General features: G+C 39.2%; 3 protein-coding genes and 1 non-coding gene across 4 annotated transcripts; 3 read left to right on the top strand and 1 right to left on the bottom strand.

The window, feature by feature from the left end:
• The first annotated feature begins 35,999 nt into the window (after positions 1 to 35,999).
• LOC126001977 (S-phase kinase-associated protein 1-like) lies at positions 36,000 to 36,768 on the top strand. Its single transcript, XM_049769172.1, has one exon. The coding sequence runs from the start codon at positions 36,000 to 36,002 to the stop codon at positions 36,399 to 36,401; it is 402 nt and encodes a 133-aa protein (XP_049625129.1). The 3' UTR covers positions 36,402 to 36,768.
• Positions 36,769 to 88,242: 51,474 nt separating this feature from the next.
• On the bottom strand, positions 88,243 to 104,995 carry MACIR (macrophage immunometabolism regulator). The gene is made up of 3 exons (XM_049769160.1): positions 104,946 to 104,995; positions 104,441 to 104,530; positions 88,243 to 89,075 (listed from the first exon to the last, which is right to left on the bottom strand). The coding sequence occupies exon 3, from the start codon at positions 89,046 to 89,048 to the stop codon at positions 88,428 to 88,430; it is 621 nt and encodes a 206-aa protein (XP_049625117.1). The 5' UTR covers positions 89,049 to 89,075; positions 104,441 to 104,530; positions 104,946 to 104,995; the 3' UTR covers positions 88,243 to 88,427.
• LOC126002640 (small nucleolar RNA SNORA51) lies at positions 95,419 to 95,550 on the top strand. Its single transcript, XR_007493322.1, has one exon. It is a non-coding gene; the product is annotated as a small nucleolar RNA SNORA51 (small nucleolar RNA).
• A 5,802-nt stretch (positions 104,996 to 110,797) lies between the features above and the next one.
• LOC126001902 (proline-rich protein 2-like) lies at positions 110,798 to 111,853 on the top strand. The gene has a single exon (XM_049769097.1). The coding sequence runs from the start codon at positions 110,798 to 110,800 to the stop codon at positions 111,851 to 111,853; it is 1,056 nt and encodes a 351-aa protein (XP_049625054.1).
• The last annotated feature ends 32,326 nt before the right edge of the window (positions 111,854 to 144,179 follow it).

The following is a 144,179-nucleotide window of genomic DNA, read 5'->3' as shown; positions in this document are numbered from 1 at the left end:
TCAAAGAAGAAATATAGATGGACAAAAGGTACATGAAAAAAATGCTCCAAATCACTAATAATCAAGGAGATGCAAGTCAAAACAATGATGAGATATCATCACACACCACAGAGACACATCACAAAGAACAAGAACAATCAGTGTGGTGGAGGTGGAGAAAGGAACTCTCATTCACTGTTGGTGGGAATGTCATCTAATCCAGCCTTTCTGGAAAACAATGTGGATATTTCTAAAAAAAAAAAAAAAAACCTGAAAATTGAGCTTCCTTATGATCCAGCAATACCACTCCTAGGTATATTCCCCAGGTTTACAAACACACACACACACACACACACACACACACACACACAAATACAGTTTTGCATTCCTATGTTCATTGCAGCTCTACTTACAATAGCCAGAATCTGGAAACAACCCAGATGCCCAACAACAAATGAGTGGCTAAAGAAACTGTGGTACACAATGTAATACTACACAGCCATCAGGAATATAAAGTTATAGAATCTTCCTATACATGGATGAACATGAAGACTATTATGCTCAGTGATATGAGTCAGATAGAGTGAGGTTGACATAGAATAGTTGCACTCATCTGTGGGATTCTAAGAAACATAAAATATATATGGTATAAATATATAAATATATACAGAGACGATAGAGATGAGGGCCAAAAAGACTAGCCAATGATATGAAGCATATCATAAAGAGTGGTGAATGCACTTAGAGAAATAACTACTCTAACAACTACCATGACAATGATAGTGAGAGAGAGAAATATGTCTGTCTCAAAGACAGGCAAAGGATGGGGGTGTATAATAATTGGGACGTTGATGATGGGTAAATTGCAGTAATAAAGGGTCAAAGTACATTTTATGACTGAAACTCAACTACAAACATGTTTGTAACCATGATGCTTAAATATATATATATATATATATATATATATATATATATATATATATATATATATTGACTCCAATATTGTTTTCTTAATACTTACAAGCATTGTACAACTGTCTCATCACAGAACATATCTTCATTTTTATCTTTCTGGCTACAAATATACAGGTATTCAATAAAGCCCATAAGCAGAAAGAAATTAAGTAAGGAAGAAGATGGGAAAAAGAAGTAATGGTGGTACAGCAGTAGGGGATTCAGCTATACTGGGAATGTGGGAGAGTAGCATAGCTATAAATCCAAAGCACATAATCACAGACTCAAGAACATGAAATTTAAGCTGCAACCACCAAACTTTAGAATGTAACTGTCAGGATAGGAGTTGTAGGGAATGAGAATCTGATGAAATATGGGACCATTGGTAATGGGAGTTTACACTAGAGGTGCCGTTGGTATTGAAATATTATGTGCCAAAACCTCAACTATCAATAACTTTGTAAATTGTGGTTCTTTACAAATTATTTAAAGAAGACAGGAGATGTTTTGGAGATGTTCAAGAAAATATATTATTCAAGATAAATATATAACATAATTATGAAAACAATTGATAAGACACATTTTTTTTTGGGCTACACCCGGTGATACTCAGGGGTTACTCCTGGCTGTCTTCTCAGAAATAGCTCCTGGCAGGCACGGGGGACCATATGGGACCATATGCTTGCAAGGCAAACGCCGCTGTGCTATCTCTCCGGGCCCGATAAGACACATTTTAAATCAAGACACCACTTTTATATTGGCTATTGCACTAAGGATGTGCTAATCTGTGGCCTAAGAAAAACAGAATAGAATTAGAGCATTAATAGGATAAGACTATGTGTGTCTTTGAATTTGTGAATTATCTTAAAAATGCAATATAGTCTATATAATTAATCATACAGAAAATAAAATGTATACCTACATGACTCATTTTTATGCCTGAACATTTAGCTTTAGTAAGTACATTACCATTATGCACACATTCCTTTTTTGTTTGTTTTTGGACACTCCTGGCAGTGTTCAGGGGATGATATGGGGTGCTGAGGATCAAATCTGCTTCAGCCCCACCTTTAAGGCAAATGCCCTACCTACTATACTACCACTTTTACTCCACACAATCACTTTTTATTATCTAATATACGGTGACTATCTTTCCTTTGCAAAAATACAAAATAATCATTAAGAAAGCACTGATTGGGGCCGGAGCCATAGCACAGCAGGTAGGGAATTTGCTTTGCATGCTGCTGACTCAGTTTTGATCCCCTGCATCCCATATGATCCCTTTAGTAATATCTGCCATGAGTAATTTCTGAATGGCAGGAGTAACCCCTGAGTGCCACCGGGTGTGGCCCAAGAAAGAGATAACCAACTTCACTGGTGAAGGATGGATGTTGGACAAAAGGATGGATGTTAAAAGGATGGATTGTATGACTAAAACTCAATCACACTCTGAAACTATATTTCACAGTGATTCAATTTTTTATTTTAATTTAAAAATAGAATAAAACACTGATTTAAGGAGGCTATAATCTTGCCTACTGCCAAGGGTATAAGGGGCTGCTCAATACATGTATCACTAATTACCCAACAGCAGCTTCTAGAGCTAAAGACAAAACTATCCAATGCCAGTAATTGGAGGGTTTTTCTTCCATAGTGTTCAGTATCCCATGGACTTTCCATCTGACAGCAATAGTCTGTATTTTAGAACTAATCCTGATTATTCAATTGATTGTCTATACTGGGTAATATTAGAGAAGCAATAGAGAGTCAACCATACCATTAATTAAACCATGTATCGCATTAACTAAGAAAATGAATTTGAATCTGGCTTTAAATTTCTCTGGATAGATTATTTAGCTCACCACCATCAGACACGAGTAAGAAAAATAATGTAAGAACTTTGAAGCATTGATGGCATCTGAATTCAAAAGGCAAATAAATTCAAAAGGCATCAACTTCTAATACAGTTGTTTCATAACACAGAGCAAGTTATCATTCTCCAGGATGTCAGACCAGAGGTTATTATCCAATGATATGAGGCTTTGGACCATATGAAAAACTTATTTATGAAGGTTCTATTACAAACTAGCATTGCACTAAATACTATACAATTAGTCTCCAATTTTTAGAATAATATTTTCTAATTATAAAATAACATTCATAAAAACTATAAACTAGACCCAGCTATTCCACTCCTAGGGATATACCCTAAGAACACAAGAATACAATACAAAAAAAAAAAACCCTTCCTCACACCTATATTTATTGCAGCACTATTCACAATAGCCAGGCTCTGGAAACAACCAAGATGCCCTTCAACAGACGAATGGCTAAAGAAACTGTGGTACATATAAACAATGGAATATTATGCAGCCGTCAGGAGAGATGAAGTCATGAAATTTTCCTATACATGGATGTACATGGAATCTATCATGCTGAGTGAAATAAGTCAGAAGGTGAGAGAGAGACGCAGAATAGTTTCACTCATCTATGGGTTTTAAGAAAAATAAAAGTCATTTTTGTAACAATCCTCAGAGACAATGAGAGGAGGGCTGGAACACCAGCTCACTCCATGAAGCTCACCACAAAGAGTGGTGAGTACAGCTATAGAAATAACTACACAGAGAACTACCATAATCAAGTGAATGAATGAGGGAACTGGAAAGCCTGTCTGGAGTACAGGTGGGGGTGGGGTGGGATGGAGGGAGATTTGGGACATTGGTGGCAGGAATTTTGCACTGGTGAAGGGAGGTGTTCTTTAAATGACTGAAACCTAATCACAATCATTTATGTAATCAAGATATTCAAATAAAGAAAAAATAATAATAATAATAATAATAAAAGATTTTAGAATTAGAAATAGTATTCTGACCTAGTTATTATAAAGTTTTTTTAACCAGAGGGAAAAAATGAAACTCATGACAATCTCTCTTCAGTAACTACAGTATTACTCTCTGAACTTTCCTTAAGCTTCAGTTGGGTGGCAGTGAATCCTATAGAAGAGTAGAAAGTACATGGCAACATGACCTGTACCAAGGTTTAAAAACATTGTTGTAGGGGCTGGCAAGGTGGCACTAGAGGTAAGGTGTCTGCCTTGCAAGCGCTAGCCAAGGATCAGGACCGCGGTTTGATCCCCTGGTGTCCCATATGGTCCCCCCAAGCCAGGGGCAATTTCTGAGTGCTTAGCCAGGAGTAACCCCGGGTGTGGCAAAAAAAAAAAAAACAAAGATAAAATAACCCCCCCAAAAAACATTGTTGTAAACTTCATCATTATAAATATGACTAAAATGTCAAATAGTCCTGGTGAAGTTGTGTGAACATTTTAAACACAGTATTTATTTATTTTTGTTAATTTTAAGCAAAAATAGACCACTTATCTCAAATATTCTTTCTTTAGTTAACTTAAGGAATCTTGACTGTGTGTATGTGTCAGTGCTTTATATACATATACCATCATAAATTTAATGGTTACTATTGAGGGAAGTTATTTCATTGTTTCATAAGCATACTTATAATTTATCTTGCAATATTGTTTTTCACAAGTGAATTAGCTAATAAAGCATTTTAAGCTCAAAAAAAAAAAAAGAAAGAAATTTGGTTATATTGCTTTGCAACTTGAGCACAGCAGGTCCATTGATGCTTCAACAGCTAAAACAACAACCAAAACACCTGCAATCATGAGGTCATAAGTTCAGTCTTCATGGCTGTTCACCACGTGCATGGTCTCTGTGGCTATGCTTTCAGAAAGTCCAGCATTGCAATGAAAGTGTGTGACCTCCAATGTAAGACAGATATCTTTAAGCATGTGAATAAAGAATGTAAACTTTGGATAGCAGCAAAACTAAAAGATGTGCCAGCACTGTGCTAGGAATGTAACCAAAATATTCATCAACCTCACGAGGAATGTTACCCTCCAGTGATGGTCAAATGCACTAATATTAATTAAGTGAAACCCCAGTCATTGCAACAGCAGAACAAAAGAAAAAGAAGAAAAATTAATTAATTATTTAATTTAATAAAAGCAGTGTTGGTACATCTCTTAGTTTTGGTGCTCTCCAAGGGGAAATACAATGTAACATGACTATAATTGACTACTAAGAACATCTCTGAGAAAAGTAATCAAAATATTTAAATGCTTATACAGAATTAAATGACTAACACAATTATTTAATAAATGTTCTCACTTTAGGGTATTTTTTATATAAATTTACTTTATTTAAGCACCAAGGTTACAAAATTGTTCATGGTTGAATTTTAGTCATTGAATGTACACCACCCTTCACCAGGGCACATCCCCTGCCACCAATGTCCTCCTGTCAGTCTTTGCAGCAGGTATTTTACTTCTCTCTCCTTTCTTCTTTCTTTCCTTCCTTTATTCCTTTCCTTTTCTTTCTTTCTTTCTTCTTTCTTTTTTCTTTCTTTCTTTTTCTTTCCTTCTTTCTTTCTTCTTTCTTTCTTGTTCTCTCTTTCTTTCTTTCTTTCTTTTTCTTTCTTTCTTTCTCTTTCTTTTTCTTTCTTTCTTTCTTTCTATACCTCTTTCTCACTCCTTTTCTTTTTTGACACAGTGCTTTGAAATATTGCTAATAAAGGGGTAACCATGAATATTACTTTATCCCCCTTCAGTATCCAGTACTTGTCCAGTGATTAGTTCCAAACATCGTTGTCACTATGTACTGATTACTACCCTAGCTGCACTCAGTACTCTAGCAAGCTTTTTTTTTTTTTTTTGGTTTTTGGGCCACACCCGTTTGACGCTCAGGGGTTAGTCCTGGCTATGTGCTCAGAAATCGCCCCTGGCTTGGGGGAACCATATGGGACGCCGGGGGATCGAACTGCTGGCTGTCCGTTCCTTGGCTAGCGCTTGTAAGGCAGGCACCTTACCTCCAGCGCCACCGCCCGGCCCCACTCTAGCAAGCTTTTTACCATGGACTGTTCCTCCTTATCCTCATCTACTGTCTCTGGATATTATTACTATACTATATTTCTTTTTCTTTATTACAAAATTTCATCCATGGTGCTTTTTTATAGCACCATGGAATCAGAAATGTTCATTGTTGGGTTTTAGTCAGACAATATACAACATCCTTCACCAGTGCACCCGCCCCACCACCAGTAACTCCCACTTCCCTCCCACTCTCCACCCCCACACCCTTGCCTATCTCTAGGGCAGGCAGTTTGCTTCTCTGTTTTTATCTCTCTCTTTCCTTTTTGACACTGTCATTTGCACTATTGTTAACAAAGGGGTGCCTTGCATGTCACCTTCTCCCCTTTCAGCACGATTTCTTGTCCATAGTGATCAGTTCTAAATAACATTGTCCTTGTAGACCCTCTCTACACTAACTGCACTCATCTCTTTGGCAAGCTTTCTGATCCTCATGTCTTTTGGTATTATTACCATGCTATCCTGTTTTATCCCACAAACGAGTGAGATTATTCTATGTCTATCTCTTTCCCTTTGGCTCATTTCACTCAGCATAATAGTCCCCATACCCATCTATGTATAAACACATTTCCTGACTTTATTTTTCCTGCATAGTATTCCATTGTGTAGATGCACCACAATTTCTTTATCCACTCATTTGTTCTTGAGCATTTGAGTTGTTTTCAGATTCTGGCAATTGTAAATATCCAGGCTGCACTTAGGGATGCAGATGGCTTTTCTGCATGGTCATTTTGGTTTCCTCTAAAAGAAAGAAAAAAGGGTAATATGATTTTGTTTGTGGTGCTGGCACATTTGATAGAGATGTTTACCATAAGTTGCCCATGTGGTTACAGTGTTTAGTTACTTGGCCATCGTGTTCACTAGGAGCACTGTGTAAGTAAGTCACATACTTACATTGAGTAAGTTGCACATGAACTCTCTAGGAATCACACTACTTCAGTTGTGGTAGTTAGGCAATTATGTGAATAGAACTTAACAAGCCTCCCTATGGGCTCACACTCCTGGTCAGAACTCATACATCATAGTTGCATGCATCAGAGATCTTACACCTTTGATACAGAACTAATAAATACCCCACTGCAGTGCCTCAAAGATTGCATACTCAATTGGGATGTTGGAGAGTCCATGAGAGTACACAGTGAACTGGACTGAGCAGATGCAGACAGCACCAGGAACCAAACTCATGGCCTTGTGCTTGTTATCCTCAGATCCCTAAATTTCTATTTTTTTCAATAGAGAAATTGAAAAGAATTATTTTGGTCTTGTATTCACTTCCAGATGTTAGCTATCTCATGCTTTTCTAGAAGACTACTTCCTAAGATCCACAAAATTGCAAAAATACTTTAGCCCTGACAACAGCATTTTGATTCAGCTAGCAATCAAGTGAAATTAGTTAAATGGGGCATGGGAACATTCAGTGCGAAATTATAAAATTACAGGAGGATCAATAGCATAGGGTTGGTTTTTTATTTAGTTTAGTTTGTTTTTGTTTTTGTTGTTGTTGTTGTTGTTGTTGTGTTCTATCTAACAAAGGGCACATGTGTATTTTTTTAAGTTTAGAGTTCTAAGCATATACTTAAGATATTCAATTTCTGCTAGGTACTTTTCTTCCCCCACAAGACGTAGAGACATCTTGACTTACTAGCAAAAGCAGTTTTGAAGTTCTCATCTTCCAAGTGGGAACCTTTATCTGGAAAGCAAAGCAGTTATTGACTTCCAAGACTCTAGCAACAAATAGAGAGCATAAAACATCATTTCTCACTACAGATGCTTTGTCTCAGAGAACAGTAACTGTGCTTGGTAACAAATGCTGGAAGACACTGAAGTACCAATTACAAACTATTTAAGGACAATAGCATCTCCTAAATGTAAAAAAGGCTCACATGATTAAAAAGTTGTTTCTGTGGCAAGAATCAAACCTTTCCACACTTTCTCTAGCAAGTCTTTATAATCACAAGTTTCTTTGGGGATTCTTGTCTAGGAATAGTGCAAACCATTAATTAAGCCACCGCGTATGTGATGTTGGTGCTGTTCTTGTTTGTAATACATAGTTGTCTACATGTCCAAATGAGAAAAATGGAGTGCAGATGCCTAAGCTGACTGCTTCTTCAGGAACCAAACCATTGGGTACTGCTAGTTATGTGCTGAATACTTTTCCCTCCCAAATGTACATATTTAAGTCTTAATTCCCTGTATCTCTGAGTGTTACTGTGTGGAAGTAGACTAAGGTCATTTAAGGAGGTATTTGAATTCAAATGAGACCACTGGAGTGGGTGTTAATCCAATCTGAATGCTGTCCTTATATATTTTTTTTTTTTAAAAAAAGAAAATTTAGATCCACAAAGGGACTCCAGGGATGCATGAACTTTGAGAAAAGCTCATGTGAGGATACAGAGAGAAAGCAGTTTTCTCAAGCCAAGGAGAGCAGCCTCCAAGAAACCAAACCTGCCAAAGGTGCCTAGTTCTATCTCAATAACCAGAGGAAAGTAGTAGGTTTAAGATTTATCTGCTAGCTAAGCCATGTTGTGTGTGGTATTCTATGAAGAATGCTATAGGAAGTTAATACATACCTCACGAGAACTTTCCATATCTAATGATCTAATCCTTCATGATGATCCACTCATGTTTTATTTTATATAATCCCATACAATTAAGTTCATCTATGGTATATGGATAGAAACTATGATAACGTTCCCATAACACAATGCTCTTACTCTCTTCATACTGACTATATAAATAGCAGCTGTTGCCTTCATCTCAAAGATAGATCCACCCTCCCCCCATGGGGCCAGAGCAGTGGCACAGAGCGGTAAGGCGTTTTCTGCCTTGCTGGTGCTAACCTAGGATGGACCACAGTTTGATCCCCTGGAGTCCCATATGGTCCCCCAAGCCAGAAGCGATTTCTGAGAGCATAGCCAGGAGTAACCCCTGAGCGTCACCGGGTGTGGCCCAAATAACCAAAAAAGAAAAAAAAAAATCCCCAGTTTCACAGTATCTCTACATTCCCTATTTCTTAAGCTTAATAGCTCTCCTTGCTTTTTGTCTGTCTCACCTCTATAAGTATTGGAGAGCCTGAAATTGCTTAGAACCAAGCCAGGCTGCTCAAGTCATTGAGCTTCTCCTATTGGTACAGAGACATTGATCCAGTCTCCTGAGGAGACTTGGAAGCGTCAGAACCATTAAAGATATTTCCACTAAAGCCAGCTGACATTGATTTTTTTGGATGCACATCTGAGGACAAAGCAGAGCCACAAAATCAAAAGAAGCAATTACTGTTTTCTGGTCCTTTTAGTTGCCGAAATAGCATTATTTTTACACATACTCCTAAAAAAAATAAAGTAAACTATATACACTTCCCACTGTTCACTTGGTTAAGGGGGAAAATTGTTACCTAAGGAAGCAAAGTTATTCCAAGTACCCAGAAGGACACTGTGGTTTAGTATGAATCAGGATTTAATTTGGTGCATAGAGAAATTTTAATCTGGCTAAGCTGGTTTAAAAGGTTTTTCTTTGGCATTTTGTGATACCACCCAAAACCACTTAATTAGTCAGTTCATCCTTGGCTAATTTGCACCTGCTACAAGGAATCAGAGTGCCTCCAGAGAGAATTCTGTTAGCTCTAAGAGTCCAGACTATTCCCATAATCAAGGAGAAATTTGTGTGTGTGTGTGTGTGTGTGTGTGTGTGTGTGTGTGTGTGTGTTTTCTTTCTTGGCTTTTGGGGCCACAGCTCAGGATACTCAGGTCTTACTCCTGGCAGCACTCAGGGAAATATACAAAATGCCTAGGATTAAATCTGAGTCAGTCTGTGCAAGGCAATTTATTCTGTCTCCTATACTATTTCCTGGCCCATCAAAGAGAATTTTTATAAAGAAAAGGGCAAGACTGACCATTCACCCCTGAACTGTGGACATCGTCTGCGGAAACAAACGTTTCCAACACCATCACCAGGATTAAGAACTCTTAACAAGGAAGGCTCACCACTGTCATGGCATTGACTTACTCCAAAGATGGTATTATGACACCATAACCTAGGAATAGCAATATCTGCTTTTAGGGCAGGATTCTCTGTAATGCTACCTAATGGCGAGACGAAACCAGAAAAGGCCATACACCATGCAGTCTTCAACATAGAACCTATACAGAAACCTGGATCTATAACTACAGAAACCTGACAGCAACACCTGTGATGGTGAAGAATTGTTTCTAGGACCAGAGAGAATGTCGAAGGGGTCGGACAACCTGGAGCCTGGAGTTGGTCTTATGCCAAAACACTTCAGGGGTGAGGTTTCCTTGTTTTTAGGCTAAAGGTTTCTCCTTCCAATTTCTTCCATATTTTGCTGTGCCTATGCAAACAACAACAAGTGCCCCCCCCTCACACACACACACACATACACACACATCTTTCTTTTCTTCTAGTCCATCTACTACCTAAAAAAAAAAACAAAACAGAACAGCATACTAAAGCTTCTTCTATTGTATTAATGACTTTATTGGTGATACAATAATTGTCACAAATATATCTGCTAATGAACTTTCCTTTTCTTTTTCCAATTCTTTGTGTTTTTTTATTTTAGATCGCCTATTTTATTTATATTTGTGATAACTTTGCTTCTTGTCATCCAGAAACAAATATATTATGATCAGTTATATCAACTATTATGCATTTTCTTTTAATGAATTTATTTTTAAAAAGTACATTAAAAAAAGAAAAGGGCAAGATTGTGCTAAAAATGCCAGAGCTACATTAAGTTATAGAGAAGAGAACTCTGATTCTCTCTTCCCATGAGAAAAATCAAAGTTTTACCACTTCTCACTTCTACCTTTATCCAGTGCTCATTCATTCATTCATACATTCTCTGTTAAAGACTGAAGATAAATTTAATTAAAGGAATCTTCTAGGGTGGACATTTTTGAAGCAGCTCAGGACTCTATACAGACTAGCTATAGGGTCTTACCAGCAGAAGAATTGGTTGGCAGTTAAGACTTTAAAGCAAATAGTCTCTTAGCACCCACCTGTGATTCCCCATAAACTAACAATATCAAAGACTCATTTTTCACATGGCAATATTAATTCTGTGGCCTGCCTGGACAGAAGCTAAACCCACATTTCCCAGCAAACACATATTTACACACAGTATCACCACAACTGCTGTTAGCAACAACCCCTCCCACACACTCACAATAACCTTCATTGTCACACACAATAAGGGCTTACAGCACCATCCACCACTCACAGATCACCAGCCTCTGCTCACACACATAAATACCAACAAACACCACCCATACTCATATTTCACAATATGCACATTACAAAAGCCCATTACAAAAAAATGCATCTCTCCTAAATGAGTAGAAAGGAATGTGGGAAAAGGGAAAAATCAACAAAACTCCTGCTTTGTCTTTTTTTTTTTTTTTTTTTTTTTTTTTGCCACCCACCTCTCCTTTACAATGAATCCAGATTTTTACCATTGATTTCTGAGGGTAAATAGCTAGCATATTTAGTAATAATCATCCACTCTTCTACTTTCATATTTGTTTAGCCTTCTGTATCCTGAAGCTGTCTGTTTAGGCAAGAGTTCTGTTGTATTCTTCATTCAGTTCATATGCAAGAAACAAGGCATAGCTGCATTTTATGACTAAATACCAGACCGCATTCTCTCATTAAGTCTGTCTTCTTGCCAAAAGCAATAAAAGTTTCTTTACTGCTTCAGCATAAGACAACAGACAGCTTTGGAAAGGCGTAACATGGCGTATGTGTTATGGGGCCTGAGTTCGGCTCTGTCAGAAATGAAAACAGGATACATTATCCTCACCAAACTGGGAAACATTATTATCCAAAGGAATCAATTTATAACGCCATAAGGCTAACATGCTAGCAGGTTATTGTAAAGTGATTTCCCTTTTTCTGCTACCTACTCACTCTGTGTCTCTGTTTCATTGCTCATTACCTTGTTCATCAACGTGTAAAGGAAAAAGGTCATGGTAATATATAAGGCAATCTATTTTTTTTAACTTTGCAGCACTATAAATGAATAGGAAGTAGAACAAGATAAAACATACTTGAGACTTAAGGATCACCTGAGGATTTTAATAAACTCTGTGCCCTTTATCTCTCCTAACCCCAATTTGTACCATAATTTCAAGTTGGTTGTATAAAACATTGCATGAAATAAATGTGGGCTTATTTCTTCATACCTGGCTCAGCCAACAAGCAATTTGGCAAGTGAAAGTAATCAATATGAATTGCTGCAAAGAGTTTGTTAACTCAAAGTATAATCTGCACCATTTTTTTTTTTGCCAAGTTCTAGGTCACTCACTTCAAAGTTCTGAAGATCAATGTCTCTGGTAGGACTTGATATAAAAGAGAATTGAATAGGAGTTGAATATATTAAAGAGAGAATTATTGTAGTACCTGACCATGTTAAACTTTTATTTTACATTTAAAAATGCATCTACAATACATACATTTCAATTTCACAGTGACATAATTATGACTTATATTGATGGACTTTTCAAATGGTTGCAGAAAAATCTTAATACTCTGTTTTTTTAATGGTTATTATTCCAAACAATATAAATGCATCATTTGTTGATGGCTAATACAATCAGAATTATGAACCATGCCATGTACTGTACAAATTGATAGACTTAAGAGTATATGATGTATATAATGTATTTAATGATCAAAGATACTTTTAACTTTGTGACAAAACAGTTTGCTGTCAGGTTCTCATTCTATTGGACTGCATAAAGAGTGTGCTGACACAATTTCAGCAACATACATTCCATAGTTTATATAGAAGATTCAAAAAATTGGAGAATTTCCTGTGACTGTGCCTTTTGCATCAATATTTTCCTTCTCTATATTGCAATATTTTATAAATTATTTCAGCATTGACCAAGAATATTGACTCTACTTCACTTACAATGAAAAAACATAAAAATCCTAGTAACCCTCCTTACATGCCAGTACTGAATACACACATCGGAATCACAAAAAGTTTCTCCTGCTCTTCCCAGCACCAATGTCCCCAATTTCCCACTCACATCCCCAGGCTGCGCCCTTAGTGGGCCCAATTTATTTCATATTGCTTGTTAGAACAAAGGCACTAAAAATAATCACAAAAAATCAATAAAAGTCAAGTTTCAATAATCTTACAGTAATATTTCTAAAGTCATTGAGGATTTACTGAGTTGATAAGTATTCATTGATCCTTCTTTGTTATTGTTTTCATTCATTGATAATGATCTTTTATACAAGTTTCCCATTAGATAAAGTGTAGAGGTAGATATTTATTCACCCAAAACACAAAATATACATTAATGGACACTGATTAGTTTATCATGAATAATGCTAATGAAATAGTTCTCTACTAATAAAAAATTGTGGGCCAGAGAAATGGTTCATGAGCTGAGTGCAAGATTTGCCAGTGGATTCTATTAAATTAAATCACCTACATTCAATTATCTGAGCACTTCTGGAAACAAGCTTCAAGCACAGAAAAGGCAGGTGTTGTAAAACTAATAATTATAATTAAATATTTGGGGTAGAGCAACGGTACACTGTGTAGGATGCTTACCTTGATCTAGGCAGGCCTGGGTTTGATCCCTGGCACCCCATCTATTCACAATGAGCCCCACCATGAGTGATTTCTGGACACAGAAACAGAACTAAAACCTGTGCAACAACATAAAATATCCCGTTAATGATACCTCACTATTGAGAAAGAATAATTAAAATAACAACAAACTTGAAGGTTTTCTAATTCCCAGGCAGTGTGCTGAGTACTTTATAAGAATTATCTCATCCAATCCTTAAACCACACCATGTTGCAAAATCAAGATGCATAGAGATTTTGAAACATGTTCAAGGTCGCACAGAAAGAGGCAAAGACTGTCTTTAAAGTAGAGCACCCTTACTCCAGATTTTCTTTTTGAAACGCATATCATCTGACCTGTAATAAATTTTACCAATTACATCTCTATAATATCATGCTTGAAGCTGTTTGGGATTTATATTTTCATACTATCAGACTTTTTCCCCATCCCACATTATTCGAAAAGCACAAATTATTTATAACTGTGCTCTGAATATTCTAACTTTTCTAACAGCTCAAGTAAAAGCCTTTACTTATTTGTTCGCATTAATTAGAAAATAACAAAATATAAGGGTGCGTATATCACTGACACACATTTTGTTTAGGGAGGGAGGTGCAATTTTATATAGCTTTCAGTCTAAAACCAGTGGTACTTAAGAGCTACTCCTGGTTCTGTTCTTGGGGGTTGCTCCTACAAATTCTTTGAGGACCACGCATTGCCTCCTAAGTGCAAAGCGTTAGTTTAGCCTATATCTTCATGACCTACATGCAAAATTTTTTTATGAAATTAAGAAGTTTGTGAGGCTAAGAGATTGTATAGAAGTTAGGGTGTATGCCTTGCTTTAAAGGCCCCAAATAATGACTCTGTGGTTTGGAGGCCCCCAACATTGCCAGGGATAACCTGGGTAATCCATATCACTGCAGTCTCTGAACAGCACAGCTTTGGCTGAGAATTACCAGTGGAATTCCCAGACTTTCTGAGCACTGTTTGGAAAGTCTCCCCCAAATGAACAAATAGATATCTAGGTAGATAAGTCATCCAGCACAAATTCTTTATAAGCATTTGTACACACATAGATTATGAAGGAAAGTCAAGATAACATCATTATCTCAGTATATTCCATATCATTCAGAGAATGAGAATTAGGGAAGTTTACTTAAGTCCACAAACAGCTCTAGACACTCAAGATTTGCTCCTGATGTCAGTAGCATAGTCATTTCACCAAAAAGTATTGCATGCTACTATGTATTTGTCTACATTGAGTCAGAGAGAGACAGAGGTTGATAATACATCATGCAAAGAAAATGCTCAAAACAAATCCTGAATCTTCTCACTGAAAATTGCTAAACTTGGGTATTTGTAAAGTGCTTCTGAAACATACTTAAGAAGTATCTCTCTACCATGGAGAAAGAAATCTCTAAGGTAAAATTGGGAAGACTTCATTTGATTCAGTGCTCAAAGATTAAGGGGAAGAACCAGAGAAATAAGGTAGTACTTGCATACAGCTGACCTAAATTCAAACACATATATCCACATTGTACCCAAACCCACCAGGATTGATCCCTGAACACAAAGTGAAGAGCAATCCGTGAACGTCCAGGTGTGGCCCCAAAATAAAACATGTTGAGAGAGGAGTTATTAGATAACTTGTGAAGTAGTGAAAGGTCCGGAAGTCCTAATTTAGTTACCCGGCGCAGAGAAATGAAGAGGCTTATGAGTTCCAGCAGATGCTTTGAAAAGTGCTTTAATACTGACCAGTCGAATGGCCAGGGTCAAAGTTCCCCCAGAATAGAAAGGAGACCAAAGACCTTGTGGGTTCCGCGTCACCCCCTTATATAGGATGGGAAGTGGGAGGGGAAGAAGAGTCCTTGAGGGCTGGACTTCCGCTACGATAACACCAATGATTCGTGAGGTAGGGGTAGAGGTGGGGCCGAGGCAGTGACGACTTCCTTAAGGGTGGAGCCAAGGTAGTGACGACTTCCTTAAGGGGCAGGACACCCGCCAAGGTTGGTGGGGGGGGGGAGCTGATTTCCCTTTTCAATCCCCACTTCTTGTACTTGAGGCTTCTAATCCTAGAAGCCAATGTGATTTTCACTCTATAAAGACCATAAGGGACCATTCAGTAGCCCCTTATTTTGGCCAGCTACTCTTGATGGTGCTTGATTTTGTCCCACACATTTGAAATTAACTTTTGTGAGAGTTTGTTATTTTTGTTTAGCCCCGCTAGTTTTGCTAGCCCTGCTTTCCCAGTTACCAATTTACCTGCAACTTCTGAGCCCTACCAGTAGAGTGCTCAAACCTAGGAGTGCCTAAGAAATGTATGCTAGGCAGAGGGATGGGCTCTGTTTCTGGGATGATGTCAATGTTGGGGAGCACTAATGCTGGGATGTATAAGCCAAATTTTTACCACACATTTATACCCGTTCCGGAGGTAAATACCCTGGGCTAGAGGGAGCAGGCAGGACTTCTGAGCACTGAGTACCTCCTACCTGACCCAGGTTTACAGATTTGGTGCTGTTATGAATAGCAAACAGAAGATTCAAAGCTAAACGGGACTACCTTTTGACATAAGTACAGCTAGAAGAAGCAAAGGTTAGATTACCTAGTCAGACAGGGACAGCCAGAGGCCAATTTCCCCCCCACCCCCAAGAGGGAGGCAAAGGCTGAGGTTTTGCTTTACACACCCATTCTGGCCCCCCAAACACACACATGGGAAGTAGAGGACCGGAAGTAAGCAGTTCGAGCCCTTCCTTAGCAAGTGCCAGGGAGAGCATTTTCAGAGTCAGTGAGTGCATTAGGGCTGAAGTGTGCCCGCCGGACCCGTATCTTGAGAGGATCCTTAGTGTGCTCCACTTTTCAGGTTTTAGATGGAAGGCGTGAACCCAGGAAGCATGCAGTTCACCTTGACAGCAGTTCTTTCCACATAGGCTCTAGTGTTTGCGAGCGGTACCGTTTTACTAGGACCTGGTCTCTCGGCTTCTGGGGCTCATATGCCTGTTTGGGTCCCTTTCAGACTTAGCTTTGTAGGGGGCATCGATGGTGGCCGGCCGAGCTGCTAGGAGAGTGGAAGGGGGGAGAGAAAAACATTATAAGACTCAGAAAACATTTGCACTGGGCGGGGCACCATATGATTGCTGCTGAAGGAAGACTAGGACTTTTATTCTGGTCCTATGAGCCGACTGAGCTGGGCCTTCAGGGTTTTCTTCTTATAGGCTGTGAATTCCACAACGAAAATAAGGAGGTTTCTGCTTTCTTTTCTTCATTTCTGCAACTTAAACAGCTGTTGGGGTAGAGAGCCCTAAACTCCAGTTGCCTTTCCTGCACTGGGTCAGACAGAGATGAAGAAATTTTATTTTTATTAATGACTGTTTTACTTTTAACATTACCAAGAGAAGCATAATTTTTGCTACCTGCTCTAACCTCTGGGATAGATAGGCATAATGTTATTCTTAGTAGTTAACTTGGCTTATTAATTCCTGCGGCCTTTATTTTCTCCTTATTTTCCTTATAGCTTTTTCTGATGACCATTTTGCTTTAGAGATTTCATTACCCTAGAAGTTATTAGAGGGAACGTGGTCGAAGATCAATTTTCTGTAGCTACTTCAGGCTGACAGGGGACTGCAGTTTCAATCTCTAGATAGGGTGAAATTTCATATTTCCCTAAAGGAGCAGTTAACTGGTTCACTTTTGCAGTTTTAACACCTGAAAAGGATTAGATTAATTATACAGGGGAATATTACTTAACCCACTCAGGCCTTGGAGCAGTAAATAGCACAACTTGAATGGCACAGCTGTTCTTATTGTCTGTAATGATAGCACAAATTAATCAACAGAAAACAAAGCATTATAGCATCATGAATAAACACAGTTTTGAGTTACTTCAGTTAGACTAACATTTGCATTTACAATTTATGATCTGGTTTAATACAACTAGTAAGAGCATTTTTACATAAGTTACTTCAAAGAAGTGGGTTTAAGTTAGGCCCACTAGAATTTTAATTAGCTACCAAAAATGGTTTTTCTCTCCACCTTTTCCTTGTACCTTACCAGGTATTTGAATAACTTGGCTTTTTCCTTTGCACATATACAGCACTGTTGGAGAAATCTCCATCTGGGGCACCCCCATTACTTACAGAACTTTTCTGAGGATAGGTTGTAGACACAGCAGGGTTTTTCATGTCAGTCACTCAGGTTTGGCTGATGAGATGGTCGGTTCAGCATGAGGATCTTCTGGCTGGGCATCTCACCCTCTGCAGGAATTTTTAGAGGTGATTTGTCTGTTCCACTCCTCTCCAGGTTTGGAAGAGACTGACCGCGAATTCTCTTTTGAGCTTGAGGGTGAGAGCAGGGCCCACAGGCTGTGATGATCTTCTAGGAAAATCTTCAATTTCCTCACTCAGGCCATTTATTCCAGTCTCTCGCCGGTCTTTTCAGCCAAATGCTTGAGGATGCCTGCTTGCCACACCACCTTAACTCCAATTATTCCTCTAAAAGAGGTTTTTGGGGTCCCCTCACTAATTTTTTTTATTTTCTGTTTGCATGGGGACTACTCCTCATGCAGAGAGAAAAGCCATCTGCTTGTATCTTGTGCAAAGCAACATGATGCCATGACATAAATGGTACTAAAAGGTTCTGGGAGAAGAGAAAAAGCAAATATTAAATTACTTAGATAATTTTAGAATCTTTTTTTACAACAAAATATTTTATACATTTTTTAAAACCATGACCAATTTTATAAAACCTTCTGTGATACAAATATTAGTTCTTGGTAACATATAATGAAAAATTGCAAAATAATATTTTAATTATGCTTAATTCTAAATATAGAAATTCACTTAGTTTTCTAAACAGAAAACACCAGCAATTTACGTTACACAAATTAATGTTGAAAACCAGAAAGAATGAATACTTACTACTTTTGGTAGAACATGCTTAAAAACACTTACACTTTTTTTTAACCTAGAGACATATTAATAATTATTTAGATTGATTATACAGATTTTTTTTATTACACATTATTAATTTTTACACCACTTTCCTTTTTACATGCAAGGCAAACGCCCTACCATTTGGCTCCTTCTCTTTTCCTTCCCTTTTTTTTTTTTTTAAGCTTCGCCACACATTCTTTTGCAGTGGTTCTGTTGCAAAAAAAAAACTCCACGTGCACCGAAAAACAAACAAACAAAAATAACAACAGTAATTTGCAACATCCTCTTATTATTTTTCTGCCTTCCAAACCATTAGCTAGATTTTTTTTTGATATGTAAATGATCTACATTCCTCAGCCAGGTGAGGGTGAGGCTGGGAGGACAATGGTTTGCCCTGGGGCTTAGTGAATTCCTTCAGGCTGGAGTTTAAAAGCACTTATTTTTTTTTTTTTCTTCAGCTAGAAAAAAAAGCGGCCAGTTGCTCTTTTTTGGCCTGAACACATGGCAGGATAATTGGGGATTGCAAAGTTCAGAAATTCTCCAGGGAAAATTTGTCCCTGATGGCCATTTGAGAAATCTGGGATTTGCAATCTCCAACACCCTCCGCCATGTTCCTAGCGTGGCCCTTGGATGCGCCCGCTTCCTGGTTGGGTGGGGAGCGGGTTAGGCGGGTTTTGGGCGCCCTTTCGCAGCGCCACGGGCGGCGGGGGTCGCGCGTCCCGCTGGGCCTCCCGATCCCGGGCTGGGACGACTGACGGGCGAGGGAGACGCGGGCTCGGCCCCTTTCCCCAGGGGTCGGCCCGCGAGAGGGGGCGCGTCCCGTGGTTAGACCAAAGAAAAAAACATAGAACACACAGACAAAAACAAACAAACAGACAAACAGTGGCGCCACACGGAAAACAACCCAAACGAATGCGTTCAAGTAATCTTTTCCCAAAGTTCTAGTGTCAGAGTAAGTGGGGTGGATTGAATTTGTCTCATCAAACTTGTAGAATTGCCAGGAAGGCGGACAGGCAAAGGAGGCAGTCAGAGGGGAGTCAAATGAACATCCAGAGACACAACTGTAAAATTCACAGATTCCTAGACAGACGGCTATGCTAATAACAACCAAGTTTTTGAGCTCCACAAATCACAGGCAGACAACCTCCTAGCAGCAGCGGGAACGTCTTCCCGCCGCTCTTACTGAACCCCTGGGGTACCACCAGGGTCGTGACCTAAGCAGCCAAAGTTCGTCAACCTCTTGCCCACCTGGTATACGCATCAGATGGGGAACCACACACACCTGGAAACGCATCAGGTGGAAGATTCCTTAGTCACCCGGGGGGACTCTGACCCCCCTCCGGGGGGACTCTAACCCCCCTATGAAACAAAGTCTGCTTCTACTCGGTTTCCACATCGAGCAAAGAGCTCATAACATTAGCCAAGCCACCACAAAGTCAGCTTTCCGCTGGTCACAGAATACAACATAATCTCAGACTAAGACAGACACGAAGCAAAGCGCGCGCTCTCACACACACACATACACATCAGAACTCACCAGACACCTGTTCATAATTCCATGCCAGGCGGAATGAGGACTCCTGGTGGCTCGCCAAACTGAAAGATCCGGAAGTCCTAATTTAGTTACCCGGCGCAGAGAAATGAAGAGGCTTATGAGTTCCAGCAGATGCTTTGAAAAGTGCTTTAATACTGACCAGTCGAATGGCCAGGGTCAAAGTTCCCCCAGAATAGAAAGGGGACCAAAGACCTCGTGGGTTCCGCGTCACCCCCTTATATAGGATGGGAAGTGGGAGGGGAAGAAGAGTCCTTGAGGGCTGGACTTCCGCTACGATAACACCAATGATTCGTGAGGTAGGGGTAGAGGTGGGGCCGAGGCAGTGACGACTTCCTTAAGGGTGGAGCCAAGGTAGTGACGACTTCCTTAAGGGGCAGGACACCCGCCAAGGTTGGTGGGGGGGGGGCTGATTTCCCTTTTCAGTAGGAACAAGTGAAATATAAGGTTGTGTGTATTACTGTAGAGGAACATTAATACTTTAGTAGTGGACGTCATGTAGAAACATTACAACCCTAAAACAAACATTTACCATCTTGAAAATTCATGTTATTTTTTAAATGATATTTTTGTATATAGTGTATGATCATTAACGGTTGAAATTGCTATAATAAGCAGAAGAAACAGGACAAACAAGGTATTAGAGTTACCCTGGTGAATTAGATTTAAAGAGCATTCAAGGCTTTCCTCAAGGCTGAGGGTAGGAAATACCAGGAAAAAGTTATTTAACATAAAAGCAAAACCTAATAATTCACTTTTCAAAGATTTGACTTTGTTTCTGAAGAAGCACCTAACATTTTGAACAAATAAAACATGTGAACAGTCTGAAGTTTTGAGAATTCAGTTTGGTCATGGAAACCACAGAGAGAAAAGCTGAAAATGAGGTCAGTTCGGAAATCATAACAATGGCCTGGATAAGAAAGAAAAGGTCATAAGTTAAGATACTAAAAAGAAAAGGAAGATGAATGGATGGACTATAGATGTCTCTTGATCCACAAATATAGACGTATCCCACTTGGTGAGTTACAGTGCCAAATTAAAAACCACTTTACAAAAAAAAAAAAAAAAAGGATGTGTTAGATTAGAATTAAGTTGAATTAATTCTGACTTACAGAGTTACACAGGAAAACAGTAAGAAAATGAATAAGAAAGAAAGGAAAATGAATAAGAAATCTTATAATAATATTTTGCCCCCTTCAAATGAGTCATGTCACATCAATCTCATTTCAAACTAACTCATGTAAAGCCCAGTCTAATAGACAGATGAATCATCAGTGTAGGCATATCACTAAATCTTTTGTTTTTGCTTTTGTTTTTTATTTTGAACTATGCCCAGTGATGTTCAGGGGTCACCCCTGGCTCAGCTCTCAGGAATTACTCCCGGAAGTGTTTGTGGGGATCATATTGGAGGTCAGGTATTGAACCCAGGTCAGCCATGCACATGGCAAATGCCCTACCCACTTTACTATCACTCCAGTATCCACTAAATATTTTCCAATAAAATGCCAAAAACCTATCACATTTTTTCTTTTAAAATGTTCAAATAAATCTTTGTTATTAATATAAAATATCCCACAGTGTATGGTCTCATTCAAAATTGATCACTGAAAACTATGACTCAGCTGATTTCTTCACCCTGAATATTGGAACATAATGGATATTTTTCCAATTTTACCCAATTAGTATCTACCAGCTAGATACTCCTCAAATGTGTTCTCAAATTTATATTAGTTATAAATTCTACTTGTTTATACAATTTGCATGTTTATTTTTAATTCAATAACCAGAAACCATATTATTGAATGTAAATTTTGTATCAACATAAACTGACGAATTAACTTTGTTGACTATTTTTAAATAGCTGTAATTATTTGTTAGAATCTGGTAAACTACATCACAATATGATTGTACTTGTCACCATGAAAACAGCACTCTCATTCAAACATACCTTTTATTCACACCAGATTGCTCAGTTTCAGTGGTTATCAGTTTGCTTTACACAGAAGAAGAAACTGAATGGAAATGTAATTGTTTTAATAACACCAAAGAACAGCACCATTAATAAACATTTCAATTCTTGCTTCACATTTTGTTACTTAATAAGAAAACTTGTGCAGACATCAAGCACTACTTAGTTAAAAATATTTGAAACCCTGCCTCTTAAAAATCTTAACAAGGATCATATATCTTTTTATATTAAGTATAATTTTGAAAAAAAATGTTTTCTTTTAAAGCAACAAATATTATTTGAGTGGATATCCAGAAAATAAAAAATATATAGTTTGTAGGCTTAGTGGGGCAAAAACTAAGTAACACATGAAGTACTAACTAGCTAGAAAATAAATGTCCTATGAACAAGAGAAAATGTCAGTAGTGAGGACAGCAAGAGGGATCAGAAGATTATAAAATCAGCTGCAAGCATTAGAAAGAGACTATGTCAAATGACAGAATAGATAAAGGGAAATACTATATTCTCATGACTCAAAGCCCTATCAGACTTCAGGCAAGATACACTGTGATTGCATTAAGAGTAGAAGGAGCTCTCTAAAATGTTCCAAATTTCTTTGTTCTATCTTTAAGCCCTAAGGGTGACTATAACATTTTTTTTTAATGATACAGCAATTTCAAGTCTACTTCCCTGCATACATCTTTTTGTTTGCTTGTGTTTAGCTTTGGAGGGTATTTAGGGGTGAGGAATTGGGGTACAGCTAGTTTTGCACAAAGTTTACACATGGCTCTATGCTCAGGAATCACTTTTGATGGTGTTCATGGGGCTGTATGTAGTGTCATCAATCAAAATCAGGTTGGTACAAGTAAGTGCCTTCTTCACTGTAATATCTTTTTGGTGCCCCAGACAAGAGGACCCATTCATTCTTAATAAAAAAAAAAAACTCTAATCAAAAAAAGTTCTGATTGGACAAGATCAGATAATATTTTATAGTATCTAAAAGAAAAAAAAGGAAGAGTGAGAGAAAGAGAGAGAAGGAGGGAGGGGGAGAAAGAGAGAGAGATAGATAGAGAGAGAGACAGAGAGAGAGAAAGAGAGAGAGAGAGAGAGAGAGACAGAGAGAGAGAGAGAAGAAACATGTCTGCTGCCATAGAGGTAGGCCTGATGAGGGCAAAAGAGAAACTAGAGGCATTGGTGATAAGAAATGTGCACTGGTAAAGGGATGGGTGCCTAACATGACTGAAATGCAATCATAAAAAACTTTGTAACTGCATCTCATTGTGATTTAATTTAAAAATGTATTTAAAAATGATTAGGTAAATCTTAAAGTTATTATATCTGAGAAAATGGAATTACCTAATTAGGTTAAGTCAAATATAAATTTACTTTCCCTGGGAACTGGATATTTGTAATCTTCCCACATACACACGATTCCCAAATACTAGAGCTATTGATGGATGAGATTAGTTGAGACCAGAGAGATACAGAGAGATAGTACAATGCCAAAGCATACTTGCATATTCCTGACCTTAGTTCAATCCCCAGTAGCCCAGATGGCCTCCCTAAGCACTAGCAGAAGTGATTCTTTACTATAGATAGAGAAGTTAACCCTGAGCATAGACAGATGTGGAAAAAAAGAACAAAAGTAGGGTAAATTTCAGATAATTGATTATCTCTATTCACATAAACAATATAAATCTAGTATGATATCTACTTAAGGAACTAAACACCAGAGACATGTCAAATTTTTTTTATTTTATTTTTGTGTGTGTGTGGTTTTTGGGTCACACCTGGCAATGCTCAGGGGTTACTCCTGGCTCCATGCTCAGAAATTGCTCCTGGCAGGCACAGGGCACCATATGGGACACCGGGATTCGAACCGATGACCTTCTGCATGAAAGGCAAATGCCTTACCTCCATGCTATCTCTCCGGCCCCACATGTCAAAAATTCTGTACAAGAACTTAACAAGAAAAAACATCTAACCCCATTAAAAATGGGGAGTAGAAATGAATAGACAATTCCTCAAAGAATAAATACAAATGGCCGAAAGACACAGGAAAGAAAGGTTCCACATCACTAATCATCAGGCAGATGCAAATCAAAACAACAATGAGGTAGTGTCTCACACCACAGAGACTGGCACACATCACAAAGACAATCAGTGCTCGTGGCGATATGGACAGAAAGGAACTCTCATTTACTGCTGGTAAAAATGCCATCTTTATGGAAAACAATATGGAGATCCCTCAAAAAAATGAAAATTGAGTTACCATATGATTCAGCTATACCACTAGATACACCCTAAGAACACAAAAACACAATACAAAAATGCCTTCTGCACACCTATATTCATTGCAGTGCTATTTACAATAGTCAGAATCTGGAAACAACTCATATGCCCAGCAACAGATGAGTGGCTAAAAAAACTGTGGTACATATATGAAGTGGTTGTTTCCCTTGATGTTGAATTTGGGTTTGGTTATTCCACTGTTCCTAGAAAAGAAAGGGAAATCCCATATCCCCTCTCCAGTAAGTACAGGAGAAACTGTTCCAGTTGTATTAGTCTGCAGTAAATAATCCACATAGATATGAGGGTAATAAGAGGCAAGAAACTCACACACAAACAGTTCATCAACAAGCCAGTTGCTCCTCTCAAAGAAGCCCCAAGCCTGCAGGAAAAAAGATCTCTCTCTCTCTCTCTCTCTCTCTCTCTCTCTCTCTCTCTCTCTCTCTCTCTCTCTCTCTCTCTCTCTCTCTCTGCTTTCCTGCCTCCCATTTATTCAGCTCCAAACTGTACCCCTCCCTTCAGGGGGAGAAGAAAAAGAACAGATACAAATGAGAACAAGTATAAAGACCTCTATTTACCTCACACATATACACAATGGAATACTATGCAGCCATCAGGAAAAATGAAGCCATGAAATTTTCCTAGACAGGGATGAACATGAAAACTATTATGCTGAGTGAAATAAGTCAGAGGGAGAGAGATAGACACAGAATAGTGTCATTAATCTGTGGGATTTAAAAAAATAAAAGATGCTATTATAATAATACTGAAACAATAGAGATGAAGGTAGGGAAAACAGGCTTACCACAATGAGTAGTGAGTTCAGTCAGAGAAATGACTACACTGACAACTACCATGATAATGGTAGTGAGTGAGAGAAATAGAATGCCTGTGTGGAAGACAGGAAGGGGGTGGGGGGAGGAGGGGGGAGGAGGCATTAGTGGTGGAAAAGTTGCACTGGTGAAGGGGGGTGTTCTTTTCTATAACTGAAACCTAACTACAAACATATTTGTAATCATAATGATTATATAAGGCTATTATAAAAATTCTGTCCATATATAATGTGCAGTATTTCAAAATAAAATTAAATGAGGAGGAGAAATTCCGTTTGAATCTATGAACCTAGTATAGGAGCCTGAGAGATAGCATGGAGGTAGGGCATTTGCCTTGCCTGTAGAAGGACAGTGGTTCAAATCCTGGCATCCCATAGAGTCCCCCGAGTCTGCCAGGAATGATTTCTGAGCATAGAGCCATGAGTCCCTGAGCCCTGCTGGGTGTGACCCAAAACTAAAAACCAAAAACAAAAACAAACAAAAAAAAAACAAGTGGAGTGACAGCACTAATAAAATACTTTCCATTTGACTAGTTGCCTTAAAATTATTTTGAAAGCAATAATTTGTACTTCATTTGTACTTTCCTAAATTTACTGACAAAGGAAAAATATGTCTCTTATCTTCCAGGTGTGACCTATGTGAACTAGACTGAAAAAATAGTTCCCTCTTTGTGAACTTACAAAATAACCAGGTAAAAGGAAATTTCGAGGAGAAGGATGTTCTGGTGAATGGGATAAATAACTCAAATGGGGTCAAAGTGGTTGTACAGTGAGTAGGGCACTTGTCTTGCATACAGCTGACCCTGGTTCTATTCCCAGGAACTAAAATGATCTCCCAAACACCACCTGGAGTAATTTTTAAGAGTAGAGCTAGGAGTAACCCCTGAACATCATCAGATGTGAGAAAAATAAAAATCTCAAATGACCTCAGCAACTGAAATTATCAATGGTTAGTTTGATTCTTAACCTTTTTAACCTAGTCAAGCTTTTTATTCATGATTTATTCCTTTTTTATTTAAACTTTTTATTTCCATTTGTTTAGTAATTTAAAAATTGAGTAATGGGAGACAACATGGCTGAATAGAGCCAGAGAACTTGGTTTTAACACTTTTCACAAACACATACATCTGGACAAAAAGTCGAACGACAAAACTTTCCTTACCAGACTAGGAAAACAAATTAGTTGGCCAGAGGCTCATACCTTGTATACACAAGGATCTGAATTCTATGTCCAGCACAAATGCTCATTGAATGCCTTGAATTATAATCATGGAAGCCCTCAAGCATTATGGGATTAAACTTGTGACCTCTAGAGTCACTGCCTAAAAAGCAGTCAGGTTTCTCAAGTATTAAACAATCTAGCTATTTAGCCAACTATTGCCTTGAATGAACAACTGAACATTGCCCTGAAGATTACTTAAAATAACCCCACCCACCCAAAAATATTATTTTTAAAACTTGCCTTACCAATAAAAAATTCTACCAAGGAAAAAATGAAATCAGGAGGAACATTCTAAGATACAGGACTTGAGGATGCACTGAATATCCAGCACCCTAATTTTATAACACTTAACTGGGTAGTTAAAAGTAGAAGCTATAGCGTATTAATGGGAGTTTCTGGTAGGGGCCCCATCTTGACAACGTCTCTCTAACAGCAGCATTGGTGGGTGCCATGTTGCATAATGTAATATTCATTGTAGCAATAGATTTGCCTCTGAGAATAAATCCTTGAGATCTATACCCACTCCTAACAAAAACTGAAGTAGCTGGGGATAGAGAGACTATTGTTAAGAGTATTTCTTTTCAGCAAACCAACAGTCCTTGCCTCTTCAGGTCCACCTCTGACTACCAATATAGACATCCATCCCTTCAGAAATCAAACACCCTAAATTTCTCACAAAGTTAATCATTTTCACAGAGGACCATTCACCTGCTCTATTCCCTTCCCAGGTCACAGCCAGTCAGACTTTATCTCGCCAGCCCCCTACTTTATGCTGGAACTGAGATTATGGCTTCTTCAAAAACCCATCCTGAGATAGATTCCTCACCCACCACATAGATCTGTATTCCAGAGTGAGCTCACCATGCAGAGCACTTGTGACCTTGAAACCCCTTAGTGACTGCCCAGGATGACTCTGCTTTGAGTCAAAGCTACTTTTCCAGGCACTTGACACTAAGCTTTTAGGTGTTGCTCAGGTCTACTCAAGCTCAAAGTCACAACTGAGACCAGGAAGCTGTAACTGAACATTTCCCCAGATAACACTGAAGACTGTTCAGATACAGGTTTCCAGCACAAGCCCATGCCTCTATTGTACCAGATATAAAGGGTTAAATAAAGGACTCACTTAACACATTCATTCTCCTTTACTTCTTCAAACATCGCTTCATGTTTTACCCTACTACAAGGATTCTGAAGTGTCCCCTTGCAAAGGCTTGCCCCCAACTTTCTACCCCTCAATCTTTCTCCCCATGTACTTCTTTAATCTACCCACATGTTAGGTCATTAAGTGCTTGCCAGTTATTCTGTAAACTAAACCCCAGTATGCTTCCATCAATTATTAGCAATAATAATAATTGTAACTTAATATAGATTTGTGATTTTTAAATATTTTAATTAGCTTGAAAGCACAATGACAACAAGAGCTATCTTTTTATTTCCTTTTTGGGCCATATCCGGTGATGCTCAGGGGTTACTCCTGGCTCTGTGCTCAGAAATCACTCCTGGTTTGAGGGACCATATGGAATGTCGGGGATTGAACCCAGGTCCATCCTAGGCCAGCTGTGTACAAGGCAAACGACCTACCACTGTGCTATCTATCACTCTGGCCCCCAAAAGAGCCGTCTTATCTTTGATTTCCAATGAATATATATAATAAAGTTCTTATCATTTCAGGTGAACAATAAAATGGTGTGGTATGAATAAATAAAATAATGATATAAAAGAACATCCAAACTGCCAAAAAGACACTTTTATTCTTATATATTCCCCTCCAATAATTTTAAAGCAAATTTAATTTTTGATATTTTTATAATTTGCATAGCTATTAAATATGGTATTACTCTAAATTTTACATCAAATGCCAATAATTTTCTTAAGTTTTTTTTAATTTTCTTAAATTTTTAAATGTCCTTCAAACTTTCCAACTCATGTATTCATATATTAGTCTAGTCTGATATAGCCAGGAATTTCTCAATCTTTTTTATATGTTTATTATATTTTTTATTTAAACAACTTTATTACATACATGATTGTGTTTGGGTTTCAGTCATGTAAAGAACACCACCCATCACCAGTGCAACATTCCCGTCACCAATGTCCCAAATCTCCCTCCTCCACACCCAACCCCCGCCTGTACTCTAGACAGGCTTTCTATTTCCCTCGTACATTTTCATTATTAGGATAGTTCAAAACGTAGTTATTTCTCTAAGTAACTCATCCCTGTTTGTGGTGAGCCTCATGAAGTGAGCTGTTACTTCCAGCTCTTTTCCTTTCATGTCTGAAAGTTGTTATTGCAAGAATGTCTTTCATTTTTCTTAAAACCCATAGATGAGTGAGACATTCTTCATCTTTCTCTCTCTGACTTATTTCACTAAGCGTAATAGACTCCGTGTACATCCATGTATAGGAAAATTTCATGACTTCATCTCTCCTAAAAGCTGCATAATATTCCATTTGTATATGTACCACAGTTTCTTTAGCCATTTATCTGTTGAAGGGTATCTTGGCTGTTTCCAGAGTCTTGCTATGGTAAATAGTGAATGAATATAGGTGTAAGGAAGGGATTTTTGTATTGTATTTTTGTGTTCCTAGGGTATATTCCTAGAAGTGGTATAGCTGAGTCATATGGGGCTCGATTTCCAGTTTTTGGAGAAATCTCCATATCGCTTTCCATAAAGGTTGAACTAGATGGCATTCCCACCAGCAGTGGATAAGAGTTCCTTTCTCTCCACATCCCTGCCAATGCTGCTTGTTCTCATTCTTTGTGATGTGTGCCAATCTCTGGGGTGTGAGGTGGTACCTCATAGTTGTTTTGATTTGCATCTCCCTGATGATTAGTGATGTGGAGCATTTTTGAATTTTTCAATTGTTTTATATTATCAATGATGTCAGAATGACCATATTGGATATCTTCTGCATCCAAGTTTAGCACTTATATGGGATAAATTTCTAAAAGTAAAGAAATTTTAAAATTAATATATTTAACATATAAAAGGCATTCATTTAAAGCAAATAAGAACAAAGGGTACTAAGCAAATAAATATTATAGCATTAATCTGTATTTATGTTGGGGCCAGAGAGATAGCATGGAGGTAAGGCGTTTGTCTTGCATGAAGGTCAGTGGTTTGAATCCTGGCATCCTATATGGTCCACTGAGCCTGCCAGGAGCGATTTCTGAGCAGAGAGCCAGGAGTAACTCCTGAGTGCTACCGGGTGTGACCCAAAAACCAAAAAAAAAATTTTTAAATATATATGTGTTTATGTTAAAGTAATTGATTTGAATTTTATGTCAGGAGTAGATTAATCAGCTCATGGCAAGCATTTAAAGCAACGTCTTGAATCTCCATGACTGCATTCAGCCAACTCCGTAGACCCAATCTATTCTCAAAAGAGCTGTAAAACAAGCTGTGAAAAAGTATGGGTGCATAATCCATACAGCTCAAAGCTGACAATATCAAGAGGAGAGGTGGACCAAGTCCCTGTCCTGTCAAAGTCACTCCACCTGCACCCATCACCCACAATTGTCACTTCAGCAATGGTCCTGCTTTATCACTTATCTATGCATCTCTGTCGAGACTCCAATCTAACCAAAACTCTAGGTATGGCAGTATTTGGACTGAGACATCACTAGGACCTTTTTAGAGTGAGCTCAATCACTCTTGGAAGGTCAGTAGAGGTCAGCATAATATGTACCAAAATTGTTGTTTGATATTTTATAAAATGAGTTTAAACACATTGAAAAACTACTAACTTCTATGATAAAAATGTACCAAATATCTCTTTCTATATGTTCATCAAAGTCCAGTATCTTTGGAAGAGGTATGGCATCAATGAGGCGTTAGCAACTAGAACTTTCAGGAAGATAAAATTGTTTGTCAGGCTGTAAACTTCTTCTGTGCTTTCACTAAGTCCAACATTTCCATGTGGGAGCTGGCCACACAAGTTGTCTCAATTAGGAGAGTCTATTAATAATAAAAAAAGACACCTCTAAACAAGTAGATTTTTATGGTAATATTACATTCAAAACAACCTCGGTAAAACATACCAAAGTATACTGTTGATAGTTTTTTATGTTTCATATAAATGTCAGAATCACCCTTCTGTGATTCTGAGAAGTTTCAATTATCAGTCTACTATATATGCATCAAGCTTAGAAAAGAAATCTATGCACAGCATGACTTACTTTTGATGTACTGAGGTTTTTTCTCAAATAGAATTTTAAACTGCCTTTAAAAATCCAGACAGAATTGCATTAGTACAATCGATGTGGAAGCATATTTTAACATCATAAGAATGGCTGTAATTTTCATAAGGTTCTATAACCTAAAATTTTCACATGCATTGTGCTGTTATCTACATTTTGTTATTAATATCAATCCTCAAAACTAAATCTACAGTATATACTTGGTTACTTTATTCCGTAAAAAGAAAAAAACTTTATTACCGTAGGTTAAATTTTTGTATGATACCTATGTACATTACTATTATGTTCCTTTTATTTGTTACTGTTTTTGTTTGAAAACAATGGTGCTCAGGATTTATTCCTGGGTTTTACCCCTTGGCTCAGGAATCACTGTTGGGGACAGAAGAATAAAATCCAAGGTTATTTTCATACAAGTTAGTGCATGACCCACCTACTCTCACTAGCTCTATTGTTATTTATTTTAGCATCCTCAAAGATACCCTTCATTCCCTAGTAGAATTTTATTTTATGAGAGTTGGTAGGACTAGCCCACAATATGAAGTTTATCACAAAGTGTTGTGAGTTCAGTTAGAGAAATAACTACACTAACAACTATCATAAAAATGGTATCAAATGAAAGAAATAGCATACAGGTGTTGTGGGGGGGGGGCATTGGTAGTGGGAAGGTTGCACTGGTGAAGGGGGATGTTCTTTTTCTTTTTATAACAAACCCAACTTCAAACATGTTTGTAATCTGGTGCTTAAATAAATATATTATATTATAAGATTTTATTTTTATATTATTTTATTTGAAAAGAAGGAAGGAAGGAGGGAGGGAAGATGGAGGAAGGAAGGAGAGAAGAAAGGAGGGTTCTGAATAAATCTATAAAATTGAGATCTATTTTACCTTTGCCTTTACCTCCTTTTTCACTTTCCCTAAACAACTTGATGCATGAATGAAATCTAACTCTTTATTTGTCCTCCACATCCACTAGAGTAGTGTAATAGAAAGAGGACAGGCTTCTGAGACAATTGGCTCTGCCAGGAACACTACTGCACAGTTAAATAACTGGAAGCTATTTGACATCTGGAGTGAAGATGTAAGGAAATAGTGATATCTGTGTTATAAGTTTGTATAAATTAGAAGAAATACACACAGAGTATATGATCAATGAATCATTTAGCTCATAATTATTATATCCTATATCATGCTTTGTCATATATATGCTTTGTCACACCATTGGTCTCTTCTACACACACATACACATGCATACATGCAAATATGCATACATAGAAGAAACTGGCTCACATTATTGTGAAGGCTGAGAATTTCCAGTTTGCCAAGTGGCAACCTCCAATGAGGACCTGAGAACCAGTAGCATCAAAGGTACAAATCTGCTCTTGGGAGTAGAGTGATAAACACTTAAATGAGTCCTGAGTCAGGCAAAGATGAGAGAGAGAGAGAGAGAAAGAAAGAGAGAGAGAGAGAGAGAGAGAGAAAGAGAGAGAGAGAATTCTCTCTCCTGCCCTTTTGTTTTTATTCAATATTTTAATATTTCAATGGATTGGATGAGGCCTGCTCATATGAGAGAAAATGATTGTCTGGACTCAGGCCACAAATTCAAGTGATTCTCTCTTCTGAGAACACCTTCATAGGACTAAACAGAATGGGGGTTCCTTTTTTGAAAGAAGCTATGCCACTTTCCCTTCCATTGAGACCTGTTTTTCTCCAGCCAACAGAAATCTGAAGAGAATGTCTGCTTTTATGAAAATAGGCAAAGAAGGACAACTAGCTTCTTTATTTGTTTTGCAAGTAGATGTTTATAAAGCAGCATGCACCAAAAATACTGGTAGAAGCACATCCAAATTCCTTCCTTGGGGGAATGACATAAAGTTGTAGATCAATTGTATAGTTTCTCATTCTACCTTATAAGCATGTCACTTAAGGTTCTGGTTTACTTTGTAAGATTTGAGGGATTGGGGAACAAGATTCTGGGAGTGTTCCAAATGGTTCATCATAAAAATAAATGGTAATTGCTTCTTTACTTTATGCCATATCTACCTTCAGATCATAGGCATATTTTAGTGTCAGATCGTGGGGGGAGCCGGGGAAAAAACTGGGAGACAAAAATTAAGTCTAGTGAAGAGAAGAAATCAACCATCAAAATCCTCAAATTTTAGAGGGTATAATTTGGTTGGGTGGGGGGAGAAAAGGAAAGAAAACAACTTCAGTAGCCCAAACTAGAGTAGCTAATAAGGCATCAGCCTGCTGCTGCTGCTGCTGCTGCTGTTGCACACTGCCTACGTCTGCAGGAAAATCACTGAACAAAGGCCCTGGGCTGAGTGACAAAGCACACTGCACTCCTGTAGGTGCTCTGCATACCAAGCTCCCCAAGTTGCACTCAAAGAGGGGACCTTGCAGAGTTGCTGAGGAGCTGTGACAAGAGACACAAAACTAATCCAAATGGTCTCCCATGGTCAGCAATAGCTTATCAATAAACCTTTTCAGCTTTCAGATAAAAACGCTGTTGCCAGTCTTGTCCATCAACGGCTGTTCTTAAAAAGACATGCTTGTGAACTAGGGCTCAAATGCTGAAAGGACCAGAAATACTGGCATGGCACATCCACATCCTCGCCCTGGCCTATTTGTTATATAGAAATGATTTTAAGGCAAGAAAAATACTTATTCAACAGGTGGCTCTTTGATGAGTTTTTGAAAACAGAACTTTCTTCAATCTATTGTTTTATTGACAAACCTTGGTTTAAGTGGGAATCCCACTATTTTGGCAAAAGGTATCAGATAAAAGCTTATCATACATGCTCCAGAGAAGGAACTTTTTTCTCCCACTCCTCCTCCAACATCTAAAGAGACACCATCTCCTACTTGTTTCTCTGAAAGTGGAGGAAAGTATGAATTTTGTGACAGTGTCATTCTGTGTGACAGTCACGACTTATAATGAAAACTCTTCTGCCACTGAACTGAATCTATTACATTCTTCAGTGACAAATTCTGATTTTTTACAATTCAGATCTCCAACCACTAATAAAACCTTTCTAATCATGGACTTGTACCCCTAATGATTTTAATCTCCCTCCCATACAAGTCATACTGACAGCAACATGAAGAATCCTGAGTGTTGGCTAATTTTTTAGAGAACAAAGGAAGAACAGAGGGCACAGTATGTGGTTCTATGCAGCAGTTACAGTGCACAGAACCACAGTGAAATGACATGAGGAGCCTCCAAGGAAAACAGAAAAACAGGAAAATACAGAAGAAAGAGCCCAGAACACAAGCAAGTAAAGAGAGTCCATTAACTTCCAGTTGATTAGATGCCCTTCTCTGCTTCATAAGAACTCAGGGGTAAGAGAAATAGTGTAGCACAGAGAGTGCTTGCCTTAAATGTGACTATACCTGGGTTCAGCCTGCACTCTGCAAGTTTACCAGAGCCCCTAAGTCACAGCCATGACTAAATCCTGAACACCTCCAGGTATGGCCCATATCTTTGGGAGCAGAGAGATAATACTGCAGGTAAAATGTTTGTCTTGTATGCAATTAACCAAAGTTCCATCTCCAGCATTCATAAGGCCACCCCACAAGGAATGAGCCCTGAGTTCAGAGTTAGGAGTAAGCCCTGAGCACCATGGGATGTAGCCCTCAAAAACAACAGCAACAATAAAAAAATTCTACCCACACTTAATGATCAGTTTAATCACTGTCCCTACAAGATTTTCTATTGTTCTTGTCTCTCTTACCCCTCTTCTCCAGTAGTAGTACTCATAATTCACCTTGGTCTCCTATAGAATGTCTACCTCTGTTGCACTAATATCGGTAGCTCAGTGTATCTCCTCTAACGTGGTCAGATTGTTCTACGCCTCTCTCCCAAATACACCAGACACAATTTGAGAAACAAGACCATACCTACTATACCTCCGTACTTCCAGCATCAGTGACTTCACTCCTACTAATTCTTCTATGAGTGAATCTACACATTAAGAGGACCACAAATCTTCCCTTATGCCTTCCTAAGAGGAACTCTCACAGTGTTCTCAGACTCACTTCTCTATGGAGGATTAGAACTGCCATTTGTTTGAAGTGCTTACAAAAAGAGATGGAGTAACCCAGCACAACTTTTATCCTTTACTCCATACTCCAGCTTGCAAGGCAGTGTAGTAGGGTTTCTGGTCTATTACAACTTTAGATAAGAAAATATTGATAAGCTATTTTTGGGGTGGAAGGGTTGAGTCATACCCAGCAATGCTCAGGGGTTACCTCTTGCTCAGCACTCAGAAATTATTTTTGGTGATTCTCAAGAAACCATATGGGATTCCAGAGATTGAACCTGGAGTTAGCTGTGTTTGAAGCATGTGCTCTATCTGCTGTACTTGTTCTCTTGCCCCTTATACACTGTTTTAAACAGTATCAAGTTCACATGTAGCATTATATTTTTTTGGTGTGTGACATAGTAAATACATATATTGAGAAGTGATCATTTCAAAAATCTAATATCCATGTATATATATAGAATTTTGAGAATTACCCCTAGAAACTTTTAAATGTACACAACAGTATTATTAACTATAGTCACCATACTGTACTTTATCTCTCAAGAGTTATTTATTTCATCAATAGAAATTTGCATATTTGACTTCCTTCATCTATTTTACACAACCCCTTAAATTTCTACTTCTTGAAACTACTGATTTGTTCTTTCTAATTTTTGAATTTTATTCTTTGTGTTGTCATGGCCGGAATTAAACACAGGACTCACCACTGCAAGGCAAGTTTTACCACAGGCCCCCAGACCTTGAGCTTCATTTTTAAAAGATTTCACATATAAGGGGGAGAGGAGGAAAGAAGATGCAGACTAGAAGTGACAGAAGAAGTGGAAGACCTGGTGTAGTTTAGTAGAAGTAAACATGCAGTAACTCTGATCATCCAAGCCATGGAACTTTATACTTATTGTAATCACAGGGTTCCCCAGAACCTCCAGGAGTAATCCCTAGCACAGAGCCATCGTAAGCCCTCTGCAATGTTGGTGTGGTTCAAAAAAAAACCAATAAATACTAGTATATTTTTGTCTGGTATTTAATTAATTTTTTAAAATTGTTTATTTTAATTGTTTCTACGTATTATCCACCCTTTCCTCCAATTATTAGTTCCACGTGTCAGAAATTTTGTCTGGTCACAACAATCAACTTCAATGAATCCAATAAAATAGGGAAAACAACGAAGAGACACTTATCTGAAGAAGACAGATAGATAGATGGTCATTAGACATCTGAAGAATTATTATTGACACTTGTTATCAGGAAAAATCTAAACTAAGATGACGATGACAGTGAGATACTTATAGCACTGAGAATGCATATCATCAGAAAGGATAGGAATACACTCTGTTGGTGGAGAAGGGGTAAAAAGGAAACATTCATGCACTGCAAGAGAGATTGTTGTTTGGTTTAGCCGCTTTGGAAAACAGCATGGAAATTTCTCGAAGGTACTACCCTGCCCGTGGCCCGCCATCTCTTCCCGACGGAAGGAACATCATGCCTTCTATTAAGTTGCAGAGTTCTGATGGAAGATTTGGGAATGGATGATGAAGGAGACGATGACCCAGTTCCTCTCCCAAATGTTAATGCAGCAATATTAAAAAAGGTTATTCAGTGGTGCACCCACCACAAGGATGACCCCCCTCCTCCTGAGGATGATGAGAACAAAGAAAAGCGAACAGATGATATCCCTGTTTGGGACCAAGAATTCTTGAAAGTGGACCAAGGAACACTTTTTGAACTGATTCTGGCTGCAAACTACTTAGACATCAAAGGTTTGCTTGATGTTACATGCAAGACTGTTGCCAATATGATCAAGGGGAAAACACCTGAGGAGATTCGTAAGACCTTCAATATCAAAAATGACTTTACTGAAGAAGAGGAAGCCCAGGTACGCAAAGAGAACCAGTGGTGTGAAGAGAAGTGAAATGCTCTGCCTGACACTGTAACACTGTAAGGATTGTTCAAAATACTAGTTGCACTGCTCTGTTTATAATTGTTAATATTAGACAAACTGTAGACAAACACAGTAGCAAATCAGTTGTATTAGCAGACTATTGTCCTCATTGCATGTGTAGTTTGCTTAGATTCCATATCTATATTTGAGTTCTTTCTCATGATCAAAGATTTGCCGCCCCCCTTTATTTTTTTGCTCTGAATAAAACTGGTGGTTTCTCTATAGAAAGTGGCATTTTCGGCTTTTCCCCTTTTTGTAAAACAATTTCTGCCTACTTACTGTCTTAAACATTAGTGATCTATTAAAAGTTGATGTAAATAAAAGCAACTTGCAAAAAGTTGACACTTTTTAGTATGACCCAGTATTTAATATCTCTCACCACGTCACAGATACACTCATTCAAAAAGATACAGACACACTCATGTTCTTTGCAACACTTAGTACAACAGCAAGGATATGTAAACAAACCAGGTGTCCAATTATAGTAAAATGAAAAATGAGGTTGTGGTAATATATACACAATGAAATACTATCAACCACAGGAATTATGAAATCATGCAATTTACTGCAATTTGGAAAGAACTGAAGGAGTTTATGTTATATGAAGTAAGGACTAAGAAAAATAGCAAGGTTCTCACTAATCTGTGGTTATAAACTAATTTGACCATGGAATAGAAAGATAGCAAAGGTGAGCAAAGCATAGGCTCTAGATTGCAGAGTCAAAAATGCCAAAGAAGGATAAAAATGGAAGGTGGGAGTAAGAAGAGGAGGCCTGAAAGTAATATAAAAACAAGAGTCAGGGGCCTTAGACTTCTCTGTGGCATAGAGGTGAGGATATATATAGCCAAACCATTAGTCTCAACATGTCTGAAAGTATGGAAACCAAACTATAATAACTAAACTTAAACCTATCATGGAGTCAGGGTTGGGGGTGAGAGGGAAACTAGAATAATTTATGAGTTAATGAGTTGATGATACTGTGTATAGTACAAAGGTCAAGCAGGCCTACGGGGGACTAGGAGGCCCATAGTCCATAGTATCTGACCCGAGTTGTAAGGTTATGAGTCACTGACAACAGCTATACTGCTGCCAAGGGCAAACATACCTTAGATTTTAGCCAGGATACCTCCTGTAGTCATAAGTCTGCCTACTACAAAAGGGCCAATCACACAGACCTGCTGCTTGAGTGCCTGTTTTCAAGCAGGCCTAAGAGTAGATTGGGATTTCCACACCAACTTACTATGGAACATTCACTCAGAGAATAACAGGGGCCATGCTACCTAGTCTGTAAACATGGTCCAGGAGGCACAATCAGGTCTGTCACCAGAGATTCCTGTCACAAGTAGCTAGGGGTGTTTATGTGTCAACACACCATTTGTAGAACTTCTGGGTATGCTTGACCCTTCCCCCACATTAGTCAAGAACAAGGATTATTACATTCACTGACCAGACATTTCTGGTTTATGGATTTTTAGTAGCAATGACACTGCTGTGTTCCCAGTGCCCTGAGGAGTCACTCAAGTCTGTACTAGGGTGATGTAAAGAGAAAATTGCAGCCTCTGTCCTAGATGGTAACATGGCCCACACTGCTAGGGTATAGAAAGAGTATAGAAATTGGCTGGCTTGGCCATAGACTAGCAAAGGGCAGCAGATACGTAGGCAGTGGGCTTCCCTTAAAGACCCTATTCTGTGGGAGGTGTTCAGTGAAATTTCTGTCAGTAAGGTTACTTGCTGGCACTCAGACTGAGGCTGGCATGGCCAGGTGTGCTTCTTGTTACCAAGAAGCCTTGCTAATTGTCTCAGTCCCTAGCTACATCAGGTATTTATTAGGGGTAGCTTGATTTCTCCTCAGAAAATTGCCCTTAGAGTCTGTTGCTATGGTAATCAGGAACTAAAATAGCATTCACCAGCATTGCTCTCACCTAGGTTGAGTGAGGTCTTGAAGATGGTGTCTGTGTGGAATTTGACCAGGTTCTGAGCTAGTTTCTTATCACCCAGTTGCAGGCTGAAAGGACAGGATTGTGGATTTGGATTCACAGCCCTCTGTTCCACAGGATTACTTTGTATGTCTTCAAATTTTCCTCTTAATTGCAGCTCCTTCTCCACCATGGTGAGGTTTCTTTCTTTGCAAATGTGTCACTGTCAGATACTTTTGGACACTGCCTTAGCAATCCTAAACAAGAGTTGCATTGCAGTTTTGAGGGGAGGTTTCTGAGCAGTATGGAGTTTTAGAGCAGAAGCGCAACATAAATACTCTGCTGACATACAAGCTTTGATGATAGTTCCAAGATTTTTAAATGAAGTAGGAAGAGGTAAGAATCTTGTGTTCTACAAAGAAAGGGAGGGAACCAAGGACAAAGGGAAACTCCAAAGCTCCTTGTATGATAAGAATGTATGGTATTTATTTCACGTTAAAACTTGGTCTTGCTCTCATGGAAACTCTCCTGATCTCTCACAAATTAAAGTGCTAAGCCTAAAATCCCTCAGTTGCAAAATAAGGAGGACTACGTAGTCTCTGATTATCCTTAGATAGAGAAATTTAAAGTGTGGACAGGCACCCTGTGGAATTTGACTTTCTTGCTGGAACTTTCTTCTGCTTATAAGTATATCTCCTGTTTTGTTTTAATTAATTTTTAACTTGTTTTATATTTTCCAACGGGGAAAATTTGTCATTTCCAAAATAAAAAACAAACCTGTTCATCATTTCCCTATTGGACAATACATACTGGATAGAAAAACACTCTCCCCATTCACTGTGAACCAAGATTATCATATCAGGGCCCAGAGAGATAGCACAGCGGCGTTTGCCTTGCAAGGAGCTGATCCAGGACCATAGGTGGTTGCTTCGAATCCCGGTGTCCCATATGATCCCCCGTGCCTGCCAGGAGCTTTTTCTGAGCAGACAGCCAGGAGTAATCCCTGAGCACCGCCAGGTGTGGCTCAAAAAAACAAAAACAAACAAAAAAAAAAAGATTATCATATCAACATTACAAAAAGTCATTCAGATATTAGACATGAGCAACAGAGAGTGAGAGATACAATTTTTCTAATTTTTCTCTGCAGACAGTTCACATTCTATAAAAATAAATTCACCTTAGCTGCTCTAGAACTTGTTCGCTCTTAAACACACATGTGTCTTTTGAAGCTTTTTGCAAGAGCTGTATGAAAATATTCACTGGTTGAAAGACAAATCTCAGAATAATCTTAAAGAAGCAGAAAATGTGCTATATTTAAGAATCTTTTGACTTTAAAGTCAGATATATTATCTGAGAATACATTTATGGAATTGCAACTAGAATTTTACCCTAAGAGGGTAAAAATAAGGTCTGAGGGAAAGAGTAAATTGATCTCACATCAACTCTTTCATTATGGACCTTTTCTTTGCTCCCTACTTTCCCACTATGTCAGAAGGAGACAGTCCCCAGACAATTAAAAGACACTTTCCCTAATATTCTCTACAAGAAGATACATGGACTGAAAGACTACTCATTTGAAATACATATTCTCTGATCTCACTGAATACAAACTTTTAAATTATGCAATCTTATAAGTTGGAAGTTTGACAATAAAGATGTTGTAAGCTTAACAGTATGTATAAAAATTATGGTATAAAAGATTTCTCCAAATAATTACGGCCACCATTATCTACTTCTTTCTGTAATCTGCTCATACAGTGAATAATGGCTTCTCTACCCACTGGTTCTTTTCTGACAATTCTCCTACCTCCCTGTTTTATTTATAGAGATTCTTTTGGTTACACTACCCAACTGTATAAACCAAAATAATCTATGAACCTAGGTAAAAAACCTTCTTTGACTATGGTGCCAGCTCACATTTGACTACAACTTCAGAAAAAAAAAACCCTCTCTCCTCCTAAATCTCTATATAATTAAAAAAAAAAAGATATTTTTTGTTGTATGCCTTAAAATTTTAGGGTAATTTGTCATTAAGTAATGTAAGAAATATAATCTCTCACTCCAGTATCTGCTCCTAGAAATGCATGTGAAAAGAGTTCTGAAGAATCAGTTATGGTAAGAAGTTCTATGCACAAAACATTCCAAACAAAGAAGAGCACTAAAATTGTTTACTAGTGAATCATGAAAAAAAATCTATTGGGTGGGTTAATCCAAGTAAAATATGACCATTAAATAAATGAGGACCTGTCAAGTTACATAACATAAAATTAAATACGTTATGGATATAATCTTAATTTTAAAATTAAGTTTTAAGAAAGGTGCCCGGATGGAAAGGTCAGTGGTATTTAAAGAGACAAAGAAAGAACACAATGTACAAATAAACAAACATAAAGTCCCCACAGACTTGAGGCCAGAGCAATAACATGGCTGATTTGCCTTGCATGGGACTGCCCCAAATTGGGTCCCCATCATTTTATATGATATGATCTCCTGAGCCTGCGAGGAGTTATTTCTGAGCTCAGAGCCAGAAGTATTCCTTAGAACCTCCAGGTGTGACACTAAAATAAAAAATAAAAAAATCACAAACTCTTAAGAGAAGCTGCACAATAAAAGCAAATTCTTAAATTATATTAAAATGGAAGTAGGTTCTGCGGTCAAAATTCAGGCCATTGTGCATTTTCAGAATACTTTCGATTTGGGGAGGACCATTTGAAAGCCATTACTCTTTAATGACATATACAAACATAAACAAATCCATATACAAACTGGGAGGGGTGGGGGAAAGAATGTTACTGAAAGAACAAGAGTCCTACTCATCTACCTCTTCAGTTTCATCTCCCTTAATCTCATGACTGCCATCTGTACTTGGATCCTGTGGTTACTTCCTCCATCAAAGCATACGTTCTTCCACTTTTCCCTTTCCCCTCCCATGAATCCGGTTCCCTCGTAGATGTCTTTGTATTCTATTTGATTTCTTTCCCACGATTGATGACTGTCATTTCACTATTTCATCAATGCCTTTTCCCACACAAAATCGCTAATTCACTTCGATTTTTCAAATATATATTATTTTGACCAATGCTTTAAGACTACTTTACAGAGTTTTACCAACAAACTAAGTCTTGATATAAAATTGTTTTCTCATAGACACAAATACTGGAAGTTCAAGACAAGTGCTAGAAAGTTTAGTGTTGGGGCCGGCAAGATGGCGCTAGAGGTATGGTGTCTGCCTTGCAAGCGCTAGCCAACAAAGGACCGCGGTTCGATCCCTCGGCGTCCCATATGGTCCTCCCAAGCCAGGAGCAATTTCTGAGCCCTTAGCCAGGAGTGACCCCTGAGCATCAAACGGGTGTGGCTGGAGAAACCAAAAAAAAAAAAAAAAAAAAAAAGAAAGTTTAGTGTCTTCCAAGTTGTTTCCATAGCTTACAGATGGCTATTCTCATTAACCTTTTTTGGTACATTTTGTATTTGATTTATGCAGAGGAAAGAATACATTTTATAAGTATGATACAAGTGATTGCAGAATGATAAGTCTCAAGTGCCAATTCTACTATTTTTGTTCATAATACAGTTGTGTTTTTCCATTGATACAAAGTTATTCATAACAGTTTCAGTCAGGTAATGTATAACACCTTCTTCACACATTTTCCAAAACCAATATCCCCAGTTTCTCTCCCAACCTCCCCCTGCCAGCCTACAGCACAATTTCCCTCTCTATCTTTTTCTCTCCCTTTTAAACACTATGGTTGGCAGTATTATTCGTGAGTGGTATCGTGCCTATCACTTTTTCTCCTTTCAGCACCCAATTCTATTTTTTGAGTTTTATTTATTTATTTTATTTAAACATCATGGTTACAAGGATGTTCTAGGTTTCTTCCCCTGCAGATAAAGTTGTTCAAGATTGAGTTACAGTCCTCCAATGTATAACACTGTATAATATCTCTCTGTCTCTGTCTCTATCTCTGCCTCTGTCTATCTCTCACTCTCTCCTATCTATCTCTCCCTCTCTTTCTTTCTTTTTTTTTTTTTTTTTTTTTTTGTGTTTGGATCACACCCGGCAGCGCTCAGGGGTTACTCCTGGCTCTACACTCAGAAATCACTCCTGGCAGGCTTGGGATGCCAAGATTCAAACCAACGTCCTTCTGCATGTAAGAAAAATGCCTTGTCTCCATGCTATCTCTCCAGCCCCCTCTGACTCATTCTTGACATTGTGGTTTACACTAGCTAATGAAGGAGTGCCATGAATGTTCTTTTATATAAGACCTTTCTCTACTCTAACTGCAATCTCTACTCTTTGTGGCAAGCTTCCTACTATGGACTGGCCTGCCAAATTCTAATCTCTATTGTCTCTGAATATCATCAACCCATTGTTTCTTTTTATTGTTGTTTTCCTTATATTCCTCAGATGAGTGAGATTATTCTATGTTTATCCTTCTCCCTCTGACTCATTTTATTCAGCATAATACTATCCATATCCATCCATGTAGAAACAAATTGCATGACTCCATTTTTCCTAACAGCTGCATAGTATTCCATTATATAGATATACCAATTTCTTTGGGCACTCACCTGTTGTTGGGCACCTGGGATCCTTCCAGTTTCTGGCTATTGTAAACAGTGCTGCAATGAACATAGGAGTGCAGAGGGCATTTTGTATTGTGTTTTTGTGTTACTAGGATATATCCCTAGGAGTTGTATTGCTGGATCATAAGGTCTCAGCACCCAATTCTTGTCGAGAGTAATCATTTCTAACTATCATTGTCATAATGGTCCCTTCTCTGCCCTAATTACACTTTTGCACTAATATTAAGAAACTCTGTACTATGGATGGTTTTACAGACCCTCATTTCTATTGCCTTTGATATTATTATCATTCTTTTTATTTTTTTTTGTTTTGTTTTGGGGGGGGGCATACCTGGTGACGCTCAGGAGTTACTCCATACTATGTGCTCAGAAATCACTCCTGGCTTGGAGGACCACATGGGACACCAGGGGATCAAACTGTGGTCAGTCCTAGGCTAGTGTGTAGGCTAGCGTGGGCAAAGCAGACGCCTTACCACTTGCACCATCATTCTGGCCCCAATATTATTATCATTCTATCTTTTTTTCTTTTTATCCCACAAAAGAGTGATATCATTCTGTGTTTATCCCTCTCCCTCTGACTCATTTTGCTGAACATAATACTCTCCTTACCCATACATATGTAAGTGAATTCCAATACTTTGTTATTTCTAATATCTGTAGAGCATTCTAGCGTATAGATGTACCAGTGTTTCTATATCCACTCAGCTGAACAGTCTTGGGCAGCTATGTTGTTTCCAGGTTCTGGTTATTATGAATAGTCTGTGATGAACATAGGGATGCAGACGGCTTTTCCGCATTGTGTTTTTGGGCTCCTAGGGTATATACCTAGAAGTGAAGTTGCTGGGTCATACGGTGGCTCAATTTCTTTCTTTTTGTTTTTGTTTTTGGATGTCACACCTAGCAGTACTCAGGGGTTATTCCTGGCTCTGTGCTCAAAAATCACTCCTGGTAGGCCCGGGAACCATATGGGATGCTGGGAATTGAACCAGAGTCAGAACAATGTTGGCCACATGCAAGGCAAACACACTACTGCTGTACTATCACTCTGGCTCAATTTCTACTTTTTGACAAATATCCATACTGTTTTCCAAAATGGCTGCTCCAGTCTGCATTTCTACCAGCAGAGAATGATAGTCCTTTTCCCCTTGCATCATGCCAGCACTGACTGTTCTTATTCTTTGTGATGTGTAGAATGACATGATATCTCATTGTTTTCATTTGCATTTTTCTGATAATTAATGATGTTGAGCATTTTTATGTGACTTTTGGCCATCAGAATTTCTTCTTTGAGGAAATGTTAATTTCTTCCCATTTTTAGATGGTGTTAGATTATCTTTTTCTTTCTTTTTTTTTTTTTTTTTTTTTTTTCTTGTATAATCTTTTTTTATTAATATTTTTTACTTAAACACCTTGGTTACAAATATGATTGTGATTGGGTTTCAGTCACCAGTGCAACATTCCCATCATCAATGTTCCAAAAATCCCTCCTCCCCACCTCACCCCCACCTGTACTCTAGACAGGCTTTCTATTTCTCTCTTGTATAATCTTTAAGTAGTGTTGTGGTTTTCTAATAGTTACTTTCATTTTTTTTTATAATTTTTTATTATGAATTATGATAACAAAAGATGCAAAGAAAGAGGATAAGGTAAAGTTACAGTGGAAGGACAATCACCCATAACATAACTATCAGAAGAAGTCCCCTTGCTGATATCTTAACTTTGAATTTTCACCAAAGAAAGTTAAGATAAATAAAACAATCCATGTGCAATTACTTTTTCCCTCAAGTCCCCAGATTGTAGCACATTATATTTCTTAACAGCACACAAGGCAATCTAAAGCCATCAAACTTACGTAACTCCTTAAACATTAGAGGCATAGTGTTTTTTACATTTCCATGTACATGTATATTAGCTTAAGTTAACCTCAAATTTTAAGTGGGTGTGTTTTAAGGATTAGAGTCAAAGGAGCACAGTAAAAACGGTGTTAGAGTGGCAATTGTTGTTTGCATCGGCCCACCAAAATATGAGAGGCATGGAAAGGAATAGCCTTGGCCTAAATACAAAGAGATCCTACCCCTGAAGTTTCCTGGCATAAGACCAGCTCTAGGCCTCAGGAAAGTTATCGTTCGCTCCAAGACATTGTCCGTAGCGCCAACACACTTATCACACAGTCTCTGTTGTTGGTCTCATGTTTCTGTATTAAAGATTCTGGAATCTGCATGTCCTACATTGAAGTCATGATAAGGAGTGCCTTCTCGTTTCACCTCACCATGAAAGGGGAATGCAGGAAGCCCTGTCCTATAAGCAGGTTGTTGTTGTTGTTAAGTCTTCTCAGTGTTAAAGGAAGTCTCTTTTGAGCAGGACGATGTCTGAGCAGTGGTAGGGTCTTCCGTGGTAGAGGATTGCTTCCAGGTGATGTTATAGACAAACCTCACCATAAAGGGGCAATACAGCAAGCCCTGTCCAGTAAACAGGTCATTGTTCTTGTTGTTTTCTCAGTGTTAAGGGATGTCTCTTTTGAGTAGATCGATGTCAGAGCAGCTGTAGGGTCGTCCCTGGTACAGGAATGCCTCCGGGTGATGTTATATACAACCTTGGATGTTTTGTAAATGTCTTCTGTAGATCAAGGGGTAAATGGAGAATGCCCATTCTTCTGAGGCCTGTGCCAGGTCTTTATGTCAATGTTCAGGGTGTAAGGTCTCATTGTACTACAAGATTTGTGTGTTCCCATTTCTATTAGATAAGAACTTATTGGTATGTATAGTATTTTCCCATGTCAGTGTGCCTACGCAAACAAGATATAAAGCCACGTGGTGCTATCAGATCTATGGGGGCATAAGAACATTTCCAACAAGACCCATGACTTGGTTCAAACATAAGTATTAAACTGAGGGATTCTTTCACACCAAATTCCATATTGAGCAGTTCACAAAGAGAAGATAAAAAAAAAATGGGGGGGGATCATCACTGTATAAGAAAGTATTTAGCAAAAGTTATAGCCGTCAAAGAAAACACCCATAAAATGTTGAAAAGATATGTGTCCTTTTTATGCCTTTTAAAATAGTTGTGTGGGTGTTAACTCTAGGGCACCACTTTGGTCTGTGAATTAGGACTCAAGAGTACTTAAGTTAGAAAGGGTAAAAAAGGAGTAATGATGATAGGAGTTAAAGAAGTTAAAGAGAAATATGAACTTATGAAGGGGTATGCAAAAGGGCAGAGTACAAAATGGATATTCTGCATACATAAAAACATAATTCAATGATAGTGAGTACTATTAATGTTTCTTGTGACAGTACTATTAATGTTTCTTGTGCGCGCGGGGGCAATAGCCCCCGCGCGATTTTGAAAATGTAGACTGGACAGAGATTACCAGTGCCAGCCAAACCTCCTCCTGCCTGACTCCCGGCTCCCAGGAAGGAGAGATCCTTCAAGAAGCTGGGAGAACAGAAGTTCAGAGCCCCACCCAGACCCTCCCTAAGGAGCCGCATGGATAGTGGGGGAAGGCCTAGGGTCCTTCAAGCTCCACCAAGGGACCCAACTCACCAGCTTGCCCAGGGGTGTGGCCCGGGGAAGCCCTGGAGATCTGGAGCAAGGCGGTAGAGGGGTGCTGGGGTTACCCAAATCCCGCACCCCCCCTAGGCCTGGCCAAGCAGGCCTCTGGCATGGCGTGGGCCTGCCAAACCTCCTCCTGCCTGACTCCCGGCTCCCAGGAAGGAGAGATCCTTCAAGAAGCTGGGAGAACAGAAGTTCAGAGCCCCACCCAGACCCTCCCTAAGGAGCCGCATGGATAGTGGGGGAAGGCCTAGGGTCCTTCAAGCTCCACCAAGGGACCCAACTCACCAGCTTGCCCAGGGGTGTGGCCCGGGGAAGCCCTGGAGATCTGGAGCAAGGCGGTAGAGGGGTGCTGGGGTTACCCAAATCCCGCACCCCCCCTAGGCCTGGCCAAGCAGGCCTCTGGCATGGCGTGGGCCTGCCAAACCTCCTCCTGCCTGACTCCCGGCTCCCAGGAAGGAGAGATCCTTCAAGAAGCTGGGAGAACAGAAGTTCAGAGCCCCACCCAGACCCTCCCTAAGGAGCCGCATGGATAGTGGGGGAAGGCCTAGGGTCCTTCAAGCTCCACCAAGGGACCCAACTCACCGGCTTGCCCAGGGGTGTGGCCCGGGGAAGCCCTGGAGATCTGGAGCAAGGCGGCAGAGGGGTGCTGGGGTTACCCAAATCCCGCACCCCCCCTAGGCCTGGACAAGCAGGCCTCTGGCATGGCGTGGGCCTGCCAAACCTCCTCCTGCCTGACTCCCGGCTCCCAGGAAGGAGAGATCCTTCAAGAAGCTGGGAGAACAGAAGTTCAGAGCCCCACCCAGACCCTCCCTAAGGAGCCGCATGGATAGTGGGGGAAGGCCTAGGGTCCTTCAAGCTCCACCAAGGGACCCAACTCACCGGCTTGCCCAGGGGTGTGGCCCGGGGAAGCCCTGGAGATCTGGAGCAAGGCGGCAGAGGGGTGCTGGGGTTACCCAAATCCCGCACCCCCCCTAGGCCTGGCCAAGCAGGCCTCTGGCATGGCGTGGGCCTGCCAAACCTCCTCCTGCCTGACTCCCGGCTCCCAGGAAGGAGAGATCCTTCAAGAAGCTGGGAGAACAGAAGTTCAGAGCCCCACCCAGACCCTCCCTAAGGAGCCGCATGGATAGTGGGGGAAGGCCTAGGGTCCTTCAAGCTCCACCAAGGGACCCAACTCACCAGCTTGCCCAGGGGTGTGGCCCGGGGAAGCCCTGGAGATCTGGAGCAAGGCGGCAGAGGGGTGCTGGGGTTACCCAAATCCCGCACCCCCCCTAGGCCTGGCCAAGCAGGCCTCTGGCATGGCGTGGGCCTGCCAAACCTCCTCCTGCCTGACTCCCGGCTCCCAGGAAGGAGAGATCCTTCAAGAAGCTGGGAGAACAGAAGTTCAGAGCCCCACCCAGACCCTCCCTAAGGAGCCGCATGGATAGTGGGGGAAGGCCTAGGGTCCTTCAAGCTCCACCAAGGGACCCAACTCACCGGCTTGCCCAGGGGTGTGGCTCGGGGAAGCCCTGGAGATCTGGAGCAAGGCGGCAGAGGGGTGCTGGGGTTACCCAAATCCCGCACCCCCCCTAGGCCTGGCCAAGCAGGCCTCTGGCATGGCGTGGGCCTGCCAAACCTCCTCCTGCCTGACTCCCGGCTCCCAGGAAGGAGAGATCCTTCAAGAAGCTGGGAGAACAGAAGTTCAGAGCCCCACCCAGACCCTCCCTAAGGAGCCGCATGGATAGTGGGGGAAGGCCTAGGGTCCTTCAAGCTCCACCAAGGGACCCAACTCACCGGCTTGCCCAGGGGTGTGGCCCGGGGAAGCCCTGGAGATCTGGAGCAAGGCAGCAGAGGGGTGCTGGGGTTACCCAAATCCCGCACCCCCCCTAGGCCTGGCCAAGCAGGCCTCTGGCATGGCGTGGGCCTGCCAAACCTCCTCCTGCCTGACTCCCGGCTCCCAGGAAGGAGAGATCCTTCAAGAAGCTGGGAGAACAGAAGTTCAGAGCCCCACCCAGACCCTCCCTAAGGAGCCGCATGGATAGTGGGGGAAGGCCTAGGGTCCTTCAAGCTCCACCAAGGGACCCAACTCACCGGCTTGCCCAGGGGTGTGGCCCGGGGAAGCCCTGGAGATCTGGAGCAAGGCGGCAGAGGGGTGCTGGGGTTACCCAAATCCCGCACCCCCCCTAGGCCTGGCCAAGCAGGCCTCTGGCATGGCGTGGGCCTGCCAAACCTCCTCCTGCCTGACTCCCGGCTCCCAGGAAGCTATCTTTTTCTTTCTAAACTCTACCTTTATCTTGTATATCTTGGATATTAACCCTTTATTAGATCAGTATTGGATGAATAGTTGTTCCCATTCAGTGGGTAGACTTTTTTTGGGGGGGAGGGGTCACACCTGTCAGCGCTCAGGGTTTAATCCTGGCTCTATGCTCAGAAATTGTCCCTGGCATGCATGGGGAACTATATGAGATGCTGGAATTCGAGCCACTGTCCTTTTGCATGCAAGGCAAATGCTTTACCTCCATGCTATCTCTCTGGCCCTCTGTGGGTTGACTTTGTATTCTAGTCACCATTTCCTTTGAAGCACAGAAGTGTCTTTCTTTAATGTAGTCCCATTTGTTTATCAAGGGCAACAGATATGAAAGGAATAAGTCAAGTTCTCCCTCTCTGCAGATGGCATGATACTATATTTAGAAAATCCTAAGGACTTTAATAAAAGGTACCAGAAACAATAGATTTGTATAGTAAAGAGACAGGTTACAAAATTATTATGCAGAAAAGCCATGGCTTTTTATATACAAATAATGAAAAAGAAGAAAGAGATATTTTTTAAAAATCCTATTCAAAATTATGCCTCAGAAAATTCAGTTTCTTGGAGTCAACTTAGCTAAAGAGGTGAAAGACTTATACAAAGAAAACTACAAAACACTAATTCAAGAAAGAAAAGAGGACACAAGAAAATGCAAACACATACTCTGCTCATGGATTGGGAGAATTAACATCATTAAGATGATAATACTTTCTAAAGCACTTTACAAATTCAATGCAATCCCCATAAGGATACCCAGGACATTTTTCATAGAAGTGGATCAAGTACTTCTGAAATTCATATGGAGCAACAAACATCCATGAAAAGCTAAAGCAATTCTTGGGAAAAAGAAGATGGGAGGCATCACTTTCCCCAACTTCAAACTGTACTATAAAGCAGTGTGTGGAGATATCTGGGCTGGTTTCCTGAGGTAATGGCTGCTGCCTGCATCTTGCTTCCAGCTACCTGCAATTTATAGTATTCACGATATTCATGTCGCACCAAACCTGGGACAGTTGGGTAAGCAGCAAGGGGTCAGCAGCAAGGTGCATTGCATGAAAAAGAAACCAGACAGAGTCATGAAAGTGCATTTCGGCCAAGGGAGTTGAGCAGCCTCTTGTATCTCACTGAGCTAGCCATGCTTTTTGCTTTTCTAAAAACTGAGGGGCCAGAATGGATAACACACATTTGCCTTGCATGCAGCTGATCCAGGACAAACGGTGGTGTGAATCCCAGTGTCCCATATGGTCCCCCAAGCCAGGAGCAATTTCTGAGCATATAGCCAGGAGTAACCCCTGAGCATCACTGGGTGTGGCCCAACAACCAAAAACAAACAAACAAAACCTGACCTGCTTTCCCTACCACTTTTATTAACCAGAGTTTAACATAAATCACCTGAAGGGGAGGGTCAACATAATTAGGGTACATGTGCAAATTAACTCAGAAAATGTGAAAGGAAAAAATAAAATGATTTTTCAGGTGTCTGTAAAAACAGCATGTTATTGGAATAAAGACAGATCTGCAGGTCAATAGAATAGACTTGAATATTCTGAGACTGATCCTCAGGTATATGATTAATTAATCTTTGGTAAAGGGGCAAGACATACAAAGTGAAGCAAGAAAAGCCTCTTCAACAAGTGGTTTAGGGAAAACTGGTCAACTATGTCAGAAAAATGAACTCAAACGTCTCTTTAAGACTACACGAAAGTCAAATCAAAATCGACTAAAGACCTTGATATCAAACCTGAACCTAAAAGATACACAGAGGATAACTAAGCAGAATACTCCATAATATTGAAGCAAAAGGCATCTTCAAAAGCCACTGGCCAAGAAAGTGGAAGCAAAGATATACAAATGTGACTACATCTCACTATATCTTTATGTGATTGTTTCTCAGTCTGTGTTTCTCTGTCTCTTAATCTCTTCTCTTATGAATTCATAGTCATGAGGTTTCTCCTAAACCTTCTAAGTATATCTATTCTACTTTTTCTCTTTCTTAAATAAACACATTAACAGCCACATACAGGTATCCTCACAAAAATAATTGAATAAATTCATAAATATTATGAGAATAGTTATAGATTGTATGTGTGTGCTGTGTTCTTTTGGTTTCTCTCTCTCCTCCCTCCACCATCTGCCAATTTGAAGACAGTGACAGTGATGCAGTGTCTATAGTAGCCAAGAAGAAAGTTCTTACCATATATCTAATCTTTGCTTTTGGACTAAAGATCTATGAGAACTAAATGTCAGTTGTTTAAACCCCTGAGTCTCTGGTATTTCCTTCTAGTTGCCCATCATAATGATTTCAGACAATCTCAATTTCTCCTGGAAAAGTGCTATTTCCAAAAATAGTCACAATCTGGTGTACTGGATTCTAGATCTTTAATATATAAATCTTTACAATTTGAGATTGGACCACACTCAGTGATGCTCATGGACCACTCCCAGTGCAAAGCTTGGGAGCTGCTCAGTGGCACTAGAGGATCATACTGTGATGTGGATTGAGCCCAAATATTCCCCCAATGCAGAATATGTGCACTGGTCTTTTGAGCTCTCTCCCTGACCCTCTACACATGACTTTTAAAAAGAGCACATAATTCAGTTCATAACATCATAAATATTTTTCCTAACTAAAAAAAATAAACTATAAGTAATAAATAAACTATCACTGCTATGGCTATTGACATTTAGGACATCATCATATGCTTTTTTTTAATATTCATACTAGCTAGAAAAGACTTTTTGACACTAATGAAACAACAAAGCTTTCTTAAATAGTGCCTGTTTGTCCTTCATAAAATTGATACAAAATACACCATAAACACTTTACAAAATGTAGAACCATAAAACTACTAGAAGATAACATTTAATAAAATACAGATGGTATTGGATATGATGGTATCTACGTGCATGATTCATAAGCAAGCTGAAATCACTCAAACCAAAAACTTCTCCACAAAACACAATGTCCTTACAATCAGAAGTAAAGCTACAAATTGGGAAAGTGTTGCAAAAAATACATCTGCTAAAAGTACTATTATCCAAAATATATACAAATTTCATAAATATTAAACAATAAAGTATTAAAAATACAGGGCCGGAGAGATAGCATAAAGGCAAGGTGTTTGCCTTGCATGCAGAACGACGGTGGTTCGAATCCCAGCAATCAATATGATCTCCTAAGCCTGCTCGGAGCGATTTCTGAGTGTAGAGCCAAGAGTAACCCCTAAGCGCTGCCAGGTGTGACCCAAAAACAAACAAACAAAAAATTAATTAATTAATTTAAAAAAATGTAAGAAAGTTTTTAAAAATGGGTCAAAGACCACAACAGAGATCAGACCAAAGAAAGGTAAAGATATTAAAAGATATCCCATACCATGTGTTATCAGGGAAATAGGAATTCAAAAAATTTAATGCTATATGTACCTATTAAACTAGTCAGTCCCAAAACTATGACAACACCAAATTCTGACAATGATATGAAAGAGAAGAAACTCTCATTCATTTCTGGAGATTTTTTTTTAATGAGTAAAAGATATGGAATCAATCCAGGTATCTAATTATAAAAAATTGGATCATGAAGTTGTGGTATATATACACAAGAAAATATTACTCAATCACAAAGAATGAAAAAACTGAGCAATATCCTCCAACTTAGATGAAACTGGAAGATCTTTCATTAAGTGAAGAAAATAAAAATAAAAAATAACAATACTAGTTTTCTGACTTATTTGTGATATATATTATGACGGAGCAAGAGAATAAACTAAATCAAAAGTGACCAAATACTTGGCCCTGGATTACAGACATGGAAATGTCAAGGAAGGAGATAATAGGGAGAGCAAGAAGAAGTGGGAGGGAATATCAGGTTAAGAGTTAAAAGTGGCTTTGGACACATCTGTGAAGTCGAGAAGGTATCTGTATATACATAAACTGCTAGATCCAACACTACACCACTACATAGAGCATAAGACCCAAATTACAATAATTAAATCTAGAAAATGTTCTTGCTTAGGAGGTTAGTCAGGGGGTAAGAAGGACTCTGGAGACACTGGTAGTGGGTTGGAGTTGTAATACTATCTGCCTAAAACTCTGTCATTGACAACTTTTAAAATCATGGTGCCTAAATTTCAAAAATGTTAATAGTAAAAATATTTATTCTGATAAAAAATTATTTAGGGTTGGGGGAATAAGTTATGGTACAATTATGAATCATGTTATTTAACTCAGAGAGTTGAAAAATGCAAGTCCACATAAAAATGTGCACAATCAGATTTATAGCAGCTTAAGTCATAATTTTCAAAACTTGAATGCAAATAAGATATAAATTGGGGAGATGAAAAAATATTGTGTGCATGCTGATGATAGAATATTATTCATCACTAATTAAATGGGGGTCCAGGGAGATATTACAGAGGGTAAGGCACTTACCTTGCATGCAGAAGACCCAGACTTGACCCATGATATCCAATTTGGTCTCCTGAAAACAGCCAGGAGTGATTCCAGAGAATGGAGCCAGAAGTAAACCCTGGTTAACATCAGGTAGTGCCAAAACCCAAAAATAGAAATAAATATTAATATAATGCATAATCAAGCTATGAGAAAACATAGAAAGTTAAATATGTATTGCTAAGGATGATTACTGGCCAAAGTGCCACACTCTATGATTCTACTTACATTACATTCTGGAAAAAGTAAAAATACGGATATGGCAAAAAGAAATCAGTGGTTGATCTTTAAATGAATGAGAAGGTGAAGAATGAGCAATATATTTTGGACACTAAAATATTGTTATAATATTTTAGTCATTACTTCATGTAATAATAGATAAATATCTGTCATTATAAATTTTGTCAAAATGTATAGAATGTATTTCACCTCCAAGTATAAACTGTAATGTAAACTATGTAGCTTTTATTATGTTAATATGAGTTATTACCATGTCAGTATGTTTAACAATTAGAACATAGCATACCTGGTGGAGAAATTGGAAAAGATGCTATGAATACTTTCTTAGAGAACTTGGAGTAGTGCTTGTAGATATAGACCAACTATAGAAATCAAAATTTTTTTTGAGTCACACCTAGTGATGCTGAAGGATTAGTTCTGAATGAGCTCAGGAGTCATTCTTAGTGGTACTTGAGGGACCATAAGGGATTCTAGAGATTGGACATTAATTTGAAAAGATAAATGCATGTCTATTACTCACTGCATCACTATTTGCAATTGCCAAGATCTAGAAACAGGCCAAATGTCCAACCACAGGTGAATTGTGTGAAGGAATTGCAATATAAATATAAAATACTGGTCAGCTATAAAAGATGAGATCTTGCCTTTTGCTACAACTTTAAATGTAATTAGATAAAGGTGTTTTGATAAATGAATAAAGTTGGGGGGAGGACAGAAGCCAGATCTCGTTCATAAGTGGAATATAAAGTAACAAGGCAAGGGAAAGGACAATAGCCAATGAAAATAACACCCATAATTCTGGCAACAGAGCTAAGATTGGCATGGGAGTGAGGGGGAGGAAAAGTTTGGGGCAGAGGGAGGGAGGGGCAAACCAGAAATAACATAAAGATACTAGTTCAGGTCCTCTACAACAAAAGCACGAACATTAATGCTATTGTAACCATATTGCCTCAAAAACATTTTTTAACCACAAAGGAAGTTCCTATAACAATCCTTCATAATTTGACTAAAAAATTGTATGTAATTTAAAATATGTTAGAATACCTCTTGAAAATATTGTATGAGACTTATTTGCAAAATGTCTTTCTATTCTCCCTTCCATGCCAACAACCAAATTAAAACTTTGTTCAACTTCAAACGGTATTAAGTATATTATTTACATTAAAAAAACCTTGAAATTGAATTAACTGAGCTCAAAATCCATTCATATCATATTCACAATGCTAATGTGCTTTTATCCTTTAGAAGAAAATCATTTAAAAGTATAAAATGCCCAGAAGAAAATATGAAAGTGACTCAATAAAATGAAAAAGTCATGTATAATCATATCAGAAAAAGTTAACAACTTGTACATTTAAACACTAGGCAGAAGTTTAATTTTCATTTCAGTGCTACTCTAAAACATTACCAAATTTAGAAACTTTTTGAGCCCTTTTTCAGGGAGGGAGATTCCAAAAAAGGAAAAAGAAAACCTGTGAGCATATTGTCCTTTGCTCTATATGTTATCCTTTTCTGGCCTTTTCCCTTGGTAACTCCTTCAATCTATCTTTCTTCTCTGTCTCAAATCTGAGGGCATTAATTATAAGGCATGTAGGCCCACCTTTTATGGAAATGACTGTTTCTTATTTGCATGTGTTTGGACTCATTGCTAGCTGTCTGTAAAAACTATTTCTGCTTGTTATCCAGGCATACTCTGTTGAAAGCCAAAGATTAGAACAGTGCAAATGGTAGAAAATACAGTCCCCTCCCCCCCCCCCCACCGAACCCAGACATAATGCAAAGAGCAGTTGAACTTGAATAGAAATTAGAAGATCAGTGAACTGGAAAGAAACATTATTGCCTCTAAAATAACCTTCTCCCACTCAACTTTGCATAACAATATTCAGTTTGCTATTATGCGGCACAACTTCCTACCAAGATCAGGAAAGTTCCCTCTCTCTATGTTAGATCTGTGGGAATAAAATACACAATGTGACCAAACATAGTCACGTTTTCAGAGGGATCATTTTAGGGAAAAGTTTTTTTTTTTAACCTAGGAAATTATTTCTGCCATTAACAGGTGTAAAATGTCTTCTAACAAAAAAGTGCAACATAGAAAATGTGCTTCTGAAATACACAGCCCAACTTGCATATAAATAACACATTCTAGAAGACTAGCTGCTTCAATTTTATAAAGCAGATGTCTGCTGTCCTAAGCACATAGTTCAAGTTGTTTCCAAAATCTGAAGGCAAAAAAGCAAGAGAGGTACCATTTACACATTCATTAGTAGAGAGGAAATGCATCTGCTCTGGAAAATTGCTACTCACTAAAAAGCAAGTTTCCCTAGCAACACACACATCAATGCACTGCTTTCACCACTTGCAAGAAAAAAGAGAGATTATCAAGAAATATATATTTCTTTTTCCTTTTTAAATTAATTTTTATTGTGGCCAAAGTGAATCACAAATATTTCACAGTAATATTCAAAGTTCATAGTGACAATAAATCAAGGGCATTCCCACCACCAGTGATGTCCTCCCTCCACCCCTGTTCCCAGTATGCATCCCAAATCACTCTCCTTTACCCACCCCAGAATGTAACTGGTCCCCACTTGTAGAGCTTGCTGTGGATTAGGTATAGATTCTGTTGCCGTTGACTTTGGGTTTGATGTTCAGGTCTGATCATTTTTTATTTCCACTAAACGTTTATGCAGGTGTCTGGATTTAAAAAATAAAAACTCGGATATGTTTTCACTCTGCTTGGGAACATTGCTTATGAACTTAGAAATACCTACAGGAATCAAAGCTTGACTCACAACCCCAAACCAATAGGATGTTTATAACCCTTCTGAAATGACCCCTTGATTGGTAACAGAAATTCAAAGGACAAAAAAACAGATACTCATTACATAACAGCAAAACAATGAGTGGTAGCAACAGGGAAATAGACTGGGACAGATGTTACCACCTCTAGCACCTTCTCAATATGAGGTACAATAGTTTGGGGATTTTTTTTTCTAGTATAATTTAGGGAAGATTTTAAAACATTAGTTTTCAAGTTTCAGTTACTGCTTGACAAAGATGCCACAAACCCCACCACCAAGTGCCCATGACCCTCCCACTTTTCATATGTCTTCTCTGGTCTATTATTCCTCCCCTCCTTTTTGCCCCCCATTATTCATGGATGGACAGTGATGTTTAGAGGTAGATCTTTTCCTCTTTTAGCATAATGCCTTAACTTATGTTTCTATGTTACATTCAGTCAATCTAGTCATTCCTCTCACCCCTCAATTCTAACCTGGTCTGTATTCAAGTATCTATGTCTGAGGTGTATACTATCCAAAATCATGATTTGTTTCTCTTTGGTTTATAGTTGTTTTTGATGAGCTCTAACTCTTTTGCTTTGTGATTTTTTTTAACCAAAGAATTTTCAAAACAATAAGCCTTCTAAGAGCTAGAGCTCCACAGCGAGTAGGGCACTTACCTTATATGCAGCTGATCTAGCTTTGATCTCTGGCATCCCATATGTTCCCTAAAAAACCACAAGGAGTAATTCTTGAGCAGAGTCAATGCTAACCTTTGAGCATCACCAGGTGTATGTCTAAAACCAAAAGTTGAACAAACAAACATATTCTAAATGGATGATATCAGAAACCATAGGTAGAGCCTGTAGATTCCACAATAAAATGTATGGTGATTTAACTTCCTCCCACCCAGTCTTTCTCCTTCTATGAACAATAACATCAAAGAAGAAGGAAGTATTTCTTCTGAGATTCCCTACCTGCAAGTTCTTATTACTCAAAAATGCATTTAGAATTCTTTCAAAGTTCATCCAGATTCAGTAGGGATTATCTTAATTTTTCAAAAACAAAGAAAAATAAAACCAACTACAAAATCTTCTCTTATCATGGATATTGAAATATGTCTTCTGAAAAAATTCAAGAGTGACTGGAAAGATAGAACAGAGCTTAAGGCACAAGTCTTTCACACAACTGACTTGGGCTGGATCTCTGGCACCTGAGATATCCCCCTAAACCCCATTAAAAGTGACCCCTGAGTAGCAGAAAGACTGGAGTAAGCCCTGAGTACCTGGATGTGATTCCCAAGCAAAAATTGAACCATTAAATTTTTGATCACTTCTAGATGGTTTTAAATTATGTATGAACAGGGGCCAGAGAGATAGCATGGAGGTAAGGCGTTTGCCTTGTGTCCAGAAGGACGGTGGTTCGAATCCCTGCATCCCATATGGTCCCCTGTGCCTGCCAGGGGCGATTTCTGAGCATAGAGCCAGGAGTAGCCCCTGAGCGCTGCCGGGTGTGACCCAAAAACCAAAAAAAAAATTATGTATGAACATACATACAAACATATATAAATGTATGTATTTGTTACTGCTGTAACTTGAGAATATAGAAAATGTTCTCTCAATGAATTGTAAAACTCTAGCCAAATGTATCTCAGTTGCTGAATACTATTTCAATATTATTGTTTTCAACTCTTTTAATTATGCCAAGTAACATTTACTATATATAGCACCAAGATATCCTCATAGCAACTAACATGATCTGAGGGTGGCTATGTACTTTCTACAGGCTTGACTGTCATCAGTCACCATAGCCTATCACTCACACTCAGCTTCTTAGTTCTAACTGGCATTAGATTTGGCAACCAGATGAACACTATCACTTTAGTCCACCTGATATGCTTTGAACATAGCCAGCAGGCAAGCCCAGTGTCTTGCTTACAACTGAGGAAAGACACAGAGGGAGTAGCTAAAAGCTTTAAAATAGAATAATGAGGAGATTAAAGTGAAAGACAGAGAATTTGGGAAATGCTTAAATATTGACAGAACACACAACAGCAAGCAGAAGGCCCCACAACTGATCACACACATGGGCATGCCCAAACCCCAACACTGCCTGGTAAGGCCTAATGGCCCCTTAGTGCCACAAGTTTCAAGCAAGATTGTATCAATCACAAGTAAACAGCTCATCCAGCTATTGGGGGTGTGACACGTGCCCCCCCCCAAATTTCAAACTTTAATAATTTTGGCCAGACAGATAATGCAACAGGTAAGGCACTTGCCTTTATATACACTCACTCCAGGTTCAATCCCCAGCACCACGGGATGGTCCCCAACACTACCAGGCGTAGGCCTTAAGCACAAATAGGTAAAGTCCAAACCTCATCCCACCAAAAAAAAAAAAAAAAGTCTGAAACTATAACTTGGCATAATAGTACCTGCCTTGCATATGGGAGGCCTCAGGTTGAATTTTAACACCACAAAAAAAATAATAAACACCTGAACAAATAAAGTGGATAGGGAACACATTAGTACTTGTTGATAATAACATTGGAAGAGACTAGGCCAAGACATTTGAAATTTAGACATTAAAAAGTACCAAATGTGTTATCACCCAAGTAATAATATTTATTTTTGCGAATTCTTCTAATGAATTTCAGCTAAGAGTTTTCAAAAACGAAAATAAAAGAAAAAAGAAAGAACAAAAGCCAAAAAATCAACACCTAGACTTCTTTTTTTTTTCTATTTTTTTATTAACAATTTTTATTTTGACCAAAGTGGATTACAAATCATTCACAGTAGTATTTTAGGTCCATAGTGACATTGAATCAGGGGCATTCCCACCACCAATGTTGCCCTCCCTCTACCCCTGTTCCCAGCATGCATGCCATATCCTCCTCCTTTGCCTCCCCCCAGGCTGCTAGTATAAGCGGTCCCTTCTGTGTCTAGCTTGTTGTCGATTGGGTATAGATTCTGTTGTCGTTGGCTTTGAATTTGATGTTTAAGTCTGATTATTTTTTAATTTCTACTCAATATTCATATGACTGTTTGGTCTTGGTGTCCTCCATTATTTCTCCCTCAACTTGTGAGACTTCTTTCTTATCTCCGTTACTAACTCACTTTCTAATCTGAAAGTCTTCCAAGCATCAATTGGTGGCAGGTCCCACATGTGGAAAGAAAAGATCTGGATTCTCACATAGACAAGAGTCAAGCAGTACTGCATGTCTGAGAAAACTGGAGTGAATCCTAGAGTTAAACTTAAAATTCTGAAGAGCAAGAAGAGCGCAATTCCTTAGCCCTTGTTCGCACAATGTAAACTTTGACTCTTTTTGAGTCAAAGTTGCCAGAAATGCATTCCATTTCCTGTATGCCTGTTGAATTGGAAAAATCCAACTTCTAAAAATATAAAGAACTGTTTCCAAAACTGGTATGGATTGGGGCCGGAGAGATAGCATGGAGGTAAAGCATTTGCCTTTCATGCAGAAGGTCATTGGTTCGAATCCCAGCATCCCATATGGTCCACCAAGCCTGCCAGGAGTGATTTCTGAGCATGGAGCCAGGAGTAACTCCTGAGAGTGCTGCCAGGTGTGACCCAAAAAAACAAAACCAAAACAAAACAAAACAAAAAAACTGGTATAAACCACAAAGCACCAATGAGTGTGAAACCAAATAACTTTGGGCTGCATTGACTCTGAGACTATTCCTTTTTAACCTCAACATTAAACTCTAATTAACATTAGAATTTCATGATGTTAACAACTGAGTTGATATTAGGTCTTAAATGCAAAGAAAAGTGAGTAGGTAGGAATGTTTTCAGGAGAAAGAGTGAATGAAACGTGCAGAACTCAATAAATGATCCATTTTGCTCTTTGAATCTTGAAACTTGTGAGCTTGCAGCCAGGGATGTGGACTTCTCACCTCAGAGACTAGGGAGAAGAAAAGAACCAGAAAGTGGAATAAGACAATTATAACCATTCTCCAAACACATGATTTATTTCTCTTCGGAGTATGGTTATTTTGATGAAAGCCAAGGAGGAAGCAAATTGCGAAAGAAGTAGGTAAGGACATTTTTAAAATATGTACAAGGTTGTCACTTTATATATTTCACTTATATTTCATTTAGTTCCTAATTCTTTAAAGGTCAGTGTTGCCCTATGCATCCTAGAGTAACAATGCGTTGTCCAACTATGCACAATTTAACTTATGTTTTACTTTACTTTCATGGTGAGCAATGATTGTGGGGTTGATATGCTAAAAGAAAACAATCAAGATTTCAGGAGAGATACAACAATTTGGCCCAAAAGCTCTCATTCATTGGCCAAAGTCTTCAAGCCAAAATCTCTTTCTTTCTCTCTCTCTCCTCTTCTCTCTCGTTCTCTCTCATTCTCTCCTCTCTCCCTCCCCCCCCCCCTCTCTCTCTCTCTCTCTCTCTCTCTCTCATTGTTCTTGCCCTTTCCTGCTTCTCTGAATAGTCAAGGAACTGATCAAAGATCACATTTCTTGGAATCTGGAACAATGAGATACTATTGCAACTTAGTGCCCTCAGACCTCTATTGCTTTTCTATCTACCCTCAGATGCATCATACTGGTTCCCAGGTAGAACCTATTTGAAAATTGTATCCTGGGTTGAAGAGATAGTAAAAGGTAGGGCACTTGCCTTGCATGTGGCTGAACCATGTTCAAATCACCAGCACCATATATGATCCCTTAAGCCCTACCAGAAGTGATCCCTGAGCACATAGCAAGGAGCATGGGTAGGTGTGGCCCCAAAACAATAATAAGAAAAGAAAACTATCTTCCTATGTACTTTTTGACTTCATACAAGTCTGCCCTTTAGGTAGCATGTGTCTCATGTACAAAATCCCTGGTTATCGTAAGAATAAGGTGCACCAAGTTGGCTGAGATTAGAACCTCAGCAATAGGCCTTGCAAACCTGTGGCTGGTGAACCATAAGTTTGATGCCCCCTACTTTACACAATAATGCAGGCTCTGCTACTTGAGATCTCTGCTTCTCTAACAGAAAAAACATCGGGCAAGGTTAGTTAAACATTTAATATTTATTTTATGAATAACTACTAAAAATTTTATTGGAGGCCCCTGAGATGCACAAGTGTTACTCTTGGTAACACTCAGTCACACAGTGACTATAACAGTGTGTAGAGATCGATTTTGAAGGCAAGGCTTTATCTTTGGCAAGAATTCAGGTTTGGCAGTTCTCTGTTGCCACTTGAGTCATCTTCCTGGTTCATAATTTAGTGTTTTAAACAAAATAGCTTCCAACTTCCAAAAAAGGTTATCAAAAAAGTATTGTATCAAATACTTTTGTCCCATTCACCACTATCAAATATTCATCACTTACTTCCATGGGAGAAACATTATAGACTCTATTTCCAAATACATGGTAAGTGTCAAAAAGTAATCTAAATGAGGGTTTCCCTCTTCAGCCAAAAGTAGAGCCAACCAAAAACTTTTGTATGCTGAGGCAGAAGGAGAAGACACAACTAGCATTAATGATATGAAAAGACTTTTGAGCCTTGCCAGATCCTCAAAATAACCTGACATATCCTCCCAAGTAAAAAAGCAAACTTGGAATAACAGGCATGTATTAGTTGAAGTGGGATGATAAATCTACAATCTGTATCTAGAATCTGAGATTCCAGGAAGGATCTTGAGGGATCTTTAAGGGTTCAGAGAATGCCTATGAAATATAGGCAGGCTCCTAAAACCTTGTCAGCATCTCAAAATTATCAAGTGACAGGAAACCTGGTGTAACTGACAACATCATCATTTGTAGGATTTCAAGATTTTTTGCTTTTTGTTTTTGTTTATTTTTATCCCCCTCTAACAAAGGGGGGATAATTTGTAAGTAATAATAATCACTTAGAGTAATAGTATATAAACTATCACTGTAGAAATCTAGTTTTCTTTATTTTTTTTTTTTTTTGAGGCCACATCCTGCAATATTCATGACTTATTCCTGACTCTGCTCAGGGATCACTCCTAACATTGCTACGGGGACCATAAATATATTCAGGATCAAATTGGGGTTGGTCTCAGACTAGTGTACTCTCTCTCTGGCCCAGAAATTAATTTAATGCATATTAAATCATAGGCTTCTAAAATATGAGGTCACTAGGAATTATACCTCATATAAAAAGTTCATTATTACTAAGTAATGGATATTCCAAAGTGAGATTGATACTTACCTTAGGAACAGTGTAAGATTAATAAGTGGTGAATGAACAAATGAATGAAATGAATAAACTAATGAATTATCTAGTATATAAATATATATTGAGTCTCTTAAAATTTATTTATTTATTTAGTCAATAAATAATTCTTTTGACAGATGCTTTTAAAATATTGTCCTTGGCTATGATTTTTTTAAGCCAACTACTCTTCAAAAATTTAGCTCCCCTATAAGTGCAACAAACTAGGCAAATATGTTGAGTTCATACTATTGGGTACTTTGTTTGTTTATTTTTGGGTATTTTTTGTTTGTTTGTTTGTTTGGCTTTTGGGCCAGCCCCACTGATGCTCAAGGATTTCTCATGGCTATGCGCTCAGAAATCGCTCCTGGCTTGGGGGATCAATCGCAGTCTGTGCTAGGCTAGTGCGGGCAAGGCAGACACACCTTACCACCACTCCGGCCCCACTATTGGGTACTTTTAATACTTAGGTATGAGAGATAATTTTTCTATGCTTTCAGAAGAAAATCATAAAATATGATAGAAAAATAGGTTCTAAAAACAGAACCGGATCATTATCATTTTGCTCATTTATATCAATATCTGATACACCCAAACCAGATATAGCTCTGAATAAAACAAAAATACATAATCAAAATTCCATCTGGAGAAGCTTTTTGGGAAATAATACTCCCTTGTAGATTTCTGATATCTTGTGTGACCCTTTGCAGTATGAGTAGCATTTGAGGCAGAGACCATATGACATGGTCTGTCAGCACACAGATCTCTCCTCACATTAGCAAAGCAAATCACAATGCAAAGCATGTATGGCCAATACGCTGAAAAATAGTTGTGATTTTCTTTCTGTCTCAAAAATGTGAAGACTTCCTAATAAGACCCATTGAGTATTCAAGTGAAATAATTTCACACGCTCAAGGTCCTGAAAACAGATACTCTGGAGTTGAGGGTAAATTCAAATTATCATTCAAAACACCACAATCTGTAGCTATTACTATAAGGAAGAGGAGAAAAAAGTCATTTAACTCTTCCAAGTTCAGCTATATGATCAGCACTTAGTTGCATAAAATCCAACACTGAGTTGGACAAAAGTGATCAAAGATTTTATTTTCAAGTTTTATTTGCTATCCAGTCTTTGAACTTGTCTTCATTTATTTGCTTATTCTAGTCCAATGTGTACAATTCTAAGCAAAAAAAAAAAAGAGAGAAGTTATCTTGCTTTTTTTTTTTTTTTTTTGGTTTTTTTTGGGTCACACCTGGCAGTGCTCAGGGGTTATTCCTGGCTCCAGGCTCAGAAATTGCTCCTGACAGGCACAGGGGACCATATGGGGCGCCGGGATTCGAACCGATGACCTCCTGCATGAAAGGCAAACGCCTTACCTCCATGCTATCTCTCCGGCCCCAGTTATCTTGCTTTTTAAAGCCAAGTTATCCTCCTTTGTTCTTTTTCAATATTTCTGTTAATTTAAAATTATTTGCATGCAAAACATTGCAACATTGCTACAAATATACAAGTTAGACATTTAAAACCATATTGCAAACTTACTTCTTTGATCAATAAGTTTTTCAAGTCCATTTGAATATAAACCATAGATTCATTACTTTCAAAAAGACCCTATATTTATTACTTGGGGCTCTACAAACTTAATTAGAATCAGGCACACAGAGAGCTTCCCAAATGCATTAGGAAGGGAGACTAGCATGAGCTTTTTCTTCAGCTCTGTTCAAGATGTCTCACTTCAGACTAATAGCTAAATGTCACCACTCCTTGCCAACTACATCAAGGACTTTGCTGGCACCAATGTGCCCGCTTCCAAATGAGCTATATTTCAGCATCATCAGAATTAACCGTCCACTAAATTCAATTTAATCAGTCTGCCTCATCCCCAATGTTTCACCTTCATGCACAATTTATTATAATTTCATCTGAAAAGCAAAAGGCTCAGAGCACACAGATGCTATCCTATTCCTGAAAAGAAAGCCCTTTGCAGGAGCAGATTTTGACACTAGAGAACAGACTGTAATTGGTGTCTTCCTAATGCATCTAACAGTGTTCACATGGAGAAAGACGAAAGATGCAATGTAAAGATTTACCAGTTGGGAGAAAACTCAGCATTCTGCATTAGCCTTTCAATGACAAGATCAAAAGATGCCTCAGTGAAGACACCAATTCATTTCTGGAGACACCCCAGTTTCTGACTGTCTTAGAGGCAGAGAGTAGTGGGAGACAGGACCCATTTTAAGGAGAGAGTGAAAAGGCACTTCATCTGCATGTATATCTTCTCTGAACGTTGGTATTTTTTATTGATTCCTTATGGTATCTAAGAAAAAAGAAACAGGTAACTACACATACATAAAAACTGAAAAAGAGAACAAAGGATAAAACCTTATGGAGGAAGTATAAGTAATATTTAATACTAGCAATGTTCATCAGAAGGGATTCGCTTTTAGAGCATTAAGTTAAAATGAAGCATCTCAGGGCCACAAAGATAGGACAGTGGGGAAGGCATTTGCAGGCAAGCAGCAGAAATATCGGTTTGATTTCTGGCACTCAAAAAGTCCTAGAGCTCCACTAGTAGTGATACCTGAGCAAGGAGTCAGAGTAAACTGGCAAGCAAACAAACAAACTCTACACATCAGATAAAATTTGATTCGGTATCAAAACAATCTTGAGACAACACAGGATAGTTAGCTAGGGGTTGTACTGATTTAAAACTTTCAAGTTTAAACAAAAAGCTTTTATTTAAAGACAATGTACAGACGTTTAAGGATAGTAGAGAGATACCAGTCTTCTCTCTGATATTGGTCACTTGCTACCAGCTAAATATGAAAGTGTGTTATTTTTTATATTTTATATTTATCATTTTTATATTTATTTTTCAGGTTATTTCCCATTGGAAAAGCAGACACCTAAGTATCTGAGTGCAATCCAGCTCTGGCGTGTCAACAGGTCTATGCAAAGGAGAAAGGCAGGCCTGCCTCTTCCCTAGAGTCCTTCCGGATGATGCTGGTTCACCCCTGGCCTTACACATCGAACAATGATTTGGATCCATCCAGGTCACGTGTTAGTCCTCCTCAGTGAAATGGGTCTTTATTTTCAGAGAACAATGGGAATTGTAGGAAGCCAGAGACCTGACATCCGAGAACTAGAAATAGTTGTTGTCAAAGGCTGCCTTCCACGCCTGGAATTTGATTTTCAAAGGGAGTTGATACTGCATCATCTGCTGCCCAGCTTATGATGGCCCCTTTTCAATCAGACCAACCACGAGCTGTCAAGGGGAATTTTAATCAGCAGCATTGCTTGCTGTGTTAAGAATGTCCCCAGCAAACAGAACACTGCTGACCTTTCCTGCTTGCAAGATTTAAATTTGTACCGTTTGGCTGGGTAGGATTTCTGCCTTCTCCCTGGGGATCAAGATTAGAGATGAACTTTCAGGTTCAGTCATACATTAAGAACACAAACACAGACGCTGTGACGAGCCAGGAGTGATGTCTTTCCTCCGAACCAAAGGTCAGCCCTGTGTTTTCTCATGCATTCCAGCCCAGCAGATATGGCCACATTCACTGTCACCATTCAAAAACTCACATCAGGAAAGCGCCAGATTCTGGGGTCCCCAGTGTGTTATCTCTCCTAAAATTGTCTCCTGTCACTAACTCTGAGTTCTCCTTTGTACACTCGAGGAAAATTTATGTCCCTGCTTAGAGACTATACAAAGCGGTACATAGTATCCTGTAAAAAAAATAAGACTAATTGATCCAAATAGTATTCATATAGTATGGAAAATTTAATTTGTAATGATCAAGGGAGAAAAGTGAAAAGGCTCCAAGTAAATATGCATTATAGAACCTGCTATTTTCAAAGTGAGCCATTTCAGGGCAAAATAACTCAGAAAACTCTTGCATCATCAAGTATGAAGTATGTAGATTAGGGAATACCATAGAAGCAACCTCCCTCCCCCTAGTCAGTTAAAATAGCTTAGTGGGCTGAAGATAGTACAGTGGGTTGGGTGCTAGCCTTGTATACAGCCAACCCAAATTTAATCCCTAAAACCACTGAGCCATACCAGAGAGTGAACTCTGAGTGTCCAGCCAAGAATAACTAACCCCTGAGAGCTGGTTATGGCTCAAACATCAAATAAATAAACAAATAAATCACTTATGAAAAATAGCTGTTATGGCCTCCTATTTTAAAAATTCATTTGATAATTTAGGACCGAGAGAGAAAATATTGGAGTCTTTTTTTTTTTTTTCCATTTTTGGGTCATATCTGGAAATACTCAGGGGTTACACTTGGCTTTGCACTCAGGATTCCTGGAATCAAACCCAAGTCAGTTGTGTACAAGGCAAGTGTTTTACCTGCTGTACTATTGCTCCAGATCCTACAGTCTTTAAGGATTACACCAAATACAGGAAGATCTGATTACCAAAATGAGACCTTAGTCAAAGTTTGGAGAATACTTTTGAAGTGGGGAGAGATGTAAGGGCCACACCCAGCTGTGGTTGAGGCTTTCTCCTAGTTTGAAAAGAGATCACTCCTGGCAGGGCTCATAAGGGGGGGAAGAGGACTAAACTTGAATCGATTCAATACAAAGCAAGTGTCTTATTCACAGTACAGTGAATCGTAGTACAATAATAATACAATCATTCTGGTCCTCCGAGACTATTTTATTTCTTATTCAAAAGTTCATGTCAGAAACCAAGGTAGTTTCATATCAGAACATAGTTTTGAAGTTATTTTAATTAATTTATCTATTTATTTTTGGTTTTGTTTTGGGGCCACACCCAGTGACACTCGGGGGTTACTCCTGGCTATGCACTCAGAAATTGCTCCCAGTTGGGAGAACCATAGGATGTCAGGGAATTGAACTACGATCCGTCCTAGGTCAGCCAAGTGCAAGGCAAATGCTGCGCCACTGCTCTGGCCCAACCTAAAGAAGATGCATTTCACTGTCGCATCTCAGAAGACAGTTAGGAAGTCTAATCTGTTTTTAAGTAATTTATAGATAGCTCTAAGCTTCTTAGTAATTTAGAAGGGTGCTTTTTCAAAATGTTTAGCAATTGTACCACCTTATTATTTTTAAATCTGTATAAAGGAAGTTTATTCACACAAGTGCAGATGATATTTGCTATTTGTTTTAAAAAATTTTAATCAATAGTGAGAAACTGTATTATCTAGATATATTTGATTATCTACTTTGTTTGGGTTTGGGTTTTAATTATAGGGGAGCTTCTCATGAATGCTTGGGATTGGGCGGGGGTAACTCCCAATGCTATTCCATCTAATGGTGCAGGTTTTACTTTTGTTCCTGCGCTCAGCAGACCTGGGATTACCCTGCCTTGCTTGTAGATTAATAAATTCTAGGAATTAAATGTGGAGCCTCCACTACACAAGGAATGAACTCTCTCCCCAGCTCCTTGTGTATTGCTTTTATTATGGCCTCTGTCATTAAAAGAGAGGAAAATCTTTATTGAGCACACAATTCAGATTTCACATCAGTTATATCACTTCTATTATATGGAGTCAAATATAAAAGCCATCTTGAGAAATAGAAGAAATAGAAGAATAAAATACATAATATAATATTAAAATCAAGTTTTTGAGGTCTGTGACATTATATAGCTTTATTGTAATTATGAAAAATAAGTCCCAATCACAATCATATTTGTAATCAAGATGTTTAAATAAATAAAAAATACTAAAAAATATGACAAGAAAAAATGAAAATAAAAAAATGAGAGTAAAATTTTGAAGAACAACAGCAACAAATAAAAGAAAAATAAGGTAGGACAAAGAAAGGTTCATGAGTTTGGGGGCACAAGCTTTCGGTGGAAGAAAGCCTGATGTGATCCTCCAATACCACCATGCCCCACTAAGCACCAGTGGCTAGGTGTGGCCCTCTGGCACCAAGTACCTGTACCTAGGTGGTACTGGTGGTTCCTGGCAGAGCAGAGTCAAAGGCTTAGGCCCTTACATTTACTTGCCATACCATATTGAACAGCAATGCAACCCTGGGTCTACACATTGAACTATCAAACCCAGTTTGAGTACTGCTGGCAGTGGCCCTCAAGACCCAAGACCCCAGACCACTACCCTCCCTTTTTTAATGAGGTTAGGTGCTAGGGAGCTAGTTCAAAGGGCTAGAGCACAGGCTAGGCATGTGGAGTGTGATCTCTGGTACTGCATTGTCCATTGTCTACTAGCATGACTGTAAGACCATGACTGGCCTTTTGGGCCACCATCAAGTGTAGCTCAAAGGCAATTCTTTTAATGAGGCCAATAAAAATGAATACTGCAAAAATTATCCTAAATTCACGCAAAAGGGAAATAAATGCCACCAGGAATGTGAGGAATAAATGTTCAACACATCAGAGATTGTTTCTTTTTTGGTGGTGGGGGTTGGGTCACACCAGGTGGCACCAGGGGTTACTCTGCCAGGAGCAATATTTGACTGCAGAGCTAGGATGATCGAGCTTATCTAAACACACCCATCACTACTAAGGCAATTAAAATGATAATAAAAAATCTTCCCAAAACAAAAGCCCAGGCCCAGATGGATTCACTAACGAATTCTTTCAAACCTTTTAAGAACTACTATCAATCCTCTTCAGGCTCTTTTATGAAATTGAAGAAACAGAAACACTCCCAAATAGTTTTTATGAAGCTAACATCACTCTGATACCAAAACCTGACAGAGATGCTGCAAAAAAAGAAAACTACAGACCAATAATCCTCAAAGATCCTGCAAAGATCCTCAACAAAATACTGGCAATTAGGATCCAACTCCTCATCAAAAAGGTCATACACAATGGCCAAGAAGGTTTCATTCCAGGAATGCAAGGATAGTTTAACATGTAAATCAATCAACACAATACACAATATCAACAAAAAGAAAAATAAAAACCATATGAACATATCAATAGATGCAGAGAAAGCATTCAATATGGTAAATCCATATTTACTACATGATAAATGGTAATATTTACAATATTTACATATTTACAATATGATAAAAACTCTCATCAAGATAGGAATGAAAGGAACTTCTCTCAATATAGTTAAGGCCATCTACCACAAGCCTGTGGCAGATATTATTCTCATGAATAATAAACTAGAAGCCTTTCCTCTAAAATCTGATAAAAGAAAAGGCTGCCCTCTCTCACCACTTCTATTTAACACAGTACTGGAAGTTCTTGCCATAGAAATTAGACAAGAAAAAGATATCAAGAGAATTCAGATAGGAAAAGAAGAAATTAAGCTCTCACTGTTTGCAGATGACATGATACTATATTTAGAAAACCTTAAAAACTCTATCAAAAGCTTCTAGAACAATAGCAAAGTGGCAGGCTCCAAAATTAACAAGCAAAAATCAATGGCCTTCTTATTCACCAATAATGATAGATAAGAAAAAGACATCAAAATATTCCATTCACTTTAGTGTCCCCAAACTCAAATATTTTGAAGTAAACTTAACTAAAGAGGTGAGGGACCTAATGCAAAGAAAACTATAAAACCCTACTTTAATAAATAAAATAAATCACAAATAAATGGAAACACATACCCTGCTCATGGACTGGAAGGATTAACATAATTAAAATGACAATACTCCTCAAGCATTGTGCAAATTTAATTCAATCTTTCTAAGGATACCCATGACATTCTTCAAAGAAGTGGATCAAACACTCCTGAAATTCATTTGGAACAATAAACACCCACAAGTAGCTAGAGAAATTTTTGGGAAAAGGTATATGGGAGGCATCACTTTTCCAAACTTTAAATTGTATTACAAAGCAATAGTCACTAAAAACAGCATGGTTTTGGAATAAAAACAGACCCTCAATCAGTGGAATAAGACTTGAGTTTTCAGAGAATGTTTCCCAGACATACAATCAATTATACTTTGATAATGCGAAATGCAGCAAGGAAATCCTCGTCTTTTTTTTTTTTTTGCATTTTTTCTTTATTTAAACATCTTGATTACAAATATGATTGTGATTAGGTTTCAGTCATTTAAAGAACACCCCCCTTCACCAGTGCAACATTCCCACCACCAATGTCCCAAATCTCCCTCCATCCCACCCCACCCCCACCTGTACTCTAGACAGGCTTTCCAGTTCTCTCATTCATTCACATGATTATGGTAGTTCTCAGTGTAGTTATTTCTTTAACTGCACTCACCACTCTTTGTGGTGAGCTTCATGAAGTGAGCTGGGAGTTCCAGATCTCCTCTCATTGTCTCTGAGGATTGTTGCAAAGATGACTTTTATTTTTCTTAAAACCCATAAATGAGTGAGACTAATCTGCGTCTCTCTCTCTCTCTCTCTCTCTCTCTCTCTCTCTCTCTCTCTCTCTCTCTCTCTCTCTCTCTCTCTCCCTCTGACTTATTTCACTCAGCATGATAGATTCCATGTACATCCATGTATAGGAAAATTTCATGACTTCATTTATCCTGACAGCTGCATAATATTCCATTGTGTATATGTACCACAGTTTCTTTAGCCATTCGTCTGTTGAAGGGCATCTTGGTTGTTTCCAGAGCCTGGCTATTTTGAATAGTGCTGCAATAAATATAGGTGTGAGGAAGAGGTTTTTGTATTGTATCCTTGTGTTCCTAGGGTATATCCCTAGGAGTGGAATAGCTGGGTCGGGGAGCTCAATTTCCAGTTTTTGGAGGAATCTCCATATCGCTTTCCATAGAGGTTGGACTAGACGGCATTCCCACCAGCAGTGGATAAGAGTTCCTTTCTTTCCACATCCCTGCCAGCACCGATTGTTCTCATTCTTTGTGATGTGTGCCAATCTCTGTGGTGTGAGATCTCATCATTGTTTTGATTTGCATCTCCCTGATGATCAGTGATGAGGAGCATTTTTTCATGTGCCTTTTGGCCATTTGTATTTCTTTTTTATCAAAATGTTTGTTCATTTCTTCTCCCCATTTTTTGATGGGATTAGTTGTTTTTTTTCTTTTAAAGTTCTGTCAGTGCCCTTGTATATTTTGGATATTAGCGCTTTATCTGATGGGTATTGGGTAAATAGTTTCTCCCACAAGGTGGGTGGCTCTTGTATCCTGGGCACTATTTCTTTTGAGGTGCAGAAACTTCTCAGCTTAATGTATTCCCATCTGTTGATCTCTGCTTCCACTTATTTGGAAAGTGCAGTTTCCTCCTTGAAGATGCCTTAAGTCTCAATGTCATGGAGTGTTTTACCGACGTGTTGTTCTATATACCTTATGGTATGAGGTCGGATATCAAGGTCTTTAATCCACTTGAATTTTACCTTCATACATGATGTTACCTGGGGGTCTGTGTTTGCTTTTTTGCAAGTGGCTAACCAGTTCTGCCAACACCACTTGTTGAAGAGGTTTTCCCTGCTCGACTCAGGATTTCTTGCTCCTTTGTCAAAAAGTATGTAATTGTGTGTCTGGGGAACATTGTCTGAGAACTCAAGCCTATTTCACTGATCTGAGGGTCTGTCTTTATTCCAATACCATGCTGTTTTGATAACTATTGCTTTGTGTACAGTTTAAAGTTGGAGAACGTAATGCCTCCCATTTTCTTTTTACCTCAAAGTGCTTTCGCTATTCGAGGGTGTTTATTGTTCCAGTTGAACTTCATAAGTGTTTGATCCACTTCTTTGAAGAATGTCATGGGTATCTTTAGAGGGATTGCATTAAATCTGTACAATGCTTTGGGGAGTATTGCCTTTTTAATGATGTTAATCCTGCCAATCCATGAGCAGGATATGTGTTTCCATTTCCGTGTGTCCTCTCTTATTTCTTGGAGCAGGGCTAGGAAAGCCTCTTCAATAAGTGGTGCTGGAATAACTGGTCAACCACATGTACAAAAGCAAACTTGGACCTCCATCTAACACCATGCACAAAGGTCAAATCCAAATGGATTAAAGACATTGATATCAAACCTGGAACTATAAGGTATATAGAGGAATACATAGATTAAACACTCCATGACATTGAAACTAAAGGGATCTTCAAGGAGGAAACAGCAAGTGGAAGTGGAGATAAACAGATGGGACTATATCAAGCTGAAAAGCTTCTGTACCTCAAATGAAATAGTGACAAGTATACTAAGGCCACCCACAAAATGGGAGAAACTATTCACTCAATGCTCATCAGATAAGGGGTGAATATCTAAGATATAAAATGTACTGACAGAACTTAACAAGAAAAACATCTAACCCCATCAACAAATGGGGAGGAGAAATGAACAGAAACTTCCTCAAAAAAGAAATACAAATGGCCAAAAAACACATGAAAATATGTTCCACAACACTAATCAACAGGGGGATGCAAATCAAAACAACAATGAGGTACCATCTCACACCACAGAGAGTGGCCACATCAAAAGACCAAAACAATCAGTGCTGTCAGGGATGTGGAAAGAAAGGAACTCTCATCCACCACTGGTGAGAATGCCATCTTGTTCATCAAGCTCCCATATGATCCAGCAATACCAGTCCTAGGGATATACCCTAGGAACACAAATACACACACACATATACACGCACACACACACAACAACAACAACAACAACAACAACAACAACAACAACAAATGCATTCTACACACCTATTCTTATTGGAGTGCTATTTTTAATAGACTCTGGAAACAACCGAGATGCCTGACAACAGATGAGTGGCTAAAGAAACTGTGGTACATATACACAATGGAATATTATGCAGCCATTAAAGAGATAAGGTCATAAAATTTTCCTACACATGGATGGATATGGACTCTATAAAGCTGAGTAAAATAAGTCAGAAGGAGAGAGACATACACAGATAGACTCTCTCACTTATGGGTTTTAAAAAAAGTAAAAAACATTATTGTAATAATATAGAGAGATAATAGAGATGAAGGCTGGAAGGTCTGGTCTACGATATGAAGCTTACACCAAAGGGTGGTGGGTTCAGTTGGAGGAATGATCATACTGATAACTATCATGACAATGAAGTGAGTAAGAGAAATAAAATGTCTGTCTGGAAGGCAGGCAAGAGGAGGAGGAAGAGGGAGATGGAGGGCATTAGTGGTAGGAATTTTTCACTGGTGAAGGGGGGGGTCTTGTTGTTTTTTTTTTTAATTTATATAACTGAAAATAACTACAAACATGGTTGTAATCATGGTTCTTAAAGATATGACATTAACGAAAAGGAAAAAATAACAGCCTTCAAGTGTAAGTTTTGTCTAGTTATTACAGATTCTGCTACTTGGTTTTAGGACGACCTTTTTCAGGTCACACAGGCTTTTCATTTCATCACATGGACCTTAGCAGTGCAGAGCAAAGGTAAGAGCTCTCCTAAACTTGCCTGGCTCTTTCTCAGGAGCTGTTCCCATTACACTGTCCAAGAAACTGTCTCTGATCCCTTGCTGAGTGATTACAAGAAGTGCACAAGCTAAACATTTCAGGCAAAGAGATTTTAAAGTTGTTCCAGTGCAATGATAATAATCAACAAAATCCATCAGCAATTCAAACGTGCAAGAAGAAAAGATTGTGTAGGAGGTAGAACCACTAAATCATAAGGTCAGACTTTCATAAGGTGCTTTAGATTCCTTACTTGATAATCTTACTCTGGTTCTTGCATATATAAGAAGTCACATTTCTGGTGAATGCCCAGAAATAACATGGCATTTAAAAATCCTGAAACTATTGCAAAGTACAGTTAATACATACTGTGCATCCACACAGAGCCCCTGACACTGAAAATATTGAATAAAATTAGGAGTCTGAAATGAAATAGTTATTTTTAAATACAAGCCAGGTGATAATTTAAAAGAAGGGAGGTGCTAACAAACCAACTTTGGTTTGTTTTTGTTTTCTCTGTTTCCATATTGTTTGCATTATTCCTTTTATATTTCCACTCTCAGTATTAGGAAATTTAGAACCAAATCAAGATACTCTGCCAAAGAAGCTGACTTGATCATGCTAGGGCCTTTTATTGACATCTCTCTTCAAATATTGAGTAAAAACATCTATTTGTAAAGAGACTTTATTTCTATTTTTAGAGTATGAGTAATTGCACAGAACAACGACCAAGTTCCTAAATTGATTACAAAATGATAACACTACAACATACAAATTGATGTTTTTATTTACATAAACAAAGAGCTTGTGCTATTGAACAATGGGAAAACTTTTAAGGGTTTCTGTTGTTTTGTTTTGTTTTGTTCTTGGGTCATACCATACAGTTCAGAGGTTATTCATGGCTCTACACTCAAGAATTACTCTGGCAGTTTCAAGGGACCATGTAAAATACCAGGGATCAAGCCCATGTTGATTACATGCAATGAATGCAAGCACCCTACCCCATTATACTATCACTCTGGCCCAAATCATTTCTGACCATTATTAACCTTTTTGAAGTCACCTACTAATAAATTGGGTTTAATATCACAACTATTTTGTGTACACTGAGGATTTTCAACACAGATTCTGGATAAACTTATGACTTGTAATTGAGGAAACAGAGGGGGCATGTATTTACTAGCAGTCACTACTTTTAAAATGATGGAATGAATCTGAAGCATGACACATAAGAAGACTTACATGAAGGCTTGGAGAAGGAACAGACTAACCAGGTATCCTGAAAGCAGATTCTGAATACTCTTATTACCCAGCCACAGAAAGAGGTTGGATAATACACGGGTTTGATGTACTCACTAGGCACAAAGAGGGTTGTTAAGAAATTCTGGTGAACTGAAAGTTGTGAATGGATGAATGCTTTGAGAAGCCCTTAGACTCAAACTGTTTAATGAGAACTTCTGCTATTTCAAAAGTTATCAGGACACACAGAGCTCTCTCCCACCTTAATTTTCCATTGTTACAGGTATTTTTTTTATTAAAACTAGCAGCTATACATGAGAGAGAGAGATAGAGAGAGAGAGAGAGAGAGAGAGAGAGAGAGAGAGAGAGAGAGAGAGAGAGAGAGAGAGAGAGAGAGAGAGAGAGAAAAGTAAAATGCCTGATCCAAAGGCAGGCACGGGTGGAAGGTGGTGAATTCACATTCTGACTGAAACTCAATCATGAACAATTTTGAAACCATGGTGCTTAAATAAAGTAAAAAAAATAAAAATAAAAAAGAATCCAGTGCTATTTGTGTAATAATAAGCTTTGAAAAAGTTTTAACCAGCATAGATTTGGGGGGAAAAGTTTACTTGGTTTTTGTTTCTTTTTGTTTATTAGTGGGCCATGCTGGGGCAGGGGGTAGCTCCTGGTTTTGTATTCAGGAAGTATTCCTGTCAGGTGTTCAAGGGACCATGTGAGTGCCAGAGATAAAACCTGGGTGAGCCATGTGCAAGGCAAAAGCCCTATACTATCTCTAGACCTAGGGAAAATTTTTTTTTTTTTACAAAAAGGAATGGCTTATATTTTCTATATGGGAAATGAAGACAAAGCTGAATTCCTAATAATCTTTATCACAGCCATTTTACATGGTGGCATAATGACAAATAAGAACATTGTTAGCAGCTCAGGGAAACTGAAGTAGAAATAACTGCATTTGTTTTTTCTGAGGTCTCTCTTTATCCTTGGCAAAACAAAACCCATTCTAAAATTAAAGATACAGACTAGAACCAGGCCAGGCATTGAGCTGACAATCACACAAATCAGTAGAGAGAAGACAAATTGCAGATTCTGGATCACACACATGTATTTTCCTTCTACAAGGAAAGTAGGAAATACTAGGATGGAACTCCTTTCATATTAAGAATATGGATGACTTGGTTATAGTAGTTCTCAGGGTAGTTATTTCTATAACTGCACTCACCACTCTTTGTGGTGAGCTTCTTGGAGTGAGCTGGAAGTTCTAGCCCTCCTCTCATTGTCTCCGAGGATTGTTGCAAAATTGACTGTTATTTTTCTTAAAACCCATAGATGAGTGAGACTATTCTGCTTCTATCTCTCTATTATAATCATGTGAATGAATGAGGGAACTGGAGAGCCTGTCTAGAGTACAGGTGAGGGTGGGGTGGATGAAGGGAGATTTGGGGCATTGGTGGTGGGAATGTTGCACTGGTGAAGGGGGGTGTTCTTTACATGACTGAAACCTAATCACAATCATATTTGTAATCAAGATGTTTAAATAAAGATATTAATAATAAAAAAGAATATGGATGACTATGGCAAGTTAGTGGAAACTAACAGGAAACAGTTAGTTGAACAAATCATTTCAGCAAATTATCATGTTCTAAAGTTTAAGACCAAATCAAGGTTGTTTGTAAGCAAACCAGTAATGCTCAGGGCTTACTCCTAGCTCTACACTCAAGCAATTACACCTATCAGTGCATGGGATACCATATGTGATACCAGGAATCAAACCCAAATTGACTGCATGTAAGACAAGCACACACCATAACCCCTGTGCCATCTTTCAATACCTCTTCATATACCCAAATGAATCTGTGTCCCTTAAGATATGAACAGTCCAGGTCAGAAATCTCAATTTTATTTCAGTAATTAGGTGATGATGATGATGATGTTGATGATGACGAAGTGACATGTGCATTCACCACATTGATACATACATTTTAAGATTTTATAATATTGTTAAATCCAAAATTTAAATATATTGCTCTAATTTTGTCATCTAGGACCTTTTAAAATTAATTGTGGGTGAATAAAGGCACAGAAAACCAGGATTTTCAAACATTGTTTTGATTACTTCCAATGGCTAGTTTATTCAGCAACCACATTATGCCTAATTCTTTTTCTTTAAATATCTTTATTTAAACACCTTGATTACAAATATGACTGTAGTTGGGCTTCAGTCACAAAAAGAACACTCCCTTATAAGTATAGAACTACAAAGTAGAAATTATTTTTCTTGCTTTATGTAATTATGCTGGAGCTTGGAGTAAACTTTATCTTGAAAACTACAAAATCAAACCACTGGCAATGGCGGGCTATTACATGAAGTGCCAAGCAATTTAGCTTGCTCACTCTCTCTCCCCTCACCCACAAAGGGAGAATAGAATTAAACTCAGCTATTAACAATTCTCGAAAAAAATTGAGAGGCTGAGGAGTTAAGTTAATATAGCCACTAGGTGCTAGTCTTGCATGCTGCTGATACAGGTTCAATCCCCATCACCTGAGACCCACCAGCAGTGATCCCTGAGAGCAAAGCCAATAGTCATCCCTGAGCACTGCCAGGTATGGCTTAAACAACAACAACATTTAAATTAAAAAATGATAAAGAGAACTTGGTAAAGCACATGTCTAGCATGGACAAGGTTTTGAGTTCAACCTTCAATGGTCTCCCAGAACCATCACGTAGAGTGTGCCAAACAGCAGAGAAGGTCTTGTGTCACCCACACTCCACTGTGACCCTGCTCTTAGGTCCCAGCACTGTTGGGTAAATGCTCAATTTTAAAAATGCATATGTGAGTGTGGCCCCAAAACAAACAAAAATATGTATAGTGGTCCACAGCAAGAGTACAGCAGGTACTTACCTTACACATGTCTGACCCACTTTCATTCCCAGAAAATAAATATGGTCCCTTGAGCCCTGTCTGCCAGGAATGATCTTGAGGACTGTGGGTATGATCCCCAAAACAAAAACAGAAAAAGACAGCATAAAAAAAAAACAAAGAAATAACAAGCCCCGAACATACCCACCTGATCTTCTCACCAGTCAAATATTATTCGTAATTCTAACAATAAAATAATAATCTGCTTTTGAGGCCTGCATCAGGGTCCAAGTCTATTACCCAAGGTAAGGTTATATTAATGGAGGCCTTGGATGCCTCAGAGCTCCTGAATTTCCTAAAATAACTCTACGAGCTCCAAAGAGAACTAAAGCATGAAGAGGACTAAAGGTGAAGAACTGATGGATGATGAAAAAAGGTGGTGAAAACTTAAAGTGAAGAACAGAAGGACAAAAAGAACTGAAGGTGTAGAAATAAAGGTTGAAAAATAGAGAAGAGCACAGAGAAGTCAGAGGCTTTCCTCAGGCTCCTTCCCATAACTAACTTCCTCTCAGGGCCACTTTTCAACACTGCTCCCCAGCAGTCACTGGGACTGAGTACCTTTATCTTTCCAAAACAGATGTATATCTGTCCCAAACTTTGCACTGCCAAAGTCACATAAAAACTGATAATGGTTTTGGAGGCTATAGAAGTGGACATGAATTTAAAGTTGACTTTTATTTTAAATTATAGGGTGGTGATGACTAAATTAGGAGAAAATTTTGTGATAAGAAAATTTATTGAGAAGTTTTAAGAAGCAGGCTTGGAAACTTCAAACCAAACCCTTCATCAGTGTTGATCAAATTGCTATAGCATTTCCACATGACTTCTCTTCCTGAAAATTATTAGGATTGCCTCTGTCCAGACTGGTCTGAGGCCTATTCCAAGCTTCCAAATCTCACAGAGGCAATTTTTCTGCCAGAAAGATGCTCAGCTCTCCTATCTGACAAACTCCCTTTCACCACCCACACCCACACAAGCTTCTTTCTAAAACTTTCCTCCATTTAGAGTGGAATTGGGGAAGTTCTCCTCTATGTATTCAAAAAAAATGCCTTACATTAGCCTGCACTAGTTTGAAATGCAAGTATTTGTTCTGGGCTCTGAGTTCAGTGTTCCCTTGCCTTTACATTCTCATGACTTCAAAATGATCACAATATATATGTGGTGGACAAATAACATAGTGCTGAGTGCATGGATCTATGAAGCATCCCTTCTGAGCATTTTTCTGACAGATACATTACAATACTCTATTCTGGGTGGTTCTCTTTAAACAAGCCCTTGTTTGTTTTTCTGCCCTTTACACAAAACTCCTCATAGTTCTCTGAATATATGAAGGTAATAATATCTGGCTGTAGATTTCTAAAGCTTCTCTCACTGCCAAGTCACAACTACAAAATCAGTGTTAATACAGAGGAGATAGCCTGGAGTTTCTATTCACAATTAAAAAATTAGAAATCATTATCTCTTGTAGCATTTCCTGTGATTTTGATACAGGATAACCTGGTTAAAGTTAAGTCATGCTTTTAAATGTTTACTATCTCTTTTCTTTCTTTTTTTTTTACTATCTCTTTTCTAATCAAGAGATTCCTCAAAAAGAGGTGGGAAATTTAGAAAATAAAAAAGAAATAAAAGAAAATCCACACCAATGATCTATATGATATATTTCACATTAAAGTCTGATCCCACAAAAAGTTAACACACTATTTTCTACTGTGGAGAGGTTAGGCAATGTTATATTAATTGTAACTGATATGATATTTTCCCCTTAATAATTTGTCATATAGCTTTTTGAACTATAAAAAATTTGGATTACTTTATGTGGTCAACCACCAAACAGTATTCAAACCATAAACAAACCCAAATCTCTGAAAAAATATTTCCTTATAACTAATTTCTTATTATATGTGCATGACACCAAATATATATAATTAAGAAAATAAAACAAACTATCCTTAAATATTAGAAAACAAATGCAGAAGTCTGCCATCACAGGTTTCTAGATGATCATTTCAAAAGATATATCTGCAAAGTAGGGGTCTTGTCTTAGATTCTACTGATGAGAATTTGCTCCCCAGAATTCTATATGGTCCCCTGATTATAGCAAAAGTGCTCCTTAAGGACAAAACCAGAGTAAATCCTACACACAGTTAGCTGGGTATGGTCCCAAACCCCAAAACAAAAATAATACAAAGATCTATAATAAGAAATTTGTTTGGGAGCCACAAGCAGAGGTACTCAGGCTTTTATAAACTTGGTTGTGCTTAAGTGATCACTCCTGGCAGGCCTCTGAGGACTATATGAGGTGCTAAGAATTTGAACTATATGAGGTGCATACCTTTAACACCTATGCTATCACTTTGACTTCTATAATAGGAAAATTCTTGAAAAACACACCTCAGGTTAATTTCTTATATAAATTATATAAATAATAAAACGTTTCAAATGGACTTATTACTCCAATTTAAACTTTCTATTTTTCTATCATTTCTCACAATCCCATACCACTTGAAAATGAAGGGCAGTATGAGAAGGGGACACATCACTGAAATAGCATATGTACCCACATTCTTAGCTCTTGCCTCCCTGACCCCCAACTCCAGCATTTCTGTAACCTCCTCTGCAGCTGAAATCTCTTTAAGAAAAGAGAATGGTGAAACAAACTGCTTGCTGACAGGTTGCATATCCTAATCCTTTCAGGATATGCAAACTTCACCTTCCCCATCTATTTTATCTTTCCAGACTTCCCAAGAAAGCTAATAGGGAGAAAAATAAATACATTTCAACTGCCACAAACATCAGCCATTTAAGTGATCACATCAGATAGATTAACCAGGAACCTGACAGGAAAATGAGCAAGATACTTTGATTTCAGCTCCATCAGTCTGAAGCTACTCCAAATTGCTGTGTATTAGATGGAACCCTCATTTGGCCTGCATGTCATACTGCCTTAACTCTTCCAAGCAAAAGGAAAACCTATAAGATGAAACTGTCTTAAGTCCAATTTAAGTCCAGTGTATTGTTCAGCAGTGCTTTATGGGTGAGGTTTACTGACTGCATTTACCATTCTGGTCACTGGTTAAAAAACAGACCCAGAACATGAGAGAAAGCATATCATTAAGGCATGTGCCTTCCACACAGCTGACACAGCACGGATGGTGGTTCAAATCCAGGCATCCCATATAATCCCCTAGTCTGCCAGGAGCAACTTCTGAGCACAGAACCATGAGTAACTCCTGAAAGGCACTAGATGGGACCAAAAAACAAACAAACAAACAAACAAAAAAAAAAGTAAAGGAAAGAAACAGACCAGAGCAGCCTCCTATTCCAAAACATATTTCAGTTCACATTATGATCTATTGCTAGGGATGAGTAGAGAGCAAATCAGTCTTATCTCCCGTGTAATTCTGAGCAATTCAGCAGCAACTTCAAGAAAGATAACGAGGGCCAGAATTGAAGCTAGGACTTGCCTTGTATTTGTGAGGCCCCAGGCTCAATTACTGCCACTTCTCACAGAAACACAAAGGGATCACAGAAAATGAAAGCACCTCTGGACTTAGATGTACTGATGGATTGAAAAAGAAAGGGTGCAGGCCAGAGTGATAGTACAGCCAACTTGGGTTTGATCCCCAGCATCCCATATAGTTCCCTCCAGGAACCACCAGGAATTACTGTGATTACTGAGCACAGAGCAGACTAACACTTGAGCATTGATTGCCCAGTGTGCCCAAACCAAAAAGAGGGGACTACTTGTTCTTTAAGCCTATGTTCTTTCTTGTATTCCTTTTCTCTGCTTTTTATTCCCACTCTAGAGTTTGTATTCTTTCTCCTTACATCTTTCTAAGTACAAAAAAATGAATAAAAGCTATTTTGCCTCACTAAACAGAAATAAGGGCTGCAAAGAGACAGCACAGGGGTTGATGCATTTGCTTTGCACACAGTGGATCTTGGCTTAAACGTGAGCACACTATATGATTCCTTGATTCCCAAGCAGAGCCAGGAGTAAAACCTATATATGGTCCCCAGATAAACAGAGTTTAAAAGTTTTGAAAACAGAGGCCGAAGAGATAGCATGGAGGTAGGACAATTGCCTTGCATGCAGGACAGTGGTTCGAATCCCAGCAACCCATATGTTCTCCCGAGCCTGCCAGGAGCAATTTCTGAGCGAAAACCCAGGTGTAACCCCTGAGCGCTGCTGGGTATGACTCAAAATCCAAAAAAAAAAAAAAATGTATTGAAAACAAAAGATGAGGGTATATGAGCACCCAAAGAGCTGGGATGGATGGATGGCTATTGATGTAAGTATACAAGATGCACAGTTTCTGCCACGCTAAACCCAGACCACATTGGACAAACTTCAGTTAAGTTCAAGAATGTCTTCCTTCCTTTAACTGATGCTATCAACCTGTGATGGGTGATGGAAGATTGTTTTGCAAATATGACCTTTCCAGATATATTTCCTTTACATGAAACCTTGGTGGCAGTGAGCCTCATGGTTCCAGAGTTCTCTTCCCTTTTCACCACAACCTCTAAGAACACTTTCTTGAGAATATTCAGCAGCAACTCTGAAAGTGCTGCTCACTAGAGCCAAGCCTCCACACTTCATTCCACAAGCCTTCCCAAGCCAGGATCACTTAACTGGCAATCATTGATGAACTAGCAAGTCTCATTTATTTCATAGATGACACATTTTTGTTGGAAAAGTCTCCTATTCTTAACTGTGCTCACCCATAAATCAGGATATTAGAGCCATCCTCAAGGTATGTAGTGAGAGATTTCAAGACATTTGATGTCAAGCTTTTCCTCTGAAAGTCATTTAATAAAATCTTGCACTGGGACCACAGCATGTGGTTCCCCAGGCACCGTCAGGAGTAATTTCTGAATGCAAAGCCAGGAGTAAGCCCTGAGCATCTCTGGGTATGCACACATCCCCCAATAAACCCAAACAAACAAAAACCTTACATTAAGTGGTTCTACAGCAAAGAGAATACAAATGTAGCGATCTTTTTTCTCCAAAATGACAAACTAGGCTGGAGTCCAAGTAAGTTCAAAATAAACAAGTCCATTCTTTTTGTTTCTTCAAACAGAAAATGTCCTTGTTTTTTTTTTCTAATATAAATATCAAACCAGTTCCAAATTTTTATCTAAAGAACAAAACAAAACAAAGCACATCAAACTCTGGACATCTCTACTTCTAATCATTTCAGAGGATTTATTATCATTTCAAGGCAATTTCCCCCATCAATTTTCATTTCACTAATCAAATTCCATTTTTGTTTTGGGACTTACTCCTGGTTCTGTGCTCAGGGATTACTCCTGGCAGGCTCAGAGAACCATAGAAATGCCAGAAATCGAACCCATATAGGTAAGCACTTTACCCACCATACTGTCTGATATGTACTGTTTTGGGAGCTATGCCCAACACTGCTCAGGTCTTACTTATGACAGTGCTCAGTGACTTTATGTGGTGCTGTGATTATAATCTGGATTGGTCATATGTAATGCAAGCACCTTATCTGTCTGGCCTCCAAAAGGCATTCTTTAAAAAGATAGTTTAACATACTTGCTGTCCTCTCTGCACTGAAATAATGTACTTCCCTGCTATCTACAGCAAAGCACCATCAGAACAATCTTTACCATTCATAAAATACATTAGGATCTCCCCTCATGCTCTGCAAAGAACCACCACTTCCCTTTAAAAAATTTGGGGGTCCAGATCCCCGATGTAGAAATGATACAGCTCCGGGCAACACCATCAAGAACTAAGCTCCATTGGGAGATTTATAACACTACTCTGGCACCAGCTTGTGCCAGTTTTGATATGACGAGGAAAGGAAAACTTGACCAGGCTGTCCTATCACATCACCTAACACTAAATGGAAATCAGAAGAGCTATCGTCCTTTGAACTGTGAAAAATAAGAGCACCAACAACAGAAAACTGACTTTGACAACTGTGACTGAACAGAGCCTACCTTGGGACTAATAAGAAAAACCCGACCCTAGGCTGCAGTCCAGGACACATAAAAAGCAACAACAACAAGATGTCTTATTGCAGAGGTCAACTTGGACAACAGAGACTGAGCAGAACCTTTGGATCCATAATATCCTAGGCTCCAGACTGAACAAAAACAGGGAGTAAGTGTTACAGAAGACTGAACACCACAAAAACGATTGATAGCAATCTCTAGAACCTAGGGACTCTATCCTAGACCCTGACCTATAACCTGCGCAAATACCAAGATCACTAGCTACAGTGGCTTGATTTTCTCACACACAACTGAGAGGAGACTTTCCTGGCATCACAAAAAAGCCTTTGGGATGGGGTAATGAGTATATATGGAGCCAGGAGTTGATCCCATGATGGTATGCTTCAAGGATGGAGAAACCCTGAATCTCTTAGGCCACGGGAATTTCCTTTCTTCCCCAATGCTTACTGTGCCTGTACAAAAAAAAAAAAGTGGGGGAAACGCCAAACCCTACTACTCCAGCACCCATATTTTTTCTTGTTTTGTTTTGATTTGTTAGTTTTTGACTTTATTTTCCTTCTCTTTGTTCTTCCACATTTCTCTTTCTTTTACACACTTGTGGTTATTATTTAGAGATTTATTTTTATTTTTATTTGCCCGGTCCATTTTTTTTCTTTTTTCTTCCATTTTTTTCTTTTTTTCTCTTCTTTCTTTTTTTGGTAGTTGTCACCAAATTTTTTTCTCCCCTTTTTCTTATCCCTTTTTATCTCCAATGACGGTGGAATGGAGGCTCAATCTACAACAAACTGTAAAGTGGAGTCCAGTTGCACTGGCATACTGGGGGGTAGAGGAGGGAGATATGGTATGCATGCTGAGAATAGGGGTGGAGGGAGGACAGCACTGGTGGTGGGAATGCCCCTCATTCATTGTCACTATGTACCATAAATGATGCAGTGAAAGATTTGTAATGCACTTTGGTCACAATAAAAATTAAAAAAAAAAATTGGGGGATCACATACAGCAGTGCTCAGAGCTTAATCTTAGCTTACTCTTGGCTCTGTTCTCCTTGCAAAGCTTAGAGACAGGTGGCAGGAATTGAATTGAACCCAAGACAGTTGGGTATGATGTAGTCAGCTATACTGTAGCTCTCTAGCCCCTTCATTATTTATATTTAAGTGATTCTAATGAACAGGAACAAGGGTGAGGGGGAACAGAAAGGTTTACCTGAGACCATAAAAGGTATTTTATATTTAAAAAATGTAGAGGAGGCCAGAACAATAAGACAGCAGATAAGGCACTGACCTTGTACATGGGCACCCAAGGATCGATTCCTGGTATCTTATAAGGTCCCCTGAACAATCAATCAGAATTGATTCCTGAGTACAGAGCCAGGAGTAACCCCTGAGCACCACAAAAGAAACAAAAAAATTTTAAATTATATTTTTACCAAAATCTCAAGGTCTTTGAAAGGTAACTTAAATCTAAAAGCTCCCAAATCCTACTACTGAAATCTCTAAATCAAATCTCTCAAGGTAGAAACAAAAAAGTAACCCACGGTGACCAACATGAGTGATTCCAGGGCATCAGAAGAAGCTACAAACAGGATTCAGAGGCTTAAAGAGGAGCTGCAGGGTTCGGGAGCAGCAGATCTAGGACCTGAGTTAGTTTGCATTTATCCAACCCCATAGTGGGATTTTTTTCATTCATGCTGACCATAGGCTTTCTAGAATTAGTGGCATAAGGGTAATGATATAAGTCAGAGGAGCAAAAACTCATTCTAGAGCAAGGAAAGAACAATTCCTATTGTTTCCATGTGCATCTAAAGAATCGCAACAACAGTCCTTTCTGAGGGAAAAAAAAAAAGTCATGTGGTGCTTCAATGCATTTAATGTGACATTGTTATATAGTAATCACATGAGATGTGTAAAGAGCAAGTATGTACCAGTCTGATATGGCAGACTGAATAAATCAAAATGCCTTGGGAAGTGGGATTCAAAAATGTATTTTTTTTTTTCAGCTAAAAGTGACTAACTTAACCTGCTATATTTTTTTGGTTTGGGGGCCACACCTGGTGATGCTCAGGGGCTACTCCTGGCTATGTGCTCAGAAATTGCTCCTGGCTTGGGGGACCATATGGGATGCTGGGGGATCGAACCACGGTCCATCCTTGGTTAGCACATAGCAAGGCAAAGGCCCTACCACTTGCACCATTGCTCCGGCTCCCTAACCTGCTATTTTTTTAAACAGAGTATAGCCTATAAGAGTATGATCATGAAAGACAGAGAAAGCAAGATTGATTTGATTGCAGTGAGTTCAATAAGCACATTCAAGAAAGCTCTAAGAGTTTTAAAACTTTCTAGAAAACTATCTTTAAAATTAGCTCTCTCTCTCTCTCTCTCTACTGATTTGGTAATAGCAGATACATATTGTACAATGTTATGCTTATTAGGTTTGCAGTGGTTTTATCCATCTTGAAGAAAAGAAAAGAAATGAAACAGCACACATTGTTATTTAGTTCAAGAAATTATTTAGGCACATGGGCAAGAAAGATCTCAAGGGCACACAACTGTACTTCCTGATAAGAAAGGAAAATGGACCATTGCCAGGAATGCATACTTTACCTTGAGATGCAAACAAGAACCAACATGGGCCTAAAAATATGGGAATTAGGTAGAATTCTGAAATGGTAGTGAGCCCATTGCCAATAGGCCTCATTGAAAGTACCACACAGCAATGTGTGTTTATATCACCCCTTTATTTCATAGTTAGAAATAATACAGTTCCACAGGGTAAATCATCAATAAATAACGGTGTTTAATCATTAAACATAAAAATCCCAACTCTTTGGCATCTGACAGGATTCTATTTTTTGTCAAACTAATGACTGTATAGATAAGTTAATCTTAGTGATCATTTGTCAATACAATATGTTACAAAGGTGCAATTTACTTTAAAATATACAACAGCTGAAAATGTCCAGCCCATCAAAAAATCTGAACAACTGAGTAAACTATGGACCAACTTTTCCTGGTCCACTTTCAGATGGTTTGCCTTGGCGAAGGGATGATGCATGTTGATAAAGAGTTCTTAAGAGTTTTCTAATACTTCTGCTCTAGTTTGCCATTCATTCTGGCTAAAGAAAAGACCAGGAATGACCCATCATTAATTTTTGTTCTTAAGATTGCTACCTACCTAAGAAACTCACTGCCCCAAATACAATTTAATATAAGCAGTTCTCTGCTGCCAGAAATGCCATTTCAGTAATAAATTGCACCTTTCAGAGTCAAAAAATGAAATAGAAACTTTTACAAAAAGGTAAGTTACACATACATTTGTTTTTGTTTTTGTTTTTTTCCCAAAATATATTCAAGAGTAGTTGAGCTGCATTTGTTACTAAAGCCAGGGCATTATTTCTTTAGCAACAAATTAAACCAGTACAACTGACATGAACTGTTAAAGTAATCCAGGATTAACCCATTAAAAAGGCAGAAGCACTGGAGCTTCCTGCTCTAATCCTAGAAACTGGAATTTCAGTGAGTCCTTGTACTGCAGAAAACTAAAACCGGGATGAGCCGGTGCCATGCTAACTGGTGTCAATTCACACTTAGTTTAAGCATTCGCTAGTAGAAACCATGAGTTCCCATATTAGAGTTCCATTCATTTACAGAACATTCAGATGCAAACAGTATTATGCCTATAACCCACAAATAAAAAGAATCCTTTCCATGGTAAAGATCCAGAGGAAGTTTAACTTAGGAAAATAAGCAAAGGAAAACTTCATGTTGGATACTTTATGGAAGAGCTTCTTTCCCCACCCCCACCTAATGTAAAATAAATACTTTGTATTCCAAATTTTATTGTATTAAGACACACTTGAATAACGCTATAAAGAAATATTTTACAGCCATAGAGATCAATACCTTTCCATGCGGAAATTAAAAAAAAAATTCACTGCTCAATAATATTATTGAGACAAGTGAAGAAAAGAGTACTTTCTTGTCTATCTGAAATGTTAATCTTTTTCAGTGCAAAACCAGCTATAAAATATTGAAACTCAATCTTGAAAAATAAAAAGTGGTCCAATTCAGCCATATTCTGGTCCTAAATTTCATCAAACAAATCATCACATACATTTCTTAGTAAAATACAGAGATCAAAGAAGTACTTGTGTACTTAAGATAGAAATTTCTAATGTATCATACCAAGTCACCAATAACCAAGCAGGTAACATTCCAATCAGAGATGATAAAGAAATTCGGCACAAAAGCCGCCTTTCATTTTATTTGTTTTCCTAGCTAAGAAGCTACACCAACTCAACGGTCGACATTCTGGTTTTCGTTGTAGATACGTGCTCTAGAATAATACCCCCCCAAGTACCTGTGATTTCATTCCTGTATTTCAGAAATCTGAGACCCACAACTGGCATGTTTCAGGAACCCGGAGCTGATGTGACCCTCTCTAGCATCAAGAGTCCTGTACATAGTACGACAGTGGGTGTTTTGAGCCTGGGCAGGCTGGCCTCAGCTGGTTTACACTCAGAGCAAAGCCTTCATGTGTTATTCCTGGCAAATACCCGGTCCCCCCGGAGGGTGAGGTGTTGCAGCTGGTACTGGAGCACTTCTGTGTCTGCAGGCTCCTTGATGTTCATTTTGTCTAGGTTGAGGTAGTCCAGGGATTTGGAGTGAGCCCTCTTCCCTTTCAGAAGACACAGAGGCAGGGGCCCATGCAGGGCCTTGTAAGGTTCGTAAGGTAAAGACTTAGTGCACTTGTCTCCTGAGCTGGGCATCCGCCTGCGTCTCCGCCCGTTGACAGCAGGAATCTCATAGGGCTGGTAGTACCGACTCCTGGTTTTGTACAGGCGGGAGCGGGCGAAGGCTGCATCCAGCTGCTTGGTGCGCAAGGCGGGCACGGCTTCCCCCTTGCCCTCCTCACCTGCAGTGCACTTCTGGGCTAACTTGAGGAGTTCCTCGCCTGTGGTGAAGCCGACCAAATAGTTGGAGTCCATGTGGAGGATCTGGTAGCCAGACACAGTCCGGCGCATGGGGGAGCAGGGCGTGCTGGAGCAGCGGGGCTTCTCAGCCTCTGCTTTCCCTGGGGGGCTGGACTCGGCCACAGGCAGAGTCAAGGTGGCCAGAGGACTTCGGGACTCGCCATTCACATCTACTTCCATTGTAGGCACCCGGCAGGCCACATACACCTACAAGGGAACAGACGGTGGTTAGAAACGGGGAGAAAGCATGGAATCTGGGGTGCCAGCTAAGATCACCTGGTAAGGTTCATGGAGGACTTGAAAAACAATGGGCCAACGACCATGAGACATTCCAAGTATCTATGGAAGAATTCTGCCCACTCTGCCTTCAAACACAGCAGGCATCTTGTTATGACTGAAACCCAACTACAATTGTTTGTAATCACAGTGTTTAAATAAAGAATTTAGTTAAAAAAAAATTGCAGGCAGGTCAAACCCAAGTCTTCTTAAGGAAGCAGCACTTCTAAGAGGATCAGAAGGAGAAGCAGATAAGAAACTCCCCAGCATGTCCTCAAACGCAGAACTTCCAGATAAAAAGGACCTGCCAAAAGTAAAGCAAACGGAAAACAGATCTTGACATTAAGCAAATAAAAATAAAAATGACCATCAAAAACCAAACTATTTCTAACTTAAAATAAAAAAATCACTAATATTTGTATTAACTAAACTGAAAGTGCTTCTCTAGGACTATAATTTCTTTCAGCTATGATTAAGGGAACATAATCAAAGACAAAACCTAATCAATTTCTGCAAAAAATCGGACTTATAAAAATAAATAAATAAAACAAAAAACAAAAGCAGGGATCAGAGAGATTGCACAGTTTTTGGGTGTTTGCCTTTCACACGGCCAACCCAGGAAGGACCTGGGTTCAATTTCTGGCATCCTATATATTCCCTTGAGCCTGACAGGAGCAATTTTTGAGTACAGAGCCAGATGTGGCCCTGAGTACAGCCCTGAGTAAGCCAGATGTGGCCCAAAACCAATGTGTGTGTGTGTGTGTGTGTGTGTGTGTTTATAATTTAAATTTAAAAGTTTAAAGAATTGAGGAGTCTTTCTGTTGGGGGCTCAAGGGATGGAGGACATGTCTGATGGAGATCTGGGCTTATACTCCTGGCTTTATGCTCAGGGATCCCTCCTGACAGTGCTTGGGGACCCTATGGTTGCCAAGGTCTGAACAAGCAAATATTCATTTCCTTAATGTCTTAACCCCTGTATTATCTCTCCAATTCGTTGAGAAGTGGTTAGGATGATCTCACAAACCTTATAAATGCTCACCCATCCATTTACCCACTGAATCGAATACAAACACTACACAGTTTTAAATTAATCCTAAATACAACAATCTAGATCATTTTCAGCACTGAACATTTATAAAATACCATGACTATTTTGACTGTCAGGAAATAAGTCACTAATGTGGCATTTAATTTATAATACCTAGAACGTTGCACTTCTGTATAATTAATAAAAGGCAGAAAAACTCACCATGAATGTTGACATTACAAATACCAAATTACAAGGTTCAAAAATTCTCCTAGACCAAATGTCCTGAAATTAATGAACAGGTTTCTAGGGAGCTGCAGGTAAGTCATAATTTAGAAAAGGAAACGCCACGGGAAAATGTGCAACAATGCCATTTCTGTCAAACTTCATTTCTACTAGAGTGTCAAGTAGAAGTACATACCTAGTTTTAAGCATCTCATACTACTAAGCAAACAAGGTCAGTGCAGTAGAGGCCATACAGATCCAGACACTTGCCTAGTTCTGCCATCACCACTTGAGCACAGAGCCAGAAGTAGCTCTTAGGTACCACCAGGTGTGGCCTCAAACAAAACAGACCCCCAATCTAAAATGAGGTGAAATAACACCTAATTATTTTTCAGTTTTATTGTGATGGTTCAGGTCACTTATTTATTATTGGGTAACTTTAAATTTTAAGGTGACATACCTTACCACCACAAACTCCTTTGCCTCCGCATTCCCCAACTACGCATTCCCCTTCTTGTTGGGCATTCTCAGTTCTACATAACTGAGAACTCTACAGAATAAAAGCCAGGACCAAGGGTTTTTCTCTCAATTGATCCTGTTTATTCCCTTGTTTTGTCTCTCCGTAGACTACAAATGCATAAAATTTCAGAATATTTATTCTTCTCATCTTCTATAGTCAGCATGACACCCTCGATGAATAAATAGCATGATTTCATCTTTAGTTAGAGCAACATCGTATTTCCTTTTGCCTATACTACAACTTCATTTCTCATTCATTCAGCTGCTACTGAACAATTGAGTAGTTTCTTATCCCAGGTACTGTACTGAGTACTACAATGAACATATAGATATGCACACAGCTTTTCAAATCAATGTTTTATATCATACTAGTTTTAAGATGAGAAACTTATTGATAGACTATTTAAACAAATCTAATGAGTTCTAATTGAAGCATTCCAAAAGTTTCTATATTCATTAAAATTCAGGTTAACTCCTAGAGATATACCCTAGGAACACACAAATACACACAAACACACACGCACATACACACACAATTCAAAAGTGCCTTACTCACACCTATATTCATTGCAGCACTATTTACAATAGCCAGACTCTGGAAACAACCAAGATGCCCTTCAACAAATGAATGGCTAAAGAAACTGTGGTACATATACACAATGGAATATTATGCAGCCATTAGGAGAGATGAAGTCATGAAATTTCCCTATACATGGATGGGCATGGAATCTATTATGCTGAGTAAAATAAGTCAGAGGGAGAGAGATAGACACAAAATAGTCTCAACTCATCTATGGATTTTAAGAAAAACAAAAGACTTTATTGTAATAATGCTCAGAGACAACAGAGATGAGGGCTGGAAGGACCAGGTCTCGATATGAAGCTCTCCACAAAGAGTAGTGAGTGTAGTTAGAGAAATGACTACATTGAGAACTATCCTAACAATGTGAATGAATGAGGGAAGTAGAATGCCTGTCTAGAATACAGGCAGGTGGTGGGGAAGGAGGGAGATAGGGGGTTAGTGGTGGGAATTTTTTCCTGGTGAAGAGGAGGTGTTCTTTTTATGACTGAAACCTAACTACAGTCATGTATATAACATGGTGCTTAAATAAAAATAAATAAAATAAAATTCAGGTTAATTCTTCCATCTGCATAGAACTTCCACCATTAATATATGTGTGTATGTGTATAAAACACAAACATGCAGAAATTACAAGATGCATTCTGTCTATAGTTCACATAACACAACTAAAAACTAATACCAAAATACCTGAGAGGAAACAATGCCAACGAATCAATGTAATTTCATTACTATGCTGAATCTTCAACCATGTCCAATGTTAATTCAACTGAAAGCTCTCTACCCCTCAACTCTTCTAGACTTAAAGTGGATGGCTTTATTCTATGCTAGAAGTGCAAAATTAAATTTACTTAGTATAATAAAATTCTTCACTGATAGGATGGGGGAAAAAATGTAGGTAAATACCAGCTACTTCGATTTGCACACAAATCCTTAAGGTTGCTTATCTGCTGAATTTCAAAGGGCCTTGCAAAAGTTGGTCAAATTTTTACTCTTAACCAATAAATGTTGGCCCTAAATCAAAAGATAAACTATTTCTTCCATTTCTCACTAATTCTGTAGCCTAGGAAAATCACAGAGGACAATTTTAAGGCCAGAAATATGTTTCTCTGGTATTTTATTCTAAAAGATTAAAAGAGAAAGGTCAGTAAAGCAAACAGAGCCTGGGCTCAGGAGGAAACAAGTCCACCCCAGACTGGCCACCACAACCAAGCAGTTTCACAGCATCCGCCTGCCTTCACTGATCCACTGAGTCTTAGGGGTTATTCCACAGACACAAACACCCCAGTCCTTCCTGCTTTCTCCTTTGGCAAATTCTACACTTTCCCAAACCTATGAGGTCACACCCATTCTGATCTGGGTCAAAATACAGAAACTTGAGTGCAAGCCATTACTGGTTGTCTCAGAAAGATAAAAGTGACTTAACAAGCTAAGAGTCTCCAAAGTCATAGTCCAGGGAAGCAGACAGCAGAGCTCACATAATCATAATCATCAATATAATCATCATAAGTATGTATCGACATAAAGTACATCTTTATGCAGGATGGCACCCACCCAGGAGTGGAGTATCTGGAATTGCTATTAAAGATGGCAGAATACAGCCTTCCCTTTCATTTTCCAGTATGAGACAGAAACAGGAAGGATGTACTAATGGTGAGGACGTAGAAATGTAGGAGACTAGCTAGAAGAGTGAACACTTTCTCACTAATAAAGGTAAATAACATAAAGGTCAAAAACTAATGTGCCCATGAATGAGGGAAGTAGGAAGCCTGTCTAGAGTACAGGCGGAGGTGGGGTGGGGAGGAGGGAGATTCAGGACGTTGATGATGGGAACGTTGCACTGGTGAAGGGGAGTGTTCTTTACATGACTGAAACCCAATTACAATCATATTTGAAATAAAGCTGTTTAAATAAAGATATAAAATAATTTTAAAAAATCTAAAAAAATATTGTAAGGAAAAAAAAACTAAAGTGCCCTTCAAGAGTGGACACTAATGTTTCATGACTACCACAGATGAAATTTCCTACAGTGATACAATAGAGCTCACTGATTTTGGGTAAACCATCCAACAAATTGTTCAGGCATCCTCCTGAGATAGTGGTTAAATACAAGATGATGTTTAGGAGCTCTAAAACCTTCACCTGAGCTGTCTGGTGCATCTTCCACCTGAGAGATAGTACAGTAGGTAAGGTGCTTGTTTTGCACATAGCTGGTCAAGTTCAGTCCCCAAACTTGCATAGTTTCCCTGAGTCCTGCCAGGAGTAATCCCTGAACACAGAGCCAAGAACCCTGAACACCACCAGGTATAACGGAGATCAAACTTAGATTGGTCAAATTTAAGGCAAGCACTTATCCACTGTACTATCTCTCCAACCTACGTTGCTTAGATTTTTAAATGGATTCTTCTTACATATGACATTGTCTTTCTAAAGCAAATCAATTTCATGATGCTAAGGAAGAACACTGAAAGCTGGGTTTCAGAAAACAGTATTTAGCTGGACAAAATGCTGAGTCAGCAGTAAACTCTGTAACATGACCCACAACAAAACTTTTTGACACCGTTTAATTTCTGAGAATGTCCTGACTGGGTATAATGCTGGAACAAAATCCTGAAGCTAGACACAAAATTAGCTTTCTCAGATTATCTTATCATTTATTTTTTACTAATGTTTCCATCAAGGGACCAGAATTTACATACTATTAACCATACTTTTCATGAATGCATCATTCCAACAGCAGAGTCCCCTATTCCCTCCATCAGTGTCCCAAGGACCCATCCCAAAACCCCACCCAAGGAAGCTCAATTTAAAGGTAGAACCTTCAGTTTACTCTAAATTTCCTTTTTATCTCACATATGGGAGATCTCTCTAATAGTAGAGGTGGTAACTCCTACACACATACAGTTAATGTCCTAGAATGCCACCAAATTGTAAAACAGTCGTTAAGTTGATATTTTTTTCAAAAACCGCATTATTTTACATGTAAATAAATTTGAAACTAATATGTATAATTCAGTGCTAATAATAATTTTGAAATTTATATAAAACAGATGAATCAAACAAATCTAAGTCAGTAAGAGTGAAGAGAATTAAGAAAAGTTTAAGGGGAAAGTCTGAATAGGCCAATACAAGTGTAAAAGTATGTTTTATTCTAAGAAAGGAAATATTGGCCTCATGTGAAAAAATATAGACACTGCTTAATGTATTATTAATAATAAAAACTTAGGGCTGGAGAGATAGCATGGAGGCAGGGTGTTTGCTTTGCATGCAGAAGGACAGTGGTTCGAATCCCAGCATACCATACGGTCTCCCGAGCCTGCCAGGATCAATATCTGAGCGTAGAGTCAGGAGTAACCCCTGAGCACTGTCAGGTGTAACCTAAAAACCAATAATAATAATAATAATAAAATAATAAAAACTTTAAATTAATAAAAATCTCTATAGATGTTAAATAAAATACTGAGACAAACTAATTTCTATTGAAAATGTGTATCTCTCTCAGTCAGAGGAGAGAGATAAAACACAAAATGGTCTCAGTCCTCTATGGGTTTTGAGAAAAATGAAAAACATTTGTGTAATGATTCTCAGAGACAAAATAGAGGACTGGAGGGTCCAGCTCCCGACATGAAGCTCATCACAGGGATCGGTTTAGTGCAATCACAGAAATAATTACACTGAGAACTATCATAACAAAATGTGACTGAATGAGGGAAGTAGAAAGCCTGTCTAGAGTACAGGCCAGTGTGGGGTGGGGAGGAAGGACAGTTGGGATATTGGTGATTTGGTGATGAGAATGTTGCACTGGTGAAGGGCTATATATATATGTGTGTGTGTGTGTGTGTGTGTGTGTGTGTGTGTGTGTGTGTGTGTGTGTGTGTGTGTGTGTGTGTGTGTGTATATATAAATCAAAAAAAAAAAGATAAGGCCTCCCAAAGCTTACCACAGGCTGTATACTTTACACTGACTGTATAGAAGAGGAGGTACAGTAAATGCTCCCCATATGCACCTCTGCCCAGGCCCTTTTGCCTGGTCTGTACTGTGAATGGGGGACAAGACAAAAAAAAAAAAAAGAAAATGTGTAAAATCCTCTAGCTAGCTTAGCGTAAACAAACCTTTCTTAGTCTACTTGAGGGCAACCAGAAGTACCATGAATGAGTGTCATACTCGATGTCAAATGCTGAGAAGTTAGTATTCTCTTTGTGTTTTGTTTGTCTTGTTTTTGTTTTTGGGCCACACCCGGTGACTCTCAGGGGTTACTCCTGGCTAAGCACTCAGATCACTCCTAGCTTGGGGAACCACATGGGACGCCAGGGGATAAAACCGAGGTCCGTCCTAAGCTAGTGCTGGCAAGGCAGACACCTTACTGCTTGTGCCACCACTCCCTCCCTAAGCATTCTCTCTTTTTTTTGTTTTTGTTTTTGTTTTGTTTTTTTGTTTTTGTTTTTGGGACACACCCAGCGGTGCTCAGGAGTTACTCCTGGCTGTCTGCTCAGAAATAGCTCCTGGCAGGCATGGGGGTGGGGGGGTGGGGGGGGGTGGGGGGGGACCATATGGGACACCGGGATTCGAACCAACCACCTTTGGTCCTGGATTGGCTGCTGGGAAGGCAAACGTCGCTGTTCTATCTCTCCGGGCCCGCCTCAAGCATTCTCTTTTAAAGAAGCTCCTTTAATGCTTTTTGCAAGACTGGTTGCAAGGCTGTGAATTCTCTAAGCTGTTGCCTGACTCTGAATCTCTGTATCATTCCTTCAAATCTGAGTAATCATCTAGCTGCATAGAGTATTCTTGGTAAAGTATTCATTTCATTGAGTTTTTGTACTATTTCCCTCCATATATGCTTGTCTCAGAAAGTCTCATTTGATAGATCCGCATTACATTTTATGGACTTTTCATGGAAGTTCCTTTTTTGATCTTGCTGCTTGCCGCTTTCAACATTGTGTTTCTATCTTTGGTTTTTATTATTTTGAGTGTAGCATGCCTTGAATTTATGTAAACTGTCCCAATAAAGAAGAGAAATATAGATAGTTGTTTTTACATCTAAAATTTAAGAGGTCAGAGAAAAGGGTAAAATTAAAGATTAAATAAAGATTGAACAATTCCAAAGTAAGCCTATCTTGATCTACCTACAAATTCATGCTGTAAAAAAATTCTTACTAAAAAGTATTGATCAGAATACTCAATAATAACAACTACAACTGGCAATGACCTGTTAGGCAATATATATTTCATGTTTTACATGAAAAACTACATTTGTGGCCATTATTTTTAATAAGCTCATATGAGATGCAGCATTTTGCTTCATATTCTAGAGTAAACCTTCTATAAACAAAAGCATGCTGGGGAGATAAACAATGACAAAGCACTTTCATAAATATTGCAGGTACGCTTCACAAATATTATTCCCACTAGACTAGAGCAATAAGAATAAACAGGAACCAAGAAATCAGACTTAAGACTGACTTCAGCACTGCAGAGCATTAAAAATAAGGGCCTAATGACACCCTACTTGTTTCCATTAATGCTTTCTCTATATCATGTAAAGCAAAAATAGCACAACTAGAAATAGAAAAAGTGTTACTCAAAGTGTTACAGAAAATGCAAAATTTCTGGAACAGAAGAGTCCAGAAAATATAACAATAACAACAAAAAAGCCCACTAACAATTGAACAATGATTTTATTTTAATAATGTCTATATTTAAGCACCATAGTTACAAACATGTTAGTAACTGGGTTTCAATCATAAAAAGTAAATAATACTTTTTTAACACTCAAGTTTTGAGAGGCCAAAGAGTTTGGTTTTGCATGTGGCAGACCCAGGTTTAATCTCCAGCACCACATAGGTTCCCTGAGCATGCCCAGTGTGATCCCTGAGCACAGTCAGTAGGAAACTCTGAGTACAGTCAGATGTGATCTAGCCACCCCACAAAGAAAAATTTGAAATACACTGGAAATAGACAAAGCATTTTAAATGCAACCTAAGGAGTTTCAGTGTTAAATCTGACTTCCCACATCCTCCAATCCAGTTAGTAACAATAATCTACATACAGGACAGATCAAAGACCTTGCAATGTTATTTCTTTGAAAAAGTCAAGGTTTTAAAACCAAAAAGACAAGGTGACAGTTCATAAAATCATAGACAAAATTTTAAAACCCTGGTCATAATATCTAGTTGTAAACTTTAGCCGAAATAGGGGACTAGAGATAGTACAGCAGGTAAGGCTCTTCCATGCACATGGCCAACCCAGATGTGGTCCCTTGTAAAATAAATTCCACCTTGTGAAATCATCCCACACATTGTATTTCTACCCCCAGGCAAACGGTTCTGAAGAAGCTGGGTAGCAGTGAAGAATTAATAAACCAAGCTAGTCTGAGAGCTACGAAGTCAGTCCACCTCATGGTATCTCTGAACAGGCCAAGCCAAAAACTGACTTTCTTTATTAACTAATATCAATTCACCAGGAAGGGGAAGGTGGAGGGTGAGATAAAAGTAGTACTATCCAGTGGCCTTCTACATATGAAAGGAAGCGGTTTAAGGAAAGAGGAAGTTGGGGAATGCCTTGTTTTGGGTTAATATCTGAGTGTCATCTTATAATTCCACCCTTTCTTTTCAAAACAAAATAAAAAATGTTTAGAAAGGCTACAAAAAAATGTTGTTCTACTATTCTCCAGCAGAGGCAGAAAACTCAGATCAGAATTTGTAAAAGTGGTTGTTATTTTTCAATAGGCATTGTAAAAGTTGGCTATAAAAGCATCAAAGGTTAGATTGTGAATGCAACATTCTGAAAATAATTGGCTTTTTCCAAATCTTTTGTCTATACATATCACAAAACCTTTTCATAGACTTCTCTGTGTATAAACATTAGAACATTTCTATTTCTGCAGATACACTTAATTTGAAAATTCTTAAACATTCTTGCACCAAGCACTGTAATACAAGTCTAGAACATCCGAGTTCCTTTTCATGAACTTCTTCTCTAAACAAAATCCTAAGAACATTTCTGCAGATATTTATAGTTTGAAAATAAATTTGCTAAAACATTCTTATAATGAGCACTGTAATAAGAGTCTATTGTATCCAAGTTCCTTTTCCATCGAAAACTTCTGTGAACAAAGATATTACAACATTTTTTCAAACATAAATCTGAGAATAAATTGGTACATAACACACAATCAGGCAGCGCAGCAGTTGAGAAACATTCACTAGGACACTTGAGAACTATTAAAAATCTAACATAATGCATCTACCCCAGAACTGTGCAAATTAATAATAAACCTCTAAAGTTGAACACAAATTTTTCTGATTGCAGTGGGGAATAGAACAAACAGTAGCTATAAAATCTATACAGGTAGAACACACAGTTTAACCAGCAATATGGTGACCAATGCAAATCATCAAGAGATGTACCTAGAAGAAAGTTGCAAAAGATTCTGAAAGCAACTTCTCCTCAGTTGGGTCTCTTCAGCTGGAATTGAATCCTTCATCTTCTGTAGTAGTCTGCTGAGGTCATGTGGGATGTAAAGGCCTTTGATTCCTGGGCTGGAATCTGGGTAGAGGAACCCACTCAGATATTGGTCCTGCTGTTGGTCCCCCTCAAATGGGGCTTTCTCTTTGGCTTCTACCCCCGTCAGTGACCTCAATAAGCTTCTTCAGGTTTGGGGGCCAAAGTCCTTGCACAAAGCACCTTTGGTAGAAAAAAGGTAGTGGGCACAGACTTCTGGGACACTGCTCAGAGACTTCAGCTCTCTCTTCTTCACTGCCTGCTTCTGTCCCACCTGAGAGGGACCCTGTTACATTCAAAATTGGGACCCTGTGCACCGATGTTCCAGTGACAGGCACTGTACACTCAGTCCAGTTCAAGGAGGGTGACATAGTAATTATCTACCAGAGACTCAAATAACTTACCATCATTGGGGTCTTCTCAAGTCTTTGGGTCACTGTTCAAGCACCAGTTGTAAAATAAAATCCACGAGTTGTGACAACCCCCCACAAGCTTATTTCTACCCATAGGTGGATGGGTTTGAAGCAGGTAGGGTAGCCATGAAGGATTAATAAACCTAGCCAGTTAGAGGAGAGGTATGGAGTCAGTCTGCACCTCATGGTGTCTTCACACATGCCAAGCCAAAAACTGACCTTTCATTATCAAACCATTACCAGTTCACCAGGAGGGGAAAGGTCAAGAGAGACAAAAGTACCTATCCAACAGGGTTTTTACAATATCAAAGGAGGATTTAAAGAAAGAGGTAGTTGGAGAATGCCTTTGTTTTGGGTTAATAGCTGGGTATCATTTTATAGTCCCTGGCACCCCATATGGTCTTTCAAGCCCACCAGTTATAATCCCTGAGCAAGGAACCAAAGTAAGCCCTGTGCACTTCTGGGTATTGCTCACCCCACAAAAATAAAACCACTCTTGCCAAAATTGAGCAAATACGTATTTCCAAAGCACATCACAACTTGGAGGACCCCCATGAAATCTGCTCAGCCCAGAGGACTAAGAGGCCCACTCTCTATGATTAGCCTAAAGGGCAATATTTTGAAAACAGAACCTAGATGCCTTTGCTCCCTGGACTCGATAACTGGTAAGCGTCACCTCAACTGCACACTGAATTTTTTGAGAGGTGTTGCATTTGAGAAAATTTTTAAAGCAGTCTTATCAAAACTGTCACTCTCAGTATCAAAAGTAAAAAAGAAAAAAGAACACTCCATATGCTTAAACTGTTTTTAGCCACATACAGAGACAATCTTCACAAGAAAACAGAACTTTCTAAATGCACAGAAAATGGCACCATCCAGGGTGCACAAGCAGAGATGCCTCAAATGGACCATTCTGTGTACCATAAAATGAGCCTCTTACTAATTGAGTGATACAACCACCTCATTTAATGCAGAAGCAGCTTGGAGCTCCCTTCCCAGGGTCTCTCCCATAGATAGCAGACACTGACTTTATGGATATACACATTTTGCCTAGGCACCAGGCTGATGGGAGTGAGATTTTCCCAGGCCCCATCATGTGCTCCTTCAGCTTCACCAGTCAACATATGTCCACAGACTAGGTCATATCCCTGGGGGTTTCCAAAACCCCTGACATTTCACTTATCTCAGATTTGCAGTTAACTATACTGGTTTAACTCGTCTGGCCTCTGAATTTTTTTCCCGAGATTCCCTGAGTGGATGATGTAGACAGGTGTGGGAACTCGTGACTTCACTGCCATCAAATTTCTTTCTGTTTTGATCAGTAATTATAGTCCTAGTGATGGATATCATTTTTGGCTGCTCCCAACTGCAACCGACCTAGCCCTCAGGCCTTCCATGCTCCCATTTCAAATTCAATGCGAGCTTAAAAAAATATCTGCTAGCCCAACAACATGTTACAACGAGCTGTAAAATATAAGTGAGTCTGTGAAGGAAAGCTAGGTGCCCTTCATCTGCACACACAGCAGTATAGCTATTTTTACTTCTTGGAAGCCTTCATTAAGGGCAGCCACTTTGGAAAACAGCTTGTTAAAAGAAATAAATGCTTATTAAACAACCCACTGCCCTACTTCCTAGGTATGTGCCTCAGGAGAAACATACATTGATAAAAATACTTGAATGCAAATGAACATTGATAACAGCTTTACCTATAATCACAAAAAAACTGAAAACAATCCCCAGGCCCATCAATAGAAGATTGGAAACAGAAACTGTGATCCAGCCACACAATGGAGAATCACTAAATAATGAAAAGGAACAACCAGGGTTATATTAAGTGAAAGATGCAGACAGAAAATGTGACATGCAAGTGACCGTTTCTATGATGCTCTAAAAGAGGCAAAACTTGGGGGTTAAATCTCAATGTTTATCAAGGCGTGTGGGGGTCAGAAAGAGGACACATGACAATGGAGCACAGAGGATTTGGGGGAGTGATTAAAGTATTCTATATTTAAAAAACAGAATAATAATTAAGTGTTCAATTTATTTGACAACTGAAAAATTTTGCCCCAATGGATCAATTGCATCACCTAAGAGTGAATTATGTTGTGTATAAAATTATACTGTATTAAATCTGACTTTGAAAATAAAAATAGTCACACATTTCCAAATTTCTTGTGGTACTAAAATGTTTTAATTCTTTAAGTTATACTGTAACAGAATCCAAAGGAATCTTAATGATCATCCAGTCCGTTTGAATATCTTCAATAACTGGCTAATCTAGTACTTCACATGTAACCTTCTGTACTGCTGCCAGAATGTCCTTTATTTTCATATTCACAATTAACTATATGCATATCCATATACAGAAACAAGTCTCCTTCCTTCTCTCTCTCCCTCCCAACTCCCTCTCCTCTTTCACAGTGGCAGGTTACTCTGACTCTGCTTCTCTGCTTTTTTTAAATTGGATTAGCTCAAGAGTTGGATTCTCAATGCCTGCTACATGGGCTAAGCAAAGTCACAGCCCATCAGTTCACTGTGTCCCGGACACCATCATAGCCTGGGGGTCTCTGGAGCAAAGCAGTGGGGCATCGATGGGCCCCTGCGAGTCTGTGGGCCCCATATAGAAAGGCCTGCATCCCTGGTAAACATATGGTGGCACCAAAACTACTGGATGGGACCACCAGATGGGCTTCCCCCAATTAATGCCACAACAAAAATGTATCAACACCACAACCAAGCCTCTGTGAGCACCATAAAAACAACAGGAGCCAAGAGGGAAAGCTATAAATTAAACAGAGGGGCCAGAGTGTTAGTGCAGTGGGGAGAAAGAGCCATGCACACAGGCAATCTGCATCAATCCCCCTATCCCCAAATAGTACTCCAAGCATTCCAGAAGTGATCCCTGAGCACAGAGCCAGGAATAACCCCCTGAGTACCATTGGGTACGGCCCCCCAAAAACAAACCAAAAATAAACAACAAAACCACAACAATGGTGATACATGAAATAACTGACCTCTATGACCTTGGCTTAATATCATCTAACAGGACTTTATACCTTGAACCCTCTTGCTTGGTTCCACAAAACCAAGAACTCTGGTAAGGTCTCCCCTTTTCCAGAATTTTCTGATGCAGTTTTGGGCCCAAGATGTAGTGGACAGTTCAGGGCACATGGCTAGAATGCATGCTCAATGCCCTGGATTCAGTTTGCGGCATCACGACCCACCATCTCTGCCATGCGTAGACCCAAAGAAACCTTCTGAACACACGGTGATAATAATCCTGGTCCATATAGCACCCCAGGTCAGGGCCTCACGTCTAAAAATACAGAAAAATCACTTGCAAACCTGGGGTACAACAGCAAAAAAAAGTGAGGGTGGGAGAAACAAGCTCCAAGGAGAATTCTGGTCCTGTGCCCCTAGCCCAGCCCACAGTCAGGTAGTGAGTCTGACACATCCAGAAGTATGGAAACTCAAATGCCAAGCTCTTACAATAAAGTTTTGTCTCACAAAAGAAAGTGTATTTGCCTAAGCCCACCAAGCTTAATTCATGTGGCCAAAAGGTTCCTTTTAGTGGCTAGAGAGGTAGTCCAGGATACTTGGCATGCATGCAGCCAACCTGAATTCCATCCCTGTTACCCCAGAGGGTCTCCCAAACCCACCAGGAGTAATTCTTGAACACAGAGTCAGGAGTGAACCCCGAGCACTGCCAGCTGTGGCCCCATAACAAATAAAGAGAAAAAAATAAGTATTTCTTCCTCCATCACGCCTTTGAGCTTTTTGGCTGCTGACAGCTGCTACAGCAATCATTTATCCTGAAGTAATAATTCCCAACAATTAAGACCACCAGCATTACGTAATTTTAGCAAGGATGGGCTTGGCCAGAGCATGACTAGTGCTTTTTAGTGCACTTGAGAGCTAACAAAGATCATCACTGAGGCTTCTTTCTTTCCTTCTGCCTTTGGCAGAGATTGAACCCAAAACCTCTCCTACACACGGCCAGGCCCTCTCCCACCCAGCCCTTCGATGAAACTTTCTGTCCGCTCTAATGATGTGGAGCTGCACACACACTCTGCCAGCACAATCACACAGGTGAAATGCTGGACAAAGCACTGATGTCTCTCTCTAGTACTTTAAATTCATCATACAAGGAAAGTCATGTCCCATTTTCAGTGAACCTCAGGGAGCCCCATCATAAGATGGGACAGGCTCCTCCTTCCGGGGTTCCGTTATTCATTCTTCTTGTGCACTAATACTGAAATAGAGCTTTTTGCAAATTATTGTGCAAGCTTTGGAACTTCTCATCTTTTACTGACATTGAGCTCTTTAGCTCTCTAATCTGAAATATTATTTCACAAATCTCCTTTCTATGGGGCTAACGCAATAGTATAGCAGAGAGGGTGCTTGCTTTGTACACTACTAACTAGGGTTTAATCCCTGACATCTCATAAGAACCATGAACCTCAAGCCCACCAGAAGTGTAGAGTCAGGAATTAGCCTTGAGCATTACCAGGGAAGCCCAAAAATCTAAACCAGAAACAAAAATATCCTTTATCAGATATGAACTACCACCCCCAATCTACCCAGCCAAAAAGCAAACTATTTTTAATACCGTTAATTTCTTTATTTAAGTATCATGGTTACAAAAATGTTCATAGTTGGGCTTCAGTCATCAAATATACACCTCCCTTCACCAGTGTCACTTTCCCACCACCAATGCTCTGATTTCCCTCCCTCCCATCCCCTGCCAGTCTTCAGAAAAGGCATTCTATTTCTCTCTCACTATCATTGTCATGGTAGTTTGAGCAAAAAAACATTTTAACTATAAAAAATGCTACCATTTGTAACAATCAGTTGAATTCTCCCCTGAAATCAGAAAAAGAATAAAAACCAGCAATACAATGTAATTAAAGCACACACATTACTTGCAATATACTGATATTTTACATTCATGTTTATGCAGTTCTTAAAAACACATTACAATATTCCGTTCATATAAGCGGTTAACAAACAGAAAAGGCAACATATAACTCACCAGACTAAATCCCAGAAGATGTCACTGTACAACTTCCAATGAGTCCCCAGGGAACACAGGCATAATAATTTCTCTGCTCTACGCCAGATCCTAAACACAAAACATAAAAATAAACCTTTCATTTAACGAATAGCACAATTTAGAAAGCAATTATACCAATTCTAACTGCAAAACAGGATGAAGCTAACAGAAGGTACCAACACCAAACACAGGTTATATACGATAAAATATTCATTCATTTAATTCAAGAAATTTGGAGTTTGCATAGCTCAATAAAATCTCAAACACTGGATCATGACAGCTAGATTTTGCTGCTTATATGCTTCTTGGTCTCTAAAAGGTGCTAACTGGGTTAAAGAAAGGGACAAGAAAAAGCAGGTACTTCTTTGGTCCATCAATCTCATTTTATTGATTCATTTAGCAGGAATTCCCAGTAAAACAGTTCTGTACTAGGGTGAAAGGAACAAGCCCAGTCTTTATCAGGCTAAGAATTCTGCCTCTTGACCTGGCACATGAAGCAGCAATCTTGAAAATGAAGACAACACCAGGCTCCTCATACAGCTGTCCTGGGGCTCCAAGGAGAAGAGGTATAGATAAGTGTATTTTGCTAGCTGCAAAGTCCTTTACAGATGTGAGATGCTACTATTGCATAGTTAATTGCTGCCATCTTTTTATTTTAGCCAGAAAAAAAGCAAGAGTTGTTTTGTTGTTTTTTTTTTAATAAAAAAAATTTCATAAAACTACTCTGGGGCCAAAGATAAGAAGATACTAAAAAACACATTAGAAAAAAACAAAGAAATAATTTAAAAAAGACTTGATACTTGAAGCTTGTAGCAGTTTTCCTAGCTTCTCTAGGCTGGGGAAAAATGTAAGAGAATCTATCTTTAGCCCCTCCCTCCCTAGGCTAATTGTACTCACTTAGCTAACTCCCCAAAGTCCTTCCCATCAGTAAGGCACTTCTGGGGGTTGAATTTTCTGTTGCTATGTTCAAAGAGGAGGTGCAGAGGGGCACAGCCTCAACCTCTGAGTTCATTCATTTCAGTTACAAAAAGGAAATGCTCCCAAAGAGGAAGCACTGTAGCACTTTCCTTACCTGCACAAAGGGATCCCAAGGCAAAGACTAATGCTCAGTGGCACATATCTACATCCCTAACTCAAGGATTACTGCAGGAGCTAATAATGATGAAAAGCTGTCATCACTCCAAGAAGTTGGCAGGCTCCAGCCTAGGAATTTTGTTAGACTGAAATGACATTCTTTCCTTTCATTTTGCCATAGAATATTCTCTAATTGAACAACCAAAAAGAAAAATAACAAAAACAAAAACAAAAAAAAAAGGCAAAACTTGGTTCTGTTCTACCACTAAATGCCTCTGATATGAATAAAAAGTAAATTTTTAATGCCCCCCCCCAAATTCCTTACACCAGTTGTACAAAAGAATCCAACATAAATTTGATTGTGGACTTGGTATACAATTAAATTTCTTACTTAGGGGCTGGAGAGATAGCACAGCAGTAGGGCGTTAACCTTGCATATGGCCAACCGGCATCCCATATGATCCATATGAGCATTGCTGGGTGTGGCCCAAAGGCCAATTAATCAATCAATAAAGTTTTAACAAAATTTTTCTTATTTGGATAAATGAATCTTTAATGAGGAAATTAAAAAAAAATCTTTTACACCTTTAAATGTATATCCCTTAATCTTTCTATTTGTGGAAGCTATTATTCCCATTTTAAAGTGAAACTATCAGAAAGAGTGTAGAAAAATTAACCTTAATCCTGCTGACTCCAAAGATACTTCCTGTTTTATACACGGGGTAACCTCTGCTCAGTGAGATAAGGTAGGATGTGTCACTTTTATAAAATAACCATGTTCCTAAAAAATGAATATTCAAATATTCATTTCTACCTAGCGGGATATTATTTCAAATATTTGGGGTAACACTTCATTAAACTTTCAGTCTTGCTTGTGAAATGGCTAGTAATATCCAATTTGAATAGTATTAGGAGTTTGGGGCCAGAATGACAGCAGACCTTGCATGCAGCCAAACCCAGGTTCAATCCTTAACACTACATATGGTCCTCCAAGCCCCACCACCAGGGGTGATCCCTGAGCATAGAGCCAGAAATAAGCCCTGAGTATTGCCAGATATGGCACCTAAGTCAAATAAAAACAAAGTATTCAGAGTCTAAGCAACAAAGCAGAAAAGCAAAAAGAAAATGTAAGCTCTTGCTCCTACAAGTATGCAAGATTTTTTTAAACCATAAATCTTGAGGAAGGAAAAACATCAGCCAACACTTTACAGTTCTACTGTTGGGTGCCAAATATAGTTAAATGACTGAGAATAGACATGATTTGCACTTTTAGAAACTTAGTCTAGGGCCCAGAGAGATAGCACAGCGGCGTTTGCCTTGCAAGCAGCCGATCTAGGACCAAAGGTGGTTGGTTCGAATCCCTGTGTCCCATATGGTCCCCCGTGCCTGCCAGGAGCTATTTCTGAGCAGACAGCCAGGAGTAACCCTTGAGCACTGCTGGGTGTGACCCACAAAAAAAAAAAAGAAACTTAGTCTAACCACCCCCCAACAAGGTCACCATTAAAAAGATCAAAATGCTTTATTTGTAAGTAAGAAAGTTCATTAAAACTCTTCAAACTTTTGTATAATCTGCATCATGTAATGTGGTGGCAAATTCTTCTTTCACTCAAAAAATGTTCTTAAAGATTATTTTTCAATAGCAAAAGGAAAATAAACCCAGGCCCCTCTGGATGTGGAAAAGAGAAGAAGGCTTAAAAATCAACCTCTAGACCATGGCTTGGAAAAGCAGCTATGTCTTAAACTAATTATCCAAGCCTTGGCCTGGAATCAATATGGAAGTCTAGGAAATGCTGGGTAATTTCATAGTAAACAAAGGGTAGTAACTGATTATCTGAGTCACGCCAGTGCCAAACCCAAAATAGAACACAAATAGGAGATCCGGGAGACAATACAGGGAAACCAGAGACAGGAGAGTCTGTCTATTTCTTCTTCACTTATTCGAATTTGCTTCCTGGCTCCGTGCCTTAGGTACTGATAGAATAATAGTGATGAAAAAGGGTGTAGGGTTGGGAAATAAGGGAAAAGAGAGAAAAAAAGTTAAAAGCAGTACAGCAAAGCCAGAAGTGAATATTTTAGTGGTAGGGAAGAGATAATACAGTGGTAAGTAGGGTGCACACCTCTGCATGTGGCCAATCTAGGTTCTATCTCTGGCATCCATATTATCTCCCCTGAGACCAGCTAGGAGTGATCTCTGAGCACAGAGCCAGGAGAAAGCACTGAGCATTGCCACATGTGGTCCAAAGACTATTGGTTTAAGAGGATTGTAACAGATTGCCTATTAAAGAATTCAGTAAAAAGTAAAGGCTTCACACCATCTCCCATTAGAAACTCTTACAAGACTATCATATGAATGCCCCCAAATATAGACCTTCCAAGCAACTTTTATAATACTTTTTAAAAAAAATCTATAAATCTTGAACACGGATAATGGATTCTGACCTTTGTTTTGAAAATGAAGATTTGGCAAAACATGGATGAATTTCCTTTTAAAAAAATAGCAAGAGGGAATAAAAATCACATGAAATTCTTACAAAACAGATTAAATGCTATACCGAAGGAGAAATAAAACACCTGAGTAAAAACAGCAAAGGTCAAAATATATAATGATTTTAGCTGTAAGCAGCTGAGACCAACAGAAAGCTGTGTGACAGTATCCTGCAAGCAATGAAAATAGTATAAAAAAATCCAGCCTTGCTGAACAGCCCACAAGCCTCTGGGAAGGGAAGTCATGGGTGACTAAGCAAAAGACACCCAACATTCAGCCGTAAATGAAGCTTCTGGAAATAGAGAAGTTTGCAAACAGTAACTAGTGTGTCAAATTTCTCAGGCAAGGTGACAGATATCATCATAGGTAAGTCCAGAAGAATGCCCTTCAAAAGAAGACAATATGTCTCAGTTCATAGTTGACCGCACTCTGTCATCTCTCAAAAGTGACCCAGTTCCTCATCCAAAGAAGAAGCTGAGCCGACAAGGAAAGAGATTGAGAGACTGAAGAGAGGGAAGGAAGACTTTCTGCTTACACAGAGGATCCTCATACAGATCTAGTGAGTATTTTTTTTTCGGGTATGTTTTGTCACTAGGCAATATTTCCTCAATCTTACTAAAAGCCTCCAGCACTTTATGAACACTGGGGTGTGGTAAATACAATAAATAAATAAATAAATAAATAAATAAATAAATAAATAAATAAATAAATAAATAAAACCCTGAGACTAGGCCAAGAGGGAAAACAGGTATGGAAATAGAGAAATCAAATTCAGAGCTCTAAATAGAGGCACAGTAAGGTACAAGAGCACACAAGAAACCTATAGAAGGGAGTGAGCTCCCAGATGGAATTATTCAAACTCACAGAACATCACCACACATCACACAAAATCCTAGCTCTCGGGCTGCATGCAGCATAGATAAAATATCCATAAAAAATAATTTAACAAAACTGACCTAAGAAGATTACTACTATAAAGGCCAGCACACAGCTCTTATGAACAGGGTAAAAAAATCTAACAACTCATTGAAAATCAAAGCATAAGCATAAGCATGCACACACACACACACACACACACACACACACACACACACACACACAAATTTCAGGCAAAGAGAAAAAGAAAAGAATTTATGGGTTCTCATTCTAGTGCCCAAAATACAGAGGTCAAAAGTAGCATTTCTCACAAAGTCCATAAAGAGAGTCAAAAAATGAAAAAGTACTTCAGAAACAAAACTACTCTTTTTTGTTTTGTTTTGTTTTTGGGGGGCCACACTCTTTTTGAAGTACCACTCATTTCAAGAAGATATTCCTTAATGATTAATCTCAAAGATGACTCTACAGTAAAATATGACAGGCCAGGGTTAGAGAGAGTACAGGAGTGAACCCAGGTTCAATCACTGATTCCTCATTAGGTTCCCTGAGCACTTGCAGGAGTGATCCTTGAGCACAGATTCAGGAGGAAGTCCTGAGTACTGCTGGGTGTGTCCCCAAACCCAAAAATATAAACATCAACAAATCAATTAAAATCCTGGTTCTACCAAATAACTGAACACTCAGTTGGAATACCAAAATAAACCGCAACAAAAGTGCCTTTCCATGTTCACAGAGGGATGACTTAAAAAAAAAAAAAAAATCTCCCTTTATCCTTTGCAACTCCTAACAAGCACCATCATTCCTTTCGAGTTGTTAGAAGGGTGTGACGTTTCTGAAACCATCCTTGACCTTACAAGCAAACCATTAACCTCACCAATGTGGTTAGACAACCCATGATTAGTCCAGGAAGACCAAAAGGAGTGTCTCTCTCTGACATCAGAAACCTAATGGTTTTGTAAGAAGCTTTCAAGGGTTCTATTTCCTACCTCTGCTCTGCAGAAACGAAAACAACTTTACCAGTGTCTTAGCATGATGGGAAATCGTCCTACTTTTAGAAAACATTCAGCTTCACTCTTAAGTCTGACTACAAGGAACTCTAGCGGGGGGCTGCATGCAGTCTCTGAAGGAAACTGGTTTCTTGGGGAGCAGAGCTGAAAGGTGGATGCCACGGGACAGGTGTACGCCAAGAGATAGACTCATGTTTCAGAGGAAAGCTCAAAACCCAGTATATATTGATAGGAACAAAATCAGAGATCTCTCAGGCAGAAAAGATCTCATCTTTCTCCTCCCCACCACCCCAAGGCTATAAATCAGCAAAGAAAACTCAAACTCTACATAGGAATCTTACTCATTCCACACCACGAAATACCTTTCACTCCTAAAGTTTGAATAGCTGTTTCTAGCCTACAAAATCGGACAAAGAAAATAAACCCGCAATGGCCATTTTGCAAGGCCTTTATCTGATGCCCTGCCAAGAGTTAGGGCTCAACAGTTGCATTGGCAAACCAAGTGAAAGTTGCCCAGAAGCCAAATATTCTATACACAGGTTCCAATCCCATCAAGGTGCCTGGGTCGTTTAAGTTCCATTTCATTCATTTAAGTGGACGACGCTTGCGATTTAATCCATCAAGGAAATAAAAATAAAAATAGAAAAACACTGAGAGCTGTGTGCATGTGCAACATGCCTGCAAAACCCCCAAGGGGACTTGAAGAAAAGCACCCCAAAAGGCGCTGCAGCCCCCCAACGACCCCCAGGACGTCGAAGCATGATAAAACGGTGCCAACCAAGCAAGGGATCACCCTCATCTCCCGGCCCCTTCCCCTTCTAACCCTCAGGGTCCCAACCCCCCAAAAAGAGAGAAACCAACAGGTGCCCCCAACTCCGGGGTAGCTCAGGTCTGATGAACAACAACGTTCAACGAAGAGCCGAAGGAACGTCACTGAGGGACGCAGCACATTGTGCAAGAGCCACCGACCGACCGACCGGGTCATCTCCATTCCGACTCTCCCCGGGCAAGTCCCAGTCCGCTTCCCCGGGCGCCACGTCCCCAGGCGCGCTCGGCCTCAGGAGGCGCCTCCATCGGGGCCCCCAAACCCGCGCGCCCCGCTCCATGCAGGACGCGTGGGTGGCGGTGCGCGCGCTGCGGGGGCTCCTGGCTGGCTCGGGGACCCGGGACCGAAGGACGGACGGACGGACAAACTGGGGCGACGCTCCCCGAGAGGCGCAGAGCCCCGCGCTGCAATCGGGCGGCCCCGCAATCAGGCTGCGGGGCTGGGAGAGCCGCGGGTGCCCCCCGCGACAGGTGGGGCGCGAGGCCCGAGGACTCTGCGGAGCGCGCGCAGGCCCAGCGGCCGGCCTGGGGCTCCCCGGGAGGGCGCACCCCGCAGCTCTGCGGTGCCACCGGGGAGACGCCGCACGCTGCCGCCCCGCAGCCAGCTCCAGCGCGCGCCAGATCCCCGCAGCTCTGCCGCGCGCCGCGCCCGCCCGAGGGGAGGGAGGGAGGGTGCCTGGGCCACAGGGCCCCCCGCCACCGCTGCGCCCTTACTCCCGGCGTCTGGGGCGCCCTCCCCGCACCCAGCCAAGGCCCCACCCTGGCTCCAGCCCCGGCTGCGGCGGCGCCCGGCCTGCGCCCACCCGAGGCCCGCCTCTGGCGCCCCGGCACGCGGAGAGGCCCGACACGCGGCGGAGGGGAAGGAGAGGCTGGCACCGGGCTCCCCGGCCCCGCCGCCCGCCGCCCCGCCGCCTTTTCTGCCGCACAAAAGGTTGCAGACGGAGCCCGGCCGCCCCCGCAACCTACCCGAGGAAGGAAGGGGGGAGGCCCGCCGCGCCGCCGCCGCCTCGCCGCGCACCCGCGGCCCGAGGACGAGGGCTGCGGCGCCGAGATGCGGGCACAGGCCGCCAGCCCAGCCCAGCCCAGCTCAGCCCAGCCCAGCCCTGCCCAGCCGCCGGGCACTAGCTGCTCTCCTCCTCTCCTCTCTTCTGCTCTCCTCTCCTCTCCTCTCCGCGCCCACCGCGCCTGCAACCGCCCAGCACAGTCCCCGCCCGCGCCCGCCCCCTGCGCCCGCCCCGCCCCGCCCTGGCTGGCTGGCCGGCTGGCAGAGCGCTCCCGGGCCCCCACGCAGCCACTCGCAGGGGCAGGGCGGGAGGGCAAGGGGTGCCACACACCGGGCCTGGCGGATTGCAGCTTGTGGACGGGGAGGAGTCGGGGACCGCGCGCGCGCACACGCACACACGCGCGCACACACAAACACGCACACACGCGCGCACACACAAACACGCACACACACACACACACACACACACACACACTCCGCAAGCGCTTCCCGCACGCACGCACGCACGCACGCACCGCACTCCAACGGCCGAGAATCCCGCGCGCGCCCCCACGCCAACCGAAACACGTGGTCGCCCGCGCCAACGGAAGGCGCTCGCGCCCCGCGGCAGAGGCACGCGCGCCCACCGCTGCAACCGAAGCACACCCCACTCCAACCCAAACACGCCCCGCTTGCCAGCTGCAACACGCCCTACGAATGAAGCACACCACGCCCCAACTGAAGCATATACACACCTCTAAAACCTTGACCTTAAAAATATAAATAAATAAATAAATACATAAATAAATAAATAAATAGACCTTGAACTTGCAGGATTGGCATCTCTTGGGCTTCCCCCCTGGACTAATTGTGATCTTTGTTGTCTGTGCCTGAGCTGGAAGTTATCAGCACTGAGCCTGAGCAAAGAAGGCGCACTATGGCAAATGTTCAGTCTCCGAAAACTGCTAGCTCTCTAGCAAGGGGTGGATGTGGGAAAAGAACACTCAGATTACGATTGGATTCGCTGCTTTGGAAGCTGCCAACTTGATCGTTTCTGTTCTGGGAAGAAACTATTATTACCTTGGAGGGCCCTGTTGGAGAAATAGTGCAGTTTTTAAGGCACTTAACCTTGTACCAGGCTGATCTGGTTGCATACCCCAGTACCACATATGGTTCCCCCACTTCCCCCCCCAGCACTATTCCTGAACATAGACAGAGCCAGAAATAAATTGGTGTGACCCAAATACACCCCCCCAGAAACAATTTTCTTTGATCACGCTTTTCTATTCCCAACTCATTCTGAACATCCTATTTCACAGATTAAAAAGCAATAAAATGTTAATAATAATAATATCAACAGCCTTTGTTTATCACCACTCTGTGCCAGGCCTCTTATGTGTATTTCCGATCGACAGCTCAGCATTTCTGCAAGAGAAAAAAAAAAAAAACAGCAGAAAGTTTCACTTCTTTGATGTAACAGGGTGTGGTTTCTTTGTGGCTGAGCTGACTTGAACCTAAGCAGTTGGACCATCAGAGTTGTCTTTAATAGAATTGCTGTTCATTTATGGACTGTCCCAATCCAGGTTAGTTTCTCGTTGTTTTTAACAAAATGCTTTATTTGATCATAAAAGACATAAACTTGGGATAGACACATACAGATATGAGCAAATATTACTCCAAATGTTTGTGTTTTATTTAGTCCCAGCTAATAGAAATCTGAACCCACCCATAAATCGGAAACATCCCCCCCACCCATATAAAGGCTCCTCAGTGGGAACACATTTTACCACTTCCCTATATCCTAAAATAAGCAGGGGAACGTAGAGGGAGACAGAAGCTTCGATGTGCTCTAAAGAACACTTACAAAAAGCAAATTATTTTTTCAACATCCCAAGTATGTTGCTTCTCCAATACAGAATCTGGCGTATTATAATATGCATTAAAATGTTTTAAAAATGGGCCTTTTATGGGGAGAGTATCAGTACTTTAGGAGAACACACTGAGTTGCTTCAGATTCGCATGTACTTGATGCAGTCCTGTATTATTCAGGTGGTCACTGTCTTCAAAACTCCCCTCCAAAACAGCGAGAAACTATTATTCAGAGACTTGGTTTTATTTAGTCTCCTTTGAAATAACCCTTTCAGAAGAATGCCTTGAACTGGCCCTTTGCTCTGAAAGTCTGGCATTGTTCTTTCCACAAAAGCAATAAACTTCTGATTTGCCTTTAAATGTATTAGGTTCAGAGTTAGGCTCAGAGCACTGTGGTCCAGGACCCCATCCTAGCCCTGACCTCTCACCCAATCGAAACTTCCTTGAATTCTTGGCTTGTCACAAGGTAATAAACCAATTCAACAAGCAGCTAGTGACTGATAATAGCTATATGTGTGGTCCCTCCGTGATTGTGCACATGACACTTTAGGAATCTTAAGTTTGAATCCAAATTGGAGGTGACTCACAGGACTGGGAGGGGTGTGTTCAAAGGGTTGGAGGTAGAATGGAAGTGATGCCAAAGTCCTTTCTTGAGCTTTCATCTGTGCTATGACATAGAGTCCTCTGATGAAGAAAAATGGCATGCTTATTTTAAAAATGAGGTGTGGAATTACAATTGATTTTGAGATCTAAACAATCTTATTTTCAGAATGCCACATTCCATCTACAATGCCCCCTTGTAAAAAATTATTTACATCTTTGCTTCAAGGTATCCTTCCTCGCCTCCCAATCACTTCAAAAGTGTGTGAGGAATTTTATGTGCCAAACAGCCAAGAGCCAGTTTGAGAGAGCTGGGCAGGTAAACTTGATTACAATATTTAGGCCATAAAACAGCAGCCCCACGGGGCTAGAGCAGATAGGGCATTTGTATTGCAAGCCCCCAAACACAGGTTTGATCCCCTGACACCCTATATGGTCTCCAAACTCTGTCAGGAATGACCCCTAAGCAGAGCCAGGATCCCTGAGCACCCGCATGTGTGGCCCAAAACAAAACACAGAAATAACAGAGTCTTAGCCAAATAACAATGAGCAGAGAGAATGGCATGTACAGAATCAGTCACTTCAGGAATAAAGCAGGCTGCTGTGGAATCTGGAAGTTGGTAAGTACTGGCCTGGAAATGGAGAAATCAAGAGAAGAGAGAGCCCCAGCTCAGGAAAAGCTGGTAGAGAGGAAAGGCAGAAATTTGCTGAGACTCTTGTCTACTGCCCAGTTCTAACCCACCCCCAGATCTCTGGCTAGAGTCCTCCTATGGGCCAGACCCTGACACCAGCTGTCACTGAAACCTAGAAGCAGCCTGTAGGGGTCTGCCCTAGACAACAGAGAATGGAGACTAGACTGAAAGGCTGTGGGAGTCAGACCCATCATTTATGTTAGACTTTTTCAAATGTTATCCTCTGCCTGCCTGGGTAAAGTCATGGTCCTGAGTACATAGAATCTGCCAGCCACTGGGTGCATGGGAATGGCAGACAGAACAGAAAGGAGCCTGTGCTATATATTCATCCATTTATAGATGCTTCTATTGTGTCTTTCCAGAGCTGCCACCTACAGCCACTGACTGCAGCACACAGCAGGGCCATAGAGGGCCTGCTCCACCCCTCCCTTAAGCTCTCTCCAGCCCACACTCTCAGTTTGAAACTATTCCAGATGTCAAGTCAGGGGACTATCCAAACAAACCTCAAACATGAGCAAGTCACTTGTCTTTAGGGTCCTGGGCATTCCCATCATTCAGGGTTCAATTTACACTGCCTTGGGGAACACTGCTCTCTTCTTTCCCAATCCAAGATATTCACTTCTTAGGGAAGCCCGTGATCTTTTTTTCATTCACTTAGACCATTTTTTTTTTTACCAAAGTGGCTTACATATCTTTCACAATATTGTTTTAGGTCGATATTAACATTGAATCAGGGGAATTCCCATCACCAAATTTGTCCTCCCTCCACCTCCATTCCCTTCCTGCAACCCATATGCCCCACCATCACCCCCCGGGCTGCCAGAGTAAGTGGTCCCCTCTGCGTCTAGCTTACTATTAGTGATCATATATCTGTTTGGTCCTGATACCCTCTCTTGTTTTCCCCTCTATTTAAGAGGCAGAGCTAGATAGTTCGAGTTATGTGGTTTTGTTTGAAGAAAAGAAAAACAATAGAATGGGGTGAAAAAAATCAAATAAGCTGGAAATGGGTGGAGTCCTTCTAGAGGCTTTCAACCCCTGTTTGAGAGAGGACAGGAAAAAGGTAATTGAAACACCACAACAATACAGAAGAAATATCAAATTAAATATCCAGTGAGTACTACAGCAATAAAGACAAGCACCACACAATAGTCTTGGTCACTTAGACCATTTTATTTGTTGTTTTGGGAGAGAGGTCTATACCTGGTTCTGGGAATCACATCTAGCAGGAAGGCTTCAAAAACCTTATTTAGTGCCTCGGATCAAAACCTGTCTGCTAAGTGCCAAGCAAACTCCTTGTCCAATGCATTATCTCTCTGGTCCCTTTACCAGTCTCTGGTCTTTGCCAATGAGTTTGGACTTCCTTGGAGGCTAAGGCATTTAGCAATAAACCCCAGAGAAATCAAATTTTACAACTTCTTTGTGACTTGTCACCTTACTGACCTAGTTTGCCCATGTGAGCAAAGTGATAAGTACAAGATGAAAGAAACTTCTTATGTCACAAAATAGTGTCAAGGGGCCAGAGAGATAAGCGCAGCGCACAACCCAGGACCTCAGGTGGTTGGTTGGAATCCCAGCATCACATAAGGTCCCCCCGTGCCTGCCAGGAGCCATTTCTGATCAGATAGACAGGAGTAACTCTTGAGCACTGCCGAGTGTGGCCCCAAAACAAAAACAAAATAGTATTAAGCTTGAAAAATAAGAGAGGCTTAGTATGGGCAATGAGGAGAGAGGGAGGAGGAGGGAGGAAAAAGGAGGAACAGGATGATCAGGAGGAATGGAAGAGAAGGAAGAAGTGATTTCAGAACACTTGAATTTTGCAGCTGTGGTCTGTCCGTACGATGGAGCAGGAGAAGTCAATGGAGCTGCAGGCATGTTTTCAGTTACCACTGGGCCCTGTTATTTTCTACCCTCTTCCTGCTTCTTCCCAGCTGATCCCCATTCATGAAGAGTGCTTCATCTGTTTCTTACCTGGCTTCACCTCCACCCTTTCCTCAGATGTCAATACAGATGTCACCAACTTAGGGAAAACTTTTGTCGTTTTCAAAGTTTTTTTCTCCCTTCACTATCACAAGGCTTACCATGGGGGTGGGAATAATCTCTCCTCCCTTCTTTTTTCTTCTCCTTTGTTTCCCTTCATCCTTTTTCCCCCTTGTTCTCTCTCCCCTTTCCTCACTAGTTCCTTTGCTTCTAGGATGTCCAGCCCTGTAAAGAAGCGCCAAGAATCCTTATTTTCTGTATTGTAATTGAGAAGAGCAGAGCCAAGCAAGCAGATAAGACCTGACAGAGCCTAGCCCTTATTTGGCTCCTGAGAACTTATGAGTACATTTTGGGGAATGTTGTAATCTGACTTTTAACCATCCTTAGCTGGACATTAGCCATGTCAGGAGAGTGTGCACCATGGAATTGGGCCCTATTCTAAATAGGACTTTCCACCTGCTCCCACCAGTCAGTTTTTCAACCTGCAGTTTGCTAAGGTCAACGGGCCTCTAAGGAGGAATCTTGGTCTGAGAATTGAGATCTGTGGTTTCAAAAGTATTTTTCATAGATGCAAAGTGCAATTAAATCCCTTGGTTTACACAGAAAAGCAAAATATAGTAAGTGTCAATGTAGAAATCATCTTAGAGTTCACACTCTGACAGTGGTTTGACCACAGGATGACCATAAATTATATATTTCTCAAGAAATTTTCCTGTGCTGCAATTTCTAGTGTTCCTTATAATTCCAAGATGTCTGAGCCTAACAAGGAATTGAACTGCAGCACCTGGTAAATGAACCTTACTTACTCTTCTTGGTCTTACTATAGTTTAGACTCTGTAAATCTGTAAATGTAAAGAAGAGAAAAGGTTTTCCAGAATCCTGATAGGCACACTAGCAAATGGTGATCATCTTCTTGGCTCCATTCATTCAAACAAGCGAAGAAGTAAGACAAAGGCATGAAAGGGGAAGCAGATTTAGTGGCTAGAGTTTAGTAAAACATGAACTCAGTTTTTAAATCCCAGAATTATATGCTTGTATCTACCCAGCCAGAGGCAATACAGGACTAAGGCAGACTTGCCACATTAACAGCCTCTTTAGGTATGATTTGGGGCTTCAGGGGATATTTCCACTTGAGCTATGCAGATTCCTTGTGCCTAGAAAGGTAAGAACAACTAAAGGTAGTATTGATGTTTACTTTTCAATAAGCTTCTCTTCCTGCATGGGTAGAGGGGAAAAAGGGAGAAAATTCCAGGAGGTAGAGATTTTTGTCCACTAGCACTGAAACATCAAGAGTGATAAAGAACAATTCTCTCCTCTCCTTGGATCAGAATCAAGGAACATCAGTCGATAAATTGCTTACCTTGCACCAGTGTTAAATCTCAGGCATCCCATGTGGTCCTCAGGGTACTGCCAGGGTGACCCCTAAGTGCAGACTCAGGAGTAAGCCCTGAGCACCACAAAGTGTGGCCCCCAAACAAACAAAAATAATTAAAGAAACAAAAGATTCTCAGCTCCACTCTGTAACAACCTGTGGCATTTAACATATTTTAGGGTCCTTACAGTGCTGATTTTGAGATCTACTATCTTTCTATCCTGTGGTAGAATGCAGAAAACAAAGACACAGTCTTTACCCAAAGAACTCTTGATTGGGTGTAAAAGGGAATTATTATAAGGTATAATTTGGCTGTGATATTTCTATGATTCTCTGAATATGTGGTAATCTGGAAAAGAAAGACTTGAAATGCCAAACAACTTGAGTCATTGTTTACAATACTTCATTCTATACTTGGTTGATGAGCAATTTGGGGAATTCTCCAAGGAGACTGAAAAAAATTTCACCTCATCTAGATCCCAATATTTCTCTCATGGAAGCAACTGAGTGAAGCCATCATTACTAATTGTTCACAATCAAGGTGAACTTTGATTCCTTACCAAAAAGTTGCCCACTATCGTAAGAATATTAGATCTAGAGATTTCATTTACTTGTTCCTATTAAAGAAGAGGAAGTGATTTGCCCAACTGTGTTTCACACAAAGTAAGAACATATCAACATGTTCTTACGGTTGCATATCAATATTGACCTATTATTTTTCTCCCTGGAAAAAGTGAAAATAAAAATGACTACTAATCTCTTCCCACCTACCCAGCTCTAACTTTTCCTCTGTAGCATTCCAGTCAATGCATACATCAGCGAGCCAACTCTACAAAAATCAATGTATTAGGTTGGACTCTATTCCTGGGCACTGAACAGTACCAGTTGAAGACCTCAGATCCCACTTGGAGAATCAAAAATGTCTCCTTCCAGCAGAAGCCGGAAACTGTAGTAATGTTATCAGGATGTCACTTAACTTTTTATAAAATAAAAAAAATATCAGACTCTAATTATTTGGAAACCTATAATTTCCCTTCCACTGCCATCTGGAAAAAAACTGATGGCTTTAGTGAGCCCCTGCTGACTCGGCATATTATAAGAAACAGCAGCTATGTATTGCATTCTATAACTTTCTACTAAAATCATAGCAATTAAATAGCATAATGATTATAATAATTTATGACAGAAATGACCTAGAAGTCCATTAACAAGGGACTGCTTTAGGATATAATACACTTATGTAATGATATATAATGTTTTTCAAAATAAAACTTTTTAAGAACTGATATGAAGGACCACCAAATACAATAGCAAATAAAAGTAAGGTGGAACTGAAGCAATGGCGCAAGTGAGCAGTAAGGTGCCTGCCTTGCGCGCGCTAGCCTAAGACAGACTGCGGTTTGATCCCCCAGCGTCTCATATTGACCCCCAAGCCTGGAGTGACTTCTGAGTACATAGCCAGGAGTAATCCCTGAGTATCACCGAGTGTGCCCCGCCCCCCAAAAGTAAGGTATTAGGCCTTGTGTTTTGTATCGTGTTGTGCAAAATATCTGATGAAAGATTTGCTTTTGGTCATGTTGAAATTTAAGTGTGGTAACTTGGCTTCTGGGAAGATGCCACAAAAATACTTTTCTATCTTCTGACCACAAAGTCTAACGTAATATCTTGAATACTAAGTACAGCACAAATATAAGGCTCTGAAAAGTGTAGAGAAGGTAGACCATCTAGAGACATTGAAAAATATAAAAGATGCAATTGCAAAAAATTCTCTAGGTTTTCTTCTGCCTCATCTAATACAGAATTGATGCTGAAAAGAATAGAATATTAGACACAGCTTTGAGACACATAGAAAGTAGAGTTCTCATGAAAGTTTGCTTCTTACCAAAGAATTAGGAAAGAGAATGCCTACCAGGAAGGAAACTTCTGTACACGCACCACACTGCACCAAACACTAAACATAAATAAAATTTTACAAAATGTCCTTTTGGTTTTTGAACCGTACTTGGTGGTGCTCAGGGCTCATTCCTGGAAGTGCTCAGTTGACTATATGTGGTGCAAGGACCAAATCCAGTTGACTGTATACAAGATAGGTGCCTTAATTCCTGTACTATATCTACAACCCTCAAATAAACATTTATAAATTGGGGTCAAAGGGGCCAGAGTGATAGCACAGCAGTAGGAAGTTTGCCTTGCACGTGGCTGATCCAAGATGAACCTTGATTTGATCCCTGGCATCACATATGGTCCCCCAAAGCCAGGAGTTTTTTCTGAACACATAGCCAGGAATAACCTCTGAGCACCACAGAGTGTGGCCCAAAAACAAACAAACAAAATTTCAGACAGTATAATGGGTAGTGCCTTTGCTTTGTATACAGTCAACCTGGATTTGATCCCTGACCACATAAATAGTCCCCTGATTTTCCCAACCCCAAGACTGATCCCAAAGCCAAGAGTAAGCCCTGAGTACTGCTGAGTATAATCCAAAAACCAAAAAATAAATAATAAAAATAAAATACTTATTGTCTACAGCACACCAGTAAAGACCACATAATGAGTCTAGACTTCCACACTTAGATGTCCCAACACTTATAACCTAGCCATTGCTAGCAAAAAAAGAAGCAGCAATGATACTGCTATGAGGTCTGAGGAAACCAAATGGACACCTAGGCTTCATCTTATCTGGCAGAAACAAGGCACCTCTCACCTTCTCTACTGGAGAGATGCCAGTGAAACACCCTGGGGAGCAGCTGGGAGTCTGTTCTGAGAGAAGGAGTAATCCCAAGCATAGTGTTAGAGTCTCAGGAAACATTCAAGTTAGCACTAAACCAAGTGGGTTGGATCGAGTGGTGCTGAGCTCACCCACCCTGGGCTATACTCACTGGTGCTGGGAGTGATGCCATGCTGGCAATAGGTCCAGAGTTCTTTTTTTTTTTTTTTTTTTTTTGGTACTTGATTGATTAATTGGTTTTGGACCACACCAATGGCACACATGGTTACTCCTGGCTCTGTACCCAGATATTGCCTCTGGCAGGATGGGGGACCATACAGGATGCCAGGAATCAAACGGGATCCCTCCTGGTTCAGCTGCATGCAAGGCAAATGCCTTCCCGCTGTGCTATCTCTCTGCCCCATAAAGTTCTTTTAATTTTTTAATAATTTTTATTGTGACCAAAATGAATTGCAAGTTTTTCACAGTTATATTTAAGGTACACAGAGACAGTGAGTTAGGGCCATTCCCACCACCAGTGTTGTCCTCCCTCTACCCCTGTTCCCAGCATGCATCCCATACATCCCCCTTTGCTCCCTGGACTGCAAGTGTTACAGGTCCCTTTGTATATAGTTTGTTGTAGATTGGGTATCTTGATTCTGTTGTCATTGTCTTTGGGTTTGGTATTTAGGTCTGGTCATTTTTTTATTTCCACTCAATGTTCATGTGATTGTTGCTCCTGGTACCATCCACTATTTTCCCCCTCAATTTATGAGGTAAAACAAAATGATTCAAGTTCTGTGGTTCTGTTGGGGAAAAAAAAAAGCAATGACAAAAAACATAACAGCAACAATCAACAAAAAAGAAAAAGAAAAAATAAAAACAAGAAAGAAAAAAAATGAGGACTGGTGTGGCAAGGTTTTGATTGTTTTGTTTTGTTTTCCATAGCACAGTAAGTATTGGGGAAATTAGAAATTGGCCTAAGAGATACAGGGTTTCTCCATCCTTGAAGCATACTGTCATGGAAACAACTACAGGCTCTGAACATGCTCATTATTGAACCCCAAGGTCTTTTTATGGTGCCAGGAAACATTATGCTCCGTTGTGATTGACAAAATCATCCTCTGTAATTAGAGATCTTGGTATTTGCACAGGTCATAGGACGAAGTCTAGCATAGAATCTTTCTTTATGGTTCTAGAAGTTCTGTCCATTACTGTTGTAATCAGTCTTTTGTAATTAGTGGTCTTTGTTTATGCTAAGATTCTATGACAATGCCTAGGATGGAGTCTTTTATTATGAGTCCAGAAGTTCTACTCAGTCATAGTTGTCAAAATCAGACCTCTGAAATTAGAGATCTTGGTTTTTGTTGACATCCTATTGGTCCCAGGAAAAGTTCTGCTCAGTCATTATTGTCAAAGTCAGTCTTCTATTATTAGTAATCTTGGTTTTTTGCCCAGATCCAAGAATGGCGTGTTTTCTGATTTCATCTTACCGTTAGGTGATGAAGTAGGGCAACCTGCTCTTAGATTTGTTGCTGTTTCCTTGTCATCAGGATGTCATATCAACCTGGTGCAAGTTGGTGCCAGAGCAGTATTAGGAACTCTCTGGAGGGAGTTTGATTCCTGGTGCTGTTGCAGGGAACTGTCAGTGATATGGTTGGGATCTAGGGCTCGGGGTTGGATGGTCACTGTCAAATCACTTGGAGTCTAAGTCAAGTCCTTATGACAAATGTTCAGGGTGAGAGGCACCCCTGCATTATAAAATGTGAGTTCTTATTCCTAGTAGATAAGAGCTTATTTCTATATATAAGATTTCCCCCTTTTTAGCATGCCTATTTAAAAGTGAATGGTGCCATATTATATTGCTGGTGCATTTGGGGATAAGAATGACAGACAATACAGTCTCTGTGCCTTGGTTTTGACCTGAGCTTTTATCCCAAGCACGACTTTTTTCTTCTAGAATTTTGTACCATGCAGAACCAAAACAAGTGAAATTTATATATGCACATATACACATATATAATCAGATCTAGAGTTCTTGTACAAACAAAATATGCACAACTGACAAGTAATCACTTCCCTGCCCTGAGTCCCTTTTGGTTTATCCATTCAAAGTGGGATCAGTGGAGGTTCAAAGAAGAGCCAGAGGAATCCCGACTTGGCTTGTAACCAAGCAATCAAGGGAAATTGTTCTATGTTGGTGTCAACAAAGGTTTCACTATATCTTTTACTTGAAAGATATAGATATGTACAGTCTCCTTGGAGTGAGCAGATAACACTTGTGTGATGCCACTGGTATCAGATTAAACCAACTACCACAGACAATTAAATAAAGATACAGCCACACTGTGCTTATATAAACATCAAAATTCTATGATGAGATTATAGATGTGCCAGAATAAAGATGCTTCAATATAAAATTACAAAATGCTTTAAAGTAATGAAAAGACAGAAAATCTCAAAGAATAAATCCAAACTCTTGAACAAAATTATCCAAACTCTAGGAAAATCTAACGAAAGTTTTAGAACTATAAAATACATTAGGGGCCAGAGCAATAGCACAATGGTAAGGCATTTGCTTTGCATGTGGTTGACCCAGGATGGACTTTAGTTTGATCCCTGGCATCCCATATGGTCCCCCAAGCCAGGAGAGATTTCTAGCACATAGCCAGGAGTAACCCCTGACTGTTACCAAGTTTGGCCCAAAAATCAATAAAATAAAATAAAATAAAATAAACTATTAATAGGGCCAGAGAGATAGTACAGTGGACTATACTTACCTTGCAAGAACTTACTGAAGTTCTATCCTGGAGCCAGGGCCAAGAGAGATTCATGAACACTAAGCTAGAAGTATGCTGTGAGTACTGCTAGGTGTGACAAATACAAACAAACAAACAAACAATATTAGTGTTGTGAATATGGCCCAAAAGGGAAAAGGCCTGCTATACTTTTTTGTTTTGGTTTGGTTTGGTTTGGCGTCCACACCAGGAAGTGCTCAGAAATCACTCCTCGAGGGACCAGAGCAATAGCACAGCAGTAGGGTTTTTGCCTAGGACAGACCTGGGTTGGATTCCCGCCATCTCATATGGTCCCCAGAGCCAGCCAGGAGCAATTGCTGGTGCAGAGCCAGGAGTAACCCCTGAGCACAACCGGTTGTGGCCCTAAAACAAAACAAAACAAAACAAAATCACTCCTGGGGATTCTATGTGATGCTAGAGATTGAACCTAGGTTGGATGTGCACAAGGCAAGTGCCCTATTTAGCCCTAGAAGCCCTGAGATCAATCCCTTCAACTGTGTAGTCCTCTTGAGAACCACCCTAGAGACCCTTGATTACCTTGTAGGCCTGAGCACTGCAGTGCTAAACCAAGCACTGATCTACACTGGGCTGATACTTTCCTGGACTACCCCCAGCACTGCTAAGTATGGTCCCAATAAGTGAATATAACACTGGAAACAAGAACATGATGCCATAACAGAGCACTGGTGGCAGAACAGGAATTATAAATTGGAAGATAAAACAATGGAAACTACTAAAGCGAATTAACAGAGGGTAAACAGACTGAGAAAAAATGTGTCAAGGGCCTCAACATAGTGTGACTATGACAAAAGATTTAATATTTATGTGGTTTGAATGTTGAGCAAGTAAATCCTAAAGGAAATAAACCTAAGGACATATTCACTTCTAAAAATACGTGGTAGAAAAGAAATATTAAAAGGAAAGAAAAAAGAAAATAATCATAAATGGATTATTTGGAGCTGAGATAAAAGACATCTTACAACAGAAATAAATCTCCTGTGACTATAGCATTTCCATGAAAAGTAAAGAGAACATCACTGCAGACCCTCCTTTCATATCTTTTAACTATACAAAAGTTAAAGTCCACAAAGGCAGAGATTACCATAACACTTGAGCAATACCAGGTACGGCCTAATACAAAACTCATGGTCTAGTACCTTATTTTTGCTTTCTGTTATATTTGAGTGGCTGTTCATGTCAGGTCTTAAAGAGCTTTATTTTAAATAACGAACTTTTCAATTGTTTTAGTATGAATTATGTTTATTAAATACATACAATATATATTTTTGTCATCCATAGATGTAGAATTGAACCCTCAACAGAAAATTTGAGCTAATAAGTGATAGGTAATAATAGAGATAGGTAGATATATAGGTAGATGATGATGACAGATAGAGACAGATGAAATAAATATTTGACATGATAAATATTTGATATTGTTATAAATATTATAATATTTGATATTCGTTGATATCATAAGATATGATAGATGATAGATAGATAGATAGATAGATAGATGGATAGATAGATAGATAGATCGATGATAGATGATAGATAGATAGATGATAGATAGATAGATAGATGATAGATAGATAGATAGATGGATAGATAGATAGATAGATGATAGATAGATAGATAGATAGATAGATAGATAGATAGATAGATAGATAGATAGATAGATAGATAGATAGATAGATAGATAGATAGATGATAGCAAAAAAGTATTATCTTCTCTGCTGTCAGATTACTACCAGGTAGCAGCACATGCCTATTTTTTCCACTCAGTCTCTGTTCACACTTGTAGAAATACTGCAAAAAACTCTCTGCATTCATAAATCTGACAATATAGCAACAATGGGTGAGTTCTTCAAAACTACAAACTACCATTCTTGAGAGATAGTTTAGTATCAAGGCTGTAAGTCAAAAATAAATGTCAGAGTTGCATGCTTGCAGGTAACTGGAATCCATTTAAACCCAAACAGTGTATGGCCCCTGAACACAATTGGCTATAACCCCAGTCACCTCCCTCAAACCCCAACAGAATTTTCATCATGGCTGAATCTGGAAGCCCTAGCTAGTCTTAGAGCAGCACTGCATTACTGAGCCAAACAGGCATGGAACTGTGTTTCTTGCAGTAACACAACCTTTCCCTCCACCTCTGCACTGTTTGGGATCAGTCCTCTCCACTAAAACTTTGGGAAAATACAAACACTGCAACTCATTCAATATAAAGTAGATCATATAAACAGTCCTATAGTTTAACAGTAATAATGTGAATTTAATTCACAACTTCTAAATCTCTAAAACCAAATATAAACTCTGGGACTAAAACACTCTACTGTATTTTTAAAGGAACATTAACACCAAACTAGCACAGACTTTCCAGAAAACAGGAAAAATTAAAGACACTTCTTAGTTCATTTATGAAACAAGATACCAAAACCACAAAAACACAGCTCAGGTAACAAGATTAGTGAACATCAAGATTAGCAAGAGCTTGGATGTCTTTGCATCTGTCTGTTAGAAGCCTTGGAGTCTGTTTGTACTCAGCATCTATATTATACTGAACTTCTCCAAGAACAAAATTGAGGGCAGTGACTCCCGTTACAGAAGCTTTGGAATCAATTTGAGGACATTTCTGTTTCTCACCTTCAGAAAACATGTTTTGTGTAAAATCAGGATAGCACTCTCACTGAGAGATTTTGTATGTACTCCAGCATTTCTACTTTCATTAGATGTTAGTGTTATTTTAGAGACTAAGGGCTGATGTGGTAGGTTATTTTGGGGATCTGGTGATGTTCAAATTTTTCCATATAAATTAGTGATAATTACCTTTTTGCTTTAAGTCATTGCAGCTTAAGGGACTGCAATAGTAGGAAGCCTATTTTTTGGATACTGCAGAGAATTATACATATATATGTATATATTATATTTACTGCTTAAAATTCTTTTGTATATTATACTTCTGTAGCCAATAACCTTTGTTCTCTCTCTAAGTAATTGATTAATCTGCATTAACTTGAGCACCAGCAATGATCAAACCTGGCAGGGATTGGGGGACCATATATGGTGCTGGGAATTAAACTGGGTTGGCCTCCAGCAAGGCAAGAATCTTAATTCCTGTGTGGCTTTGGACCACACCTTGTAGCGCCAAGGGTTCACATCTCTGTATTCAGGTGCTTTGGAAATAATATATATAGTGGTGGGATTTGAACTAGTGGCTGCAGTCACATGCTAGGCAAGTGTCTTCACCTTTGTACTGGCCTTGAATATTAAATTCATTTTTCTATTATTATGTAGTCGTGGTAATTCCACTTAGGAAACCTCACCAGGCATCCTCAACATCCTATCTGTCTAAGGCCTACTTTATATTTGCCTCTTTTAAATTTACTCATCTTTTTTTTCACTATACCTGCTTCAATCCCAGGGCCTCACAGAAACAAGACAAGTATTCTAATACTGAGTACATCTCTTACTGTTGTTCATACATTTTGTTCTTCATGGAATATGGTTCTGGCCTCCAACCCCCATACATATCTGCTAGTGCACAGGGAAGTAAAATGCTCTACAGTGAAGTAAAGAGTGAACCAATGACACTAGAGCAGCATGTGGCCCAGTCTTGGGCCAACATGGAAGCTATCTAGGGACTGTAGAAGGTGTAATTTATGGTGAGAACAGGAGTGAGAAGTGGGCCAGCTGTGCACTGACTTCTGTGTTGAATCTATGAGAGTCACAAAGAGAAAACAAGCTCAAGTTGAAACTTTGACATGAAAAGGGATTACTGGACCAAAAGCATAACACTGGATTTATGGTCAACCCCAAATGAATGCCTGGCACTACACAGGATCCTCAGAGCACTGTCAAAAGAAGCACAGAACTAGGAGAAAGTCTTGAATGTGATATTCCTCCACAAACAAATAAGATAAAGAAAAGAGACCAGTAAGGAGATTATATCTGATAGACTCAAAGTAATCCTACTCAAACTCCAAACACCACCTTCCTAAAAACAGCCAGAGTTCCCACATTGACTTTTTACTTTCTTTGGTGATTACATTTCAAGAAAAATTCCAGTGTCAGATCATTATCAGCTCTAGAGCCACCTAAATGAACAAGACAACAAATCAATCCAGGCCTATTTTAACAAGTTAGGTTTCGTTCAATCTGTAAATTAACACTATTATATGCTTACATAGATCCGTGAATTCACTTTAATTGAGAATGGCAGTAGCAGAAACACAGGTGAGAAGATAGTGACCTGGTATACATCAGATCAAAATCTTTTGGAATATATAAGTGGCATTTCCTTAAAAGTTTCATTGAATCGTGCTCTGGAAAACTCACTACACAGAGCAATACTGTCAACAATCAAGTAGAAACTCCATTTACTCACTTCTCAAGAGAATTACTTCCTCCTGGTGGAGAAACCACTTTGATACCCTAAGTTTGCTTATGTAGAATTTGGTTATTATCCATACATACCCTGCAAGTTGAAGGTTAACTATCTGGGTGTCCTTTTAGTCCATTTAATATCTCTTTCCTGGATAATCCTCAGAAAAAAAGTCTTCAATTGTCTTAAACCTAGCCTTTTTTCTCCTTTGAACCTCTAGATATTTAGCTAAGGAAGGCATTTGACTGTTTGCGAGAGAATCTCTCTGAATCCACCTCTTCAAGCTCTGGTTTATAAAGGAGGTGGTACCTCTACCCTCAAGAATCCAGATCTAATTCATGTTATCACATTTACTACCTTAAGCAAACAGTGGAACTGCTGCAACTTCCTTCTGCGATATTGTGATTTGGCACTATCATTTTATTGATTACATTTGAAGTTTGAGCCCATCCTGAGTGACTAATCAGCTAGAAATCACAAATCTACGCTTTTGTTCCTTAGTTCCTTCTCGATAACATAACCATCTCAGAGACAGGACTCTTAAACCTTGAGTCACTAGGCAAACAGAAGTTTTTGTTCTCAGTGCTAAGTCACCAGTCAAACATAAAACATTAGTTCTTGGGGCCAGAGAGCTAATTCTGCAGGTAGGGTGCTTGCCTTGCCCACAGTTGACAAGTTTAATCCCTAGGATGCCCTGTAGTCAGTCCCTCAAGTCCCACCAGAATGATCCCTTACTACAGAGCCAGTAGTAAGCACAGAACAATACAGAAAGTTACTAGACGAAGTAGTAAACCACAATAAAGTAAGGGAGGAAGGGAGGAAGGAAGGAAGGAAGGGAGGAAGGAAGGAAGGAAGGAAGGAAGGAAGGAAGGAAGGAAGGAAGGAAGGAAGGAAGGAAGGAAGGAAGGAAGGAAGGAAGGAAGGAAGGAAGGAAGGAAAAGAGGGAGGGAGGGAGGGAGAAAGGAAGGGAGGGAGGGAATAAGGAAAAAAGAAGGAAAGAAGGGAGAAAAGAAGGAAGGGAGGGAGGAAGAGAAGGAGGGAGGAAGGGAAGGAGGAGGGAGGAAGGAAAGAAGGAAGGGAAAAAGGGAGGAAAGGAGGGAGGAAGTGATGGAGGGAGGGGAGGAAGGAAGAAAAAGGGAAAGAGAAAGGGAATAAGGAAGAAATAAAGGAGGGAGGGAGGAAGGAATGGAGAGAGGGAAGAAGGAAGAAAGGAATGGAGGAAGGAATGAAGGGAGGGTGAAAGGAAGGAATGGAGGGAGAAAGGAAGTAAGGAAGGGAGGAAGGGGTGGAGGAAGGGAAGAAGGGAGGAAGGGAGGGAGGAAGGAAGGAAATGTAAGGTTTGCCTGTTTTCAAACTACACAAAATAGCATTCCAAATGTTCTATGAAAATGTTAAAAATATGTTATGGCTACTTTTATTGTGTTGCTAATATAATTGCAAGGTAGATTCTCAGGTTTGCAAATGGAACTAAATTATGAAAGGATGTGAGTTTAGAAAGGGTAAATAAATATACAGCATGCTGAAGTTCCAAAATTACGTTTTTCTCTTCTTGATGAGCAACCTGATTGTGGTATTTTTTTAAAATTACACAGAACTCACTGTGAAGATGTTCTACTGTGTGTGAGCATGACCATCACTCAGATCAGGTCAATGTGAGCTTTGCAGCACCACCACAAAGCAAAACAGGCCTGGGTTCTCTACCAATTGAATAAGACAGCAAACCATATGCTTTGAAAATAATCAACCCTCAATGTTCACTAAACACCACGAAGCTTTATTTCTCCCTCCCTTACTTTACAGGCCAAAGAAAAAAGCTTTGCTTCATATCCTACTTAAGAGAATAAGGCTGAGGGGTTCTCCACTAGGCTGAAAAAAGTTCAAGGTAGAGGACAAATGTTTTCCTTTCTTTAAATCAATTAATTTTAATTTTATGTTGGAGCCATATTTTCTATGTTCAGGGGTTACTCCTCCAGCCTCTGCACTCAGAAACTACTTCCATAGTGCTCAGGGGACATTATGGGATGCCAGGGATAAAACTAAAGTTGATTATTTGCAAGGCAGACACCCTATCCATTGTAGTATTGATGCAGCCCCTAGCAAGCATGTGATTTTCTGTGTCTGATCACAGAATTGGCCCCATTACCTTTGCTCAAAGAGCACTGACTATGTGTAGTTGAATACCATGAATGATTTCCAGAGGTATAGAAGATACTTCTTCCTGTCTAAAAAGAGGAAACAATAAATAAGTGCTCGCCATGTAAGACACACACACACACACACACACACACACACACACACACACACACACACACACTGACTTCCCAGTCCATCTCTTCATGATAGAATTTGATTTTCTAGATGGCACAGTTCAGTTTCTTCTCTTGTCTTTCTTACTCTTTCTTTATTCCTACACTGGAGTTACTTCTTCCAAATCCCTCCCTCATTTTGTTTTTCTCAAGGTTCAAATTTTAGCCTTATACTATTTCTCTTTCATATTATCTTTCTTAGACATCATCCATCATTATTTCTATCCTTAAAGATAAAGGTGTGATAAATATTGGATGATCAGAAAACTAATTAAAAACCAGCTCAAGGCTAAATAGTGAATTAAGAAATTACATACTGGAGCAAGAGCACAGCAGTAGGGCATTTGCCTTGTACACAGCTGACTTGGGACGGACCCGGGTTCAATTCCCAACATCCCATATGGTTCCCCAAGCCTGTCAGGGGCGACTTCTGAGCACAGGCCCAGGAGTAATCCCTGAGTGCTGTCAGGGGTAGCCCAAAAACAAACAAAAAAAGACATTGTACATTTAGCATGCATATTTAGTCATCTTTGCACACAGTAGCAAAACTCTCGAGAGCTCTACCTCTTTCTCCTGCATCTTCTCTTTCCACCTTTCCTACACTTACGTATGTTAATTTGACCATAAATAATTGCTTGACAATGTGTTCTGCCCTCTGACAGCATGAAAATAGTCAAATTCTGAGGGAAGTAGAGAAAGAGGACAGATGGAGGCTAGAGAGATAGTCACCTTTTGTTATTCTCGAAGTGGGCACTTGCCTTGCACATGGATAATCCAGGTTTGCTCTCCAGCACTATATATGGCTTCCAAGCACTGCCAGTAGTGATAGCTGAGCACATACCTAGAAGAAAGCCCTGGGCATGAACAGGTGAGTTTCCAAAATAAAACCAAACAAAAAATAGAATATCATTTTCAAATTTTTTTGTTATTAAATTATTGAATGACTCATTTTTGTCTTAATTGGTATTATACAAATTGTGCTCATTTTAATGCCAAAATAACTTTGGAAGGAATATTTATTTTATTTAACATCTTTAATTAGAGGCTATGTTGTTATTTTTTAAATAAATACTAAATTTTAGGACACAAAGCGAACTTATTTTAAAATGTTGGAAGTTATTTGTATTAAAATTTGTTATAAATAAGTAATTGAAAAAACAAGCACACTCATTGATTTTTTTTAACTTTATTGAACACCATCTGTGTTTGAGACATCTTGCTAAGAAATTAATTTTAGCATTGCTGTTTTTTAGAAGAAAATGAATACATTCCTGAAAGATACATTCAAATTTATACATGCCTCTATGTGAAATGTTTCCATGAATACATGTACATATGTGTGTGTGTGTGTGCATGCGTCACTATCTAATTCTATCCCTATATTATCTCTGTCAAGAAAGAGAATCGATTGTGGTTATTATTTTTGTTTTGTGACTGGCTTTTATGGGCCAAGAAAAGTTTTTCTTACATTCTTTAATGTTTACTTCAAAAGTATTTCAAAAGAAATTATAATTCTTTAGGTACTTAGACATAAAAATAGTGCTCTGTGCCAGATATTTTCATAGAAAAAACTTTTATAGATTGGAATTTTTGGCAGCTAATAAGTACAGAGAAATTTCAATAGTGCTAAAGGATACTGTATATCTTTTATCTGCATTTAAGGAGTGAGAAAATTGTGCTGGGCATACAACAAAGCTAGGTGTCTATGACTATACATTTTTATTTCTTAAATTATGAAATAAAACAAACTACATCTATTTAAAAAGGTAACATTTCAGGAGCTGGAGCAATTGCACAGCAGTAGGGCGTTTGCCTTGCACAGGGCTGATTGAGGATGAATCTTGGTTTGATATAGTCCCCCAAGCCAGGAACGATTTCTGAGCGTGTAGCCAGGAGTCAGCACTGAGCGTCACAGGGTGTGGCCCCCCAAAAAAAACAAAATTATATATACATACATATATATATATATATATATATATATATATATATGTAAAGAAGTAAGCATAGTGGAATCTTAAAAGGCAAGGAAAACAAAATCTAAGAACTGGCTACAGAACTGAGCTTCCCATGGCAGTGAGATGTGAGAAGGTTTAGAGGTGGGGAGAGGGATGAATGAAGCAGGGGATGTTGAGACAATGGTAGAGGAAAACACACTTTGTTGAGAGGTATGGTGTTGGAAGGCTATAAGCATTATACAATACTATAGAATCACAGATATATGTATGATATACATGTAACAGGTTATATACATGATATAATACTCTCATCAACAGTACTGTGAAATTGTGCATCATGTTGATTAAAATAATAATAAAATTAAAATATAAAAAAATGTAAAAACTGAGAAATATTAATATAACATTTTGAAGATGTAGCAGAAATATAGATAAGTCATTCATCACATTAAACATTGTCTCCAGCCTTTTTCATAATTTTCTCCACACCCTCAGAACCCCCCCAGTACTGTTTTTTTTAATCAAGTAACTCTTGATTTGCATCCTGTTATTGGATAGGTTTTCCATACTATGAATGTCTATGCATAGAATGATAGTAGGTATTTCTTTTTCTCTTGTTTTTCAACCTCATCATCTGGTGGTGCATTTGCATTGCTGCATGCATCTAACAGTAAGATTCTGCATTAATGCTGGTGGTATTCCATGATTAGGCTGGATACCAATTTGTTGAACTGTTCATAAACATTCCAAACAAACTGCTATAAATATTCATGTTCAAGTGTTTGTATATTTCCCCCGTTATATTGAGATAACAATGGCAACAAACACTGTATGTTTCATAAGTTCAGGTATATGATTCTTAAAATGTATATTGCCTGCTCCATGCCTGTAACAATAGGGCTTCACTGCAGTTTACCAGGCCCTCTCCCTCTTTCTAGAGTTAAATAGGATCCAACAGTGCCTGAGATAACATCAAGATCTGCCTGACATCTTTCATGAAAAATGTAAGTCTGTCCCTCAGGCAGCATTGCTGAGGTAAACAAGTTTTATCACTTAAGTTACTTTAGCCTCCTGTCAATTTTGATTTTGTTCTAAGCAGAAATCACAATAATAAATGTTAAAGGCAATCAGTCTGGAGTAAAGTGGACACTCACTTTAGAATCCTTTCACTTTAGAGAATCTGGAAGAACTAAGTCTTTCCTTGACTTTTTTCTTTTTCCTTAGCAGATTTAAAGACATTTATTTAGAGAAGTATGAGGGTGAGAAACAGAGAGAGATATGTTCAAGAGAGAGCACAGGCTTCTCCAGAATGGAAAAGGTATCCTTTATATTTTCATCTGATTTTTGTTTGTTTGGGAAAATATTCACTGATGCTCAGGGCTTACTCCTGGCTCTGTAGTCAGGAATCACTCCTGCAGGGTTGGGGTGTCATTTTGGTACTGGGCATCAAAGCTTGGTTGGCAGTGTTCAAAGGAAGTGCTCTGCCCACTGTACTATCACTTCAGCCCCTTTATTTGTTATTTGTACTATGAAATAATTTGGCCTTGCCTCTCTGGTGAGTCATACTTTACAGAATCACAAAGGCAATTCAGAACTGGCATTATGAACATGGACTTTGTAAACAGATGATCTAGACGAGTTAAGGGCTTTGAGTCAGTGAGGAAATATCCATGTGCTTCCATTTCCCTGTCTATAAAGTAGGTTGATAATCCTACTAATTACCTCATAGTTACTTTGAGAATCAAATAAATTTATGTTTGCCACATTCTCAGAAAAGTGGCTAAAGAGCTTGTGCTAGAATCTAGATAGCAGCTAGATAAGAAATAAAGAAAATTCTTTATGTATAGATTATAGACGATGGTGCTGCCATATTTCTCCTGTTGATTGTCCCCATAATACCATAAAATACCATTTTTGAATCTTTTAATAATTAGCATTGTGCAACACACTGCATTTCTGAGTTGGGTTTCTGCTGCCTTTCAGCTACAGTGATTTGTGATCCTTTCTTGATAATGCCATCATTTCAACACAAACTCCCTTTCTCTACAGGCCCTGCATCCCTGCAACCTGTTACTGCAGAACTATGATTAGGGTCAGCTCTACACTGACCTATTTACATATCCTTTGCCCAGAACACTCTGGGCATGATGATTCCATCCTTGAAGGGCAGAATTAGATGATTATTTATATTGAATTATATGAATACATGATTCATATTGCATAGATGGATGTTTAGACACAAAGGGTGTATTCAACTCCTATACAATCCAAAAAAATTCATGGAGTTAGAAGAATTACCTGTTCAGCCCCTCCTCTTTCCTTTGTGCTCTTGTCATTGCTATAACTTAGGGGCCACACAGTTGTCCATTGCACTGAAGAGGGCTCACATGTGGCATGGAGTTTACCAAGGCAGCACAGCAGGTTTGCATGGAGCAATGAGCAATGACGACTCTAGAGATCTCATTTAGCAGTATGCAAGGCTGATGCTCTTCCTCTGAGCCTAATATTCAGCCAATTCTATAGTTTTGAAGACTTGACATTCAGGTGGGCAAGACATAGTCTACTCTAGACTATTCTCTCAAGCTTATCTGATTAATGGGATCATTCACTTCTCATTATTATGAACTCTTGAAGAGTTGGCAGAAAACCATTTAGAATAATGCTGTTTTTATTGAAAGGCATGTCTCTCAAAATGGCATGTCTCACCATAAGATCTTGGAAAACATAAACAGTTTTGAAGGAACTCTTCCAAAGACAATTTGGCTTTGGTAGCCAGGATTGGTTCAGGACCATAATCCCAGAAATAGTTCAATCAAACCTCTGTGACTAAGACTTCAAACATGGGTTCATCCAACAAGTATGTCATACCCAAAACATGCCAGGCTCCAAAAGTTGTCTGATGTCATCCTGCCTTGTTTCCTTGATCAGAAGTACATGGTGTTTGTGTCAGCTCACAAAGACTACAGGCTAAGAATAGAAAAATTGGAATCAATAAATGTGTGCTAAGTATATTTCTAATATAGTTAGAGGGCAATATATTTTCAGTCTCATGCCTGAGATCTCAGACAGACCATAATACATTTTTAAGGACCCTATGGAATTTAAGGGACTTGATACATACCCAGTGCTTCTAATGAGCTCTTCCAGGACCTGATATGTGGTAATGTATGGTACCTCAGATTCAAACTAGGGTTTGTGAGATTACAAAACAAATACTTCACCACTATACTACCCCTCTGCCTCAATTTTCTTTTAGAATTTCAAATAAAAATTCTCTAATTTTTTCTAGGTACAAGAATATTTTAATTGTAATGCAATAATTACTGTTCCAAATGCTTCCCCCTTTGCGAGCCCAATGAAGAACTTCTTTTGGTTTGACAGTGGTGGTGAAGAGATTGCTAGAAGGATCTTTTTCTCCTCTTTCCCACCCATGCGTAAGACCACCTGTCAGATTTTTAGACTTTGAGTGAGGAAATAGAATCAGTACTAAAGAAGAAAATACTATATTCCAATGAGTTTAAAAGCAAAGATCCTTGGTAAAATATTGTCAATCTGAATCCAACAACATACTAAAAGGATCAAAAACTAGGACCGAGGGGCTGGCGAGGTGGCGCTAGAGGTAAGGTGTCTGCCTTGCAAGCGCTAGCTAAGGATCAGGACCACGGTTCGATCCCCGGGTGTCCCATATGGTCCCCCCAAGCCAGGGGCAATTTCTGAGTGCTTAGCCAGGAATAACCCCTGAGCACCAAATGGGTGTGACCCCCCCCAAAAAAAAACTAGGACCGAGTAAGACTTATATGCTTTTTCTTGAAAATGAAATCTTTGATATAGAATCAAGTATAATATATGTGTATTATATATATATTATTTCAATAGATTCAGAGAAAGCATTAGACAAGATCCAACACACATTCATAATTAAAACTCTCAATATAACTGCTATAAAAGAAAAACTTTTCAATATAATAAAAACTATAAACCATAACCCTACAAACTAACATTTTCTCTAAAGAAAAAAAATGAAAGAAATCAATAGCTTTCCTCTAATATACAAGGTTGCCCAGTCTCACCACTAGAAACTCCTAGAAACAGAATAAGAAGGGAAGAGAAGTAAGGGACTTGCAGGTTCCCACAGATGTGTGTGACTGACAAAAGTATAACCTTGTACCCACCTGGTCCAATAGTTTGTCAAAGCTGATTCTTTCCCTAGTGAATTTCCTTTAAAAATGTGGCTGGGGCATTAGAGAGATAGTGGGTAGGGTCCTTGCCTGGCATGTGACTGACCCAAGTTTGATCACCAATACCGCATATGCTTCTCTGAGCCCCACCAGAAGTGTTCCTTGAATGCAGAGTCATGAGTAAGCCCTGAACACCACAGCGTGTAGGCCAAAAAGAAAATAAAACCTGCCATAATGGTGCCCTGACCTTCCTACAACCCCTACCCTGAAGGCCCATTTCCTCTGGGCTATTAAGATCATTCTCTACACAGGAGTTCATTAGCCTGAGCCTCCCAGCCCTTGGCAGCTACTTAAGCCCACCCAACTTCGCTTTGTAATCAACAGAATCAATTATTTGGAGAAAACAAGATTTCAGAAAATTCTGAACCTAACTAGCCACAAGCTAGTAAAGTAAAGCAAGCTAGTAAAGTAAAGTAAAGCACACGTAGGGCAGAGTCAATGCAGCCATTTCCTTGTTTGGCTTCTTAGTCTGTTCTATAAAGGCCTTTCAGCAGTTTCTTCACATGCCCAGGCCTAATCATTGCTCTTTTGGTGCTCTCAGATTTGGGTCCATGCTTGCCCAAATAAACTCTTGGAAATTTTAATGTGCCACAATTTAATTTTAAGCAATGGATGTAGTTTTTCCTTCCCCGTGGGGAATCTAAATACCCTTGGAGCTCACATCTGGGCTGAGAGAAACATTTGTGTTGTTTTGCCGATTTATTGCTGCTGTGTATTTAACACCATACAGATTTTCTAGAGCACTGTCTTCTTTCTCTGAGCACCCATGGCAAACCAAAGGAGCTCCAGGACTTGACTTACTCTCTTTAGGAGCTTCTTGCAAACCAACCAGCAATCGCCTTAAAGGTCTTTTTCTCAGAATTTTCTCATTCACACTTGTTCCCACAGTTTTTCAACAACTTTTTCAAAATCAGGCTCCTTTGGGGGCCGGAGCAGTGGCGCAAGCAGTAGGATGTTTGCCTTGCACGAGTTAACCTAGGATGGACTACGGTTCAATTCCCTGCACCCCATATGGTCCCCCAAGCCTGGAGCGATTTCTGAGCGCAGAGCCAGGAGTAACCCCTGAGTGTCACCTGGTGTGCCCCCCCCCAAAAAAAAAAGATCAGGCTCCTTTTAAAGCAAGTTTTTCTTCCAAACTCTTTGAGATCTATTTAGATGCTTTTAGGTACAGAACAAAGATTTGTCTTTGTTGAGCACTCCTTGAGCAGGTACCATTTGGTAACAATTGCCTTGCTCCAAGGAACAAATACCTTGTTCCAAAATGAAGAAAGAGATGCTCTTGTCCAGGCCTTTGCAGATTCAGTGAAAACGAATGTGAAGTCTGTCTTTAATGGATTATTATAGAGCCAGTGCCAGATTCCAGTGTTAGAAACTCTCTGGTTATACATTGCTTTTATGGAAAACTGAGGAGCTGGAAAAGTACCTCAAAAGGTAGTTCAATTTTGCATGAATGAGTCCCTGGACTTTTATCCCAATGAACTGTAGGTTCATTTTGCTGGGAGTGGTCTAGAGACCTTGAGCACTGTTTGAGAACCTTACTCCCCTAACCAAACAATAAAAAATAAGAAAGAAAAATTAATATAAGTAAATAGCTGTTCCAAACTCATTCAGTTTGTAAACCATGGAGATAAGATTTAAGTAGTGACCTAAGGCACATCTGACTGGTAATTGCATTTAGATATGTTTTATATAAGTTGTTTATTTGTTTCCATTCCTGTGAATTTATGTATATTTTTCAGAAGTACTAAAATCATCTCTTGTCATAAAAGTCTAGATTTTACTTCTCTGTTTTAGACACCCATGTTTACTAACCAACGCAGACAATCCTAACTTTAAATGGTTTCACTGCCATCTGGTGTTAAATATATGAATTGCAACTTCACGCCTGACAGCTTTTAGAGTAACAATCATGATTTTCTAATCTTCATATCCTTCAATTAATTTAATCTTCTAAACAATAATAAAAATATAACATATCCATTTTAGGAGAAAATTTATACAGGGAAAATACCAGGAGCTAGTATCAGGCTCTCTAGATCAAAAACTTACCGCTTGATTATACTCTTGTTTCTCTTATATAGGTAGATGTGTTTAACAGTTTTAGTTTTGGAGGTTTTTTGTTTTTTGTTTGTTTGTTTGTTTGTTTTGGTTTTTGGGTCACACCCTGCAGCACTCAGGGGTTACTCCTGGCTCCACACTCAGAAATCGTTCCTGGCAGGCTTGAGGGACTATATGGGATGCTGAGATTCGAACCAGTGTCCTTCTGCATGCAAGGCAAATGCCTTACCTCCATGCTATCTCTCCAGCCCAACAGTTTTAGTTTTAGAAATTCCTTTCTCATAAAGTCATAAAAGCTTTCATTGAAGAGGGTAGATTGACTAAATGGTGATCCATAAACATACTTGAGTTATGCAGACTCTTGTCTTTCTCCCTATCCAGATCAAGTTGCCAGCATTGGCATCCCCTGAGATCTTTTCATTTTTAAAAATGTCGTTTAGACAGTATAATAATAATAATAATAATAATAATAATAATAATAATAATAATAATAATAATAATACTCAGCGGTAATAGAGATGATGGTTAAAAGGACCAACCCATGATAAGAAGCTTATCACAAAAAGTGGTCACTGCAGTTAGAGAAATAACTACATTAACAGCTACCCATAACAATGATAGAGAAACAGGATGCCTTTCTCGAAGACAGGCAGGGGTGAGGAAGGAAGGAAATGGGGGGCATTGGTGGTGAAGTTGCACTGGAGACGGGGTGTGTGCATTTTATGGCTGAAAACCAATTACAAACATGCTTGTTTGTAACCATGTGCTTAAATAAAGAAATTACTTTTTTTTTTTTTTTGGTGGGGAGCCTAGTCTTAGAAAAACATGGATATTATGACAAAATGTCCTCCTACCCTTGTAACAGATAAAGAGACTCGAGTGAGAACTTGGAGACACCTGAAATTACATATTTTTAAAAAAAATGTCCTTTAAAATGTTACTAAAACATCATGTTTAAAAATTATTCATAGATGAGTAATAAATATACAATATTCCAGTATTCCACAGATCTCTACCAATGTCAATATCCCTCCACCTGTGTCCCCAGTTTCCCTCCCACCCCCAACCTGCCTGTTTAGAAACTTTTTTAGTTTTGGTAGTGTAGTTTGGATCTTGCTTCCAATTTTGTGGTTTGTATACATATTTCACTTTTCTAAATTCCTGGTGTATCAGGAGCCTTGACTCCTTTCTTACCACTTCACCATTACTTCCCTTCAGCTTCTTATGTTTACCGCCTCCATTTCTATTCTTCTCTATCTTTCTCCTTGCTCAATTCTTTAATCAGGATGATCTAAGCAATCCTCCTTATAAACACTGCATTTCCCCATTCAGTTATTTTTTGATTTAATAGTATTTATTGAATAATTGTGATTTACCAAGTTCTTTATAGCTTGGTTTTAGATATACAATGAATCCCAAAACCAGTGTAGACCTCCCTCCACCGTGTTCCCAAAGTGTATCCCAACCATCACTCAGCCTTACAGAATAAATGTTTAAATTATTAGAGTTTGGGTCTCTTAATTCCATTGCTGTTGACTTTGGCTTGGATATTTAGTTCTGCCCCCCCCCCCCTTTTATTTATCTCTACCAATACACCTGAGACTGCTTAGACCCTTGCCCCATCCTTCATATTTGTGTTTCTCCTCTTCCACTCAGTTTCTTTTTTTATCCTTGCAATACTTTGGGGGCAAGGATGTTTGAGACAACTCCCATTTAGAGCATTTTGCATTTCATCATGCAGTTATTCTAAATACCACATGTAAGTGATAGTCTGTATGTATCTATTCTTCTGGCTTAATTCATTTAACATAATATCTTCTAGTTCCATTCATGTGTAGCCAAGTGCATGACTGCATCATTACTTGCAGCTATGTAACATTACATTATATATATATATATATATATATATATATATATATATATATATATATGCACCACATCTTCACAATCCACTTGTCTGTTGTTGGACATATAGTTGATTCCAAATCTTAGCTATTGTACCGAGTGCTGCCATGAATAGTGGTGTAAATGCATCCTTTGGATGGAAGTTTTTCTGTCCTGGGGATAGATTTCCAAAAGAGAAATTGCTAGGTCATATGGCAGCTCAATTTTGAGTTTATGGAGAGCTCTCCATATTGTTTTCCTTAGGGATTGGACCAGACAGCATTCCCATCAGCAGTGGATGAGAGTTCCTTTTTCATCATACCCCCGCCAACAGAGATTGTTCTCATTATTTTTGATATGTACCATCCTAATTAAGTTATTTTATATATAACAGATAAATTAGATCACCTTATCTTTGAAATGGCTTATGTCATTTAACACTATATCCTTTAATTCTATCATGTTGCAGAAAACTATATGATGTCATCATTCCTTACAGCAGAGTAGTATTATTGCACTGTTTCATATTTGTATCCTGGGAGAAATATCTAGAAGTGAAATCAACAGCTAAATTCTTAATTTAGTAATAAATCTCCATACTGTTTTCCATAGAGGTTGAAACATTTCTACCAGTAGTGGATGAGTTACTTTTTTTTTCACCATATCCCTGACAACAAAGATATTCCCAATATTTTTTATATGTACCATTTTCACTGGTTAAAGATATCATACTGTCTTGATTTGGATTTCCTCTAATAACCGTAAGTGACAATAAACATTTTATGTGAATATCAAGTGAGACCTCTTTCTGTTACACAGATGGTCATCTTCTTGATGAATCTGAAAGATTCCTTTTTTGGGCAGAATTCTCATTTTAGAATCTCTTCTTATGTTGGATTAGTGTTCACTGTTCACTCATATCATTTAATTTTATATTAATCCCCTATTTTAAAAAAAAAAAAGCTTTTCTTCAAATACAGTCCCGTTTGGAGATTCTGGAGGTTATGAATTGAGAAGTAACATAATTCAACTTTTGACAATTATATACCATTATGAAAGTATTATCAATGAAGCCACTTGATTTCAATAATGCTTCACATTGTAGAACCTGTCCTTCCTCACTCCTCTATAGCCTGATTATGTCATATGAGTTTATTAATATCTCCAACAGCTATCTTGATGCCAGAAGAATGAAATATTAAACCTTTTCATGTATGTACAGCATTTTCTTCCTCATTTCTTTCTCAATATTTTACTGACAAACCACGTGAAAAAAATGAATGGTACCTCATCAACAATACTGAAGTCTTTTCTTTAACATTTTATCATTTCTGGTTCAGTAAGCACTATGCAAGAGTTCTCATGATATTTTTATCAAATAATTAGTCAAATGGGAATGTTTGCCTCATTAGTTTATTGCTACTTTACTACCTGAATAGTTTAATTGTGAATAATTCTCCCTTGTTGCATCAGGAAATTGGATTATAACACATTATTAATTTCATATCAGAGCACATTTTTTTAAAAATGAGCAGGTCAAACATTTTAATAAGACCAACTTTCAAAGTTGTACCCTTTATTTTCCTAATGCAGTTATCTTTAAAATGTCTTTAAACTTTCAAGGCACTTTCACAACCATTCACTCCTTCCTTAGGTTCTTGAAAAGTGTGATTTTTTAACCAAATAAAATAATTAAACCAGGTACACAAATAGCAGAATAATATTTTTAATAATGGCATATATTTTCTCCCCATATACTAAGAAAACAAAAGTGGCTAAAATTATAGTTCCATAAATTTTTAAACTTCTAAAGCTACCATTCTTCTCCCATTGATCAGATATTTATGCTATTTATGATATTTATATCAGAAAGGACTCTAGGACATACTGACAAACACAGTTAAGAAGATGATGAGGAAGGATAATGAATCTGGTGGATTGTGATCCAGAGTTTATTTTAAAGGCTTTTCTAATATCCATACCAATCAATTTGAAAATTCTCTTTCTTTCCCAAGAGATGTCTCTATTAGAAGAGGGTTTTATGAGCAAATATATTTGGGGAACACCTTCTATAAATGTCCCTTTAGAAGAATCAGACTTGGTCTTATTTCAAGGATTGTAGTTCTGAGGACGTCAGAGTTAATGAGTCCTGTTCAATTTTGCTTACTATAAGCTTATTTTCAGTTTTAACTAATCATTTAATAGTTACAACTAATTGTGACTAATATCCAAAGGACCTGCAATATTAGCTTATAAATTAACAACTTATTATCAACCATTCAGAAAAGTCTGTGTGTATCAATACTAAAGGAACACAGGCTGTATTTCTGATAAGACTTGAGCAAGATTAGAGTAAATAAATGATCTTGAGCCCCTAGAAGCAGCAGTAATTGGCACTCAGCCCACAACCCTAAGAGAACCAACAGGAAGGCTCGTGAGCTCCAATGAGGCAGTGATCAGTACCTGGCCCATTTCCCTACAGTGAACCAGAGGGCAGGCTAACCAGCTTTATGGTGAGCTCCCCTCCATATCCTGTAGTTAATGAATCCCAGAATAGCACAAAGAACACACCACACTGCAAAAGACACAATGGGAAATGATGCAGAACATTACCGTGCACAGAGATAGATGATGTTAGTTAGTTCTGCAGAACCAACAAGTAACAGCCACCTGTATACCTTCTCTGATAAATACTTAAAAAAGAAAATCGGGAGAATTCTCAAAGAACTCAAAGAAACTATGAAAATAACTGAAAAAAAATCACGAATAAGAATCTAGAGAATATGAAAGCAGAAATGAGAAAACTTCAAACCAAAATAATAGTACTGACAAATTTGGTAGGTGAAGTGAAAATCTTATTGGAAAGCCTCATCAGCAGAATAACAGCAGCTAAGGAAATAAGTAGTGAGCTGGAAAATGTGATGCATGACAACTCCATACAACAGAAGAGGCTGGAGAAGAGCCTTAAAACAAATGATCAGACAATAGAAAAAGAATGAGAACAGATGAAAATGGAAGTCTGGGATAAGCTCAACAGAAACAATATAAGAATCATTGGAGGCCAGGGCCAGTGAGGTGGCACTAGAGGTAAGGTGTCTGCTTTGAAAGGACCGCGGTTTGATCCCCCTGCATCCCATATGGTTACCTCAAGCCAGGGCCAATTTCTGAGCGCTTAGCCAGGAGTAACCCGAGAGCATCAAATGGATGTGGCCTGAAAAACCAAAAAGAAAAAAAAAAAAAAAAAAAGAATCATTGGAGGCACAGAGGATCTCCATGAAGAATCAATAGAAAAAAAAAAAAAAAAAGAATCAACAGTCAAGGACATCATTGTAAAGAAACTCCCAGAGCTAAATAGTACACGCAACCAAATCCTGCAAGCCCGAAGAATACCAACCAAAGAACTGTGAGAAACTGTGAGAAACTGTGAGTGTTGCTTGTGTGTGTTTTTCTACAGTCCTGTCGCCTGAACTTCTCGGGAGTGGGCCGAAAAGGGCCCAGAAAAATCGCTCTCCCAGAGGCTCCAAAAAAGCATCACTTCACTTTGCAGCCGTGCACTCTTTCTAATGAAAGAACGCCACTGCAACAAGAAGAAAAAATCACACTAGGAACTGTGCTGGATCTCTGAA

Source organism: Suncus etruscus, chromosome 2 (genome assembly GCF_024139225.1).
Source record: "Suncus etruscus isolate mSunEtr1 chromosome 2, mSunEtr1.pri.cur, whole genome shotgun sequence".
NCBI classification, from domain to species: Eukaryota; Metazoa; Chordata; class Mammalia; order Eulipotyphla; family Soricidae; genus Suncus; species Suncus etruscus.
This window is presented reverse-complemented; position numbering and strand designations above follow the sequence as displayed.

Bases quoted from the DNA above. Each gene is read 5' to 3' on its own strand.
- LOC126001977 (XM_049769172.1), top strand. From the start codon at position 36,000: ATGGAAGATTTGGGAATGGATGATGAAGGAGACGATGACCCAGTTCCT.
- MACIR (XM_049769160.1), bottom strand. From the start codon at position 89,048: ATGGAAGTAGATGTGAATGGCGAGTCCCGAAGTCCTCTGGCCACCTTG.
- LOC126001902 (XM_049769097.1), top strand. From the start codon at position 110,798: ATGAACAACAACGTTCAACGAAGAGCCGAAGGAACGTCACTGAGGGAC.